Genomic DNA, 144,179 nt, shown 5'->3' on the forward strand with positions numbered 1-144,179 from the left:
TAAATAAGTGGAGTTCAAAGGAGAAAGAGAATATGCTAAAAAGTGGCAGTGCAAAGACCCTTGGATTGAATGAGACATAAGTCAAGTAGGTTAATTTATATGAAGCACTCTGAAAACTGTGAAGTATAATATGACAACATGAGGTGATGTAATCAGGGCAATGATCTAGAACAGTTTCCAAATTCCTTTAATAAACCTGCTGCATCAGGATCTTCTGAGGTACTTTGGAAATTTTGGATGCATGGGCCTGGGCCCTACTCTTGATTTACTAAATCAGACTCTCTGATAGTGAGGCCTGGAGATTGCTGTGTATTTTGTACAGCTTTCTTTCTGAGTACACAATTTATATTTTAACATCAGATATCTACTTGATTATTTATATTATAGTTAAACTTACATGGCAATAAAAATACATGAATAGCAAGAAAAAAGATTACTGTGAAAGAATCTTATGAATACAGATAAGGAATTGTGGACAATTATTTGGAAAAATAATGGGAGGAACTTAATTTCAGAATTTTATTTTGAATGCAATGAAATACCACGGAATCATTTTGAGCAAGTAGCAATGCTGTGAATGATGTATTTTAAGAATATTATTCTGGTTCCTGTAAATAATAATTAGTAACAAAATTCTAGTGACTCAGAATTATTCTACTCATGTGTTTGGAATGAACATATTTAGTGTAATATGATTCTAAATGAGGCTTACTAAAAGTTTTGGTAAAAATGAAAACTAACCTGTATCATTCTAAGCATTATTTTTGTCTAATATTGAGAAATTTGACATTTATTATTATTATTTTAACTCACACAGCTATGTTTATCTGCAATAAAGTTTAAGCAGAGAACTATTATTTTTTTCTATAAATTGATTTCCAGTTTCTCTAGTGAATTAAAAGTTACTCATTTTTAAATTCAGAAACCAAACGTTTCTATATCAATCCTTTTCATACTAAAAAAAAGATTAGCTTTGTTTTGTGGACTTATGAATTCCTTGCAGTGTAGTAAAGGAATTAAAAATCATAATTTGGTGAATACTTCTGGGGCACATAGAATGGCATTTTATGCTTTGCTGAAGTTGTATGTTTTATGATCTTTTCTAATGCAAAAATTGGGTGCCATTTCAAACTTTTCCTTACATTTAGATCTGTCTCTGAAGCTACTTTTAAGAAATATATAATTCTGATCGAGAATTGTGTTTCTCCCTGAAAAACTTTCTTCTGTATCTGATTCTGGGTGACATGATGGTGATTACCTTTGTTCCTACTTAGACATGCTGAAATTGCTTCAAGGCTTTGAAGTTCTGAGATTTAATGAAAAGATGAAATGCAAATATGTATGTGCTGTTTTCACATGGAAATGACATTCTGAATGAGAAGTATACTTCTTTGTTGGCATACACTGGGTCTTATAGAATAAATTGAAAAGCACTTGCAACACAGGCTTCATGTTTTTCCTCATAACTACACTAAGGTACATTATTAGCTAGAGTCTAAAACTTCTAGGACTTTAAAGAATAATTGAAGTTTTCGTTAAATTTTAGCATCTTAGAATTTTAGGATTTTATTTGTTTATATCCATGTTTGGAGTGTGTCCATGTCATTCTCTGAGTTGCAGTGATCTTTATTTTTTTGGTAAGTAGCTTTATATTTTATTATTTCAGATTACTAAAGTTGTACATTTCATTGTGAAAAGTCAGGTAACACAGAAGTATAGTGGAAATTACTTATAATCTCTCCAGTCAGACTCAATCACGATTAAACTTTTAATAAACATCCTTTCAGACTTTTCTCTGCAATCACGATTAATCTTTTAATATACGTCCTTTCAGACTTTTCTCTGCCCTTAGGAATCTTTGTGGGTATAACTCAACCTGTGCCCCTCATTCTGTATTTGTCTCTGGGTGGGCCAGTCTCTCTCTTGTCTTGGCTTTCTCTCTTTTCACAGGATTTTCTCCATTTTATCTTATGAGGGCTTCCTTATCTGACTTTTATTTTTGCTTCTCTGCCCCTCATCTTTCTGTCACACTGTCTATCTTTCACATTCTCTATAGAGGTATTCATATGTGTGTATAAGTGTGTGAGTGAGTGTGTGTATGTGTGTGTGTTTATGTTTATGTGAAAAAGGATCATTAGACACATGCTGCCTTGTATTTTTTTAAAAAAACCCTTTCATAACAATAAATATAGATCTAAAACTTCAAATGACTGAATGGTAGTCTATAGTACTGGATAGTGTACTGTAGTATAGACTTTGTTTATCCCATACTTATAGGCAATTTCTTTTGTATATTTAGGTTGCTTCAATTTATTTTACTGTCTTTCATCCTTTTAATGTATTTTTATGTATTGTAGTACAATTTGTACAACTTTTATGTATTTCTTAGTAATTGAAATAAATGTGGAAGTAGTTTTAAATATTTTTACAAGGATGGGTAGATGACATATTCCTTTGCTTTTGAATTCTGATTGTTTGGGTTCTGCATATTTTAGGTTATACTCTTTTTGCTTTCTCTACGTGAAAGATAACTTGATCTTGTATAGAATAGTTAGGTAACAATGTTTTTCCCCCACAAAACTCTTTTGCTTCTGTTACCTGATCTGCAAAGGAAAAGGCTGAATTTTGCCTGCTTATTATTATTGTTATTTTTGTATTTGTTTTATTTCCTGGTTAAGGTTGATAGCAGTGGAGATGAAATGAGTGGGTAGAATATGGATCCATTTTTGAGGTATATTCAATTTGATTTTGTCATAGTGAGTACACATATGTAAACAGAGTGGGAAGTGACAAAGATGCTCAATCACTTCTGGTTTAAGGTGGTGGCCTATGCCTAAAGATTTTCTTCCCCTTCCACCTAAAATGTCTATTGATGTTTCAGAGAATAAATGAAATATAAAGATTCTGAAATACAAGGTGGAGTGCCAATTGTGATGAAATTTTTTGAGTACTTTTTGGAAATTGCAGAATCAGGGTGATGAAAAATCAGGAAAGAGAACTTTAGCCTAGAGCATCAGAAATAAAAAGACGACTGGAGAAAATCCACATAATACACCAGATTCAGTGTAAAGAAAAAAAAATTTCAAGGCCAAATTGGGATCTACATTAGCAGTAGGATGTTTAATTAACAAGGTACACTTGATACTGGGCTCATTGGGTCCCTTTTCTGCTTGCACTTTTACCTCTCCCACTTTTTCTGTTGTATCTGTCCTCCAAGAATAATTTCAAGGATTGTTATCGAAAGACAATCATTAATTTGCCTTGGGATGGCTCCTTGTGTGGCCATTAAAACCAGAGAAAAGCAGGAGAAATTCTATGTCTCCACCACAGACATGGAGGAAAGAAAGGGAGAGCAGCAACTCCCAGGTACAGAAAACACTAAATAGTCCTTTCCTGAAGTTCAATTTACTACTTAGGCTTTTTGTTTGTTTGTTTTGGTGGATCCCATCCCTGCCTGTCAACTCAACTCTCTGTCTATTCACGCTACAGGGAAGCCTTTGTTTTGACACACGCCTATACTTACACAGAGCTTATGGTCAAGACTCCCATTTGGGGGCAATGCTTAGTGAAGTTACTTAATGAAACAATGCAGGGAAACCTGCACAAATGTGAACACTTATGCATTGCCCTTTGCTTATAAATGTAAATGGTAAACGAATAATCGCCAACAGCCTAAAAGAGAAATATCAAGATGACTATAAAGAACAAGAGACCCACAAGGAAGCAGAGATAATTCAGGGTGCTGAAAATAGAGTAAGTGGAGATTATACACACACACACACACACACACACACACACACACACACACACACATAGATATATATATTAGGGACATGGTCTCACCATGTTGCCCAGGCTGATGTGCAGTGAATGGGTATTTTTATTAATATCGTCAGACTTATCTAAGTGTTGCATTTTGTAAAAGAAGAATAGGGGCAATGGAAAAGAAATAATTCATGAACAGTAAAAGAGTTTTTTAAATTTGAAAGTATTATTTTCATATTTTAAAAATGGATTTACTGAATAATAAAATGAGTATAGTGAAATTGACTTGGTTTTGGAAGTGCTAAGGTCAGAAAAATCTGCTAGAAAAAAAGCAAAAAGGCAAAGAGACAGTGAGTATGAGAACAACATCGAGATCTAGCGCATTAATGATATGCATTTCAAGAAAAGAAAACAGAGACAATGAAAGGGAAGAATTAATCAGTAAAATACTAGATGAGTATTTCCTTGAAGTGAATAAAGGTTAGTTTAAAAGGCCCAAGGAAGACCCAATAGGAAAAAGAAAATTATTCAACTAGACATGTACTGCTGATGTTTCTGAATTCTAACAATGTGAAAATTTGTAATTCTTTCCTAGAGAAAAAAATAAGTATTTTACAAGAAAGAAATAATTCGTCTTATAGTGTTTCTCCTTAGTGACAATAGATATTTGAGAAAGAAGCCATGTCCCTTTTTGAAGCAAATTTATTTTGAGTCTAGCCAAAGTATCTAGTGTGATTGCAAAATAAGGACATTATTGGACATGTTAAAACTCCCAAATTACCACCATATTGTTTCCTGATGTGAAAAAGTTATTTGATGAGCATTTGCTTTGAACACTTTGCACTGGGTATTGGCTGCCTTAGGCTTTCCTCATATCTTTGTTAATTTAATTTTAGTTGCAATTATTGTGCCTGATACACAATTCTAGTATTTTTCTTTTTTTTTATTATACTTTAAGTTCTGGGGTACATGTGCAGAATGTGCAGGTTTGTTAATAGGTACATACATGCCATGGTGGTTTGCTGCACCCATCAATCCGTCATCTACATTAGGTATTTCTCCTAATGCTATCCCTCCCCTTGCCCCCCACCCACCAATAGGTCCTGGTGTATGATGTTCCCCTCCCTGTGCCCAGATGTTCTCATTGTTCAACTCCCACTTATGAGTGAGAACATGTAGTGTTTGGTTTTCTGTTCCTGTGTTAGTTTGCTGAGAGTGATGATTTGCTGAGAATGAATGATTATTTTATTTTAATTGAGCAACAAGTTAAACCTTAGAAATTGCACATAAACATTTTGGATTTCTGTCTTCTTTCAGATAACTGGAAGGCTTGGCAGCATTGGGCCTGTACTTCCTTGTGACATCAACCTACTCTTTTTGAGAAATAGCTGCCCTTTTTAGGTGAAGAATATGCAGCACGTTTGTCACATGCCCCATCACCACCTTCTCCAATACACACATTTCCTACCTGCTTCACTTTTTAATTGTTTTCCTTATAAACATTTTAGTTTGCAACCCTCATTATAAACATTCTATGTTAGATGTTTTAAGTTACATAGACTTAGAAATTCACTGTTAGGCTAAGTACAATATAGTTTCCATGGTTTTTTTTTTTTTTGGGAAAGGGTCAATTTTCTTTAAATAATAAAATATTATAAGACGTTTCTAGCAACTATTGGTGGGACGTCACCTTTATATTGCTTGGCATTTCTAACAGTGTATCTGCTGATGGTTATGGTCTGAGCTTTTTCTCCATGTCCAACAGGGAGCAGTGTTTTGAAAATAATCGGTCAGGATTATGGCTGCTGTTTGTAATTCAAATAGCAGAATCAAGCTACACAGCCATGGAAATAGGAATGGGACTTATTATCCTGCCTTAACCACTTAGATCAATCATTCTTTTCTCAACAACAGCAGGACTTCCTCTTAAGTTTTGCCTCCCTATTCTTTATTTCTTTGTCTAAATAAACTCCAAGTTATTTGAGGCAGGAGCCTTGTTTTCACTGTGATGTTTTGTGAAATCCCATACGCACACATGACATTTTGTAGATAATAAAGCCAGCAATGATTATAGGCTGTTGGTAATCTTCTGTTGATATCCCTGCTGGTAACAATACACAAAGATATCACTTGACATTCTATTGAGTTAACAGTAACTATTGTGTTGATTTTTACTGCTGTTAAGAGCAGGAAAAGTATTGATTTTAATCAGAAGAAACAGGGAGAAATTGCTTCGACATGTGTTTTTTACTTGATCTTTGAGAATGTCATGAAATAATGAAAAGAATAAATAATAATCTATGTAGGGTTCTTTCAAAAGGGCTGAAAGGTTGTTTGAAAATAGTGACCCAAGGATAGAAATTTAGTTTTGGAAATGAAATGTTTAATCAGCCATCTTAGAGCAACCTTTTGCATGACTATTAAAGGCTTTTCATTGGAAAATTAATGTGATTTTAGTCAAACTGTGATTGAATATTTAAAAAATCCCTGGTTTAATTTGTTCATCATTTTAACATATATATATATTCATTCATTCAACAAATATATAATGAGCACCTATGATATAGCTGGTGTTGTCCTAAGTCCTGGGGGTGCAGCAGTGAGCAAAGCAGATGAAGTCCTTGCTGTAATATAACTTGCATTATTGTGGATAAAATAGACAATAAAAGTATAATATGTTCAATGGCAATAAGTATTATGGAGAAAAAAATGGATCAGGGTGATGGGGGATGGAAACTGCCAGTGTACATGAATTGTTAGTAGCCATTTTATGTAGAAGCCTTTCTTGGAGACCTAAGGAAGTGGAAAACAAGCAAATGTTGTTATTTGCCAAAAGAGTGCTCATAGCAGGAGAAAGAGCCGCTGTCCTGAGGCAAAAGTGTGCCTAAGAGACAGCAAGGAGTCCTGTGTGATTGGGAGAGTAGCTGACGTCAGCAAGGAAGTGGGAGGATTCAGACCTTATAGGGCCTTGGAGGCCATAATAAGACATTGGCTTTTGCTCTGATTGAAATGGGAAGGCAGTGAAGGCCACAAGCAGAAAAAGTGACCTGATGTTATTTTCCTTAAAAAGGATTAGTTTGGGTGCTATCAGAATAACTGGAATGGGGCCAAAGTGGAAGTAAACACTGTGGTGGCTAGTTCAAATCTAGGCAATGGGCAAGAGTGATTTGGATCAGGATGATAGCAATAGAGGGTGTGACGAGTGATTAGATTTTTATCATATTTTGGAGATAGAGGTGACATAATTTTTTGATGGAATAGATGATGGGCATGAGATAAAAGCTAGTGGCCAAAGATGATTTTAAGGTTTTGGGCCTGAGCAACTAAGATGGGCAATGCTGGAGTAAAGATTTGGTAGGGGAACTCGGCAGGTCACTTTGGGATATGTCAAGTTTGGACACTGGAGAGATGAGTGTTTACTTCCAAGGGAAAGGTCATGGCTGGACCTGAACATTTGGGAATCATCAGCATAAAATTGGTATTTAGAGCCATCAAAGTCAGGAACTAGAAGAGATCACTTAGGGAGTAAGTTTAGATGGGAAGTTCTGAGAGCTGAGGCCTGGTATGTTTCAAGGGTTAGAGATTGGAGGAATCATCAGTGAAGACTGAAGAGGAATGAGATGCTGAGATACAAGGAGAAGCAAAAGATAGTGGTGTTCAGAGGCCAAGTGAAGTAATTGTTCAAGGAGGGAGGGGCACAGAGGCAAAAACTCTTTATAGGTCTAATGAAAGGAAGATGGAGTTGGCAATGGGGGGTTATTATTGACAATTCTGTGAGTTGTTCGATAGAATGGCAGAGACAAAGCCTTTCTGGGCGGGTTCAAAGGAGAAGAAGAAGACAAAAAATAGACACAGCAAGTATAGATAACTCTTGAAGAGTTTTGCCATAAACAGGGAATGGTATTGTTGTTTCAGCCATGTTGAATGAATGGCCAGATAGCACACACACCCAGCCTGATGGGACAATGTTTATTGGAAGAAAACTCAGAGGCACAGAACCAGTATCAGAAGTGTGAACTCCCATGGCCTCATTGCATTTTAGAGCAGTGCACAGAGATCTAGCAGGCCTGAGTGTCAGACTCTAGGAGAAGGACTCTGTCATCAGCCTGGGGGGCCTTCAAGCTGCACCAGCTCCTCTCCCGATGTGATGGGATGGCTGGGATACTTGGACTCCTGTCTGATTCCTTTCATTCCTGCCTTGGCTGCTTGCAGGGCTGTGGTTCAAGCCTCTGACTGACCAGAATTCATTATTACAATAAGCACTAGCTCCCCAATTTCTATGGGAACTCTGTAGGACAACAAATTATTTTCTGGGAGCCCAGTCTAAGGGAGATCAGTCTTGAGAAGGTAAGGCTTTTATGACATAAGAAGCAGTAAAGCGGGTATGGGAAAGTTTTTCTGAACTCCTTCCCTCCCTCCCTCCTTTCCTTCCTTCCTTCCTTCCTTCCTTCCTTCCTTCCTTCCTTCCTTCCTTCCTTCCTTCCTTCCTTCTTTCTTCTTTGATGTGGAACATTATAGATTTTTGAATGCTAATGGGAATAATCTAGTGGAAACGAGAAAGCATTGAAAATGTGGGGGAAATAGTCATTGGAGAGATTTCTGTTGAGAAGGCAAGACGATTAAGATTTACCTAAGAGTGGAGAGCTTTGCCTCTGAGAGGAGGATGGATAGTGCATCTGTGTTTAGTGGGAAGCAGGCAGGGTTTGTAAGCACAGAAGTGCTTATGCTGTAGACAGAGATTGTGGGCATTCCCTTAGGGCTGCTTCTAATTTCTCAGTGAAATGTGAACTTGCATTGAGAGCAAGGAGAGAGTAGTTGTTGGAGTGATTATAACAGTGGGTGATTTAACAACCCTATTTTATTCAGAGAGAACAAATGTCATTAGGTATATGCCTTATTTAAAAAAAACTGCTTTTGTTCTCTTACTGAGGACTGAATTTTGTGGATTTATGATAGGCAATTTAGGTTAAATCCAGTTAGCTTTTGGTCAAATGTTTATGTCTATGGGCCATCTTTTGTAGAAAATAAATGTCACTTTTTATGGTATTCAGTGATTTGAGCCACGTTAGATGATTCTGACAACATAACAGAGAAATGAGCAAAACGTACATGTAGTTATATGAAATGTGGGTAGAAGAATCTGTACTTATTAAGCATACAAATATGTTTAAAATTCACAAACCTTCATGTGGCTGACAGTAGGCAAAAGCATGACATTTGAAATTGTGTCTTTATTGCCTTCTGAGGGCATGGGATGATTGGCACATCATAACCTACTTGTAACTGTGAGACTGAACCAGTTATTTACATAAATTTATTTTTTTCATGTTTGGGGCTTAGATAATTGGATTAAATCATAGCAAAATAAATGAGGCCTGGTATACTTATGCTTCCTTCAATGGATGAGATTAGCTATTCTGGCAAAATGCATGTATTTAAAAAAATGTCATTATATGTATGATTCTTTAAAAAGCAAGCAAAATATCCCTTTTTAAAATAAATAAAGTAACAGATAATAATTAGACTCCATGGCTTTTGATTTCCTCAGCTTTAATATGGAGGTCAAGTTAAGGTTGTACTAATTGACTTCTATAGACCCTTCCAATTATAACATTTTATGATCTCTAAAAGTAGTTTCAGTGGGTGAGCTATCTGTAGTTGAGTTATTAACCTGGACGATGCCATATACTAGTTTTCCAAAATATCTTTTCCTTTTTTCCTCCAAGAAAGCATTTCCTTAGTTCTTTTTGAGATAATTATGCCTTTTTACTTCAAGTTGTTAAGGTAGCTCAAATGGAATGTGGGAGTAATTTCAAACCTCATTTTTAAATGGCAGGAGTCTTGTGGAAAAATTTTCATGGAATTTATTAAAATGCAAATTTCCAGAACCCATCTCCTAAGCTTACAATTTAATGGTTTGAGACTGGGCCTGGGAGTCTGCATTTTAGTAAGCACTCAGGTGGTTCTGAGGTGGGTGGCCAAAAAAAAAAAAAATCACACACATTAAAACCCTGTCCCTGTAATCCCAGCACTTTGGGAGGCCGAGGTGGGCGGATCACCTGAGGTTGGGAGTTCAAGACCAGCCTGACCAACATGGAGAAACCGTATCTCTACTAAAAATACAAAACTAGCTGGGCATGGTGGCACATGCCTGTAATCCTAGCTACTTGGAAGGTTGGGGCAGGAGAATCACTTGAACCTGGGAGGTGGAGGATGCAGTGAGCCAAGATCGTGCCATTGCACTCCAGCCTGGACGACAAGAGTGAAACTCTGTCTCAAACAAACAAACAAAACAAACAAAAAATCTGCCTGTCTTACTTAATATATACAATTTAGGTAGCTATGTATATATGACTGATTTAGTAATACTGGACATAAGGACCCAATTCCTATGATGTTTAGCTGAAAAATCAAAAGATGCTGAAAATTAACAAAGAAATAGAAAATAAAGGAGAGTATGGCAATCTTCCCAGCTTGCTAAACCTGGAAGAAAACTGCATTAGGAGAAGGTTGAAAGATGTTGCAATAGAAGTTGTCATATGTAAATTTTATTCAAATATAATATATAGCCTTTGGCGTGAGTTGGGAGGCACCGAAATATTGACCTCCAGAAAGTGACACATCATATCATGATGTTAAAAAAAAAACAGCTCAGCTTTGTCTTCTGTTAGTGCCTCCAGACCCACACAAGACAACAGCTACTGAAAATATGGATCTTAAATTTGTAAAATAATAAAGTTCTGTATCTCCATCCTGAAATCTATGTTGAATCCAGAAAACTATCAGTTGAAAGTTATTGGAAATTAAGAATCCTGTTGAATGATGCTGCTAAGTTGCCTCCCTCCCTCCTTCCCTTCCCAACTCCCTTCCTTCTTCCATCTCTCCTTCTCTCTCTGTTTGTCCTGGTAGTGTTTTTTTCACATTTAGATCTTGTGTATGTATTCTACAGTTAAGAGGAAAGCCTTATCCATTTTTTTGTCTTCAAAAAGTTGCTTTTATATTTTTTTAAATTACAACTTCCATAAAGGTAAGAGCTATGACAAATACTGTAGTTATCTTATAAATCCTTACTATTTCCTACTGTAATGGGCAATATTAGAATTGCAACCAATATTTTAATGAGCTTTCTGCTGTTTCTTTCTATTTCTCTCTCTCTTTTTTTTTTTTTTTTGAGATGGAGTCTTGCTCTTGTCACCCAGGCTGGAGTGCAATGGTGTGATCTCTGCTCACTGCAACCTCTGCCTCCCAGGTTCAAGTGATTCTCCTTCCTCAGCTTCCCAAGTCGCTGAGATTACAGGCGCCCACACCACGCCCAGCTAATTTTTTGTATTTGTAGTAGAGATGGGGTTTCACCATGATGCCCAGGCTGGTCTTGAACTCCTGACCTCAAGTGATCCACCTGCTGTGGTCTCCCAAAGTGCTGGGATTACAGGCGTGAGCTATTTCTTTTCTTTCTTTCTTTTTTTTTTTAAGACTATTTCCTGTCTTTATTTTTGTTTGTAAACTAAAAAGTTAAGTCTGAGACTTGAACCTTTTGATAGTGAGGAAGATAACAAAGTATGTCCTTGTATTTATTTATTCATTTATTTATTTTTAAATTATACTTTAAGTTCTGGGGAACATGTGCAGAACCTGCAGGTTTGTTACAGGTATACATGTGCCGTGTTTTGAATCTCAAAGAACTAGTAGGATTCTACCCTAGCAAGAGAATGAGAAACACACTTCAAGCAAAAGAAACAGCAGAGGCATGTGTGACGGTTTGATGGATGCCTCTGCTGTTTCTTTTGCTTGAAGTGTGTTTCTCATTCTCTTGCTAGGGGTAGAATCCTACTAATTCTTTGAGATTCAATGAAACCCTTACTTCTTAAGGATCACTACCCTGCAGCCTCCCAATTCCCCTAAATTAATTGCCTTGTCCTCTGAGTTTTAATAATAGTTTTACCATACTACTTATCAGCTTATGAGCTCCTTAAATAGGATGACCATATAACTTAATTTGTTTGAGTTACTTTTCCTGGCATAAGTATTAGCAGACCACCCTTTCACTCTGTAAAATGTTACAGTTTGGACAGTAGATGATGTGTCCGTCTATTATGTCTTTTTATCTCTAGTGTTTAACCTATTACCTGATAAATGTTTAATCAAATTTTGTCAATGAGTTGTAATTGAATTTATTATATGGTGGCTGGAAGGACTATTAAAGTTCGGCAGAGGCCTTTGGGTATTTTATAGATATTATTATTTATAGGTATTAATGTTTTAAGAGAGCCACACTGGGACCCCACAAAGCTATTAGTGACTCTGAAAAAGGCAGAGAGACATAACCTTGCCCAGCCTTTGAGGATATGGCTGTAACCTAGAGCCCATTGGTTTCTAAATGCTGATCCAGAAAATGTCCAAAGGAAAGTAAAAATCCTTGAAGATCTGTTTATTGTTTCACGGCAAAAAAGAAAAAAATAAGGTGCAGGTAGTGAGTTACAACTAAATTTATTATATTTATTGGATTGTTCTTTATTTTAAGATTATAGACTATTGTTTGTATGTTAGAATTTTCTTTCTTTTCTTAATTGATGGTAATTACTTAAAACACTCTTTCCTTGTCAAAATAAGAACTTGTCAAACCCAAAGTCTGGCAAACATTGGCTAAGAAAATGCGCTGGAGATAGAGAGTGCTACCTGGACTCATAAGGTAAGAATAATGGAAGGACTCAAATCTGTCAATTATAGAAAGATCAGTCCTCTTTCCTATCCCCTTCTGGGAAACTCCCATTTGAGAGGGATAGTGTCTGTTTTGTCCACTGCTTTATTCCCAGGACTTACATAGTGCCTAGCACAATGTATTTAATAATTATTTGTTATATAAATGAATGCATAGACTCTATGAGTAAAATCATCTGCTAAGAACATCTGAAGTGGCCCAGCCTGTCAAACAGTTCAGCCACTGTGCCTGGTTGGATGTCCAGGCTTCACTGTGAGCAGGTATCAGTTACTACTCCTAGTTCTTATTTTGGTTAAAATTTTGGCTAAGCATTCAATGTTTCTTTGTGTGGGTTGTTGCAATGGTTTCTGTTTTTCAATTTTTAAAGCTCAAAAAAATTGTGGTAAAATACATATAACATTTATTATCTTAACCATTTTTAAGCATATAGTTTGGTAGCACTAAGTACATTCATATCCTTGTATTACCACCATGGCCATCCATCCACAGAACTCTTCATCAGCAAAACTGAAACTCTGTACCTACTAAACAATAATCTCCCATTCCCTCCTCCTCCCAACCCCTGGAAACCTCTATTCTTCTTGCTATCTCTATGAATTTGACTGCTCTAGGTACCTCATATAAGTGGAATCATACAGTATTTGTCCTTTGTGACTTGCTAGTTTCATTTATCATAGGGTCTTCAAAGTTCATTCATGTTGTTGCATGTGCCAGAATTTCCTTCCTTTTTAAAGACTGAGTGCTATTTCATTGCATGTATACATCATATTTTGTTTATTTATTTATTCATTAATAGACACTTTCGTTACTTCTAACTTTTGGCTATTGAGAAGAATGCTGCTATGAGCATGACTTACAAATATCTCTTCAAGTTCCTGCTTTCAGTTCTTTAGGGTATATATACCCAAAGTGGAATTGCTGGATCATACAGTAACTTTATTTGTAATATTATGAGGAACTGACATACTGTTTTCCATAGCAGCCACACTATTTTACATTCTCACCAATAGTTTGCAAGAGTTCTGATTTCTTTTTTTTTTCTTTCTTTTTTTTTTTTTTTGAGACAGAGTTTTGCTCTGTTGCACAGGCTGGAGTGCAGTGGTGTCATCTCATCTCACTGCAGCCTCTGCCTCCCAGGTTCCAGTGATTCTCCTGCCTCAGCCGCCTGGGTAGCTGGGATTACAGGCACACACCACCACACCTGACTAATTTTTGTGTTTTTAGTAGAGATGGGATTTAACCATGTTGGCCAGGCTTGTCTTGAACTCCTGACCTCAGGTGATCCGCCCGCCTCTGCCTCCCAAAGTGCTAGGATTACAGGCGTGAGCCACTGCGCCCAGCCAAGAGTCCCAATTTCTCATCTTTGCCAACAAAAGTCATTTTCTGTGTGCATGTGTGTGGGGTTTTTTTTTTTCTTTATAGCAGCCTTTTTAAGAGGTGTGTTGTAATGGTCTGTTAACTGGCCTGCTTGTCTCCAGGACCACTCTCATTCAATCAATCCTCTTCACTGTAGCTAGAGTACTTTTTCTTACCTGCATATCTGACCATGGCAAATTTATCCATGACTCTCTTTGTTTCTTGCTTTAAATTCTAAACTTCTTAACATGCTTCCTTCATAGGACTCATTTCTATCCATTCTCTTTGTATTCTAGTTGTAAATATCTGCTCTTCTTTATACTTACTGTCTTACCTGTTCTGTCATTCAAGTCCCTACAACTTTGTACTGGTGACTTTTTCAGTATGGATTACCTTAATTCTGTGTTTCCCAGATTTTGTGTATTACTTTTGTACCTTTTCCCTCATTCTTCATTTCCCATCTATAGATTACTTTTCTGTAACTTTTTCCTTTGGTAAATTGTAAACAGTTTACTTTTTAAAACTTATTCTCATTCTTAGCAAAAATATCCATGAAAAAAGGGATTTAATAAGCTGGTCATATTCTTCTTCACACATCTTAAATGAATTCATATTAAATAAAAAGTCTATCTATATATTACCAGAAATTCATCTCTGCCAGTGCTGTATGTGCCACACTTTGTAAAAAGACTATGCTAATTTACCCTCCCAGTCTACCTGATCATCTTTAACTCATCTTTAGGATGAGCTCATCCACTGGTATTAAATAGTGTAGTGAATCATGGTGTTAGCTCTGGAATTAGATGAGTGGTCCAAAGCCTATTCTGTCATTCCCTAATTGGGTAAACATGGACTGTTCCTTAACCTCAATAAACTCTGTTTTCTCTTTTGCAAAATGAATTAATAATTCCTACTTGAAAGACTTGTTGTGAGAAGTTAGAGGATAATGTATGCAGAGCTCAATATTTTCTAACTATTCTAGCTTTCCTTTTGCTGTCTATATCATTAAAAGATGATCAACATTTGCTTCAGTGAATTCATTCAAAGTTCTTCCATTATGAAATTGATGAACAAAACAGTAAAGTAGAATCAATATAAGATATGCTTTTATAGTTGTTCTAACATAAGGCATGTATTGCAATCTTTTTAATTTCAGAGCCAAATGGGATGTAAAGTTGACCCTGAGGATATTTTTCCTATCTGTTTTAGTCAAATTCTGTAAGATTAGGTAATGTATCTCTAATGCAATAGAGGCAGATGGATGTGAAGCCAAGTGTCAACAGCTGCCTCTTTGGGATCCCAGTGGCTTCAAAGACAGCTAGATAAGATTGAATATTTATTTCAGTTTCTAGAATTAGAGAACATGAGAACAGTTTTAGGAATTGCTTATATCTCTCAGCCTTGTTCCTTTCCAAGTCTCTTGCGTCCAAGTTAGATTTTTCTCTATTCTCTATTGTATTTGCTGGTTCCCTTGACAGCCCTTTGTGCTTAAAACTGTCCCCTTTCTTTACTCTTTTGTCCTCAAAATGCGGTTTTTTTCATTTACCATTTTTGCACAAATTCCCTGTGCAAAGAAACTGAAGGAAAAGGAAGAAAAAAAATGAAAATATAAGAGGAATAAAAAAGAAGAAAAATCAAGAGATGGTTGAAAGCCTGTTTTTCTGTAACTCTGACATTTAACTGAAGCATTGGCTTTCTTGTTATATGTAAATGACTTTGTTTGTATTTCTTAGATAGTAAGCCCCTTGGGCAGAACCCATACCTCTGCCTTCCCTGTATGGTGTGAACATTCCATAAGCAGTGATACCATATTATTATCTTCAAACTGAAAGACTCTCTTTGTAATATAAGAGACAGGCAATCAGAAGAATGCTATTTTTTTTCTACCAGATCCATTTTGGTCTTACATATTGAATAGAAACAAGATTTATAAGTTATTATTTCCATATTAATAAAATAGAAGGGTAGGCATGATTTTCTTTTGAAATGTTCCTTTTTATCTGAAGTCAATTTAAAAAATTAATATTTTTTCCTTAGTAGTTGCTTAATGTATAATATTTATGTATCCAAGACCTTTACCTTACAACTTTATGGACTTCTAACATTTAACCTATGTGAACATGACATTTAAGATGAAGTAGGTGGTGTGGCAGTGACACCTGAAAAACCAGGAGTGTACTATTTTTCATTTCTCTAGCTCCAAGTTCTTATGATCCCTTCAGAGACATTAGACCTTTTGATTCTAATACAATATTTTGTATTTAAAGACTAATTAGGCTATTTGTCAAGAATGCTCATTAAATGAAAGGTCATATCTTTGGGCAGAAAATATGAATTATGAATAATACAAGTGAGTTTACTAGAGAATTCAAATTATATTTCAAAAGAAGTTCACAGCTTACTTTGGTAAATGAGTTCTTAGTGCTTTTAGTTAATAAATTCTGGCAAAATAATGATTACTTGAATGCAAAAAAGAGTCAGATCATAGTTCTTTTTGTATTGATTCATTTCTGCATAATTTCTACCAAAAGTTGTGTGTGAAACAAAACTTTATTTTTATGTTGTCATAGAAAAATTTAGTAACAATTGTTATTTAAAACAATCTCCTTGAGCAGCAGAAGAGATTTAATTATATGTCTCTATAAGAACCATAACCCAATTTTATAAAATAAAATTAAAGCATTTTCAGAGTTGCTGCAAAAGGAAGCATCTTCAAGCAAAGAATATGTGAATTATGTAATGGGATGTGGGGTACCTTGGGGAAAACAGATTGCCAAAGATTTCCAATTATTAATTTTAATTAAAAGGAGTAAAATATAATGTAGCTATAATTCTTGGGAGGGAGAAAGAAGGATTAAATGTTAATCCTCACCTGCATGTTATTTTCCCATTTTAAATAGTGAATGTACTGTTCTGAATCCCTTTGATTAGCACGGGCTTACTCTACAGAGACCTGGAACCCTGGCTGGGGAGGGGTTTGGTTATTCTGAGATATACTCAAGAACATGGTCAGTTCTGTTAGACCAGTTCTAGCTTAGGATGGGATCTGGGCTGCATGGCAGCTAAGGTTCTTCTGGCAGCAGATATAAGCTGTAACTGAAATGTTCTTGTAGCAGAGCTGAAAAGAGCCTTCTGAGCAGATATCGTTAAGATTTATAAAGACTCTAGATTAGCAGCTGCCATAAGTGGCTGAGAGGTAATACTGAAAACTGACAGAGAATCAGCATTTAGAGATTCAAAAAGCCCTGGGTTGGTAGGTCAGAGAATGGCTCAATTGAGAAGCATTTTGAAGTCCAGGATGGCTCAGAGTAATTGATTAGGACCTTTAACTCCATGCCAAATTGTTGCTTCACTTAGCAGATATTTCCTCAACAAACATGCAAACAAGTCTTAATATATCAGGACAGTAGGGTTTCTTTCAAGTGGGTGTCAAAACCAAGTCTTGGAAGGAAAGACGAGTAAGAAGAGCTGCTACATAAGAAAGGTTAAGTGACACTACTTCACAGAACACAGAACAGGACAATAAAGAAACCTCGAACTGTTGCCTTGTACAGTTCTCTGCTTCAGTCCTGATAACTGGTTTGGCTCTAACTCCTTTAGTATTATAGAACACTGCAAGCATTAATTGCTCAACATGAAAAATCATTTTCACATTATGCAATATGTATAACATTTAAAATCAGCTGTAAGGCTGATCTTTCTGCCCCTCCAAATACACAGTTGCGGGGAAAGTACCAGCTCTTTGATGCTTTCTGATGTGAGGAATGACCTAATTGATGAAGACGATGAGTTATTTTAGATTTTCAACTGAAGGATCTTTCCACAGGGTAACCAGAAGGGCCGCCAATTATATTTCAGCTTTTTCCTCTAAGTCACTTTGTAAGATTACATCTCTCACAGATGAAATGATAAAATTAATGAGGGCGTATAATAATGTTTGGATATAATAAATGATACCAAATGGAATTTCTGTCATGCAGTCCAGTAGATCTGTGGTTGACCATTATTCTCTAGTGAAAGCTTTGAAAGCACAAATAAAGTCATAATAAAGTACCCTATGAGATGTGAGAAAACCTTGGCTTAAATTTACCTTCCATCTCAGAATTAATCATGTGTTAGCTGAGGCAAGAGTGTGGAGCAAAACAAAACTCATGAGTTCTCTCCTTTTAGTTTGGCTACTTGTTTGAAAAGTGTAGTAGGGAGATTAATTTTATTAAGTAATATTGATGAAGTTCTTAATATATGGAAGGAACAATAGGGAACAAAAAGGGTTAAAGCATTGCATCTCTGTTAAAGAATTTACCGTGTTCTGGGAGAGATAAAAATCTAAACAAAAGTGACTATTAAGATACGAAGGGTTGTAATAAGTGAAATCTCAGTAAATAAGACTGGGAGACCTGGAGGTCATTACAATGATATTAAGAAGAGCAGAGAAGAAAATACACCCCTTTCTAAAGACTTGGTGCTTGCTACTACTCCTTATAAATTTTTTACTAAATATATAATGTTGGTGTCTTAGTGTGAAATCTCTGTAGGCTTCTCTCATTTACCCTCCATCTTTAATCCTTCCCCAAACTAGGGAATGATAATTTAGTTGCTAAAATTCAGGGCATTGATTAGGCAGTATTTGCTAGTGTGCAAATTGGACACTGCACATTGAAAATTACATACATACATTTTGTGCGTTTTCTTCTTCTTGCCCAATGCAGCTGAAGCGATAAGCTGATCCAGGGTGCACTATCAGAATAATCCTGGCCAGATTTCATCATATATTTTCTTTCTCCTTCTTCTTTGTCAAAGAGCTTTGTCCAGATTTCTGGGAGTAAAGTTACCCATCTGTTTTCTGCTCTCTGATGTTCCGGCCATATCTGGACTTAAAGCTTTGGCCCTGTTTTATCTAGGCAACCTTGACATTAACCTTGGAAGAAAATTCCTTTTGCTTCATCTACTGCAGGATTTTGGAATGTGTGTTGGATATGACTTTCAGCATACTGCAGTGGTAAAGTCCTATACTGGGTCTGGAGGTGGTGGAAAAACACAGACATTACATATTTTTAATATGGTTAGTATGGCATGTTTACTAGTGTAGCTTTCTGTGATAGAGTGGGAACACCTACATGGAGACTTATGTTTGGGAAGTGATGTGCCTCATAGCAAGATGAAACATCTGTCTGTTTTGTGTGGCCGTCACAAAATAATCAAAGACTAAGTAATTTATAAAGAACAAAAATTTATTTCTCATAGTTAATGGAGGCTGAGAAGTCCAAGACGAAAGTGCTGGCATCTCATGAGGGTCTTCTTCCTGTGTCCCCACAGGGCATAAGAGTGTAAGACTATGAACTCATTTCTGCAAGCCCTTTATACAATGATGTTAATTCATTCATGAGAGTGGGGACCTCGTGACCTAAACACCTCCCATTAGATTCTACCTCCCAACACTGTTGCACTGTGCATTGAGTTTCTAACACATAAATTTTGGGGGGCACATTCAAACCATAACATGGAGTTTTCTGCATTGAGAAATGAAGGATCCATTTAATACAGGGACCTCAAAATACAAAGAGAAAACTGACTGGCTGTATGGAGCTAGACGAAGAGGAGTAAGAAACTACTATTTGCAAGGCTGTGTAATTCCAAGGACTGTTATTCTTGGATGCTATGATGTTTTTAAAGAACAAACTACTATACATTTGTAAGTTATTAAATTATTAATATTATTTGAGAATTTCAAATGGCTTAACTAATCAATGTGACATAGTGGGAAAATTGGGCCTTTAATTGAAGACACAATTTGCTGATTACCACTTGGTAACTTAGCCCTTGCTTCTCTAACCCTTAGTTCATCTTGTAAAATGCATTAGTTCTACTCCATAGGGGTATTGTGAGATTTAAACGCAGTGCAGCATATTAAGCACCCAGTGTAGTCCCTGATACATAGTGAAACATCAATAATAAATTGTTGCTACTGGTAGAAATCCCTTGGCGTTTGGTAGATTTCCAATAAATACTAATTCTTCTAAAACTTTTAATGATTATGTAGATAGATATATGCCTAGATCTGGTAACAAATATGCTATATCAATAGTCAAAACATTCTCTCTTAATTTTATTATGATATATATTGGAAATCTTAGTGTGGTTTTGATTATACTAACATAATTATGTGGCATTAGTATGCCAAATGTACTCACAGTTATGCCAAAATTACCTGCCCCAAATTACAGCTAATCCTTTCTTTGGTCCTAGGAGAGATACGCACACTAGGGATATCACCATAAAAGTGAAGAAACACTTTATTACTGGCTGGGCTTGTTTCTGAAATTCTAACACAGAGTTCTTATAACATGGACTTTTCCTTGCCTCCTAGTTCAAGCTTGAGGGCTTACTGTGCTCTTGCAGGGAAAGATAAAAGAAAGTGTCAGAGTGAAAGAATGGTCAAATGTATGAACTCTTCTTTTATTTATTAATTTAAATACAGTGACTCTGTTCACTAGTAAACACACCTAACCCCTGCCTTAGAGTCAGATTAACATCTTCTTTGAGGACAGCCCAAAGAAGAAAAATGCAAGGATGAAGCCTAGAGAGGTTTCCATCTCGTATACTTATATTCCACTATCTTTGGTTCTTTCTTTCAACCATTAGACTTAAACCCAACTGTATAATTAATCAAACATGTGGATATTTCCTTGGAGGAAGAAATAGAGAAGTGTCAGGGAAGTTCGACCGCCACCTAAGTGTGTCTGCTTTTTTAATGCTGCCTTATGGTCTAAAGAGATGGGTGAAAAGCAGAGTATTCATTTCAAGGCCATACTATATTATATGCCATCTATTCACTCCAGGCTGCTTGTTGTCAAGGAAGAATAAAAACCTTGATATCAAAGAGAATTAAGCTCTCAAAATTAGTTTCTCTTTCACATACCAAAGTAACCTTGAGCTTTCTAGCCTGCAAATTTCTCTCCCTTAATATTCTTTCTCTGTTCCGTTCCACTGAAAGTGATGTCACAGTGGTGTAGTTAGAGTCTGGGTTACTCTTTCCTGCAGAACTGTTCTTCAGTACCTCTAGATAGAAAATAGTCCAACATCAAGTCTTGCATGAGTTTTCCTTTACCAAAGATCTAGTAGTCTAGAAGATATTTAAAAATCACATTATTGAGCCCACATCTGCAAAAAGGAGAAGTATATACAATATTCTTAGGACTCAATACATATTACTTGTGTGCTTGTCTTTGCATGGACATGTATGTGTTTTAATTTCTCTTGCGTAAACACTTAGGGTTGGCATTGCTGACCCACATGGTAAGTGTATGTTTAACTTTATAAGCATCTGACAGTTTTCCAAAGTGACTGTACCATATTAAATTTCCATTAGCACTGTTTATGATTTCCAGTTGCTCTGTATCCTTTCCAGCAAGTGGTATTGTCAGTTTGTTTAATTTTAGCCATGATAGTTAAGTGTAGAATGATATCAAATTATGGTTTTAATTTGCATTTCACCAAAGAATAATAATATATTTGCATGTACTTATTTGTCATCAATATTTCTTCTTTGGTGAACAGTTAAAATGTTTTGTGCATTTTTATTGGGTTGTCTTCTTATTAATAAGTTGTCAGAATCTTCAGTCTGAATACCTGTTATACATTTTGCATTATTTTATCTCAGTGTGTGACTTGCCTTTTAATTTTATTAATATAATTTTTCAAAGAGCAGAAGTTTTAAAATTTTGATTGTCTCCATTATCTATTTTTTTATGGGTTGTGCTTTTGATGTTTTACCTAAGAAATCTTTGCCTAACCTAAAGCCCCAAAGATCTTCTTCAATATTTTCTTTTAAAATATTTTTAGTTTTAGGTTTCACATTTAGGTATATGATCCATTTTAATTTTTACATATGGTACAAGGTAATGGTCAAGAACCATTTTTCCTTTCCTTTTCCTTTTTCTTTTCTTTCTTTCTTTCTTTCTTTTTTTTTTTGCATATAGATGTTCCAGTGATATTGCTTAGAAGGTAATTCTTTCCTTATTTATGTATCTCTTTAGCAATTTTATCAAAAATAAATTGAGCGCATACCTGTGGGTCTGTTTTTGAATTCTCTATTCTTTTCCATTGATCTATATGTATGTGTCCTTAGACCAATAATTACTTTAGCTTTAGACTAATCTTTAAATTAGGAAGTGTTAGTCTTCTGACACTGTTCTTTTAAAAATTGTTTTGGTTTGCATTTCTATATAAATTTTATAATCAGTTTGTTAATTTCTAAAAAACATTCTGTTGAATCTATATATCAATTTGGACCTGACATTTTAATGATAATAAGTTTTCCAACCCATAAATATAACTATTAGTTTTGGTTTTCTTTAATTTCTCTCATCAATATTTTCTAGTTTCCAGTATATACAGTGTACTCATATTTCATTAAATTTATTTCTAAGTCAGCACCCTTTTAGTTTTCTGAATGTCATGAATAGATACTAAATTATGGTAAATGCCTTGTCTGGGACATCTATTGAGATGATCATATGGTTTTCCCTTTTGTAGACTGCTGACATAAAGAATTAAATGGACTGATTTTTAAATGTTGAATAATCATTGCATTACTGAGGTCAGGCCCACTCTTCAAAATATATTAAATTTTATTTGCTAATATTTTTGTATGGATTTTTACATCTGTGTCTATGAATAGTTTATTTTCCTCTAATATCTCTGTCTGGTTTCTGTATCAGGGTAATATCAGCCTCATAAAATGAGTTGAGAAGTATTCCCTTTGCTATGTCTCCTGGAAGATTTAAGGAAATTGGTATTATTTATTTATTTTTTATTTAATAGAATTGAACAGTGAAGCTATATGGGCTGAGTTTTCCTTATGGAAAGATTTTTAGACTACAATTTAAATTTATTGTATAAACATTGGGATATTCAGTTTATCTATTCCTTCCTGAGTGATGATTGGTCGTTTGTACCTTTCAAGGAATTTTGCTATTTTATTTATCAAAATTATTGGGATTATGTTGTTCATAATAATTTCTTTATATGCCTTTAACTATGTAATATGCAGTGATGTCCCCTCTTCCTATAAAATATTAGTAGTTTTCATTTTGATTAACAATTCTAGAAGTTGATCAGTTTTGTCAATCTTTAAAAATAACCAACCGGCTTTTTAAGCTAATAAGCAACTTCAGCAAACTCTTGGGATACAAAGTCAATGTGCAAAAATCGCTAGCATTCCTATGCACCAAGAACAGACAAGCAGAGAGCCAAATTATGAATGAATTCCCATTCACAACTGCCACAAAAAGAATAAAATACTTAGGAATAGAGCTAACAAGGGAAGTGAAGGACCTCTTCAAGGAGAACTACAAATCACTGCTCAAAGAAATCAGAGGTGACACAAAACAAATGAAAAAACATTCCCTGCTCATGGATAGGAAGAATCAATATTGTGAAAATGGCTATACTGCCCAAAGCAATTTATAGCTTCAAAGCTATTCCCATTAAAATATCATTGACATTCTTCACAGAATTAGAAAAAGCTATTCTAAAATTCATATGAAACCCCCAAAGAACCTGAATTGCCAAGTCAATCTTAAGCAAAAAAGAACAAAGCTGGAGGCTTCATGCTACCTGACATCAAGCTATACTACAAAGCTGCAGTAACTAAAATAGAATGGTACTGGTACAAAAACAGACACATAGACCAATGGAAGAGAGTTGAGAACCCAGAAATAAGACTGCACACCTACGACCATCTGATCTTTGACAAACATGACAAAAACAAGCAATGGGAAAAGGATTTCTTATTTAATAAATGGTGTTGGGAGAACTAGCTGGCCGTATGCAGAAAATTGAAACTGGACCTCTTCCTTACACCATATACAAAAATCAACTCAAGATGGATTAAATACTTAAACCCCAAACTATAAAAACCCTTGAAGAAAGCCTAGGCAATACCATTCAGGACATAGGCACAGGCAAAGATTCGTGACAAAGATGCTAAAAGCAATTGCAACAAAAGCTAAAATTGACAAATGGGATCTAATTAAACTAAAGAGCTTCTGCACAGCAAAGAAAACTTTCAACTGAGTGCACAGAAAACTTATGGAATGGGAGAAAATTTTTGCAAACTATGCATCTGAAAAGGGTCTAATATCCAGCAACTGTAAGGAACTTAAATTTATAACAAAAAAAAAATCCATTAAGAAGGGCAAAGGACACAAACCAAACACTTTAAAAATAAGATATACATGCAGCCAACAAGCATATGAAAAAAGGCTCAATATCACTGATCGTTAGAGAATTGCAAGTCAAAACCACAACGAGATACCTTCTCACACCAATCAGAATGGCTGTTGTTAAAAAGTCAAAAAATAATAGATGCTAGTGAGGTTTTGGAGAAAAGGGAACACTTGTACACTGATGGTGGGAGTGTAATTAGTTCAACCTTTGTGGAAGACAGTGTAGCAATTCCTCAAAGACCTAAAAAAGAAATACTATTCAACCTGGCAATTCCATTACTGGGTATATACTCAAAAAACTATAAATCATTCTATTATAAAGACAGATGCACATGTATGTTTATTGCAGCACTACTCACAGTAGCAAAGACATGGAATCAACCTAAATGCCCATCAGTGATACACTAGATAAAGAAAATGTGATACATATACACCGTGGAATACCATACAGCCATAAAAAAGAACAAGATCATGTCCTTTGCAGGGACATGAATGGAGCTGGAGGCCATTATTTTTAGCAAACTAATGCAGGAACAGAAAACCAAATACTGCCTGTTCTTAGTTACAAGTGGGAGATAAATGAGGAGAACACATGGACACATAGAGGGGAACAACACACACTGGGAACTGTCAGAGAGTTGATGGTAGGAGGAGGAAGAGGATCAGGAAGACTAGCTAGTGGATGCTGGGCTTAATACCTGGGTGATGGGATGATCTGTGCAGCAAACCACCATGGCACATGTTTACCTATGTAACAAACCTGCACATTCTGCACATGTACCCCTGAACTTAAAAGTTGAAAAGAAAAAAATTCTTTGAAGACTGGTAAAAAGAACACTAGCTTTTGTGTTTATTAATTTTCTCTATTGTTTTTCTATTTTTAATTGTATTGCTTGCTAGTCTTATTTTTATTACTTCCCAACTTTTACTTTTTTGGTTTTAATTTGTTCTTCCTCTTCTATTTTCATAAGGTAGAAGCTTCTATTATTGATTTGAGAACTTTCTGCTTTTCTAATGTAATCAATTGATAGTATAAATCCCCCTCTAATCACTGCCTTAGCTGTGCTCCACAGATTTTGATACGTTGTGCTTTCATTTTCAGTCAATTAAGGTATTTTCTAATTTCCCTTGTGATTTTTCTTTGATACATAGAAGTACTTAAAATTATGCTGGGTAATTTCCAGAACATTTTTGGTTTTCTAGATAGCTTTCTGTTACTGATTTCTAATGTCATCCTGTTTTGGTCAGAGAATACAATTTGGATGTTTTCACATTTCTCATTTTAAAAAACAGCAAAATATATATAACACCAAATTTGCCATTTTAACCATCTTTAAATGTACAGTTCAATGGCATTCCAATATATTTACATTGTTGTGCTACCATCACCATCATTCATCCACAGAACTCTTCTTATCTTTCAGAACTGAAACTCTGCCCATAAACAATAACTTCTTACTGACCCCTTCTCTCAGCTATTGGCAACTACCATCTTAATAGAATTTGACTACTTTAGATACCTCATATAAGTGTAATCACACAATATTTATACTTTTGTGATTGGCTCATTTCACTTAGCAGTATGTCCTCAAGGTTCATACATGTTGTAGCATGTGTCAGAACTTCCTTTTTTTTTTTTTTGAGATGGAGTCTTGCTCTGTCACCAGGCTGGAGTGCAGTGGCGCAATCTCGGCTCACTGCAACCTCCGCCTCCCGGGTTCAAGTGATTCTCCTGCCTCAGCCTCCCAAGTAGCTGGGACTACAGGCACCCACCACCATGCCTGGCTAATTTTTGTATTTTTAGTAGAGATGAGGTTTCACCATGTTGGCCAGGATGGTCTGGATCTCCTGACCTCGTGATCCAGCTGCCTTGGCCTCCCAAAGTGCTGGGATTACAGACGTGAGCCACCGTACCCAGCCCAACTTCCTTCCTTTTTAAAGGCCTAATAATATTTCATTGTATGTATATACCACATTTTGTTTATTCATTCATGTGGACATTTTTATGGCTCCAGATACGTTCTATGTTGGTGAAATGTACACATGAAAAGAATGTATATTCTGACATTGTTGGGTGGGATTTAATATATAGATGTGAAGTTGGTTGATAATTATATCTTCACTGATTTTCTCTCTAATTGGTTTGTCAATTACTGAGAAAAGTATTAAAGTCTCCAACAAAGCTGTGTATTTGTCTATTTCTTTCTTCACTTCTGTCAGTTTTTGCTTTATGAAATTAATCTCTATTATTAGATATATACACATTTAGTATTGTTACATATTCTTGATAAATTGTCCCATTTGTCATTATTTAATGCTCCTGTGCATTCCTGGTAATATTCCTTGTTCTGAATTCTGTTTTGTCTTGTATCAGTGTAGGCACATTTGTTTTCTTTGACTAATGTACAAATAGTATATTTTTTATTATCCCTTTACTGTTAACCTATTTATTTTTATACTTAAAGTGGGTTTCTTATAGACAGCGTTCAGTTTTTTATTCAAAATGACAATCACTATATTTTAATTGGGATATTTAGGCCATTTACAATTAGTGTAACTTTTGATATAGTTTGACTTAAGTCTACCTTTTAAATAGTTTTCTGTTTGTCCTATATATTCTTTTTTTGTTTATTTTTCATTTCTCACTTTTTTTGATAAATGTATTTTTTTATGATTGCATTTTATTTCTAGTATTGGCTTATGAGTTTTTCTTTAACTTTAATTTTAGGTTCAGAAGTACATGTGGAGACTTATTGTTATATATAGGTAAGCTGTGTGTCATGGGGGGTTTGGAGTACAGATTTTTTAATCACCCAGGTAATAAGCATAGTGTCTGATAGGTAGTTTTTGATCTTCTCCCTCCTCCTGCCCTTCACTCTCAAGAAGGCTCTGGTGTCTGTTATTCCCTTCTTTATGTTTATATGTTCTCATTGTTTCGTTCCCACTTATTAGTGAGAACATGTGGTATTTGGTTTTCTGTTTCTGCATTAGTTTGTTTATGATAATTGCCTCCAGCTCCATCCATGTTGCTGCAAAGGACATAATCTCATTCCTTTTTATGTCTGCATAGTATTCCATGGTGTATATGTGCCATATTTTTTTTTATCCATTCTATCATTGATGGGTACTTAGTTTGATTCCATGTCCTTGCTATTGTGAATAGTGTTGCAGTAAATACATGCATGCATTTGTTTCTTTATTGTAGGATGATATTTATTCCTTTGGGCATATACCCAATAATGGGATTTCTGGGTCAAATGGTAATTCTGTTTTAAGTTCATTGAGGAATTGCCAGACTGCTTTCCACAATGGCTGAATGAAATTACATTCCCGCCAGCAGAGTATAAGCATTCCCTTTTCTCTGCAACCTCATCAGCATCTGTTATTTTTTGATTGCTCAAAGCAATTTACAGATTCTGTCCTATTCCTGTCACACTACCAATGATATTCTTCACAGAATTAGAAAAAAACTATTTAAAAATTCATGTGGAATCAAAAAAGAGCCCAAATAGCCAAGGCAATCCTATGCAAAAAGATCAAAGCAGGAAGCATCATGTTACCTCATTTCAAACTGTACTATAAGGCTACAGTGACCAAAACAGCATGATACTCATATGAAAAGAGATGCAGAAAGCAATGGAACAGAATAGAGAGCCCAGAAGTAATGCTGCAACCTACCCCATCTCATCTTTGTCAAAGTTGACAAAAACAAGCAATGGGAAAAGGATTCCCTATTCAATAAATGGCGCTAGGATAACTGGCTAGCCATATGCAGAAGATTGAAATTGGGACCTTTTCTTACATCATATACAAAAATCATATCAAGATGGATTAAATAATTAAATGTAAAACCTAAAAGAATAAAAACCCTGGAAGATAACCTAGGCAATACCATTCTGGACATAGGAACTGGCAAAGATTTCAAAAGCAATTGCAACAAAACCAAAAATTGACAAACGGGACCTAATTAAACTAAAGATCTTCTGCACAGCAACAGAAACTACCAACAGAGCAAACAGACAACCTACAGCATAGGAGAAAATATTTGCAAATTATGCATCCAACAGAGATCTAATATCTGGAATCTATAAGGAATTTAAACAAATCTACAAGCAAAAAACAAATAATCCTATTGAAAATTGGGCAAAGGACATGAACAGACACTTTTCAAAGGAAGACAAACACACAACCAACAAGCATATGAAAAAATGCTCAACATCACTAATCATTATAGAAATGCAAATCAAAACCACAGTGAGATATCACCACACACCAGTCACAATGGCTCTATTAAGGAGACTTAGTAGTTATACCACCTTTAAAAATAATTACTTGTTGCTCTGCTTTCTGTACAGTAGAAGAACCTTACAGTAGTGTACTTAGCATGCTAGTGGACTCTCCCAGTTTCCTACCATTCTCCAATCATTTTTGTGTTATTCTAAACTGTGAATTTATCACAGTTATTTTAAACTTTCGTGCTAGCCCCTTAAAATTTTATCTTTTGTCTTTTCTCTTCTTACCTGCTTGTATAGTAGTCACTCCTTCCTCTATGCTCTGCTAAAGGTGAAACAATTTGTGTTTCCTGTTTACCCCCAAGAGGGGCTTGTCTCTCTGGAATTTGTTTATTTGGGTGCCTAGTGGCTTCAATTCTCTGATAGGCTCACAAAATATTATGATTTTATAAATTATACAGCTTTTAATTGTTATTGGAAACAATGGCTTAAGTGATATTATCTTGTAGCTTTCTGCATCCTTAGTGGCAGTGGAACTTCAATGATGGGATTTTGGCATTTAGATATTAAGTGAATGCTCTAAAATGCCGTGAGTAGAGAGTGGTGTTGAACTCCGAAACTCACTTTCCCTCCATTATATCATATTACATTATTAAGCTCTTTAAATATTTGAATAATATTAGTAAGTTTTATATTTATACAGGGGTTTTCCAATTAAGAACACTTTAGTTTTTACACTTAGCAACTAATTGAATCTTTGTAGTCTTGTGATTTACACATTACTAAGGTCCTCAGTTTACAGGTGAGAATTAATAACTGAAGCTGGCAAGTAATGGAGATAAAACTCAAATCTGCTTCCAAGCACATAGAGCTTTTCAAAATCCATGCCTATCTATGTGGATATTTAAAGCAGATATACCCATATGGATTATTTAAATGTTGAGTTTATTCCCTAAAAGATAAAACATAATTAGTGAGAAATTTAGTTCCCAAAATGGAAAACTAATTAGTGAGAAATGGCACTTAATAGAAAATTTATTAATTGTAGAGCTACTTATAGTCATTGATATCATCCCTTTCTGTAGGTGAAAGTCAAATGGATGATTATCTTTGGAACTGTGCTGTTATTTTGGAAAAAAAAGAAGATTTTGCTGTTCTTGTAATGAGCTGTAACTGCTTCAGAAATAATGTCAATACGTCTTTCCTAGCATTTGCCTATCAGTTGGAGACTATTATTAGAGAACAAATTAATATTTTATTAATATTATCATTTACACATCCTATTTTAATAACCCATGTACAATTATACTGAAAAATAAAAGATCACATAAAAATGTATCTTAAGGACAAAGAAAACATTATTTTTGAACTTACACATATTTTAGACATTAAAATTTATAGAATTCAAAGTTGAGGTAAGTAGATGGTTCACTCATGCCACACATATGAGAGGGCACAAATTTGAGCAGGATGTTCTTCCTAGTACATGTTTTACATGAATTGCTCTCTATTTCTAAAATTGGTTTGAAGTCACATGATGAGAAATGGTAAAGCATTGAGTTTATAGTATGGGACAATTATACCCCAAATGCCTTAATAATTTAATAGGTTTCAGATCAAGGTTCTAGAAATACTTATGAACTAGAAGCATGTAGTAAGAGTTGAAGAAAATAACAAATACTACTTGTCTCAAAATATATTCTATAGTGCCTAAATTCCTGCCACTGAATTACCTTTGCAGGTTTAGTGTATTGCTTCTAAATGGAGCCTGGAAATTTCACTTTTTATCTGAAGAGGAAAAAAAAAGTCGGGCTAGCCAGCCATCCATTTGCAAAACTGATGGTACTGAGGGACTGGGATTGTGCCAGATGACTTTGAACAGGAAACAGATCAGAAAGGGTATAAAGCTTAGGACACTTCCTCAGAGAAGGTGATCTCAGTAAACACAAGGAGATTGGACATACAAGAGAAGAGAATGTAGCAAGGAGTAAAAGATTTCAAACCGTGTGATAGTTTTTCCCAGAGACTTAGCAGACAATGTACTTGCTAACAAGGATTATATCTCGTCCTTGTCAACACCAAATGAGCAAGTATACACTATTTACCAAATCTTCACCATATTCATGACACTATTCTGGAAGCAATGAATATAAAAAGCAGCATGTTTCCTCATTTACACAGTCTGTTATATATTTTGAGTTATATTAGTACATAAAAAAGCAAAGATAGGCAATAGCAAAGATAAATATCCACGAAAGAAACTGAGAATCCCATTGAGTGTAACAGAAAAGTCTGATAGGCAATTTCTAGATTCAGATAATTGAGACCAAATTCCAGTGAGGCATTAGGATTTGAGATAATCCCTAAGACTATTCCTAAGATAAATGTTTGGATGAGTGGAATTTTGGGGTGGCATCCTCCAAAGGGAGCTACTCAGAAGAAGCAAAATTCAAGAGAAGTAGACACAGTTCTCTGGAGCAGATGATTCTCTTTTGGGAAAGTTGGAAGATTAACAAGGAGTTTTAAGACAGGATTGGATTGTGGGGTCTACTTCTCATACCTTTCTTACTCTGTTTCTTAAATGTTGATGTTGCCTTGGCCTCCAGTCTCAAGCTGCATTTCACTCTGCATACTCTCCCCAGGAACTCGTATTTTCTCCTAAGACTTCAGTTTTGAAGAAAATGTGTTGAAGGTCTTTAAGCTTATATATCTAATCATTTTGTTTGTAAATTGTTTGCTTTCCAATCTAGTATATCCAATTGCTTATCAGACTTCTATACTTGAATGTCTCAAAACCATCAGAGACTAAAGTATTACAATCTGATCTCATAATCTCTCTCAGCATCCTCTCCTAACTCCTTTTCCTATAATCTTCTCTACTTACTACCTGTGTAGCTTTGGGCAAGTTGCTTAAGCTCTTTGTATCTTGGTTTCTATATTTGAAAAAAAGGAATAAAAATATTGTTTTTTTAGGAGTTTCTGGGAGGACAAAAACAAGTTAATACATGTCAAGCTCTAAGAATAGTGCCTAGCATGTAAGAAGTCCCCAAAAAATATCATTTTTTTCCAGCCATCTGAATCAGTATATCTTATTACTTTTGTCTCAGCATATAACTGGTCACTAAGTGCTATCAAATATATGCCTCTTCATTTCCTTCTTTCAATCCCCTCTAGCATGACCTTAGTCCAGATGTGCATCACTTTTCAACTGTATCATGATAATTGTAATAAGGTGATAACACACTCTCTCCAGTTTCACTTCTCTCCCCTCTGTCTTCCAAAATGCCACCATTGTGACCTTTTGAAACTGCACTGAACAAAATGCTTCAAGGATGAATGACATTCATAGTGAGACCCAAATTCCCTTGAACAGCACTGTAGGCCCTACGGGTACCTCTTTGGATGTCTATTTCACTGCTTTCCCAATGACTCCTGGTGTTTCAGATATATTAAATATTCCCTGTCCTCTATATTTTTGCAAATGCAATTCCTTCCACTTTCAAAGTCCATTCTCCAACCCCTTTCTTCTCCTATCTAACTTTTACTTTTTCTTTATGACCAGGTCATACACTTTGTCTTCCTCACTGTGATCCTTCCCAGCCTGCTCTGGGTTGGGTGATGTATCAAGAAACCAGCAGGAAACAGGTGGCACACTCAGGTGAGTAATTTGAGGAGGATTTTATAAAGGGATTATTTACAAAGGTTTAGACAGGATTAAGGGAAACCCACAAAAGTAGAACAGAACCCCGGCAGTAGCAATAGCTTGGTGCTATTATTACCCCTAGGCCTGATGGGGAAAGAGGAGGTAACGTCTTATGGCTTATCCTGGAAAGGACCACCTAACAGGAGATGTGGTCTGTTGTACAGCCTGCAGCTATCCCTCAAGGAGGAACTGGGGGATAAATATCCTTTGCTCAGTGTCCTTGCACCCTTTGCTTACTTTCTTTTATTGTCTGAACTCAACCTGAGGCTAGAAGGTAAGGCTGTTAAAGTAGCTATAAGGTCTGTGTCCTGGGAGCACTGAACACTGTGGAGGTGCATGGAAAGGGGATCTGGAAGGACAAATGAAAAATATTCAACAGAGATGCTTTCTTCCGCAGGACCTAGTCCCTAGGACATACCTTTATTATGAAACTTAACATGCAATATTGAATACATGTCCACTTTGTCATAAATTGAGGAATCCTTTATCCTAGGGACTATCTTTTTATTTTCTCAGCATCCCTATACTTTAACAGGTGCTTGAATGAATGAATTAATTAATAAATAGCAATGTCAGGGTAAGGTCTGTGCCCTATAAAACACAAGGAATATTACTGTTTGAAGTTAATTACCTAATTCGCTTTCTAGAACTTTAGATTTGTGCTACAATTTAGGATTTTTCAGTTAAGACATCATGTCTATTTCTCTTTGGTATAATATGTAAATGAGTGGAAGTATGCACATGTGTTGTTTATTTCATAATTTAAAAAAATGATGATGGGTCAGACAAATACCAGACAATTCACAGGCTTTAGATAAATATGAGAAAACAATTTCTCTAAGAAAATCATCTCCATTTAGTCATTTATTCACTTGATTTAACCCCATGCTGCTATTAGTTATGCAGGGAAAATAGTGTTTTAATGACTCTTCAGAAAATGTTCACCACAGGAAGAAATACCATATGACTGGAATAGGCTAACAGGATATTTATCTCTCTGTGCATTTTGTGGGTCTTAATACCATCACACCTACGTGCTCCAAGAAAGATATTACAGTAGAGCAGCTGCTAACAAAGGGCTATATAATTCATATGGAAATTAAGACTTTAGAAAGAGCAAAGTCCTTTTGAACATGTTAACTAGCCTAAATATGAGATAGAAATTATGGCTGGACATGGTGGCTCATGCCTGTAATCCCAGCACTTTGGGAGGCCGAGGCGGGTGGATCACCTGAGGTCGGGAGTTCAACACTAGCCTGGCCAACATGGTGGAACCCCATCTTGACTAAAAATGCAAAAAAGTAGCTGGGCGTGGTGGCGTGTGCCTGTAGTCCTAGCTGCTTGGGGGGCTGAGGCACGAGAATTGCTTGAACCCAAGAGGCAGAGGTTACAATGAGCCGAGATCATGCCACTGCACTCCAGCCTGGGTGACAGAGGGAGACTCCATCTCAAAAATAATAACAAAAAAGAAATTACATGATCTACCATTTATATTAATCAGCATGACTATGGTTACAATTAAAGATAGCTTAGAATATGAAGAGTTAATAATATACAGTAATTATGTATCTTGGCTTTTTAAAGTAAAGCACTTTTATCAAGTGTTGTTAACTGGTTATGATAAATATAATCAACCCAAATTCTTTTGTAACAAGAAAAACAAGTTTTTAAGAGTTTGAGAAAGACATACAAATTAGAAAAAAAAAAAAAACAGATGAAGAAACTGATATCAAAGAGATCGTAACCACGTGAAATCACTTTCCAGTTGGACATAGAGATAGAACCCCTGTTTCTGGACTCCTGAGCCTAAATTCCTGATATCACATCATGCTGCCTCCTAATGCTAAGCACTAGTGGGATAAGATCATGTAAAGTTGGGCAGTCAATTTCCATAGCATTCTACGCGGGGGCTGTGCTTTCTGGAGAGAGCCAAGAACCCTGTTACAGAGTACAATGATTTGCTTAATAAGAGTTTTAATATGGAAGCCCAGATCCATTTATAAACTTATAAACTACAGAACTAGAAAATGTCTTTACTAAGGACATTTTGTTGGTGAATGGTTGTAAGATGGCATCATTAATAGCTTATCAAAGAAAAGCAGGACTTGTCCTGTGTTACTTTTTGGAAAATAGTTTTCATAAATAGAAATAACCATTTTTTAAAAAGTACCTTTTGTATTAGTCCACTTTCACACTGTTACAAAGAATACTACTGGAGACTGGGTAATTTATAAAGGGAAGAGGTTTAATTGACTCACAGTTCCACATGGCTGGAGAGGTCTCAGGAAACTTACAATCATGGCCAAAGGTGAAGGCAAAGCAAGGACCTTCTTCACATGGCGGCAGGAGAGAGAAGTACAAGCAGGGGAAATGCCAGATGCTTATAAAACCATCAGATCTCATGAGACCTCACTCACTATCATGGGAACAGTATGGGGGAAACTGCCCCCACAATCTAATCACCTCCCACAGGGTCCCTCTCTTGACACTTGGGGATTATGGGAATTTACAATTCAAGATGAGATTTGGGTGGGACACAGCCAAATCATATCACGTTTTATGGGAATTCCATTTCTTCCCTTTTGTACTATGAATTTTACTTTCCTTATGTTTTCAAAGCTCAGATTTACTATTAATTTTCTTGACCTGTTCCCAGCACCCTCCCTAGTCATTCATATTGGCTTGAAAGCTGAATAAAGGGGAAAAATGAGCTGAGAAACAACTATTCACTTGATTAAATTGAACCCATTTATTTTCATCTCACGGATGAGAACTTATCATCTGAAATCTCATCACCATTTGTTTTAATCTAGTCTATGTTTCTGGTGGCAAAGTGAGACTCTTCAAGGCTTGGAGCTATTTTTTGATGTTAATCCTTGTAAAACTAGTACTAATCTTTGTCATTTATGACAGGTCCTGACATTGGAGCTGCTTAGTGCCAATTTGGAGGAAATAGGATACAATGTTATCTGAGCCATTTTTCCCTACCTGGCAAACATCAGGGATCTCTCTTAAAATAAAACAGAGATTCTCTTTCTGCTTAGAAAGTCTTATCTCTAGCCCTTCAACTTTTCCATGGATCTCAAAGGGAGATCTCTAACTCCCTCTGGATTTTTCTCAAAAGCTTCTCAAACTTGTCTCTTCCTTTCAAAACTTCCTCTTCCATCAGTCTTCCCTAATTCAGTTACATGGAAAATATGGCCCCAATTTGGGTGTTGGGGAAGGCTAGAAGTGGCCAAAGAAGAATATAGAGACCTACACTAAACACCTAAAATCTCATCCACTGGTCTCTTTGAGAATGCAATTAAACTATGACACATAGGAAATGAATTTACAAGTCAGTTAGTACATCTACCTGCCTTGAGGTAGTGACTACACCTAAACACTCACTGATGTATGTGAAAAACCAGTCCTCTGGAGGCATTTAGAAAACATATTCTGAAGTAGGTATTATGACTTGTGTGTGAAAAGATGGGTAGAAGGTTGAATATGAATTTGAGATATGTATGAAAAAAAAAGACAAAACAACTGAAGCCTATTCCGTGAGTGGAGCAGTGTGAGTGTCTCTTAGGGAGAAGCCCTTGTACAGTGTGAAAGGAATTTTCTGCTGTCTTTGAAACTTGCTTCTCTCTAAGGTATTTTGTGAAATTATTAGGAACAGAGCAGGGCTCAGCTTTAGTAAGGTTTTGATTAGTGTTTGAAAAGCCTTCAGAGTTTGTCTTAGATGCCTATAATGGGTGAAAGTAAACTGCATATCATAAATCATACCAGTTTATTAGTAGTAGGTGGAATAAATCCTGAAGTGAGTGAACAGAGAATTAATGAGAGTGCTTTATTCCTAAAGCACTTTATAAGATATATATGCAGTGAAGCAGCTGCAAGTAAAAGGTCTGGCAAGAGGTAGAAGAGGGAGGATACTGAGTGAGGTGTCATTCTCTGAAACTACAGGTATTTGCCACCAAACACCTTGATTTGGGGACCTGGGTTGCTCAGTGTTGCAAAAATAGCAGGTTGTGTGTCTGAAGAGATTATACAAAACGACTGGCTGAAAAGGGTCAATTGTTGTTTTTAAAAGTATTTATCCTGGGTTCCTAGCATCCATGAGCTGAATTTGTTCCTCAGAATGCATTGGGAGACCGGCAAGAGACTAAAGGAAAACCAATATGTAAAATGAGAGCTCATGAGTTTTGTTACCCCTAACAACCCCATACTGCCTCTTCCTAGGAGTCACTCTTATTTCCCAGGTCTCTCATGGCATCAGGATTTTCCTCCTCCCTGGCCCTTTAACAGCTTGTCAATACACGCAAATGTCCACATACTTAACAGCTATTATAGCATCCCTTGATCTTGAGTCCCCCTCCCGCTCAATATTCTTTCTATTTTTTTGTAGCCAAATGGGAAAGAAAAGTCTATTCTCACCACCTTGGCTCTCCTCAACTTCCTGGGATTCTCACATCCATTACTGTGCGGAAGTGGGCTTCTCCCAGGTGACTGGTAGCCTCCCACCAACAATATCAGTCGCATCCTCCAGGATCCTATGGCTTTTGAGTCACTACCATCTCTCAATTTTCCTGTTAACTTTTTGACTACTATTTATCAGTCTCCTTCCAGGCTTCTTTTACTTTTTGGAAGCCTGTAAATGCTGATATTACCAAAGGATGAGTTGTTGGCTCTGTGACACTCTCATTCTCATATTCACTGCCATGATCTCAAATATCATGATTTCCACAAATTCTATCTCTAACCTAGACTTCATATCTGAGCTGCCGATTATCATCTTCACCTGGTTGGCCTTAAGGGCATCTCAAAGGTCACACAGCTAATTTCTATCTTCAGGTAAGTTTTCTCCATCCTCTTAATAGAATTACTTTGCAGTCACTCCTGCTGGAAACCTTGCCATTTTTGACTCCTCCTTTTCACACTCCCGGGAATCAATCAATGAGTCTTGCTGATAGCACATCAGAATTAACATCGCAATTTCCTTTCTCTTCCTCTGTTGTTTCTGACATTCCCTTCATATGTGTTGCCTCATTTCTCAACTAGTTTAAATAGGCTCCTAATAATGTTTTTCCTCTAGGCATCTCAATTCTTCCCTGCACTTCTACCATATTACTTTCTCTAATCATGTCTCTTTCCTTCTTAAAACAATGAATCTGTATCAAGAGCATCAAGTTAATTACCATGGTGTTTAAGGCACTTCATAATCTGTTTCCAGGCAACATTTTCAACATTGCATTGTTTTTAACATATACATTTCTTTTCCACCACACTCTCAAATCTTGTCTTGAACTCCTAAGTATTGAATCATACTAGACTACATGTTATCACCCAAAATATGCTGGGTGCATTTGAGCCTTGATTATTTTGCATATACTTTCTCCCACCCCTCATTTGGAATTTAGTGTTGCTGTTCTTTGCCTCCTGGTCTCTCCTTCTTCAAGCCCAGCTCATGTGTCCTTGCCTCTGTGTAAACTTCCTTAACTCCCAATTCCAGAGGCAGAATGAAATCCCATTCTCCCCTCCTCCCCCTCCTCCCTTCTCCACCCTTCCCTTCCCCTCCTCCCCTTGCCTCTACCTCTCCACAACTCCTTCCCCTTCCCTCCACCTCTCCTCTACTCTCTCCTCTTCTCTCGCCCTTCCCCTTTCCCCTCCCCTTCTCCCCTCCCCTGGTCTCCTTTCCTCCCCTCTTCTCCCCCTTCCCCTCTCCCCTCCTCCTGTCCCCTCCCCTCCTTTCCTTCCCTCCACCTCTCCTCCACTTCCCCCGCTGTTGTCCCCCCTCCCCTTTCCTCCTCCTCTCCTCCACTCCCTTCCTTCCCCCTTCCCTCCCCTCCTCTCCCCTCTTCTCCCCTCCTTTCCTCTCCTCTTTTCTCCTCCTCTCTCTTCTCTTTCTTATACTTCGAGAAATCATGGAGCAATGTGGAAAGGTCATGAGTTCTGATGTCAGAACAACTTCAGTGCCATTCATAGCTTCTCTACTTTCTAGCTCTGGACATTTAGTAAGTTATTTAAACTTTCTTTTTTTTTTTTTTTTTCAATTAAACCATCTGTAAAAGGGGTTGTTGATATGTGTCTACCAAAGATGCTAATATTTATTGAGAGTTTACAGTGTGCTAGTTACTCTTTGAGGCTTTTGACATGAAGTAACTCATTTAATGAAGAGTAGTTTTAAAGAGTCTATTGTATCATAACCATTATGCCAGCAGCAAAACACTTATCACACAAGGTCACTGTTCCTGATTTATGAGGATCTTGTACCCCTCCAGAATGTGTTCTTTTTGAAGGTAGAAACTAACTTCTTCATCTATCACCTTGTCTGTCTGGCAAAGCACTAGCATAAAATAGGTGCTAAATAATCACAGAGCCATCAGCAAAGCAGAGTTGGCTGTTGAACTGATATTGTATTAGATGCGACTTTTTGTTTGGCAAATGGGTTTCCATATTCATACCTAGGAATATTCTAGTGAAGAGTAAATACAAAGACAAGTTTTAAAATGCTATCTCTCTGTATTAAAATAAATACAACAAATCACTTTGTGGTAAAGTTTCTTAAATATTTTTAAATAAATGCTAATTTTATCCCCATATTGACACATGCTCTTATTTTTGATAGGACTATTTTTGTATGGGGCAGAGTAAATAATTAAGATTAAAACTGGCCAGGTTTCTAGTGAGAGAAAAAGAAAAAATGTATTGTATTTGGAGTTTTGTGAGTTTTAAAAAATTGCTTCATTTTGTTTTAATGATATCAGATTGGTGAAATGTTCAATATTGACATTTACTATTATAATTTGAATTTCTTATTCAAATGGCAAATATCTGATGGGAACTCAGAATGCTCGACTAGGCCTGTTCCATTGGGTCTTTAGTTAACCCGGAAAATGGAAGAGTCAGTCAGGATTGGGAATCTTGAGGGTCCCCATAGAGAGATTGTTCTATATTCCATATCTGTTTCATGATGATCCAAATGAGTCAGGAGAATGGGGTCTGGAGGCAGGGAACTTAAGGTCCATTTGTGATGAATCAAGGAAAAACATCAAGGCCCTGGGGCAGGGAATCTGCGGCCAATTTATGCTGACTTCCCAAAACTGGATCAAAAGGAAAACACCTGGGTCTGGGAGCAGGGACCTTAAGGCCAATTAAGGCAAACTTCCAAAAGCTGAACCAAAAGGAAAAACCCCATCTCCCCATGTCTAGTAACAAAGGGTCAAAGGCTACTCTCCCTACAACCCTACCGTTTCAGTTTCACCGCTTCTCAGATGGAAAGGGATAGTGTCCTGGATTAGCTGTGGGCCAAGCAGGGACCATCCCTTCATTTGCATAGGGCACCAATTCACCTCAGCCTTTAATTAGCCATAGGCCAAATCCTTCATCCAGATAAGGAATAACTGGTAGGAACCTCAAAAGGAGTACTTAAAACACAGAGAACTTTATAACTGGGCCCTCGAGCTGCTTGCTCGGCTGACTCCCACCCTGTGGAGTGCTTTCTCTCTTTAATAAATTCCTGCTTTCGCGGCTTTGTTCTTGTATTTTGTTCTTTTGTTACTTTGTGCATTTTGTGCAATTCTTTGTTCAAAACACCAAGGACCTGGACAACTTACACTCAAAGCTCTTCTTCTGATAATACAAGTAGACTGAGAAAGATTTGGGTGTTTTCTTTTGTTCATAAAGGAAAGGGATGTTGGGGTAGAGGCATATATCTGATTGTCCCTGATTCTGCTTGTCAGAGATTGTTTTGCACCACCCCACTTCACGGCAAAGCAAACAGAACAGGTCCTTTAAGGGGCATTCCAAAGAGGAAGTATAGGCATGTCGCAAAGTGCTAGGGAAACTCCATCCTGAAAAGTCAAGTCCCCATTAAAAGGAAAGTACTAAGTAAAGAAAAGGAATTTGGAAAGAAAATAAAATAGGACTATAACTTGGGTAGCTTGTTATTATTATAAAAGTCTCTTTTTTTTTGAATAGAAGAAGTAGAATTTAAAAGTTTAGGATCGTTACTCATTGGGGTCTGCTTTCTAACTCTCTGCTGAGATTTACTTATCATCTAAAAGCTGATGCCCCAGATCACTAGCCCAAACCTGTTTCTTCAGCTCTAGATCCATACATTCAACAGCCTAGTAGACTTCATACTTTTATGTCTCAGAGACAATTCAGCCTAAAACAAAACTTAATTCTTTCCCCCTTCCCCTTCTTTCTTCCCTTAAATTCCTATATTTCCAAGCTCGGTGGATGGCATTATTGCTTAGCCTCCTCCGAAGCCAGAAATGTAGGGATTATCCCAGATTTTTTTATTTCTCTGTATTCCACATCCGACTGGTCAGCAAACCTTATTCAATTGACCTCTGATATGGCTTGGCTCTGTGTCCCCACCCAACTCTCATCTTGAATTGCAATCCCTGTAATCACCGCATGTCAAGGGAGGCACCCAACGGGAGGTGATTTGATCATGGGGGGGCGGTTCCCCATGCTGTTCTTATGATAGTGAGTGAGTTCTCATAAGATATGATGGTTTTATAAATGTCTGGCATTTCCTGTGCTTGTGCTTCTCTCTGCGGCTGCCTTGTAAAGAAGGACGTGTTTGCTTCCCCTTCCACCATGATTGTAAGTTTCCTGAGGCCTCCCAGCCATGCAGAACTGTGAGTCAACTAAACCTCTTTCCTTTATAAATTACCCAGTGTCGGGTAGTATCTTTATACCAGTGTGAGAATGGACTAATACAACCTCTTTAGTATCTCTAAATTCAGGTCATATTTTCCCACTCTATCCTCACTGCCTTTGTTTAGACCCACGTCATTTCTTGTCTTAAAAACTGCAGCAGCCTGGGTCATCATGATATCTATTTCCTTGCCTGCATAAAATAGTGGGCCCTCCCTCCCTCCCTGCTTCCCTCTCTCCCCCCTGCCTCCCTCTCTCCTCCCTGCCTCCCTCTCTCCTCCCTTTGTCCTCCCTTCTATGCAGACAAAACACACAAGAAATAAAATCAAAGTTCTCTTTCTGAAATCTTTGCAATGGTTGTATCAGCCCTGTATCAGCCCTGCAATGGTTGTATCAGCCCTCATTGCTTTGATTTTGCTCTGTGAGGTGGTTTTGAGGAACAGTTTTATCTTCAGGCTGTGCTTTATGGGAAGGTTAGGGGAGCTTGACTCTAAATGGAATCTGGAAGAGAGTAAGATTCCAATAGCTTGTTCTGCCAGTTTCCTAAAGCAATAAAAACCACAAGCCTACCCATAGAGGGGTTGGACTGCATATAGGGGTTAGCAATTCTCCCCAAGCTGTATGTGTCTTCCCTTGATCTGCATTTTATTTCTCTGCTTGTCCTTCTTGGAGAGCCTACTTCTAGGGAGACAACCTGTCTGATACAGTTAGAGCATCCAGAAAACTCTCAGAAGAGCTCTCATCATTGTAGTTTTGTTATTTTCTCCTTTCTTTCTTTTTACATTTCATTTTGTTAGGTAGGAGGAACTAAGCCTAAAATTTGTTAGGTTAGGTTAGCAAAATGACTAGATGTTGCTACACTACTAATTTGTTTGTGAGATTCTCTTTCCAAGCTACGTAGATCCTGATTCTAATTAGCTGACTTGGAATTAAACTAGGTGAACTTGATTTTCCCCACAGAATCCAGTGAATTTTTTCTCCCAGTCTTCTGTGACTTCAGCACATCTGGGAAGTGATACTTTTATTATTCCAATTTGATACTTTCACTTTTTTTCTTAAAAGCCTTAAAAGGCATATGATTACCTTTAGTGTAAAATTTATGTTGAATGATTTGCTTTCCAAGCAGTGTACTGTGACCTGCCACGCTTGTCCTTTTCTACCTTCCATTCCTTCTGCCTAAGTTCCCCCCGCTCCTCAGTACCATGCATTTCTTCATCTGACCCTGTCTTATCCAATATTTAAAAGTCATCTCCAGTGCCATCTGGTCATGGAAGGATTTGCTTATTATCATTATTTCTTCCCACTTCCCACCAAACGTGGTGTAGGTAAATTTCCCATGCCCTCATAAAAAGAACCTGGTACTTACTTTTGTCCTAGCATTGGTGTACTTCTTGATCTCACTATCCAACAGACTAAGAAGTCCAAGATCACAAGTTTGACTTATTTGGTTTTGTTGTCTTGAGTCTAATACAGTGCCTGGGGCTTAGTAGTATTAAATATACCTTTGTTGACTAAATTTAAGAACCAAGTATAGGTCCCGGGGTATGCTGTTTTCAGTGAAATTTCAAACCATTTTTCCACAGGTAACCCGATACCTTCCAGTTTGTGTCACACCCTGTGAAAGACTCTTTGGACATTAAAGTTGGCCTAAATATTTCATGTAGTGCATCATATACAATTGAGGCAAGAAATTACCCATATAAATCTATGATGTTTTAGGTGACATGTATAAAGAAAGGATATTTAACATGATTATAAGTTAAGACTCATTAAATATTTTTAGAGTCTGACTGGATTATAGCTCCTTAGAGAAGAAAGAGAAAGTTCATAATCTACTATAGCTAAAGCTTTTTGGTTCACTTGGGATGGCACTGAATTAAGACCAAATGTTTATCCATCAATTGTACAAATAGACGACTTTTTCGTATATTATCAGAATAGATATTAACAAGGTTTGGTTTACTTAATTGTTCGCATTGAAATGATTGAATTGACTGAAGTTTTTCTGATCAGGTTCATGTGAAACAACAACACACAGGAATAGGAAGGGCAGGGGACAAAGCCCTCCGTCTCCCATATTGCTGTCTTATTGTCACTTTGTCAACCTTGATTTGTTGCATGAAAGTGGCGCAGTTGCAGTAAACTATCTCTCCATCTTTCATATTGGCCAAAAATGCTTGGTTTATTTACCTATTTTTGGAAAGTCTCAAAATGGAGGCCACAGATCTCTCATTGAGTGCCCAGTAGTGATGAGCTGAATCTGCCACTAGGTGTCATCGAATTTTCAAACAAATGGCTTTAAAGAACATTTCACTAAAAGCTAGCTTCAAGCCCCAGATTTTTGTTGATCCTTTTCATGGCGTCTTTGGAGTAAGTAATAATGCTATCATTCATCTGAACACATTTGATCTATTTAAATTTTGAAATTTATTTTGCCTTATCCAGCCCGTTGCATTGTGAACTGTTGCTTACAATGCGTGAATGGTACTTTTCATAATGCAATACTGATCTCGTCTTCACTTAAAAGATGTGAAAACTATTCAGAAGCACAAAACAATATATACTTAATAGACTTTCCATTACAGAAAGCTAATAAAAATTCCAACATGAATAGATTTTGCTTAGGAAATTACATTTCCATTTCTCTTGGGAAAAATGGGTACTTTATTTTTTATGTTCCTTCATAAATGACTACAAAAATTGCACAACTTCTGTGCATTCTAGAGTTGTGCAGCAATTTTATCAACTTTTAAAAAAGTGCTACTAAATTTTTGTTATCAATTACAAACTTTCCAATATGAACTCCTGATGTGTTGTTCATACTTTACCAAGGCTGTACATGCTGTTTTTCCACCAAAAAAAGGTAAGATTAAATGTAAGAAAAGGTAATCAGTAAAGCATAGCAATCCCTCACTTGCATATTTAATAATCTCTGATCACAGCAGGTATAATCGTTATCTAGTGGCATATCTAAATAATAGGCTTTCAAAATCAAGCCAAATGTAGTGTTATTGTGAACTGATGTATGTTTCTCATTTATGTTTTTTTGCAAAGATTATTAATAAGTGAAACTTCTTATAAAGGACTGACGTTTAGAACCGAAAATCTCATTTTCTATTGAGTTCATACATTGCATCTTTCTGTCCATTTCCCCTGTAGAAACTAGAAGTTTTCAGATTTAAACATAAAAAAGTCTCCTTTCAATACCACTGACCTATCAGATCTATCCCATTTACACATTGTGTCCTGAATGGAGGATTTTTTTCTAGAATAGTCAATTCCATGCTATTAAAACCTCTATAATAACAAAGCAATACAGGGATTATTATGTGTGGTTAGTGCCCTATAATTCTTAACAACTGCTAGCAAAGTTGATTAAACTTCTATTGGGTTAAACTCTGACCTAGGTTTATCCTGAGAACTTCTTGTCCTCTGTGGCTAATTCCGTGATGCTGCAATAAGTGTTACTTTCTCTCTACTGTGTCCGCATCAGGACAGTCACTGAAGTTGTTCATTTTGAGGGAAAAAATATGTAAGGATAAAGATTTTCACCCATAACAAGAAATCTATGGGTGACAGACAAAGGCTTAAAAATGAACAAAGATGATCAAGAACACTGCACTATACTGAGGGGTGATACTATGTCATTGATATCTTGGTATCATGGGTGCTGAAAACAGAGAAGGAACTGGATAAACATTCACTTGGTTGAATTAAGAAGGATTTTCAAGCACATGTAGAAGTTTCTGCTATTCTATGGGGTCTATGTTCCTGCCTATACAAAATTATACTGTCTTTTGAACAAGAAAGTATCATAATGGTATATAGTCAGGGTGGTATGCTTGAGTGTTGGGTAGTTGAGTTTTGGTGATAATTTTTTGGTCATACTCTCTTGCCTGTTCTATCTTGATCACTTGCATTGGTCATGAACTGGGTGCTGGGATTAGTGGACACATTTTACTTCATTTGACAGAAAGAGAAAGAGCCTCGGAAGGAGAAAGGGGCCTTGTACTTGCAAGAGAGTTGTGATTAAAGATGCAAGTACTAGTAAGTACTAGTGTAGAAATAGACTAAAGTTCAGATACTTACCATATGGAAATTAAAAACATAGTTTTCACCTCTTTAATGCAGTCTTCTAACCATCATGATCATTGATCATCTCTTGCATGTATAAAGGATAGAGTTCCACCTGGTCATTATTCTCCCACGGTCACATCACACCTACTGTAGTTACATGTGATTGCTCTGAAAATTTATTGTCATGTGGGAAAACTCCCGTTTACATTTGCGCCTCTGCTCCTGAATGGAGACCAGAAAATCAACTGTTGTCTTATTCAAACATGATTATACCCTAGGTCTGACTCTGGAAAATTAAATACAAAGGGGTCACATGTATTTAAAAATATAGTTATAAAGGAAGAGACTTCTGTCTAGCAAATTCAGGAGCAACCTCAGAGGTACTTTTCCAGATGTCCATAGATGAGATGATCTGAAGGTGGATTTCATTTAGACCAGTAGGCAACGGTCGGAAGTTCCATCATAGCCATCCACTCTCGATCAGAACAGCTCTGCTACATCTGTTTTACATGCAGAAGCAAATTGTGTAACTGGGCTCCTGGGCAGACTGGTTCAAAACTTGGCTTCCTTCCTCACAACTTGGGTGATCTCTGCAACTTAGTTAAATTCACTATTACCAACTTTCTTCAACTGATGTAAATTGGGGATAATAAAACTACCTGTCTCTGGGTTGTGCTGTAAGATTTAAATAAGCTAATACATATATTTAGAACAGTACCTGGCACATAGTAATGCTTAGTAAGCATTGGTTCTTGCTATTATCACTGTTATTATTTTGGATTTCTGCCTGCTAGTTCCTTTGAAAAATGGAACAATTTTCTTTGGCCAATAAATTTTGAAACCTACCAATCTAGACTATTAGTATATGAAAATTCTCTTTTCTCCACTCTAAGCATTTTGCCTGGTAATTGGAATGGGTTCCACAGATCAGAGCAATGAAGTGTTGAGGTCAGTGCTCAGTGAACCCTGATGAATTGTTCTTTGATGAGTTGTCATTTTCTGTTCTTAAAAGAGGCATTAAGAATTTATAACAATGTCCTAGTTGCATTATCATTTGGATGGTGTGTTTATGCTAATTTCGTCTGCCAATCCTAATTACCAGTGGTTAAATTCATTAAAAAATAATTTTTTTCCCAGACTCTTGTCTAAATCACCTTGCTTCCTAGAATATTTCAATTTCCTTTTGGTTCAATTGTCACAAGTATCAAATGATTTATTCACCAAACAGTGTAAATCAGAGGCACTTTTATTTATTCACTAGGCAGTTACTGAGTGCTTCTGTATGCTTTGTGGGTATCTAACAATTTCCTACAGAACCTTTGGGGTCATCTAGTCCAACAGATCACATATTAGAGTTATTTTATATGCTCAGTGACAGGTGGTTTTCTGTCTGTTACTTGAAGACTAGATTCTTGCCTGAGAATAGCTTATACTGTAGTTGGTAAGACATTATATAGAGTTAAGAGTAAAGTTAACAAAGCTCTCACATTTTGCAATCTGGTAACTGAAGTGCAGATGTTACTTACTTGCCCAAGTCACAAGATGTGTAGCAATAGAGTTGAGAAAAGAATTTAGATGCTCCAACTCGTTAAACACAACTTTATCATTATACCACTTTGCTCAGAGCTGTTTTCTCTTCTAAAAAGTGCTATAAACAGTACTTAGATGTTTAGATAGGCTACAAAACTAGACTTAGTACAAGACTTGCTTTTGTGTTCAGAAGTCATGGGTAAGAAATCAGGCAGTGCAAGACTTGCTTTTGTGGTCAGAAGTCATGGGTGAGAAATCAGGCTGTGTCACTGAACAGTTGTGTGAGGTACGGTCAAAACTGCAGAAGGCTCTACATCTTTTCAGTGGAAGGAAGGAAAAGATTCTGGAATACAGTTGATAGACAATAGAATTAACATTTTAGGAATGGTGAAATTGTACACCTTCTACTTCCAGTTGTCCTGGCAATGAACATTTATCTTATAATGATTTTATAATGAGAAAAATTCTTTTCTGCCTCATTCAAGAAAAATAGTAGTGTCTACTGCCCTTTGGGGAAGTGTGTGAGAGGACTTCATGGTTTTTCTTTACAAAGCTGAAGCCCAGTGAGATTTTAAGAGAGAGGGGTTTATTCCAAATTAAAGGATACTGTTAGAGACTAAAAGAGCAACAGGTAGAAGATTGTGGAATAGTAAACAAAAATAGAGGTTTACATAGTTTTACTATTTCATTTTGGGGAGAAGTTTAAGGCAAAATCTTTAATGATTCTGTGCTGGAGATAGAAGACAAAATGATGAGGAAAATACTTTTCAACTTTTGTAGTTATAGAATTAAATTCATTTTAGAGGTTTCAAAGCTCCTGGACAAAGAGCATGAATGATGTTTCAGGGCTAATCAACTAAGCAATTGAAAATCCGTGTGGTCTTCCCTGTATTTCCCATCCATTTGAGGTCTGAAAGGGACTTTGTACTCAAAAACCAGTTTTATTTCCTGACCTGTCAACTTGGCTAGAACTGCAGTGGTCTCTTGTGTGAATGCTCTTTCTGTCTTGTATTATTGGCCTGAAGCTTTGAGACTGCTAGGAGATGAAAAGGAGTGGAACCACTGAAATAACCAGCATTCTGACTTTCCTTACTCTTAAGATCAGATGCCTGTGCTTTCTCCATGCCATTCTTGGATTGTGGGACTCTTTGACCAATCTAGCAGACCCAGGGCAGATTCAGTTTCCTTGAAGTTTTATGTGACTATGGGTTGCAGTAACACTCCCAGTCCAATGGCTCATAACTCAACCTGGAGACATCCTTCTCTTTTCAAACCACATTCCTTCCAAGGTACTAAGCTTGTGAAAAGAAAAACCAGGATACTGTGCCATGAACGTCTCTTGAAACAAACAAACATGGAGTCTACTCACTGCTTCAATAATAAAGGAAAGTAAAGAAAATGTAGAGTAAACCATAAGTTATATCCTGACATGATTCTTCTCCATATAGATGGCACATACGTATTTCATCTGTAGACTGAGAACAGGCAAATGAAAACTCAGCCAAACAATGGGTCTTCTAAGTGTCCATCTGTCTCATGATCACGGAAGGCTTGGCTGGTGACCCTTTTTGCCTTGGATCATTCATCAGAGGTCTTTGCCATTTGAGTAGCTTCCAGTTTTTAGGTATTCATACTCCCAGCTGCTTCTGCTTGCCAGGAAATCTGTATCCATTGTCCTCTGGGATCCCTGACCTTATTTCATCTTCATTGGGTTCTTTTTCCCCTGAATTTCAGGCAGTTTACTGCTGGCAAATAGCTCACCTTCCATGTTGGACCAGGGGATGGTGATTTCTTCTTAGCTGTTTTCCTATGACATTACTATTTTTCTCTCTCTTTTCTCCTCACAATGTCTGGCATCATTTGTCAACTTGCATGCCAAAATTCCCTGACATAAAACTCAACTCACAAAGCATTTTATGAAGCATGCAGGGCTCTATAAGTGAGCAGTATTTTTCTGTATTAAATTAATGATATTCACTAAAACTTTGATTTTTCTCAAACAGTTGTATTCAAGGAAAATCAGTTTTAAATGGAAGAGGATAAAACAAGCAAATGATTTTGGATCTTTTAAAAAACATTAAAAATTAATGGCTCTTGTTCTTTTTGTATTTCTTATGCTGGAGCTACCTGTGACAAAATGGAGTCCTGGGTATATTGTGTGGATGCATTCTTGGCCCAAGTTCCATCAAAAGACTCAGAAAAATCTTTCCATCAGACAGTCCACAAAATTTCCACAATTGGCAGTCCAACTGCTGGTTGCCAACTGGTTGTCTAAGTGGCACCGGTGGCTTGCACAAGATTAAACATAAAAATGTTTAAACACGAATACCTCTGAGCTGCTTAAACCACGTGTCTGTACTGTGGGGAGACCTGCTTTTAGCTGTAATTCCAATTGCAAAGTTATGTTTCCTCCCAAAAGAATAAGTAAGATTGAGCCTTCTCTTTACCGGATGATAATCACAGAATGCAGAATGAAATGGCCAGGCTGTGTTGCAGAAATGGATTATGCACATGTAAGAATACCCACATAGGGCTGGGCATGGTGGCTCACACCTGTAATCCTAGAGCTTTGGGAAGACGAGGCAGAAGAATTATTGAGGCCAGGAGTTCAAGACCAGCCTGGGCAATGTAACAAGACCTTCATTTCTACAAAAAATAATTTTAAAAAATTAGCTAGGAAAGGTGGTGAGCACCTCAAGTCTTAGCTACTCAGGAGGTGAAGACAGGAGCATCATGTGAGCCCAGAAGTTTGAGATTATAGTGAGCTCTGACTGTGCCACTGCACTCCAGCCTGGGTGAGAGTGCGAGACTCTGTCTATAAAAAAATAAAAATTAAATAAAAAGAATACCCTCATGGGTTAATGAAGATAACAGAAACCTTAAAGGACCATCATTTATGTGATATTTTCTAATCGAGTGCCTGGCACATAGTAAGTGCTCAAAAAAACTCAGCTGAATATGAAAATTAAGCATATTAGAGGGAGTTCATGCCTTCTGGATGACTGTTACAAGGCTCAGAACTTAGGGTAACTAAGTGATCACTGACTAGAGATTATGAGTTCTACCCATGATTGCTTGGTGATATGGTTTGGCTCTATGTCTCCACCCAAATCTCATGTTGAATTGTAATTCTCATTGTTGGGGGAGGGACCTGGTGGAGGTGATTTGATCATGGGGGTGGATTTTCCACTTGTTATTCTTGTGATAGTGAGTTCTCATGAGATCTGGTTGTGAAAAAGTGTGTAGCACTTCCCTCTTCACTCTCTGTCTCTCCTGCTCCACCATGGGAAGATTGTGCCTGCTTCCCCCTCACCTTCTGCCGTAATTGTAAGTTTCCTGGTGGCTCCCTAGCCATGCCTCCTGCACAACCTGTAGAACTGTGAGTCAGTTAAGCCTCTCTTCTTCAGAAATTACCTAGTCTCAGGTATGTCTTTATAGCAGTGTGAGAATGCTATACGGAAAATTGTAATTTCTAATACAGAAAATTGGTAACAGAGAAGGTACCTGAAAATGCTGAAGTGACTTTGGAACTGGGTAATGGGCAGAGGTTTGAACAGTTTGGAGGGCCCAGAAGAAGACAGGAAGATGTGGGAAAGTTGGAATTTCCTAGAGACTTGTTGAATTGTTGTGACCAAAATGCTGATAGTGATATGGACAGTGAAGTTAAGGCTGAGGTGGTCTCAGACAGAGATTAGGAACTTATTGGGAATTGGGATAAAGGTGACTCTTGTGGTGCTTTAGCAAAAAGACTGGCAGCATTGTGACCCTGCTCTAGAGATCTGTGGAACTTTGAACTCAAGAGAGATGAATTAGGGTATCTAGTGGAAGAAATTTCTAAGCAGCAGAGTGTTCGAGATGTGGCCTTAAAAGACTATGCTTACTTGCATAAACAGAGAAATGACCTGAAACTAGAACTTTTATTTAAAAGGGAAGCTGAGCATAAAAGTTTGAAAAATTTGCAGCCTGACCATGTGGTAGGAAAGAAAAATGCATTTCTGGGGAGGAATTCAAGACTGCAGAAATTTGCATAAAAAGAGCTGAATGTTAATAGCCAAGACAATGGGGAAAATGCCTCCAGGGCATTTCAGAGACCTTTGCAGCAGCCCCTCCCATTCACAGACCTAGAGGCCTAGGAGGGAAAAATGGTTTCATGGGCAAGGCCTACGGCCCTGCTGCAATGTGCAGCCTCAGGACATGGAACCTCTAAATTTCAGAGGAAGTATGGAAATGCCTGGAAGTCCAGGGAGAAATCCATCACAGGGGCAGAGCCCTTATGGAGAACCTCTACTAGGGCAGTGCAGAGGGGAAATGTGGGGTTGGAGCCCGCACACATAGTCCCCACTGGGGCACTGCCTAGTGGAGCTGTGAGAAGAGGACCACAATCCTCCAGGCCCCAAAATGGTAGGTCCAGTGACAGCTTGCACTGTGCACCTGGAAAAACCACAAGCACTCAATGCCAGCCTGTTAAAGCAGCCATGGGTGCTATACCCTGCAGAACCACAGGGGCAGAGCTGCCCAAGGCCTGGGAGCCCACCCCTTGCATCAGTATGACCTGGATGTGAGACATGGAGTCAAAGGAGATTATTTTGGAGCTTTAATATTTGATGACTGCCCAGCTGGGTTTCAGACTTGCAAGGGGCCTGTATCCCCTTTGTTTTGGCCAATTTCTCTCTTTCGGAACAGTAGCATTTACCCAATGCCTGTACGCCTCTTGTATCTTCAAAATAACCAACTTGTTTTTGATTTTACAGGCTCATAGGTGTAAGGGACTTGCCTTGTCTCAGATGAGACTTTAGAGTTGGACTTTTGAGTTAATGCTGGAATGAATGAAGACTTTGGGGGACTGTTGGGAGGGCATGATTATTTTTGGAATGTGAGAACATGAGATTTGGGAGGGGCCAGGGGCAGAATGATGTGGTTTGTCTCTGTGTTTCCACTCAAACCTCATGTTGAATGGTAATTCCCAGGGTTGGGGGAGGGACCTGGTGGGAGGTGACTGAATCATGGGGGCAGATTTCACCCTTGCTGTTCTTGTAAGAGTGAGTTCTCATGAGATCTGGTTGTTTAAATGTGTGTAGCACTTCCTCTTTGGCTGTTTCTCTCCTGTTCTGCCATGTGAAGATTGTGCCTGCTTCCTCTTCACCTTCCTCCATGATTGTAAGTTTCCTGAGGCCTCTCCAGCCATGCTTCTTGTATAGCCTGCAAAACTTTGAGTCAGTTAAACCTCTTTTATTCATAAGTTACCCATTCTCAGGTATGTCTTTATAGCAGTGTGAAAATAGACTAATACACTTGGTATTGATGTCTGATTGTATACGACCCCCTAACCTTGCCCTGAAACTTATTAATATTGTTCTTAGGACAATGTTCACACTCCTTAGTAAACCATATGCCATGATTTGACACATGTTTATCTTTTCACGTTCATTTTTAGATACAGTCCCCATTCCTCAATCCAACTCTACAAAAGTTCTGTGCATTAGCCATCTCAAACAACTTGCTTGTTGAATTGATGAACAAATTATAGTACATCCATACAATGGAATAATATTTAGCAACACAAAGGCATGTACTACTGATGCACACAACATGAACAAACATCAGAAACTTTATATTGATACCCAGACACATGATTTCATTAACATGAAATTCGAAACCAGGCAAAACCAATTTATGGTAATACAAATTAGAACAGAGATTGACTATGATTGGAAGGAACTGACTGAAAGGGATACAGGCGATCTTTCTTGTAGGGGGTGGTGACGATGTTCTATATCCTGATTGGGGTGTGAAGGACACAGTTGAATATGTTTGCCAAAATTCATTCAAGTGTACATTTTACTATATGTAAATTTTACCGAACAACAACAACAACAACAACAACAACAACAACAACAACAACAACAAAACACAACTTTCTCTTTATAGATCAAGTTATGCTGTGTCAGGTCTCCACTCATTTGCTCATGCCCTCTGCAGGGAATTCTTATCTCCACCCTCAACAGCACCTTTCTGTTCCACTAGTTTATAAAACTCAGATAAAGAGATTCCTCCTCTGAAGCATTTCTTGACATTTCCCAGTACCAATCAGGCGAATTGTCTCTGCCCTTGTACAGAGGGTAGTACATTCTTTGTGTTCTCTTCACAAGTTCCTTAATTAGAAGGTACTGGGCATTTTTATGCATACTCCATGAATATATCATCTATAATTGTTGAATAATTATCCATAAATAACTATGCAGTAATGATAACTGTTCAACAACTACAACTAGTAATCTTTAGGTTATAGTTTCAGCCATTCTCAGGAAGTTCTTTTCTCAGCTATTTTCTTCACCATCCTCTTATGGTGTGAATCTTCTGGTGAGATAGTTTTCTACACTTTCCTCTACATGCTGCCTGTCTTTTCAGGAGACTCTCGGATGGTAGAAAGGCTAAAGAGTCACACAGACTCCCACAAGACTGGCTTCCCTCATGAGCTGTATGACCTTGGGACAGTAACTCAGTTTTGCTGGGTCTTGGTTTTTTCTTGCCTGAGATGGAGATAATAGTGTCCAACTCTTGACATTATGAGGAATAAATGCAAACATAGTTAACAGCTCACAGTCTAGGACTTGGCCACAATAGGTGCTGCATAAATAGCCCCTAGGGTCTGCTGCTGGCCTGATTAGATCATTGCTTTTCACTAATACGGGCTCTGTGGCTTGTTAGGCTTGCTGCCCACTGCTGGCCTGGTTTCAGTTGTGCTGTCTGCTGGTCAGATAGATATCTGCACCAAGAGCAATCATAGCTTTTCCTATGTTTCCTGACTGTTGAGGCAAGTGAGGTTATAGAGAGTTTCGGAGTTCTCCTTGGCTAAGTTGGCTTACATTTTGTTTGTTTTTAAGTACAAGCATACCTTCTATAATAGGTATTGGAGCTTTCCTCTTGAGTCATATCTTCTCTGTTTACAAGGTAAATGTGTCTAGTTTCCCAGCTAGTCACCCATAGTTGTGCCTTTCATGAAGTAACACCTCTGATCTTCTTTGGGGTACGTTTTATTGACTACCGAAGGCCATGCAGCACTGGGACGTTGATAGCACAGCCCTGCTCAGGTGTCTGCCTTGCCTCTCAGCAAGGGAAAATCCTCTTTCCTAAAGGGTAGTTTCAGATATATCTTAGGGATCAATGTCTCATCATTCTCATCATCATCTGACAAAAGCAGTCAAATTAGCAGAGGCTATTGTTGGCAAGCTACATCATCACCCTCCTTTTATAAGTCAGTTGGAGGGATGAGGTATGGTGAGGATGAACTCTCCTAGAATCAGGGCTCAGGATCCTTGCTGTGAAAAATCAGAGATAAGAATAACAACATATATGACAAAATTTCAGTTTCTCTCTTAAATAAACACACATATGTTGTTGGCACTATTGTTAAATCATGGAGATTGGACTAACTTTTCAACCCATACATAGAATGAAGAGAGGGGACATATATTTTCCTGAGGTTAATAGCTGACACTAGTGGTCAGGAACATAACTTGTTAAATGAAAGGGAGAAAAGACATAAGAAGAGAGGAAAATGATGTGCAAGGAGATGAGAGAATAGAAATTACATAGAATTACTGTTTTACTGGTGGGAAAAGCAGTAAGGGGTCACACGGCCTGTCTCCTATGCCTTCCAGAAGAAAGGAAGACAGCTCTTGGAAGAAGACACCTCTGGCACTGTCTCCTTAGTAAGGCTGTTTGTGCAGAATCCTAGGTGGGGAGGAGTGTAAGGAGCAGCTATGCAGAAGGGGAGAAAGAAGGCAAGAAGAAGCTCACTGTCTCCATGGAAAGAATCCTAGAAAGGAAGGTGGTGGATTACGTGAAATGGTTGAACCCCTTCCTTTAAATTAACCTGCAAATGCCTCTGTAATAATTCACAGGGCACCTCAGAGGATTCCATATTTGATTGGCAGCATGTGGAGGAATAGATCCCCTTAAGGCACCATTTTGTAGGAAGGGCTTCTTGCCCCATCTGTCCATCCCCTGATCCCGAGTTACAGCTGCTGCAGACACTTTCAATCACGTGGTACAAATATCCACTTAGACACTCTTATAAGTTTAGGTTTTATAAAGACAACATTAAATGTGACTAGGTGAGAAGCTGAATTCATGTATATAGTCATTGTTTTTAATTAATATACTACTTAATAAACAGAAATATTAAACTTTATACATATGGTAAACTGTATTATGACTCACAGAATTGTTATGGTATTATTGACAACTAAGGAATTGGACACTAAAGGAATGTTCTCTTCTGGATCTAGTGTGTGTCTTTTTAAAAATTTTTGTGTGTATGATGATCCTCTTTTGTGTTCCGCATGATTCTTGCAGAATCATGTGTTTCTTGAGTCAGGCTTGATTAATTGTGAAAATTCTCAATGGTTTGATAAAAATAAAATTAAAATTAAAATTAAAAAATTACAGCCTTTGTAACAGCACCATCAGTTCTTAATTTACTGCTTTGGATGTTTGACATGAGGGACCCCTTAACAACAGCAACAATAATGGGAAACGCTTATCTATTCTACGCACTCCATGTGTGTGAACAACTTAATTTAACAAAAACTTCATGAGGTAATAGCTTTTGCTATCCCCATTTTATTATTGGGAAATTTAGGTACAGAGATGTAGAGTAACTTGCTCAAGGTCTCTGTGCTGGTAATTGGTAGAGGGGTTGAACCTGGGCAGTCTGAATCCAGAACCTGTGCCTTTAACCACCATTTACCTCTTAAAAGCTTCATTTTTCCCAAAAGCATCTTTGAAACCTGGCTGTTAGTATTATCTGGAACGGTTTCTGTCCTCTACCTAGTAATCAGAAGAATTCCATGGGTCATCCTGTGTGTTGACAAAAGATTTAACATCCAACAAGACTGATACATGGTAAAGCTAATCCTACTATGCAGAAGTCTTTTTATCTTTTTTTTTTTTTTACTTTTCCACAACAGCCAAAGTCTCTATAACCTGCTGTAACTTTTAAATTCAATAAATAGATTTTCATTCCTGTTTGTATGTGCTACAAATTAAATAATCAATTTTTTTTGCCTTAATATGCATGTAATCCAAAGAACAGGATAGGATATAGTCAAAGTTTGGCATAGCACACAGGGGAGGGGGATGAGGAGTTGGAGAGAGCCCATCTGGATGTGTCTCATCCACATCTGGCTAGGGAGAACAGCTAGGGAGAGAAATGATGATGGTACCTTGATGCAGATGTTGAAAGTGGGAGAGAGAGTTCACAAATGGGCAGGGAATAAAGCATAGCTAAGTCTGGCATCTGTCTCATAAGAAATAAAGGAGTGATAGGAAGGAAGGAGCAGTGAAGTGAGTTTTGAGCCTGACCTTGAAAGAAATGATGGATTTGGACAGATAGTATGATACAGGGTAATCTGTATGGGTGAAAATATGAGCAACATTTGGAGGGAAAAATGACCAAGATGTGGGGAATCTGCAGTAGTTCTCCTCATTTTTCACCGGATGTAGCAATCTCTATTATTATGGTTATTGGTTTTTGGCTTCTGAGATAATTTTAACTTATTTTTAGAAATTTTATTACAGCTTTATCTTCATTGTGACCAGATGTGAGCAGACTCCAAGCAATTGGAATTGTCTGGATATATTAGAGTGTGTGTATAGCAGACACATAAGTCAGACGTAGACTGTGTTAGATTATCAACAAATGCCAAAACACTTTGCACAAATGACAAAAACAAGAAACAAATTAAAAGCCCTATGAAGATTAATTGTTAATTTATGTAGCTATTACATGTAGTACCATCTAGTTTAGTAAGTTGTTGTATATTTCTTATAAAATCACTGTCTTGTAAGCTAATGCTACTCATTTTTGGTCATTAATTTGCCCTTCTCTATGAGAACTAAGAGCCTTATAAAGCAATAGAATTATAAAGACTCGAGAGACAACTGAATCCAATCTTTGCATTTATGCAAATAGTCAAATAGAGGCTTAACGACATGAAATTATCGTCTTACGGTCACACAACTGGTTATCATCAGGTCTGATGCTAGAATTTTGTTGTCCTGACACTAAATGTCCTCTTTGGTGGCCTCTCTGGTGCCAATTTGAATTCAACATCTTAAGAAACTGGTATTGATTACATCATACATTATACACAAACAGTATGCTATGTTATAAGTCACATGAAGACTTTATGGAACAAAATAAAATATAACCAAAATTGAACTTTTGATCTATAACACATTAGAGAGATTGAAATTAGAAGCAAAGAAATATAAATATGAGAGTATTTTAGGGGTCTCGAATTAAAAACAAAACAAAACAAAACAAAACAAAACAAAACAAAAACGAAAAACTCGGACTAGTAGTAAACCAAAGTAGTAGATTCTTCATCAGGGAGTGATGTGATTCTTTTGCTGTTCTAGAAAGATAGAATGATCTTTCTAGAACACCATAAGAATATATATCTTATGGCATATCTTCTATATATGAATAAGACATACCATATATACGGTATGTCTTGCCATATATAGTAATAAGATATACCATAAGATATATATAAGAATATTCATATATGGCCATTTATCTTTGGCCATATTCATATATGGTCAAAATGCCAGAAGGAAACCAAGAGAGGAAAAATGGTACCAGAGGCTTCTGATGTACGCTAGGCTTGACAGGATGGTGTACCTTACAGGGATGGTGGCAGCTCTGGACCACTCTTATTATGACCGGATAAAGGCAAGAATGGGGAAAAGTGAAAGATTATTTGCCATGTTTCCTAATCAAGGCTTTGAAATGTATGAAGATTTGAAAAATGTAGCCACCCAAGCTTCAACTTTTATGATTCTGACTTTGTCTTGGGTGGATCCATCCTTCCATTGTAATAGTGTGTATGAAATGATAAGTGAGAATTGTGGGAACCAACAGAGAAAAGATATCTTTTAAAAAGCAGATTTAGAGATTCTTAGATATATAAAAGCAATTGTATTCCTTTACTTTGATAAGTTGTTTAACAAGTTGCACAAATAATGGCCGCTACCAGTTAATGTTATCCTTACAGATAACAAAGGTTAGGCTTAAACACTCCCAAACTACCAACTAGGCTTATCCATTTAGAAATGAGTAAATATTAAAAACTCAAGGATTATTTGCTTTTGAGTGTACATTTATTTGTATTTCATCTTTATTTCCTTTCTCTGTTTTCATTCTCTTCCCCAAATCCTTTGGTACTCCCTAATTTTTCTTTTAATAGATATATACCATTCTGTCCTTGCTCAGGGTCCTCTTTGCAGATAGCTTCCTCTGGGAGGAGGACAGAAAGGGAAACTAATGGTGCCAAACCACGTACCTGAATGAGAAGAGAAACAAAGTATTATGACTGCTTGATTTTAGGGCACTAGAGTGGTAGGATTTGTTTACAAGCACAGATTCTTGTCTCTGTCTACATCATTAATTTTCACACTGCTATAAATAACTTACCCAAAAATGGGTAATTTATAAAGAAAAGAGGTTTAATTGACTCACAGTTCCACATGGCTGAGGAGGACTCAGGAAACTTACAATCATGGTGGAAGGGGAAGCAGGCGCATATTACATGGTGGTAGGAGACAGAGTGTCTGAGAGCATAGGCAAAAACTACCATTTATAAAACCATCAGATCTTGTGAGAATTCATTCACTATTGTGAGAACAGCATGGGGGAAACTGCCCCTATAATCCAATCACCTCCCTCCCTCGACATGTGGGGATCATAAGTCCCTCCCCTAACATGTGGGCATTACAATTTGAGATGAGATTTGGGTGGGGATACAGGGCCAAATCATATTAACCTAATTCATCTGCTCTACTTTAGACATTCTGATCTGAAAATCTTGCTGTAAAATGTAGAAGAGTCATGGAAGGGCTCTTTAATCTTTTAAAGATTACCACTCACTCTTTTGCATTTCAGGATTATGTGTATCTCAGCCTCTACTTTGTAAACTCTGAAGGTACAGGCTGAAGATTCACAAATTCAGGTCTTCATCTTGGGCTTCTCTGAACTCCACACTTACATATTCAACATCACCACTTGTACCTGTAACAAGCATCTCACTTTTAATGCATGCATAACTGAGTCTGTTAATTTTCCCCCAAAGCCTGCTTCCCCATTCCTACTCCTCCTGACTTCCCCATCTTGATTATTTACAAGTTCATTCATACAGTCCTTTGGAACAAAAACACACGAATAAAGAAAACCCTGGAGTCATTCTTGACTAGTTTCTTTCATTCACCTTTCACATCTAATTTGTGAACCAGCAAATTCCATCCTCTAAATCTTCAAAATATACCCAGGCTTCCAGGTATGATAAACTGGCTTGGCGCTAACTAATCCTCCCAGTGAGAGCAACCAGAAAATCTGAATAAAATACAGAAAGGCATCTGCTTAGAGTCATTGGATGGCTACCAAGGCAGTCAGGATTTGAGAAGTCATAATCCTAGAGTAAAGGGAATTGCAGAGAAGTTGTCTTGTATGCCACTTTTCCTCTTGAGGCAGTGCAGGCCAGGAGGTAGAGAGGCTAAGCAGAAAGCAGCCATCTCCGCAGCTGGTAGTGCTGCGGAGATAAAACTGAAGGTAGGGTCTGCCAGGTAGACGGGTCCAGATCCTTAGTTGACAGCCTTAAAGGACTGCATGCAAAGAATAAGAGAAAATCAGAATTAGAATAACCCTGATAAAGATTGAAACCTTCAAGTCAATCAACTTAAACTCTGATTGAGATAATGGTCCTGCTCCTACTCCAGCTCCCTCCCAGAAGCTTAAGAAGCCCTCTTTGGAGACAGAACTCACCCTTTTGGATCTTTTATGACTTTTGTGTACAATGTCCTGACACATTACTAGACAAGACTACTGGAAGAAATAGAAAACAGAAACACCTAAGGTGATTCAGATATTGAAATGTAAAATAATTCTAAAAATTATGTTCAAGAAAAAGAGAAAAGAAAATGGAGAATTTCCCTGGAGAACCAAAATCTATAATAAAGAATAAATGAACATTCAAGAATCAAAAATCATCCTTTCCTGATAGTGATAATTTTTTAAATGCCCTCTCTTTTTTTCTTGATAAATTAATGGTTTTAAAAATTTTGTTAGGCATCTCCAAGAACATACTTTGGTTTTATTAATTATTTCTAGAGAAACATATTTTAATTATAGGTTTATTTCCAATAGGCAGCTATATGTAACCCAGTAAAGTACTCTAGGATTCAGTTATTACATCTGAAAAAAATGCAGGTTTTAGATTAAATGAGTATTTACAGAACTTGTGTAAAATGTTGGGTTTGAGTTGTGAAGAGAAAAACTATGTTGAAATGTGCTATAGACAGGTGGAAATTCAGAAGTGGGCTTAGGAGAGAAGTCTGGGCTAGACTTGTAGGTTATTTTAGTCATTTGCCAAGAAGTGGTAGTTAAAACCAAGAGGGTGGATAGAATCACCAAAAAAGAAAGTGAAGAGGTGAAAGGAGTAGAAAAGCAGATCTTCCAATCTTTGTATTTCAAATCAGCTTTCTTAATCAATCCCAAAGCTTGATCACCAGCTGAACTACTATAATATAATGGCAGGAAAATAGGGTGGAATGGGAAGCTACTAATCAATGGGCGTAAGTTTCTATTAAGCAAGATAAACAAGCTCTAGAGTTCTGCTGTACAACATTGTACCTATAGTCTACAGTAATGCATTGTACAATTAAGAATTTAAGAGGATAAATCACGTTACATTTTCTTACCACAATAAAATAAAAAGACAGAATTATTAAAGAGAAAAAACTCCACACATCCTTCCCTTGCAAAAATGAAACAGTTTATGTTTTCCTAAATGATTTTCTTTTTCTTTTTAAGACACTTTTTCTAACAGAGGGAATATGTGGATGTATGTATATATGAGTGGATGATATACTTCAAAAGAGTAGGGTTCTTGAGATAGGCAAAAGAAAAATGGCTTCTAAAGATACGGTGAAAAGCAAAGATTGTACAGTTTTCATCTGTGGGATCAATTAATTTAAGGGCAAAATTATTGCAGTGGCCTACATTATAGATGAATCTAAGGGACACTGACACCAGGGCATAAGATTTCCGTGGACCTGTAATTTCAAAGCAGGTGTGGTTTCTTGAAAAATAAAGCATCTATTAAAGGTATATATTTATCACAACTGAAATATTTTCAAGTGTTGTGTTTTAGTCTTTCACATCTGTGTCATGTCCAAGATTCAATGCTTTTAATTTCTTGAGCAGATCAACCATAAATACTATGTGAACTTGATGACATGTTAGTCAATGGCCTCTAATCTCAAATTGAAAACTGTGCTGATCTGGCATGCTGTGTAAGACATTTTCATCTCTCTGGTATTATCAAAACCCCGACATGCTTTTAAAAAATTGTTAAAATTAACTACGACACTTGCTTTAGTATACACATTGCCTTATAATTTACAATGTATTTGCCATGCTGAAAGATTGATTTCAGATAGGTCTAGCTTGTCTGGCTGCGGAGAAAAAATTGTCATTCTGTTTTATGGAATAAAGCAAGATTCCACAAGACACATTCAGTTAAAATGAAGCAAAAACCGCAATGTTTGAGAATGGTAATGCCTTGTGTTATCTAGATTTATTGATCAAAATAAAATCAGTGTTCCATTTCAAATCAGCCTGCAGCAGCATGCTCTTTTCAACAGCCACAATTTTTTGAAAAGCTTCCACTGCATCCCTCCACCTCTTTTGTGCTGAAAAAATCTTATAGAATTGCATACTACCTGGAAGATTATTGAGTTGGTTTCTACTAGAAAGTGGTCCAATGAATTAAAGACCCATAGGTAGAAAAGCTTTTGAAAGTTGCTTTCTTAGCACCTGAAATTTCAAGGACTTTCCATTCAACTCAACAGGTTATATTGGAATAATCTAATATTACTTTAAAAATTGTAGCCTTAAACACTATGTAAAATGTTCCTCCATATAGACTCTTAAAACCTTTTCTTTTGTGGGAAATTATGTAAATAAGCTGTTAATTTTTAACTTAACAAAACAGGAGAGAAAAAGAAAAGAAAATGATACCTATTCTGGTAAACTATTGCTGCAAACTACCACAAAAGAACAAGCATTTTATTTCTTTTCAAAATCATATGGGCCAGGAATTCAGGCAGAGTTTGGCTGGGTGATCTGCATGATGCTGATTGAGATTACTTAGTGGTACTCAGCTGGCAGATGGACCGGGCTGGAGGTTCCCAGATGTTTTCACTTGCATATCTGGCATATTGGTGTGGATGGTTGGAAGCCTTGTCTTACAGGGCTTTCACCTTTTAATGAGAGTAGTTGCAAAGAACTTACAATTATCTTTAACACAGCAAACACAGTGTCAGTATGGATCCTTCAAGAAGCCAAGATGGGGATTAGATATGCAAGAGACTTATTGAGGGGAAACACCTGTGAAAAATAAAGAAGGTGGAAGCAGGATAAGTCTTCAGACCACAATCTAGGTCTGACATCTAAAAAAGAAAAGAGAGAAAGAATTGAGTAGGAAAATACTCAAACTTCAATGCAATTCTGGCTATGTCTCAGCTCTGAGCCAAAGTTTCCCATGACGGGGCTTCCTGTGGCAGGCAGAAATGGGCTGGATCCAGCACTCCCACTGTGCTGAGTCATTGGCTGGGAGCAGACTGAGGAAAGTATTGCCTGGTGAATCCGAAGGGGCAGAAGTTGGAGCTTTCCATCAGCTATGTTTCCCACAGTAAGTTCTGCTGAATGGTAATGGAAGTGAGGCACCTCTGTGGCCACCGTATTTACCCAGGTAAGCAATGCATAAATAAGACTGGGAAGACAAGGTATGGCAATAAGATGAGTAATTAGGTTTATTATAAATAAGTAAACAGCAATGTCTGAACTATTTCATATAGATGAGTAATGAAGAAGAACCATTGTCTTGATCAGCAGGGCTTGAGGGAGTCTGAGGAGTCACACTTGCTTCCTCCTTGCTGCCCAAAGAGAAAACAGCTGTAGTCTGGCTGCAGGCACTCAGTTCTTTGGCCAGGTTTATCTTCCAGGCCATTTCTGATTTATTGCATAGCATTCTTGTCTTTGTCTTTCCACAGGTCACTGGCCTGGGCAGCAGCTGGGTGTGGGCTGAGAGCTTTGTTGGGATGCTTGGGGAATAGTGCTGTCATTGCTCTACAGAAATGTAAGAAAAATAATGCTGAATGCAGACCATAATACCATGCTAGGAACCATTATGCAAAATCACCCAGGCCAAAGCAATTCTATTTGACTTATAAATTATGCCTAGAAGAAAGGCGAAAATAAAATTTCTAGGAGCTAGAATGTTAATTTTCTGCTTTGGCTCTTCAACTGGAACTGTCCAAATGACTTCCAGGACTGGAACTGCTTTTATTTTCTGCCTTTGAGTGCTTTTACATTTCTTCTCCAAGCAAGTCAGCACTGACTAAAGTGAATTATCCTTTGTTGTCTTCAGTAGTGACAGACCCTTCTGCCTAAGATCATGAAGAGGAGACAAATAGGAATTTGTCTTTGGTTCTTGTCCTGGAATGGAAAGCGATTTCTGTCAATTCTTGAGAGCAGAAGTTATTGGATTCATTTGGATGGTTTATTAAAAAAGCAGGCACCAGGGCTCCAGCCCTAGAGATTCTGGCTCTGCAGGTGTGGGATAGGGCCTGAAGCTTCTTTCCGTAATTTTAGAAAGTTTCACTGCTAAGTCTGGTGCACACTGAAGTTTGAGAATTATTGCTGTCAAACCTACGTAAGAGAGAGGAAGCAGTTATAAGAATAATTCTCCATATCTGGTTAATCCACATTGCATTATTATATGTTAACTATGGACATAACGTATTTTCAAATAGTTCTTTTCAACAAATACATCATGAACACCTACTTTGTATTAGGATCTCTTCTTGGAGATGGAGACACTGAAAAAGAATCAGACAATCTCTCCTCAGGCAGCTCACAGTTTGGTGGAGGAAATAAGAAAATATACATTATAGTGACAAATGTATCATAAATAGAAAAATATCTATAGAATAAAAGTATATAGAAGCAGTTGATACATTCTGAGGTCACAAATGGAGACTTTACAGAGGAAGTGATATACAAGCTGGATTCTGAAGGATGCATTGACGTGTACTAATTGGATTATGGCAGGGAAAGTAATCTAGAAAGATGTACTGGTTTGTGCATAGGCACAGAGTCGTGCTTGAGTAACTGCAAGTAGTTTACTTTTGGTGGAGCATAAGATATAAGGGAAAGAGATGTAAGAGATGAGTCTGAAGAGATAATGAAGAAGCAGATTATGAAATGTCCTTATGTTCCATGCAAAATATCTTGGATTTGTGTCCATTATGTCAGTAGTTTTTGAAGCTTTACTGGGTCAAGGACTTTTCAGAAGTAATCTATCAGAATGTTTCACATACTTATTCAAAAATTTGTTTCACAAAAAATGTTTCACATACATATTCAAAAAATTTTGCATCTCATTTCAGGGAAGTCATGGTTATGGAGCCCCTCTTTTAGACAATCCATAAACAGAATCACATGGTCAGTTTGTGTTTCAGATTAATAGCCCTTGTTGTCATCAGGTCAGCAAGTTGGACTTATGAGGAAAGGCCACGCTAGAGACAGGGAGTTGAGTTAGGAGGAACTGGCCATAGAAATGAAATGGAGAGTCACCATGATCAGATTTCAGGATTGCTTGTATAGGAAAAGGAAGGAGTTGAAGACCCTGCCCAGGTTTCTGACTAGGCTTTTTATTATACAGGAGTGTTATAAAATGGAATAGGAAGCATAAGAAGAATTCTCATGGCAAAAGCAGTGTATATAAATTTGATATGGAGTAGATGTTTTGGAAAGAGTTGTATCCATGGGTCTCTTGCTTAGGGGAGAGATCAGTGTAGCACATACAGCTGGTACCCCACTACATCTGTACCATATCCATTCTTCCTTGCTGGTGGAGCTCTGACTTTGTTCCCTCAGCCTTCTCTGTGCAGCCATGTGATCTGGGAAGGTGAGACTAGCTTCATCCTCAACAAGGGATGCTGAGAGGCTGCTCAGCTTGAATGGTCAGTTCCTGTTGTGTTGATACTGTTCTTTGATTCAATTCTGGTTAATGAGAAATAAAAGGATGTTTTTTGGGCTCTACAAGAAAAGTTCCTTAATGTTTAAGAAGAGAATGAAAGAAAAAGAAGTTCTCTTTTCTGTCTCTGGCCATTGATGTGTGAGAATGTGAAGCCTAGAGCAGGTGCAACCATCTTGAAGCCAGTTGTGTTGATACCTCACAACAGATTTAGCGGGGGTAGCCGTTGCATGGGTTACACTGGATAGATAGATAGCTGTGTCTATTTGTCTATTGTGGTGAAAAACAAATGGTAAATAACAAATTTACCATTTTAACCATGGTTAAGTGTACAGTTTCATAATATCATGTATGTTCACATTGTTGTGAAACAGACCTTTATAATTTTTTCATCTCGCAAATCTGAAACTTTACACCCATTAAACAACAACTGTTCCTTTGCCCCTCCCCCAAGCCCCTGGCAATCACTATGGGTTTTATTAATGAATAAGCTATAATTAAAACCATGAAACAGAACATAATCCTTTCCAGAAAGAACACAATACTGGGAACACGGATGTTTTAGGAGTAGGCAGTGGAAGAGTTCCACAAAAGAGATGAAGAAATATCAAAAGTGGAAGGTAGAAAGAGAACTGGTAAAACATGAGGTCATGAGATCTATTAGGGAGAAGGATTGGAGGAAGGAGTAGCCACCCTGCCAAGTGCTGCAGAAAGGTATTAAAATAAGGTGTTAAAATGTCAACACTATTGAGTAATTAGGATGTCATGGGTGATGTCACATGGTGAGAGTAGCTTCAGTGGAGTAAGAAGGTTAGAAGCTGCAGTTGAAGAGTGAATAGCAACTGAGGAAAGAGGAGGTTTCACAGCAAAGGGAAAGCTACACAATGAAATTCCCACTTTTCTAAACTGAGATAAAATTGAAACTCACCCCTTTATTTATTTATTTATTTGTTTATTTATTTATTTAGACAAGGTCTTGCTCTGTCTCCCAGGATGAAGTGCAATGGTGGGATCTCAGCTCACTGCAGCCTCTACCTCCTGGGCTCAAGTGATGCTCCCACCTCAGCCTCCTGAGTAGCTGGCACTACAAGCATGCACCACCATGCCCGGCTAATTTATGAATTTTTCCGTAGAGACGGGGTTTTACATGTTGCCCAGGCTGGTCTCACACTTCTGGACTCAAGTGATCAGCTTGCCACAGCCTCCCAAAATGCTGAGATTACAGGCTTGAGCCACTGTACCCAGCTAAACTCACCCCTTTAATACACAGCTAATATGTTGCCTGTGTTCAGTTCTATGCTGTAGAGAGTGATGCCATGGGACTGGAACAAAACAGAAGCTTGAGCTTTGGAGGCCTTGCCATCCTCCCACTGCCTAAATGAGCATGTATATGCTAGGGCAACTTTGACTGTGTCAGCTTTGGTCTAGTTTTATGAGCTCTGTGACCATATATTGTTTTATACTTACATGGGTGTCTGGGAGGAGGTATTGCTTCTTCAAAAACGTAGATTTTGCCCAGTAGAGAAAACTAATTGCAATGCTGTCCTAGTTTTAGAGCTATATACCTTGGGAGACATATTTGATCCTTTCTCTAGCATTGCTTATAGCACAGACTTGTCTGCTTTGAATTCAAAGCAACATCATTATTTTTATTTATTTATTTCCCTATATCAGTTTAGGTGGAAAATACATTAATATTAGGTAGTGACAAAGGTCACTTTTCCCTCCATAAGTTTTTTCTCTGTATCTGCAAAAATGGGCATTTCACCAAAAGATTGCAGTCTGTTTAATTATAACTCCAAGTGGCTGAGATGCCAGTTTAGTGGGCTAATGCCATTCATCCTCTGAAACTCTATAAATGGAAAGAATTTATAGCAGATTCCTGGATATCCTCAGGGCTAACTTTAAACGTGACTGGCTTGTAAACTCCCTAAGCTTGACCAAAATAAATTGTTTTTATCTTCTCTTAAGGAGATTAGTGGGTGAAGATGATCTTAAACTCCACAGAATAAACATTGTCAGATAATAAAAATATCCTCACTCCTAGGAAATCATGTAGAAAATAAAATTTGGATGTTGATGAACATCTCATTTAGTCATTTAATTTATATTCAACAAAACAAACCAAGTGTCTAATATTTGTAAAGCTCTGAGGCAAGGTTTGTCTAAAGGGGTCCTCTATAAAAAACATTAAATGTTTTGTGATGAAAAAGAATCTCTTATTTTTGGAAAGTCCCATTTGCATATGTTGGGATGTTTTAGTTTGGTATGAGAATGATATGTATAGTTTAGTGGCTCTTCTCTGCTAGAAAATATTTATCTTGGCTGGATATGGTGGCTAATGCTTGTAATCCCAGCACTTTGGGAGGCCGAGGCAGGAGGATCGCTTAGCCCAGGAGTTCAAGACCAGCCTGGGCAACATTGTGAGACCCTGTCTCTATGAAAATAATAATAAAAGAGAATATTTATCTTTTCTCCTCCTATTTCAAATTGTTGCTTCCAACATCAAATAGATACGAGTGATTCTCCTGCCCATTAACATTCAGAAGTTAAATCCAGACTAAAGTGCTATTAAGATAAGATGAAAATTTGCTGAGTTACTCAGTAAAAGTTAGTATGTGAGCAGAACCATCTTTGAAATAGTATGTGAAAAAAATCTTTTGGATAGGCAGATCGGTTCACAGAACGTTTGGTGCTTTCGATGAATGAAATAAATTTTGAAGCAACTTGAGGCAGTAAAGATCAATTAAATCCCCCAAGGATAGACACATGTTTAGATGACAAAGAAAAGTTTTTGGAGGACAAACCATCCTGGGCTTCTGAATATTTAAATAAGAATGTTTCACTGTTCTACCAACATAGTGGTGTTAAATAAAAAGGCAGTGACTGAACAAAGTTCTTTTGTGTCTATTTTGCTACTTTGCAGTCAGAGTATATGCTGGGATCCAATCTAAGGTATCTGTTTATTCATTTGCCTGATTCCCAAAATGCCTCAAATGTAAAATTGCTTGCTGGATTTAGGTCCTGTGGGTTCTTACAGATTTGAGGATTTAATTACCTACCTGTTCATTTTATTATGAAGTGGTCAGCCTGTGAAGCCAGCTCTAAGCTGATAATCACCTAGGAGGAGGAACTGCTGGTTTTTACCCTGAAGATTTTAATTATCATTGGTAGCTCAAAAATAGTGAGTATCTTTAAGGATGCAATTATAAAGAATTTTTGACAGCAGGAAAAACAGGGAATATATTTTGATGTTAGAAGTGCCCAGATAGAAGGGAGATGCTATTCACAAATGAATGCACTGATTGCAGAGAAGACTATAGTTGGATGTCCTCTTTTGTTTCTCTTTCCTCAAATTCCCAAGACAACCAATTTAGCCTTTAGAAAGGCCTTCTTTGGACTAAAGGCATTATTCTCCCTATTTTTAACACTGTCAACTTATTAAAAAAGGAAACAAAACCCCAAACAAAACAAAACCATTAAGAATTTCAAACTAAATAGGCCTATGGGTTGATTTCTGCCCGTAGGCCACCAATTTTCACTCTCTGCTCCAAATCTTCCTTACTACACGTATGCAGGGGTGATTTCTTTTTCTTCTAAGTTTGTATAACAATTATTGTCTGTGCAACTCATTTGGAAGTTAATAATAAACTGCCTGATGACACATTTCATATTATATCTTGAGTTATTTAATTTTTTGTGGCTCTGGAACTTTTCACTTGTCTTGAACTTCAAATCAATTGTTAACCCTTTAGTGCAGAAACTGTGTCTGATATTTCTTTGCATTTCCCCCAGTGCCAAACACAATGAATCCTCAACAAATTAATGTTGTTTTGTTTTATTTCATAAGGATGCATAGTATTCCAAATCTATGCTCACCTTTTCTACAAGAGTACTGAAATGACAGAAAATAAGATGTAATCAGTTTATATTCATGATGTTTATTTCTTCCTGCAAATCACTGCAGAATTTTAAAAAAGATGCAAATACTCAAAAGCAAATTCAGTAACTGACTCACAAGTGCCTCAGATGTGCTTCCCACTTCCCCCTTTCTTTCACTGAAGAGTGAGCAGGTGAAGGAAAAGAAGCAGCACCATATTAGGAACTTTACATACCCATCTTTTAATTCTCACAGGTATGTATGTAGGAATTATTTTGCCCATTTTAGAAATGGGCAACTGAGATTTATAGAGGTGATGTTCAGGGTCACATAGCTGTTGTTGGAGCTTGGGTTTCAATTTTCGTTTATTTGACTTGCAAATATGGGCTTTCTCTTAGCCAAGCAGCTTCTACTTGCATGCTCCATGAAGGCAGGTGCTTATAAATTCTCCAGATGAAGGGGCTACAGGACAAAGTCAGCAAAATGCCAAAATGGTGACTTGGCTTTATCCCTAACAGTTCTCGCCTGTCTTCATTTCTCATCTTTGCACCCCGTTGGCTTCAGTTTCTTCATGCTTCGCCTGGCTATGGGAAGCCACATAGCTTCTTCTGAGGCAGGTCTCCCCAAGCCTGAGCATCAAACCTACAATTGAATCTAAATCTTCACTTTGCTGCATTCCTATTAAGGCATTAGTTCCTTATCCCATTACTGTTGTCTGTTAAGTCAATCTTCATTTATAGATTGATGGCCATTGATGAATTAATGTTATTCTTCTAGATAACATTTAAAAGAATATTTAGAAGACAACAGGTCTTTTTAGGAATTTTGGATGTGATAGAAGGCACAATGCAGGAGTTTTTGGGTTAGGAGTTGTTCATTTCCATCTTAAGACAAAAGTTCTATGATAGATGTATCTGAAAGGAAAAATGCTTTTTCTATTAGATGCTCATTTTTTTTTATTCTTCAACAAATGAGAAATTCATTTAAGTAAGCAGATTATTTGCTAACATCATGCACGTGCAACATTGAGCACATTGTGGAGGCATTTTACTTGCCCTATTCTAAGGAAACTGTCTCTTCAATAAGTGCATAGAAGGGCTTTCACAAAGCAGTAATAAAATAACTTAATGGAAGTCAGTAGGCTGAGATGGCTCCAATGTCCTGGGTTCCTATGTAAACAAAATGAAAATTAAGTTTTGCTAATCACAGATGGCCAAAGGAGCATTAAGTTATATAATAATGAATTTTTCACTGAGATAAACCATATACAAAAACTGCTCAAATTTTAACCAATGAAATCATGCTGTTACTCTGCTTCTGCATTTATCCTATAAAAGCCTTCCCTTCAAACTCCTCCCTTGGAGCCCCAAATCACTTCCCACTTAATGCTGCCTGATTTATGAATCATCGTTTGCTCAAATAAACTCCCGTTTTCTTTATTTCACTCTTCTGAAGACACATTTGCAAAACTCCTTAAATTTTAATGTGCCTCAGTTTATCATTTAACAGTTGTATTTTTATTGATATTTCTTGTATTAATACATAATATTTGTACATATTTGGGGGTTATATGTAATATTTTGCTATATGCATACAATGTATAATGATCAAATCAGGGTGATTGAGATATCTATCACCTTAAACATTTATCTTTTCTTTATGTTAGGAACATTCCAGTTCTTCTCCTCTAACTATTTTGAACTATAGAATACATTATTGTTAAGTATAGTTACCCAGCAATACTATCAAACACTAGACCTTATTCCTTCTATTTAACTGTATTTTTGTACCCGTGAATCAACTGATCTTCATCCCCCTGCTTCTCAGCCTCTCGTAATTACCAAATAACTTTCTATCTCTGTGAGATCCATCTTTATTTTGCTCCCACATATGAGTGTGAACATGTGGTATTTGTCTGTGCCCAGCTTATTTCACATAACGAACTCTAGTTTCATCCGTGTTGCTGCAAATAACAGGATGTCATTATTTTCATTGCTGAATAATATTCCGTTGTGTATATGTACCACATTTTTTAAATTCACTCATATGTTGATTTGATGAACATTTAGGTCGATTCTATATCTTGGCTATTGTAAATCATGATGCAATAAACAGGAATGTGGAGTGTAGAGTGCACATAACTCTTCGATTTATTGATTTCTTTTGTTTTGGCTGCGTACCCAACAGGGGGTTGCTGGATCATATGGTAGTTCTATTTTTAGTTTTTTGAGGAAACTCCATACTGTTTTCCATAGTGGCTGTACTAATTTACATTCCCACCAACAGGGTACAAGCATTTCTCTTTCTCCACATCCTTGCCAGTATTTGTTATTTTTCGTCTTCTGAGTAAAAGCCATTTTAACTTGGGTGAGACAATACCTCATTATGGTTTTGATTTGCATTTCTCTGATGATTAGTGATGCTGAGCATTTTTTCATATATTTGTTGGTCATTTGTATGTCTTTGATAAATGTTTATTCAGATATTTTGCCCATTTTTAATTGGAATTTTTTGTTCTGTTATTAGTTGTTTGAGTTCCTTATATATTTTGATTATTGATCCCCTGTTGAATGGATAGTTTACAACTATTTTCTCCCATTTTATGTGGGTCATCTCTCACCTTTGTTGATTGTTTCCTCTTTTGTGCAAAAGCTTTTTAGCTTGTTGTAATGCTATTTGTTTACTTTTACTTTTGCCTTCTGTGCTTCTGAGGTCTTACCCAAGAAGTCTTTGCCCAGACCAATGTCCTGAAATGTTTCTCCAGTGTTTTCTTCTAGTAGTTTTATAGGTGCAAGTCTTATATTTAAGTCATTAAATGTATTTTGATTTGATTTTTCTGTATGGTGAGAGATAGGGGCCTAGCTTCATTCTTCTAAATATGGTTATCCAGCTTTTTCAAATCCATGTATCGAAAAGGATGCCCTTTACCCCATGTATGTTCTTGGCACATTTGTGGAAAAATGAGATGACTGTAACTGCATGGATTTATTTCTGGGTTCTCTATTCTGTTTCATTAGTCTATATGTTTTTTTAAATGCCAGCACCATGCAGTTTTGGTTACTATGGCTTTGTAGTATATTTTGAAGTTATATAGTACAATGCTTCCACCTTTATTCTTTATTCTTTTTTCCCAGGATTGCTTTGGCTATTTGGGGTCTTACGTGGTTCCATAGGAGTTTAGGGATTATTTGTTTTTCAGTTTGTTCACTATTGGTGTATGGAAACACTACTAATTTTTGTATATTGAGTTTGTGTCCTGCAACTTCACTGAATTCATTGATCAGTTCTAACAGTTTTTTGGCGTAGTATTTAGGTTTTCTAAATGTAATATATCATGTGTGAACAAGAATAATATGGCTTCTTCCATTCAGTCTGAATGCCCTTTGTTTTTCTTGCCTGATTGCTCTGGCTAGTACATCCAGTACAATGTTGAATAAAAATGGTAAAGTGGGCATCCTTGTTTCAGATCTTAGTAGAAAGGCCTTCAATTTTTCTCCATTCAGTATGATGTTAGCTCTGGGCTTGTCAAAAATGGCTTTTATTGTTTTGAGGTATGTTCCTTCTATGCCCAGTGGTATGGTTAGGCTTTGCCCACCCAAATCTCATCTTGAATTGTAATCCTCCTAATCCCCATGTGTCAAGGAAGAGACCAGGTGGAAATAATTGAATTACGGGGGTGGTTTCCCCCATGCTGCTCTGTGATAGTGAGTGAGTTCTCATAAGATCAGATGGTTTTATCAGGGGCTCTTCCCCCTTCACTTGGCACTTCTCCTTTCTGCCTCCTTGTGAAGAAGGCACCTTGCTTCCCCTTCACCTTCCACCATGATTTTAAGTTTCTGAGGTCTCCTCAGCCATGCTAAACTGTGAGTCAATTAAACCTCTTTCCTTTATAAATTACCCAGTCTCAGGCAGTTCTTTATAGCAGTATGAAAACAAACTAATACACCCAGTTTGTTGAGAGTTTTTATCATAAATGGATGTTGAATTTTATCAATGCTTTTTCAGCATCTATTAAAATGATCATATGGTCATATGGTCTTTGTCCTTGATTCTTAGAAGCAGTGTTTTTGAAAGTGTTTTTCTATATCAGAATTAGAGGTAGTTAAAAATGCTGGTTCCCATGCCCAATGAACCAGACTGTCTATTTTAAGAAAATGTTCATTTAGATTGGTGAAGTTGTCTTGATAAGTTTTTCATAATCAAAATTCACTTCCTGGAAAATACATTATTTTTGGTTAATTCTGCCGCTCACAATTGCCAAATATATTTGAAGACAAAAATGCTTCATACAAAAAAAGTCCCTGGATCACCAAAGTCAAAGATAACCTACACAATTTTCTTTAGCACATTAAACAGAGGTAGAGTATACTATATTCTTTATGCTGGGTAAAACTGTCACAAATATGCTTCCTTTACATTTTAGTATTTCCCAGACAGTAACTGGGATTTCGTATAGAAGATGAAAATGTGCTGAGCTCCTAACTGCCAAACCAGTCAATTGTGCAATCACTTAAAAACCCCATTTAATATATTCTGTCTTATATCCTAAAGCTTTTTTTCTTCCCCTTTTATGTTCTTTCTCTTTTTTTTTTTTTTTTTTGAAATGGAGTCTCACTCTGTCACCCAGGCAGGAGTGCAGTGGCAAGATCTCGGCTCACTGCAACCTCTGTCTCCCAGGCTCAAGTGATTCTCCTGCCTCAGCCTCCCAAGTAGCTGGGATTACAGGTGTGTGCCAGCACCCCCGCTAAATTTTGTATTTTTAGTAGAGATGAGGTTTCACCGTGTTGGCCAGGCTGGTCTCAAACTCCTGACTTCAGATGATCTGCCTGACTTGGCCTCCCAAACTGCTGGGATTACAGGTGTGAGCCACCACAGCCGGCCTCTTTTGCTTTGTTCTTATTTTTAAATTCCATGGAAGGCAATCCTTTTAGGAAAAGCAATTGTATCTGAAATAACTTTTTGGAAACAAAAAATTTAAAAACAAGAAACAAAAAACCTTTTGAGTAAATTCCCTGATAAGGATAGCATAGTGGTTTTGCTTCATTCTCCTTAAGTTGGAGAGTGATTGGTCCATGAGTCAGGAAGAGTTAGATCCTGGCTTTCTGGTTAACAGACTTTGCAGTCTTGCTGATGTAGCTGCCTCTTGCCATGCTCCAAGTTTTCCATCTGTAAAATGAGGAGACTGGAATGATTAATTTCTGATGTCCCTTCCAGCTGTATAGTTAGGAAAGGAGCAGGAGTAGTCTTTGCAAATGTTTTCCTTGTTAGAACATGTTAATATTGTCAGGAATCTTTTCCACTTTCACTGTGAAATAATATCTATGTTTCTCTTAAAAGAAGACTCAGAAACAAAACATAAAATGGATCATTTGCATTTAAACTACTTAAGTATAACGGAAATTACTCACTTATTTAACTGAATCAGTATTTTCACTTGAAATCTAGTGTGTCTTCATGCATTTCTTAAGTTAATCACTTCAGGAAAATGGCTCTGGAGGTGGGTAGGCCAAAGTTAGTAAAAGAAAGTAATTAAAAAAAAATCCAACAATGCTTTTAATGTGTCAGTACTTGAATGAGTATTTCCTTAGGAAATGAGTTTGGTCAGCATTTCAGAGTAAATCAACTAGAAATTAAAAATTGGCATGTGCTTTTTTTTGTTTGGTTTTGTTTTTAAATTAAACTGATCTCTTCTTGCCCCTTGTTCTATTCTCTAGAAGAGTGGCCTCAATATTTTTGAGTATGCACATCTATCAGCACAAAAAAAACCCCCTCTCTCTCTCTCTTTCTGTCTCTCTCTCTCTCTCTATATATATATATATGTATATATATGTACATGACCATCTCTAGTTAGTATCTCAAGAAACAATATGCAATTAGGAAGAACTTCATTATTACAGAAAGTAGATGGAAGTGTTTGAATAATTTCAGATTTTCAGGGGGCTGACACAGGGCCACATATGATTAGATCGTTGTTATTTTTATTTACAACATGGCAAAGAACTCAAACTAAAAATAGAAATGTTTACTCTGTCATTTTTTTTCTTGACCTTGCATTGTTAGTTTTATCTTCAATCTGGCTTTCTTTGCAGAGATTGTTGTAAAGCCCTCTGACAACTTCGAGAAGATTTAGTTTAGTATAAAAATAATCTGTAAATCTATTTAATTAGCCATACACAATCTTTAACTGAATGCAACATGTTGAAAGCTAAGGAACCAGCCAACAGGGTGGGCTGGGGAAGAATTGACCTTTTCTCAATATCCTGTACATGGCATATGTGACACGTGACTCTTTGACATATAGACTGAAGGTGAGAACCAAGTTTCTCTCAACAGAAAATATTAGTAAAGCTTAATTTCCCATTTTATTTCTGGAATAAAATAAATGGAAGTTCAATGTTTTCTTCCCAAATCCCACTTCAAAAATTACTGCTCTGACAGTATAATAACAGGGACAAGCTCCCTATTGCAAATGAGAAATGCCTTTTTGGAGCCATGACTAGTAGCAACTACATAAGAAGTATAAAAGATATGAAATATGTTTTCCCTTCCCTCTTTCATTCTTCCAATAGTTAAGCATGTGCCTTTTTAGCAATAATTAAGTTGATTTTAATTCAGGTGGGAAGAGCAGAAAGGAAGAGTCTGTCTGTCATTACTATCTTTCTCTAAAAATAAGCCACTTTATGAGTTTATGTTTATGACTTTCCCTTCCTGTGTGGTTTGTGGCTTTCTTAACCAGGAATTCTTATCTGCTGAGATAGAAACACTATGATAACTGTCCTTGGTTAGGGCTGTAACACAAAAAGTTAGTTCAAGTGCAAATTGTCTATTTTCTTATAGGGACTATATTCCTTTGCACAGAAGGAAAAATAGAATACCATTGAAATAGAATATGTTACAAGGCTTTTAAATCACGATTAATATAGCTGCCCAACTGCATGTTTTGACAGTTGGAAGCCATTCATATTTTCCTTCTGTCTTTTCTGAGTCTCTGTTATTCTCTGGGGCATGTTGTGAGATATATAAAGCTAAGCTCTGCACACTGATGGTGGTTTTGCCCTGAATAAACATGTATAGTCAGCCCACATGTTTTCTTGTGTAGATTGTCTTAGTAATCTCGTGGCTGCTTTTTAGTGCAGTACTTAACTTTCTCTACTGTGAAACGTTCTGTCTTCAAATGCGTTTGGCACTTGCTAGTAGGAGAGTTAACTGAAAATAGTGCATTTTTTTCCAGGCAGTGATTTGCTTTGATCATGAAAGAACATTTCCTGGGATTACTCTGAGATAGCATGAAAAGAAAAATGATTATCACAAATACAGTTTTGATGTCCACCTTTAGATACACGTTTCACAAATGACTACTGTATACTTAAAACATGTTCAAGATACATAAACTCAGCAGAGAAGTTTATCTTATTTTTAGAACCTGAAAATCTCTGGAGCTAAATAATATAAAGGAGAAGTGAAAAGGCTTGACATTTCATAACCATTCCACGTTAAAAATGAATGTGTACAACCTACTATCCAGTACTGTCATTTTCAGAGAGGGAATAGAGGAAAGCTTGCCAGGATAAAACATAATGGCATGCTATCTGCCAGAAAGCCACGAAGAGAAGTTATAAACCCCATGCTTCTAATTAGAATCACTTATTTAAAATTGATATTTTTTCATTTAAACTATATAAGCAATACGTTCTTCTTGTAAAAAAAAATTAAAAAGTAATGTTTCCCTACCCTTCCCACAGACCATCTGCTTCCCAAATCCTGCTTCCCAGCTCTCCGGAAGGAGCCATTATTAACTATTATTAAGAGTTTCTTACACATGCTTCCATGCATTTTTGATGCATATTAAAGGGCATGTGAGAAAATATATATACACACACACACACACACACACATCATTGGACAGTGAGCTAAGGTTCCTAGAAGGGGGAGTTCTGAGTGAATCAACACAAAAAAATGTGGGCGTCATCCATATGGAGGTACATTGATTCATAGGTCATACATAAGCAATTGATTTTCTATGCTCATTTAATCTCCCAGAGTCACGTCATGCCTCTGGCTAAGGTTTCCTCCAGCTTTCCAATGATTTCAGGCAATTGTTGCCCAATCCTGCCAGATTGTAGTGACACTTCCATTAGTTCCATTGCATTAGTTCTGTGCACTTCTGTTAGATCCATGCACTTCCATTAGTTCTCAGTTATTGGATGAGGCCTTTCTTGATTACTTTTACCATTGATTCAAAAACTCTCTCACTCTCTCTCTGTTTTTTAGAGACAGGGTCTTGCTTTGTTACCCAGGCTAGAGGGCAGTGGTGTGATCATAACTCACTGCCTCGAACTCCTGGGCTCAAGAGATCCTCCTGTTTCAGCCTCTAGTAGCTAGGACTACAGGGGCCAGCCACTGCTCCTGGAGGTGTATATATATATGTGTGTGTATATATATATAAAACATATATATATATATAAAACATATATATATATATATATGTAGAATTTTTTTTGTAGATTCATGGTTTCTCCATCTTTCCCAGGCTGGTTTTGAACTCCTAGGCTCAAGTGATCTTCCTGCCTCAGGCTCCCAAAATACTGGAATTACAAGCATGAGCCACCATGCCCAGCCTCAAAAACTCTTTGAACATACCAGACTTGCGTTTTAAGCAACAATGAGACAGTTTTTATGTGGGGGGAGGGCAGGTCTAGTGCTGTTACTAACAAACCTTCAACAATTGTTATGGATTTAATTTGTTGGCTAGTATGTAAATAGCAGAAAGAAAGATCATCATAGAGCAAAAATGGAAGATACAATGGCTGTATTTATAGCTGTAGACTCATTGACTCTATTTGTACTATGTAGTCTCAGTGGTTGGAAGTGGAAAGTATAGTCTGCTAAGAAGAGACTGTCTTTGGTTGAGAGCACACAAAATGCTCAGATCGTGGGAAAAAATATATGTATTCCAGTTATCTATTGTATAACAATCAGCACAAATGATAATGGCATTGAACAACCAGTTTCCACTTCCCACAATGTCTGGGGTCAGGAACGTGGCCAGTGGCTTGCCTCTGCTCTACAAGGAAAGACTGGGAGGCTGGGGCTCATATCAACAAGAGGCACATTAGCTCACATGTCTGATAGTTGATGCTGGTTGTTGGCTGGGCCTCAGCTGAGGCTGTAAACCAGAGCACCTATAAAGGGCCTCTTCATGTTGCCTAGGCTTCCTCAGAGCAAAGCTGGGTTCAGGAGCTAGTACACCAAGAGGCAGAACATGGAAACTGCCAGTTTCTTGTGGCCTGGGCCTGGAAACTAATCTAGTGTCACTATTTTCCCTCTTCTATTGATGAAGCAGTAACAGAGCCCAGATCCAAGAAGGGGGACAGAAACTCCATTTCTCTATGGGAGGTAGGTAAAGAAACAAAAAACCAAAACACTATGGGACCATTTCTTTTTAAATTTTCATAATTATGAACATTGTACTCAAATGAATTGTTTATATATTTTCTCCCACATTAGACCAAAAAAAATCTCTAAAGAGTATTATGTTGAGCCACTCTACCTACAAGTAGTGTAGAAGCAAGTTTCTCTTCTAACCCCATACTTGGTATTATATTACATTTTGTTGTTTTACAATTTCCTTTTATTACACACAGCTTGAAATACCAATACTTATCTTTAATGTAAATTTTCTTCCCTTTTTATTGCCTGTATAGCATTCTTAATGTAAATTTTTCTTCCCTTTTTATTGCCTGTATAGCATTCTATTGTATAAATATACGGACTTATTTAATTAGTCTCTAGTTTGAATTTTAATTATTTTATACTTAAATGACACTTATCAGATAATAGGCACTGTTCTAAGCACTTTATAAATATCAATTCATTGGCTTTTCATAAAAACCTAATGACATAGAGTCTTATTATCCCGTTTTACAGATAATGAAACATAGAAACAGAGAGGTTAAGTATCTTGCCTAAAGTCAAACAGCAACAAATAGTGGAGCCCTCAGAGTTTACTCTTTTGACCATCATGCTGTGCTGTCGGTTAGCAGGTATTGATTTTTTCCCCTGTTTTTTACTGGTATAAGCCATGTTATAGTGGACAACCTTACACACACTGTGAGCACTTTTCTTGGCAAAGGTAGATTTCTTGTGAAAGTATTAAAGCTAAGCCTTCAGAACCCCTCACTTGCACAGGATCTCTGAACACTGAGAATTGCAGAATATTTTTGGTGGAGGATACCGGGATTCAACCAGAAAGCACATTGAAATAAGCAATTCTGGTAAATTTTCCCAATAGATCTTAAGACAAAAGAAAGGACCTGATTTCCAAAACTCTTCTAATTTGTTTTATTTTCCCATTAAACATATTCACTTTTTTTCCCTTAAACAACAGAAATTTAATTTTCACGTTTTTGGAGACTGGAAAATCCAAGATTAAGGTGCTGGCAAGGTCATTTTCTTCTGAGGACTATTCTCTCCTTTTTATTTTATTTTATTTTTAAAAATTTTTATGGGTACCTAGCAGGTATGTATATTTATGGGGTACATGTGATATTTTGATACAGGCATACAATGTGTAATAATCATATCAGGGTAAATGGGGTGTCCATCACCTCAAGCATTTATCATTTCTTTGTGTTACAAACATTCCAATTATACTCATTTAATTATTTTAAAATGTAAAACAAATTATTGTTGACTGTAATCACCCTTTTGTGCTATCAGATACTATATGTTATTCATTCTGTCTACCTATGTTTTTCTACCCATTAACCATCCTCATTGCCCCCTTCCTACTCCACTGCCCTTTCCCAGTCTCTGGTAGCCATCATTCTACTCTCTATCTTCATGAGTTCAGTTGTTTTAAATTTTAGCTCCCACAAATGAGTGAGAACATGTGAAGTTTGTCTTTCTGTGCCTGGCTTATTTCACTTAACATAATGTCCTGAGGCCTCTCCTCTCGGCTTGCAGGCAGCTACCGTCTCTCTGTGTGCTCACGCGACCTCCTCTATGTGTACATGTGGATGGACAGTGAGTGAGCTCTCTGATGGTCCCATCTCTTGCCCTTTTTTTTTTCCCAACTGGACTCTTTAAAATTATGATAAAATTCACCATACTAACCATTTTTAAGTGTATAATTTATTTAATACAGTGAAATGAGCTTAGCTAAATACAATTCACATTGCTATATTAAAGAGGACCTCCAAAATTACGTAAGTTTCTGGCCTCACAAAGCCTAGATCTGCCTTTGTTTCTAGGACAAATTCCTATGAATGAAGTTGCTAAGTCAAAGGTCTGCTTATTTTAAATATTGATAATGATAATAATAGCTAACACTAATGTAGAGCTTTCTTTGTGTGAGACGCAATTCTAATTACTTTGAAAACACTAATTTATTTCTTACCATACATTATAAGTAGATATTATTATCCACACTTTCAGTTGAATAAACAGAGGCACAGAATTGTTATAATTTATAAAAACAAGTATTTCCACATCATATTCTTAAATGGTTTCACCAATTCTGAGTGTAAATGAAAAGTGACTGCACGTTATAGAATATTTTAATTTTTAAATGTATTTGATAGTCAAAGCATTTTAATTTACATCTCATGCTATGAGCGACATTGAGCATCCTTTCCTATGTTCATTGGCTAACTATACTGCTTTTTCTGTAAATTGTAACTGATCTTTTAACTCTCTATTTTAAAAAAATTCCTAGATGCTTTGAGAAATGAGGTACACGTAAGGTCAGATGGACTCCAGCTATATGAGACAGGCCACTGGATTGATTCTACATTGATTTCAGGGAATGGCAGCTGATGCAGAGATGATGTGTGAAGATGTAATGGCAATGTTCAAGAGTTGTGGCAAATGAAAACATTGTATTAGGCATCTTGTTTGGTATCATCTAGACTCAATCCAAGCGGATAATCCTTATAAAAGAAGAACAGGTATAAAACACTGCGAACTCTGGAATAACATGGGAGTCACTAGCATGTGAATTATGTGAATTGCAATTTTTTTACATTAGGTCCTTTTGTATTTTCTTTTTTGAGACAGGGTCTCACTCTGTCATCCGGGCTGCAGTCCAGTGATGCAATCACTACTCACTGTAGCTTCAACCTCTCGGGCTCAGGTGGTCTTTCCATCTCAGCCTTCTGAGTAGCTGGGACTACAAGCATGTGCCACCATGCCTGGCTAATTTTTTTATTTTTTATAGAGACAAGGTCTCTCTATGTTGTCCAGGCTAGTCTTGATCTCCTGAACTCAAGTGATTCCTCCACCTTGCCTCCCAAAGAAAGTGCTTGGATTACAGGCATGAGCCACTGCACCCAGCCCATTAGGCACTTTTAAGATCCAAATTCCAAAATGTTTTGCTCATTATGAGAAGTAAAAGAATAAACAAGAACCATGAGACTTGATCAGGAGAGGCCACAGGATGGGTCCAGAGGGTTTAGTATGGAAATTTTCTATATAGCCAAAGTGGCCATCAAGAAAATATGACTGCTAAAATCACTAATAATAAAGTCAGAGTCTTCTGGAGAAGAACCCTAGAAGTGGAAGTGCCTAGTGAGAACAATGTCCTTCATTGATAAAGTCAGTGATGACCCTTAGGGGACATACCCATTACCCTAGGGGACCAAAGAAATCTTGGTCTTAAAGAGAGAACCCTGGCCAGGCGTGGTGGCTCTTTCCTGTAATCCCAGCATTTTGGGAGACTGAGGTGGGTGGATCACCTGAGGTCAGGAGTTCAAGACCAGCCTGGCCAACATGGTGAAACCCTGTTTTTACTAAAAATACAAAAATTAGCCAGGCGTGGTGACACTTGCCTTAATCCCAGCTACTCAGGAGGCTGAGGCAGGGGAATCACTTGAACCCAGAGGCAGAGGTTGCAGTGAGCCAAGATCACGCCACTGCACTCCAGCCTGGGTGACTGAGAAGGACTCTGTCTAAATAAAAAGAACCCTAAGTAGAGTAATAGGTTAGTATAGCCTGTGCAGTTAGTACACCCAGTTGCAGTGGTGTGCACCTGTAGTCCCAGCTACTTGTGAGGCTGAGGCAGGAGGATCACTTGAGCTCAGGAGTTTAAGATTGCAGTATACTATGACCACACCTGTGAATAGTCACCTCACTCTAGCCTGGTCAATATAGTGAAATCTGTTCTCAAAAAAAAAAAAAAAAAATTCCTAATCAGACACCACAGGCATTTCCAAGCCCCTTGTGCAATTCAGTGCAGTTTGTATAATTATAAAGAGACAACTATGGAAACAATATGAAAAGTAGTGATAGCAGAATACCAGAAACAGTAGCAACAGCAACAATTAAGGCAGACGGTCTTGTAGATTACAAATTGGAATTAAGTGAATTTAAATAGAAACCTACAGCTAGCACAATGCTGGAGAGTGTTGCTTCAAATACTTTTCTTTTGGAACAAGGAAGGCTATAATTTATTAATTAAACATAAATAGACAAATACTACTGAAGTCTGCACTGTAAGCTAAAGGAAATAAAAAGAAGGGCTTTGGTTCTCAAAAGTAGATAATGTCAAAGATACTTTGCTTTAAGACAGAACCTCTATTTTACCTGTGATTAGAAGAAAGTGAATAGAAATGTGACACAAAATGAGAATATATCCTGTCTTTCATAATCCATGATGGATCTAGCAAAATTGGCTTTGGTTCATCCATATTTTTATATTAGTTCATAATTAGTTTCTTTATGTGCAAACTTCCATGCTAAAAAATTATTCAGGAAAAGAAGTAAAAACAGCTGGATTATATAGACCTCCTAAAATTTTCATTTTTATTCCTTTCATGTGTTGTGGGAAGTAATATAATTGTCTTCTAGGCCCTAAGTCACAAAAGTAGCAGTTATAAAACTGACCTTTGTAAAGATACTGCCTTTCAGATGTGAATATTGCTTTACATGGGTATTGTAAAGGATTCTGGAAGCCTGCTAACAATGCATCATCTGCTATGTCTGTGGCCTGAAAATTAGTGTTAGGATTAAAAGTAGTCAACGTGTCAATTTTCTGGGCTAGCCTATGCTTGTTGCCAAAGAGGTAAGTAAAATACATAAAATGGAAGGAACAAATTTTTAAAATTATCAGCTTAAATTTTTTACCATTAAAACTATTTCCCAATGTAAAATACTGTGCTCTTCCACAATATCACTGAAGAATATTAATATTCTCTCCCTAATATCTTACTAGTGGCCTCCTTAACTCTTTAATCATTTATGCAACATATCCCTACACTACATTTTCCTGAAGCAATTCTGTATTTCCCCCAAAAGTAGCTATTTATATATCTCTAATACAATTGTGGATTTTATAGAATTAACAGGTAAGTGTGATAAATCTGTTTGGACCTTACATCACTTACTATAATTTGACCCATGAAAACTATCTCCACATTTTATTTATTTTTTATTCCTGGGAAGAGTCTATCCCAATATGGTAAACAGACAATTCTTTCAGCTTTATTAATATGTATGGCCTTCTCTGGGTAGGTTTAGTTTTCTCAAATTTATGGTGGTAGTTGGCATTGAGAATGGAATAAACAGGTCTGCTTAGCTCTCCAGAAAATAAAATAAAGTGTAATTTCATCAACTCTCTTTTTCGTTGTCAGCTCTAAATGCAACTCTCATGTTACAAGGTTAGTGTAAGGCTGACATTAAATCATTATCTAGGGCCATAGCTGAAATATGTTGAATTATGTATTTAAATGTGCTCACACATTATCTCCATATAGAATAAAACAAAGTAATCAGATTTGCATTTTATTTCTATGCCAGAACCTACAGTATTATTTTGCACTTGCTGGAGGGAATTTGGCAATGTGTTATCTCCTCAGGCCTGTTTTCACAAGACAGCAATTCAGCTGAAGTGCAGTGTAAAAGTATTTATTAAAAGCAATTCCCCTCTGGCACTTGGAAATGAAAGACAATAGGAGTGTGCTGTTTTGCTATCTGGGAAGGGTTCACATTTTGTGAGTTGATGAAAAAGTTTAGTGTATCACACCCTTAAATAAATATCTATGCTTGTGCCTGGAGAGGAAAGCAGTAGTTTTCAAAAGTTCTTGAAAAGCTTATAAGAAAAGTTACCAGAATCTTGGAGTAGGGATAAAGACAGTTTAGGTGCAGTCTTCTCCAGTTCTTTCCAATTTTAACGCTGATTCTCTGTCGCTGAAGGCTCAGCCCATTTCATCAGCCCGACGTTGTTTCCCATCCCTACTGCCCAGCATCTAAGACCATCATTGCAATGGGATATGTACTTACAGTCTCTGCCTACTAGCATTTAGGATCTGGAATTAGTCTTGTTGACAGAATCAAAATTCCAAGGATACCTGAAGCAAGCCACAAGTTTACCCATGTGCCCAATGAGTTGCAGTTTTTACCCCATGGAATCGTTCAGGTCACCTAACTGGTATTTGGCTCCTGATGCTTAGGCTAGTTCTTCCTTGAGTCTTTGCCGAGCCCTTCTCCCAGGAGGATCCACTCGGTTCTCTGTCCCCTGACTATGGAAAGTGCTCTTGAAATCTGCTAAAATTCAATGCACACGTGCTGCAGAGTTCTACTTCAATACTCCATTTGCTGGCCTGGAGTGCAGTGGCTTCCTCAAGCAAGATGTTTATGTTGGGACGGTAGTCATCAGACCAATATTCATCTTTAGTGACTAGCTCTGTACCTGAGTCAGTGGCTGGTAGGCTCTTCTATCTGTTCTTAGGCATCCTAGCTTCTTTCTCCTCACAACCAGCTTGCATTGCTTTGGTTGCCAAATGCCTCTTAGTTGTGCCTGCCCTATGGCCGGCTCAATGAATTATGAACAAGTTATTCATACTTGGTAATGCATTCATTTTTCAATGGTTTAGCATGCTTGATTGAATTGCAGTTTTACTACCTACTGAATGAGCAATTAAAACCATGCAATTAAAACAACTCTCATTTATCATTTTTAAAGTAGTAATTATTGATCAAGATCCCTGAGTCCTCTCCTCTCCTCTCCTCTGCTCTCCCCTCCTCTGCTCTCCTTTCCTCCGCTCTCCTCTCCTCTGCTCTCCTCTCCTCTGCTTTGCTTTGCTCTCCTCTCCCCTCCACTCCCCTCCCCTCCCACTTCCCCCTCCCCTCACTCTCCCCTCCTCCCCTCCATTCCCCTCCCCTCTCCTCCCCTCCCCTCTCTTCCCCTCCCCTCCCCACTCATCCCCTCCCCTCCCTTCTGCCAAAGCAAAAATTGCACTGGACAAAGCTAAATAGGCACCGAAGACTTTATTCAAGCCTATCTCAATAGGGGAGAGAGGCCAGGACTCAGTCTGAGCTCAACTCCACTGAAGCAAAGAAAGGATGAGAGGATTTTTATATGCTGGGCTGAGAGGGAGAACATAGGCTTGTTTGCTAATTGGCTTTACCCAAAGGAGAAGTAAAAGTTTACTCCTTCAAGAGTGAGTTTCTTCTTCTCTCTGGCAGGAGGTGGTTTTATAACTTGGGGCTGTCCACCAAAGTTGGACAGGGAGATAGGGGTGCCATCTCCCTTGATGATTACATGTCAAAGGGATAGTTCTAGGCCCTTGAGAAAGAGATTGCTGGATTTATAACTGAAAAGGGACTTTAAAAAAATTTACACACATTTCAGAAAGACAGAGAAATAATTTACAATCAAAAGTGTTGTAAAGTAAATGCTCTCAGAAAAGAGAGGTCCCGATGAAACCTATCTGAAATTTGGTCAAGCTGAGGGGAATCTTAAGACTCTCTGGTTCTTTTCCCTTCTGCTTCTGATGCAGGATTTTTCTTCTTGGTCACTTTGCAAGCTGGGGACTCCCAGCCAGGGACATCCCACCTGGGCCTCCCTTAGGCATGCTGGTGTGCCCCAGCTTACCTGTGTTATAGCTTGTATCCATATTTGGCGGTTCCTCTGCATGGCGCCCATGAAGAATGAGGACATGCGGGACATTGAAGGATGAGTAAGGCAGAGAAGAATTTTATTGAGTGATGAAGATGGCTTTCAGCAGAGGGGGGATGTGGGGTTGGTCCCCCTACCTGAAGGTGGGAAAGTTCTCCCCCTGTGGCTGGGTCCGGGGCCTCTTATGGACTCAGAATGCAGTGTGTGTGCTGACTGATTTGTAAGTATGCAAAAAAGGTTAAAGCAAAGACACCACTCAAAGGTGGGCACGACAGTGTAGAAAACCAATTAGAAAAGGGTAGGTATATGAAAAATTGGTGAAGGGTGGGGGACCAATCAGAGGAAAGTGCGCCAAATGGGAAGACAAGTTCTTACTCTGGTCTGAGGATTTAACTTGTAGCTTGCCTTTCGGGCTTTAAACTTTCTTTGGCTTGCAGGCGGGGTTTCGCTGGGGACCCGCCCCCACCTGCCTGTGCATTTGACTGCCTCCTGCTACTCTCACTTCCATCCACCTTCCTCTCCCCTCCCCTCTCCTCCTTTCTCTCTCATTCTCTTTACTTCTCCTCCCTTACCTTCTTTTTTTCTTCCTCTTTCTGGTTTTTCTTTCTCAGCTCTTGTCTATTACTTGCCTTCCAAAGTGTATTTATTTAACATTTTATGCCAGATTTATCTTTATACTTTCTCCCATCATCATCTTGTGATATGTCAAAGTTGTTTGTGAACTACTTTAACAGTGCAAAAGAGATGTTAAAAATATCCTGCCTATCCACAGCCTGCTTGTTCATCACAATAAAGAATCTTCTTAATGAAGAAAATCTCCCAGGCGTGTGCATTAGGTTTAACACCCTTAGAGTTCTTATACTACCTCCCTTTCTGTACAGCAAAAGAATTTTTAAAAGTTATTTAAAATAGCTAAAACATAGATGCATTCACTTGTTTCCTTACTCATACACTCATCAGACAGGTACTGACTCTCCACTTCTCTTGGTTTGCCTCTTATGAGTGCTCCTATAACTTGGCCTTTATCCTAGTGTTCCTTGTATGTTTCTCTTTAAAATGTCTCCTGTCCTAATAGAGCATTGCCTGCCCTGGTTTGCTTATGCTTTTGCAGCTTTTCTGCCTTCCTTTCTACATCTGGCAATCCATTTTCAGGCAGGTCTTTTCATTCTTATTCAGGCATCCTAGTACTAAGTACATGCTTCAAATTATGCCCAATTAAATGCTGTGAATCTGATTTACCTTGACTGTTGGAGTTGTCTTTTAAATTTTTATTTTATAGAATACTAGTTCACTTATTTTTTTGCCTGATTCTGTAAAATTTCTCCATTGCTTCGTAGATGGGAAACCCCCTGCATTTTTCTATATTTTTGAGCTATGAACCAGCAAATTCACCACATTCTTCGTGCCTTTTAAAGGTATAACCTACCTTCTATTAAATTAATTTTTGTCACTAATTCTGACTCTTTGGAGAAACTGTTTTATCAATGTTAATATCTTGTTATATGAATATACCATGAATATAATATTCCTAGTATAACTTTACTATTCATTTTGTAAGTACACAGTTCCCGAAATTCTAAATAATGAATAGTGGAAAATATGGAAGATTGTCACTGAAGACACACCTAACTAGTGAACTAGTTTTGTGAATGGCTTTGTGACGGCATTCTGATCCTAGTTTGTATTCTCTCAATGCCTGTGTGCCAGGCACTGTTTCAGTAATGGGTAGTGGGAATTCAGGGTGAATCAAGGCAGAGTCTTTGCCTTTGCAGGATTTTTCTGGAGCTTCTGTGCACCTTGTAGAGTAAAGTAGACAGTACCCCAGTAACAAGTTGTGTAGTATCTTGCTCATTCTGTCTGGTAACATTTTGTGTGTGACTCATTTTTTAGATCTTGCCTGAAATCTGAAGAAATGATAACAGATATAAAATAGTTGGACCTTATAATGGGAAAGAAACTGGAACATTAGGAAATTCCACGATATACTTGATTTGATGATTTTTTCCTCATAGAGAGCGTGGTCCACTGGAATAAAATTTTCTAGAAGTCAGTTGCATTTTTTTTAACCACTTAGGATATTTTACTTCTGATGAATGACTACATGAATAACTAGTTATTAAGTTGATTCACATTAAAAGTACTTCATGCATTAAATTGAAGAGGTGAAGGCTAAAGGAATTACTTTTCTTGAAGTAAAGAAGAACTTATTATAAGATAATGTGGCCTGGGCGTAGTGGCTCACACCTGTAATCCCACCACTTTGGGAGGCCAAGATGAGCAGATCACCTGAGGTCAGAAGTTTGAGACCAGCCTGGCCAGTGTGGTGAAACCCTGTCTCTATTAAAAATACAAAAATTAGCCAGACATGGTGGCGTATGCCTGTAATCCCAGCTACTTGGGAGGCTGAGGCAGGAGAATCACTGGAACCCGGGAGACAGAGGTTGCAGTGAGCCAAGATCATGCCACTGCACTCCAGCCTGGGTGACAGAGCTAGACTCCATCTGAAAAAAAAAAAAAAAAAAAAAAAAAGAAGATCATGTGAATTCTGCGTGAGTACAGCTACCAATTGCCTAGTACTATAGCATATTTATAAGTCTTGTCATACTCATTTCTTCTACTTGCTTCTGGATATTTTGACTTCTTTTCCTGAACCCCTTTCAGCCTTCTGAAGTTTCATCTAATTTCCAAGTTCTGTTGTTATATTTTTCCCCTCATTTTTGCTTCTGAGAATCAGTTCCTATGTTTTCTTTGATGTGAAGAATAATAATAGGCTGTCGGTTGAATATTTTTCAGGTTTATTAATATGTATTATGCCTTTTGTTACCTTTTTTCAGTTGCTGCTTGAAATTTACTTTTGTAGTTGCCTTCTGGCAGGCATAGAAATAGACAACATAGTTACCCAGGCTTTAAACTGAGAACAAGTAGATGGGAGAAAAAAAAGCAGGTAAAAATATCACTAAATTGGACTATCAAATATTTTTTACAATTTTTCATAACTTATTCTTACTACTCTGCAGTATCAGGTTTTAAAAAGTGATGTTAAAATGGAGAAAAAGAATTAAAGATAATAATTCCAAATCAGCAGAAATAACCTGAAGAAAGAAATGGATTTTTATGGTAAGGGTTGGCTTAGCACATGGCATTATTATTTGAAGAAGATTGTCAAGGAAAAGAGCAATATCCTCTGAGAACAGAGAGAGATTAAAGAGCAAGTTTTGTCTATAGGAGGGGAATATTGAAGGTTAATGTCACTCATCAATTGATGTAGGACACTACAAGTTGCTTCCAATTTCTTGAAAATAGTTACTGTAAAAAATAAGATAATTAGTGAAAAACATGAGGAAGGCATATATCAAAGATAACATTACTGAGAAAATTATTCTAACACCACTTTATAGACATTTATATGAATAAAATTAATAATTATTGGAGAAAATGTTACTGCTTCTGAAGGAAATTTGCCAGGATACTTTAGTTGGGCATTTTTTTTTCTGTTTTAAGAGACAGTGATGAAATTAATTTCATTTAATTTGAATTAATTTAATCTGTACTTAAAGTAAACTGTCTTATGTTTTCAGATGAAGAAGAAGCACCTGAAGAATAGTTTATATTTTACATTTTATCTCAACATTCCTTGAGTCACTCATTCATCATTTGTTGAGTCCCTACTGTGTGCCAGATTCTAAAAGAAATGCCTTATGACTGAGATGTTGACAGTCGTAGGCCTCAATAATTCATCCTAGAGTGAATTGGGTTTTTTGTAGGGCAAAGTATTTGGTAGTGATTCTAGAGAGAAAATATTTTAAGGAAACGTAGTTGAACGTTCAGTAATAGAAATGAGATCGGTGTCTCTCATTTAATCATATGCTGCCATATGGGCAATGACCTTCATAATTCCTACATATTCTCATCTTTAAGCTGTATACTCTTTAAGAATAGGAGTTATGTTTTATTCCTTTTGTAAATCAAATATTTAACACACTTTCTGGGACACAGTAAAGGTCAATAATGGTTTTAAGTGAGTCCAAGGCTCATTGTTGGTTAGAAAACAAGTTGCATTTTAGTCCTTTTTGAAGGTTCAACAATTGTTGATTTGCTTTTTAACAAGATCAATCAGTGAAATTCTAGGGAATGTAAATGTTTCCTAAATTATTGAGAAACCTTCTTGCAATACTTTATTCTAACCCATGAACATGGTAAAAGCACTGTGGTTTTTTAAAAAAAGCTGTAAGATTTATCTTAATAACGAAATATAAGCCTTGATCTTATGTCTTTAGATCACTGTAGGCAAAAGTATAATAAAATTAAGGGAGATTGAATTGAAGAGTTTAAAATTATAAGTATACTTTGTTAACTATGTAATGTGTACTATTACATATTATAGTAAAAATATATATTATATATATAGTATTATCGTTTAAAAACTGATAATATAAGGGAGAATAAAACACTAAAAATAAATGCATATTTTTAAGGATACAAATATCTTCACTTTTATCTCCAAATTTCACAACTGTCCACAAATGTATTTTCTCCTAATGTTAATTCATGGGATAGACAATAATGTAAATAGCTTTAAAAATGACAAGAATAAGATTTTTAAGTTAATGAAATATTCTCGTTTTTGTTCCAGTTCAGAGATATTTCTGCTGATAAAAGAGGTGATTTACCATAAGATGATTTCCAATCTCTATTAATTTATAGAAAAATGATGTGTCTTTTACAGTCTTGCATCATTTCATTTGTCAGCCAAAAAAGCTAATGAAAGTTTGCCTAAACTCTCCCATTTTAAATGGGCAGACTTAAACTTTTCACATATTAATATAAATTAGATGACTTTTGTCCTTGCCTGAAGTGACAATGTCAATGTCTGGAGCTTACATCTTTCATGACTGTCAGCTAATTAGAATGCAAGAGAGCTGTAAAGGTCTCCTCTCTAATCCGCCATCCTGGATTACATCTAGTGTTAGCACTCCTGTCAGTCATCTCAGAGCCCTGAGCTGCATTTCCCAAACCTACGATAAGTATAGTTTCCATGAGAATCAACAGCAGGAGGTAAAAAAAACCCTACATTTTTATATATCAGAATTTAAAATAAATCTGATAATCGCACTACTCTAAAGTCCTCAATCTGCTGCCACTCAACAGATACCATCTTTCTGCGGACTAAAAGATTGTCAGTCAAAGAAGTGCTCTTGCTGTTTCTTGTTTACATACTTTTGCACAACTAGAAATCGTGTTTCCTGAGAGAAGTAATTTTTTGTTTAGTGACTTCTCCTGAGTTGCAGGAGTATGTTGACTTCACTTACTGCTCTCCTTTCTAGCTCTCAGCTCTTCTTCTTCCATTTGGCTTTCCCAGTCTTCATCTGAAGGGCAAGTGCCACAAAACGGTGTCTCTTTCTTTCATGCTCACTGTCTCACTCCAATCTTCTGTTAACATCCTTGCAAAAGTTCATGCTGCAGCCTCAATTTTCTTTACAATCATAGTCTTTGCTGACTACCTTCTTTTTTTAACTGGAATTTATTAGTAAATTCAGGCTGCTAATGAAACTTATTTGGAAAGCTTTCCTCCAAATCTTTAATCAGTAACCTCTCTACCACCTCCCTGTGTCTCCTGGGTCAATCATGAGCTCCAGGTATCCATTGTTTTTTCCAGATGGGTTTTCTTCCAAAACATGAACAGACATCTACCTGCCTTTCAGACTCCCCAGGTTATATCACCCTTTAGTAGTCTCAAGGTCTCTCTTTTCCAGATGCATTAAAGAAATTAATACTCAGTTAAGTTTTCCTCTCAACTCAAATCATCCTCATCCAACGTAGCCTCAGTGTCTCCAGGGAGGACCCACTTAACACTCTATCTGTTCTTCAAACGAGGTTCTTTGCTACTTGACTTCAGGCACTCATGCCCGTGGCACTCCCTAAACCTTATCATCCTCAAACACTAATCCATTTCAGAAATATGAGTCCTTGAATTTCCACAGTTTTATTTCTTTCTACAGTTCTGTGCCTTTCTTAGACTGCATTTGGATTTCCTGGAGATCTCTAAGTTCTTAAAGTTCTTACTACTCAAAATGAGTTCTGTGGACCAGCAGTGGGAGTGTCAGCCTTACCTGGGAGCTTGTTGGAAATGTAGGATTCTCTGACCCCTCTTCACACCTTGTCTGCAATTTAGTAAGGTCCCCATGTGCTTCATACACACATGCATGTTTTAGAGGACTGCTCTGACACTGACAGTCTTTACTCAGTTGCTTTCCCGCGTAGCCTGTATTTCTAGATCAAACATTTCAGTTTGTTCTCACCAGCATGCTTATCTGTCACTGTATTCTGCCTAACCTGCTGAGGGCTGCTAGTATGAATGACCACACTGAACTGGGACTGTTGCTTGCTCATGGTTTGTAAACTTAACTAGACCTCAAGGCTGCTCAGTGCTGTTTCTGAGAACTACTCCTTCCTACTTTCCAATACTTGTATACCTTTCCTCAGAGGTCCCATTATATGTCTCCAAACACTCTTTGTTTTCTTTTAAAGTCCTGCCTCCCATTTAGAGAGAATGAGATTATTTTGCCAGAAACAATCTTAATATCTCTCCTACATGCCTACAAACATCTATATTCATCCTATTTTTCCCTTCTTTCCTTTTGTCAGTAAGGAAGTATCTTTTTAAATATCTAAGGCTACACCTCCATTGTACTGATTCCACTTAACCACTGTCCCCTCCACCTTTATAAATAAATTTTTATTCTGATATAATTTGTTAGTTTCAGAAAAGTTGCAAGGATTGTGCAGAGATTTCCGAAATATCCCTATAGTGGGTTGTATAGTAACTCAAAAGTTTGTCTTGTACCTGTGAATGTGATCGTAATTGGAAATAGGGTCTTTGAAGATGAAATTAAAGATTTCAAGATGGGATCATCCTGATACTAGGGAGGACTCTAAATCCAATGATGAATGTCCTTATAAGAGACAGAAAAGGAACAGACACAGACATGGGATGTGGGGGCCGGAGGAGAAGTCTTGAAGAAGGTCATGTGAGATTGAAGTGCAGTTACAAACAAAGAAACACCAAAGATTTTTAGCAGCCAGCATGAAATGCTTCTCCCTCAGGCATGAAATGGCTTCTCCCTCAGATCCTCCAGAAGGAAATCGCCCTGCTCATACCTTGATTTCAGACTTCTGGCCTCCAGAACTATGAGAAAATGTGCTGTGGTTTTCAGTTTGTAGGAATTTGTTATGGCAGACGTAGGAAACCAGCACAGCCCCTCACTCGGTTTCCTTTAATGTTTACATCTTACATTACCAGATACATTTGTACAAACTAAGGAACCATCCTTGGTATATTGCTATTAACTAAACTCTTGTCCTTATTTGGATTTCCCTAGCTTTTACACTAATGTCCTTTTTGTGTTCCAGGATTCAATCTAAAGGGATACCACATTGTGTTTAGTCATCATGTCTCTTTAGTCATTTGTGATATGTGATGGTTTCTCAGTCTTTCTTTGTTTTTCAGTCTTTACAGTAGTGAGGAGTAATGGTTAGTTATTTTATAGAATGCTCCTCAATTTGCATTTGTCTGGTGGTAGTCTCATAACTCGAGGTTATGAACTTTTGGGAAAAACCAACATCACAAAGTGACATAATTATGTTATACCAGGAGGTACATGAGATCAATGTGGCATCACTGCTTATGTTAACATTAATCACATGGTTAAAGTAGTGTTTGCTAGGTTTCTCTGCTGTAAAGTTACTATTTTCCACTTTCTATCCTCAATTATTTCAAAGAGAGTGATGAAGTCCAGCTTACATTCAAGGGAAGAAGAGCATTTCCATATATTATTTGGAATATTTCTGTAAGAAAGATTTATCTCTTCTCCCACATTTTTTGTTTATTCAATCATTTATTCATATTAGTATGAGTCATTTCATTTCATATGAATCGTTTATTCATAACAGACTCATGCCCCATAAATTTGTAACTAGTTCTATTCTGTTTCCCATCCTAAATAATATCTCTTCTGCCCTATTTTTTCCTTCTAGCAATACTACTTTCCCAAACCCCATAATCTTTGTTTCTCTCTCCCCACCCCTCTTTCATTTATTGGTTAAGTGAGAACCAGACACTAACTGTATCTTAAGGATAAAGTGATAAATAACATATAGTTCATTTTCCGTAGGATTTCACAGCCTAGCAAATTCTGCTATGTGCTGTTTACCATGCTAGGTTCTAAGGATGTAAAGGCATTTTGGGGGCACCCAAAAGGAGATAATACTCCACTTCTTCACAGTCAGTCTTTCCAGTTTCTTACCTGTATTTACTCCTCCCTCATTCACTGTTTACAGATTTCCTTACACTGCATGGTTTCTTTCCATGGAAATTATATTATTTGCTTAGTTTCTACTGCATGCTAATGATCCTCAAATATCTTTCTCACTCAGAACTCTCTCCTAGGCTCCAGACTTGTTTATTTTACTACTACCTGGAATAGCACAGAGACACCTCTAATGACCTCCAAATATTTTCTCCTTCCTCAAAGCCTACACCCTATTAATTACACTATTATAATTTCCTGGGATTCATTCTGAACACCATCCTATTATCTTCTAAACCCACTCAGCCACTGTGATGGTTAATTTTAGGTGTCAACTTGACTGGATTAAAGATTACCTAGAGAACTAGTAAAGGATTATTACTGTGTGTGTCTTGACAGTTTCCAGAGGAGATCGGCCTGTGAGGCATTGGACTGAGTGAGGAAGATGACCTCCAGTGTAGGTGGGCACCATCCAATCAGCTGTGGGCCCAGATATAACAAAAAAGTGAGTTTCTTTCTCTTCTGGAGCTGGAGTGCACATTTGTTTTTCTCTTGTCTTTGGACATCAGAACCCCAGGCTCTCTGGCTTTTGAACTCCAAGACTTACACCAACTCCCTCCTGAGACCCCTATGCCTTGGGTTCTCAGGCCTTTGTCCTTGGACTGAGTGTTACACCATCATTCTGGGTTTCACCACCTGGTTCTGAGGATTTTGGGCTTCAACTGGACGATTTTATTGGTCTTTTCTCACACTGCTATAAAGAACTACCTGAGGCTGGGTAATTTATGAAGAACAGAGGCTTAATTGACTCACAGTTCTGCAGACTGTACTGGAAGCATGGTTGGAGGCCTCAGGCAACTTACAATCATGGTGGAAGGTGAAGGAAGCACATCTTATCATGGCAGAGCAGGAGGTAGAGAGAGCCAAGAGAGAAGTGCTACACACTTTTAAACCATCAGTTCCTGTGGGAACTCACTACTGTGAGAACAGCAAGGGGGAAACCACCCCCATGATCCAATCACCTCCAACCAGGTCCCTCTCCTAACACTGGGAATTACAATTCAACATGAGATTTGCGTGAGGACACAGAGCCAAATCGTATCAGCCATGCTACTGGCATTCTAGGTGACCTCCAGCTTGCACGTGGCCTATCATGGGACTTCTCAGCCTCCATAATTGCGAGAGCCAATTCCCCTAATAAGTCTTCTCTTACATATCTATATATCCTATTGGTTCTATTTCTCTGGAGAATCCTGATTAATATGGCCACATAGCCTTTAGAATTTATATCCTAGGCTGGGTGCAGTGGCTCACGCCTGTAATCCCAGCACTTTGAGAGGCCGAGGTGGTCGGATCACGAGGTCAGGAGATTGAGACCACCCTGGCTAACACGGTGAAACCCCATCTCTACTAAAAATACAAAAAAAAAAAAAAAAAAAAATAGCCAGGCGTGGTGGCAGGAGCCTGTAGACCCAGATACTCAGGAGGCTGAGGTAGAAGAATGGTGTGAACCTGGGAGGTGGAGGTTGCAGTGAGCAGAGATTGCACCACTGCACTCCAGCCTGGTTGACAGAGCAAGACTTTGTCTCAAAAAAAAAAAAAAAAAAAGAACTTATATCCTAAATATTTTTCAAGTAATAACTGTACTTTTTCTCAATATCTCTGCTTTTGTGTGCTATCTCCATTAAATGCCGATCCACATTCTGTAATCTTTCCGGAGTTAGCATTCTAAAACGTAAATTTGAACATATTCCTTTCTGATTTAAAATACCTTTTAGCATTTCTTTTCCCCAGGATAAGGCCCAAACATACAATATCCTATTAAATGTGATTTTCATATTGTCGTGGCTCAGTGCTTTCATGGTTTAGTCACACCGAGCAACATACCCGTCCACTTTCAGGTTCGTGTGACTTTGTGCACATCCTTCCTCATTCCTGGATGACCACCCCCTCATTTCCCTTAAGCTCCCATTCTGTCTTCATGACCACCTCGAATATTTTCTCTGTGTCTCCTTTCCCCAAATTCTGCAGAGACAGATACTTCTCTATGCCTCTATAGCATGTCGATATCTGTTAGGCAATTTTTTACATTATCTACGTTTGTAAATTTTCTTTACTAGGCTGCTACAAGAAAATAGGGACAATGTTTTTATTTATCTTTATATACAGTAGTCCTCCTTATTTTGGGGGAATATATTCCCAGACCCCCAGTGGGTGCCTGAAACTGATTGCCATCAGGTGGAACACATTTCTGTTCATGTCTTACACCCATAAATTTAATGCCTTTTCCATTTTAGTTTGGCACTTATCACGCACTATGGCCATAACTTTTGCATTTTGGGGCGTGACAGCAAAACTAGCACACATTTCTTTTTTCTTCTTCACAATTTCACAGATAGAAGATTCATTCCTACCGTAGATCTTAGCAACCTCACCATACAAATTTTTTGCTTGCTTTATTACCTTGAGAACTTTTACCTCTTCACTTATAGAAAGCACTTTACAGATTCTGTTCGGCATAGTCAAATTGCCAGCATCACTACTCTTGCATTTTGCAGCTGCTGTGAAATAAAATAAGTGTTCTTTGAACACAAGTATGGTGATACAACCATAGTTGAACTGATCATCTAAATGGCTACTAAGTGGCTAGTGGGAGGTAGTGTAGACAGCATGGATTTCCTGGGCAAAGGGATGATTCACATCTCGAGCGGATGGAGTTGGATGGCGTGAGATTTCATCATGCTACTCAGAATGGTGCGCAATTTGAAGCATATGAATTGCTTATTTCTGGAATTTTTCATTTAATATTTTCAGATCATGGTTGAATGTGGATACCTGGAACCATAGAGAGAGAAACTATGTATACCGGGGAGACTGCTGTACACAGTGCTCACCACATAGTAGCTGGTTTTCAATGCACATTTGTTCAAAGAATGAAGAAATACAAGCCTGCAAATATCTTATTTCCTTCCTCATCAGCTAGATGTTAGTACTAGGGTGATATTTTCTATTATAAAAATGTATTTTCTGTATAATTTTAACTTCAGCTGATTTCTCTTATTAACCAAAGAGAAAGCCTATTGTCCAAGGTGTAGGCTATAGAAAAGGACCTTTGAGTTTCAGAGATGGTTTTGGCAGCTGCTGGTTGAGACGTTCATTTTAACAAACATCATCGAATTGTTGAATTTGTAACATACTCTACATAGACAAAAAGGGCATGTTAAATCTCTCCCACATGGCTTTTTCTAATGCTCTCACTTCCCTTGTCATTGCCATGCTCCGGATTCCTGGTGTTCTTGTTCCTTTGTCCATCAGCCACCCGGTACTGTCATGCTCCTTGATTATTCTTCTAAACATTCCTCCCTACTTCCCCACTTTTATCTCTTCCACCAGCTCACTTGGCTCCCAAAGCTGGAATTTCTTTGATACACTCTATTAGGAGGAAAGTCATATGCGTTTATCTTTGACGTTCTTATGATACCTTGGAGTTATAGCCACAGTTTTCTGTACATTCTCATTTGATCCTGCTTCAGGGGGCTATTATCTCTAATTTTCAGACAAGCTGATCGAGATTCACTGAATTTATGCTTTCCCTAATATTCCCCTACAAAAAGAGTTGGACCTGGAATCCTGATTTGACTTAAAATCCCACATACTTTTCAACTCAGAGAAATCAGGTCCTGATGACATCCTTTGTGCCCTGGAAAAGTAGTATCTAAACCAAAATTATACAGGAATGTCTCAGTTATAAGAGCCAATATTTTTTTCAGGAGCAAGCGTAAGTCAGGTTTTCTGTCTACATGAGACCTAATTGCAATCAAAATATTCTGGTCAGATATAGCCTTTACAGGTTTTGATTCTGTGGTTGGTGAATATTAACAAGTGTGATTTATAAGGCATCTGAATGTGTATGTCTCTGTGCTTGTTGCAGAAGAGGGAAATATAGAAGTGTTGTCATATATTTCATTGCCTTCTCTGTGACAGAAAAAAATCAACCATGAAATGAAAATGTTCTTTTTCAATAGAAGTGTCTCTGCATTCATATATTTTCTTGAGTGTTTTAGATTATTGTTTCTTTCTTTGTTTAAAACCAACTTAAGTTGAATATAAATATGTTGGCTCAGGAAGTGATGAAAATATAAATATACTTCTTACATATCCTGGTCACCATTAAAATTACCACTTTCAGAAAGAACCAAGACAAGCCTACCCCTGTCATTTTCTCTCTCAGTGTAACTGACACTATTCCTAGTAGCCCAGTTCTGTCTCTCTGGAACAGCTGTAGGAAATGTGGGCAAATGTCCCAGCAAAATAGTATTAAGATGCATCAAAGAAAGTCTTTTGATTCATAAGCAGCTTAGCTCACTACTGGATTTTTTTTTTCACTCTACTCATTACAGCAGAAATACTGAATCAATACAGTGGCAGCCTGGTAGATAACCCTAGGGTTTTGCCCACAAATTGCCCTCAGCACATAATCTATATGGCTTGATTTAATCTAGGTAATTCAGAAGTAATCTAGCCTCTGAATTTTTCTGTGTTTGTTTTGCTTCATTTGTTTACGAGGGAGTGAATCTTCATCCTAATCCTGAGAGAGGAATAGTTTGTTTGATAAGTGTTTCACTCCCAGAAACAAGAAATGCATATGTGTCTTTGGATTTGAAATCAATGTTGATATTTTCATGGGCTTAAATTGGCTCCCAGAATGTTCTTAGGTGGTGCCAGGAGGTCAGATTTCAGAGTCAGTGTTCTCCTGGATGCCCTCTCTTGTGTGAGCTGTTTTCCCACTTTGGCTATGCAGTACGCCAGCAGTTATTCTTCCCCAGAAACCTAGCAAGCCTTGCTTTTTAGTTGGAGCTGATGTCTTTAATTACTGTTCTTTTTAAGTCTGACTGAAAGATACATCCTCCAGTCATTTGTTTTGTAGAACAGAATTCACAATTTATCCAAGTCTCATGCTAAAATCATATCGACTTTTGAAAATGGCATTTGTAGTAAAACACTGCAGAAGTAAAGTTCCCAAAATATCATTTAAAAATTCTGCCCATAGACATTGATTTTGTAAAAATATATCAAAATAGAATTTTTAACAAACCAAATTTTCAGTTTTCAATATTCTTAAATGTCATCAACTAAACAAAAATGACTTCAACAGAAATCTAGACAAATAAACTGAAAAAATGCTACTAAAAGATGATGTGAAAGTAGGAAGTTCAACAATTTTTAATTCAAATTTGTGAGATTTCAAATATCAGCATTATCACTTCTTGGCTCTTTTTCCTTCAAGAAATTAGGTTTATGTAAATAGAATTCCTCATGTGAAAATGAAGGTAATGTTAAGTGGGGCTATTATGAGGTTAAGAATAATATACATAAAATGTCTGACACATATTGGGACTCAATAAATGTAATTATTTTTATTACAATAATTTTTAATACCTTCATTTCAGGTTTTCATTGTGACTAACATTGTGTTAATTGGTCCTGTTACATATATCATCAAGTGAATTTTTAACACTCTTCCCAATATCATATTTATAATAGTGCAAGGAGAAACATATCAATAGAATATTTATTATACTGAAGAATAAGAGTGTATGAGCATACTAATAGTGTTATAAGCCTATGCTACAGCATTTCTTGCTCCAAACACTGTAATAGGAGTGTACTTAGAAGTTAGAACATAGAAAAATACCATGAATTATACACATTTTCAAGAGCTATAATAGTCTTTGTCGCAAGTGAATTTTTATAGAGAAACTTAGTCTATTTCCATGATAGTTTCCCTGGAAGACTTGGCCTTCCCTATAGGAAACTCCTTCATTCATTTTAACATGAATAGTTATTCAAGATGAACCAGTGTTCTTTGATAATTTGATCTGATTCTTTTATATAGGTTTTTAGCTAAAGTATTCCCCCACTTTTGGAGGCATTTTTTTATATGAGTTTTCACTGTCAGTGAATCCCCTTTCAGACACATTCATAAAAAAAGCCTGTCAGATTTGTGTTAAGAAAGCAATTCTGCATCAGAAGTAAATGAGATAGCCACCAAGAGAGCGTCAGGTAACATTTTATTACTTATGAATAGTAATTCATAATAACTACATGAATTTGCTTGTAAATACTGATATTGCCTGCAGAGACTTTTGAAACTATCACTCTGGGTGATAGAGGGTTAAGCTCAGGCAAGGTGACGGGTTGCAACTGTTGTCAGATGGGTTCTTAGTGCACATGGTTTTGATAGCAGCAGGAGGCAGACAAATCCTAGGCAGACAGGGACAGGTCCCCAGTGAAACTCCACCTTCAAACCAAAGACAGTTTAAAGCCCAAAGGCCAAGCTGCAAGTCTCAGATAAATCCACAGACCAGATTGAGGACCTGTCTTCTTGTTTGGCTTGCTTTACTCTGATTAATCCTCACCCTTCACATAGGTTACATATACTTACCTTCCCTAATTGGTTTTTTACACTGTCATTGCCATGTTTGAATGCTGCCTTTGATTTACCCTTTTTTGCTTACTCACAAACCAATCAGCATGCACTCTCCATTCTGAGCCCATAAAAGCCTCGAAGTCAACCACTCTGAGAAAGAGACCACTGGACTATGGGTGGTGGACCATGCTCATGTCCCCTTTCTGCTGAGAGCTATTTCCTCACTCAATAAACTTCTTCTCCCCCCTCCTTACCATTCAATTGTCAATCTATTCTCATTCTTCTTGGATGTGGGACAAGGGCTCAGGACCCACTGAACACGGGTACAGAAAAGGCTGTAACGCTGTGGCCCCCTGCCCTCTGCCAGTGGAGGGCAGCTGCCCCATGCAACAGAAAACAGCAGCAGAACTGAGCCAGCCCCAGAGCCACAGGTTGGAGCAGAGCAAGGGGCTGACAGAGCTGTTAATGCACTGACATCCGTTGAGCTGTGAACAGCAGGACTGAAAGAGCTAATTAGCATGATGTAACACCCCTGCTCTGGGGCTTCAGGGTCGTGGGCACCCCTGCCTGGGAATCCTTATGTTCCCGTCATCTGGACACTGGAGTTCACTGTGTCAGTGGCTTGCGACATGCCTTGTCCAGCTGCAAGCCCTGCATGGAGCCTGTTCTTGTGCTGGCGCATGGAATGGACAGCCAGACCTGGCACTCACTTGCTCACACACCCACTCCCACTGGGGGCTGAGCGTGCAGTTGCAGTGACTGCGGGATCCATGCTGGGGGTCAGGCCAGGCACAGCCCAAGGGACTGAGTGGACAGGGCATCTTCTGTGGTGAACCCCATCTTGAACCCCTGGGAAGTGGTGTTGCTGGCTGGAGGTCTCCAGCTAAGTGACTGAGAAAAACCCTGCATCAGTTTTAGTAGTAAATCCTAATTTTTGATATGTTCATTTAAAAAAGCAAATTCATGTCACATATTTGTTACCTTTTCTTCAGCTTAAATTACCCAGTATTCTTAAAATACCTTAAAATTCACTTTCCAAGTCTTTAATTACCTTTGTTATTTTTCTCTGGACCTTTTACAATTTTTAATCCAGGGAAAGTCCAATGCTGAGAAAATTTAAATGTCCCTGAATTTAATCACTGCTGTCTGCCTATTTGTCTTTTGAGGGCCTTTTTTGGAGGGTTCTGGCCTTTTTGCCTTTCACTTCTAAATTCATTTCCTGTACAAGTTTGTACTTCTTTGGTTCTTTAGAAAAAGACTGTGTTTGAATCGAGGTGTTACCACATAAGGCTCAATTCATAGATAATTCAGGTTTCTTCAACACTCAAAAGGGTGCAGCAAACATAAATCAGAGTGGTGGTTGCTCACTGATGGTGTTGCTCAGAGGCACACCTGGTCCGTGGAGTTACACTACTAACCTAGAACTGGGTACTCCATTCTAGAAAGAATTTGACCTTTGCCGAGGTAAAAGGCACTATTTTACTTTTGTCAATATGGCTTGAGGTAGTGCACATAAACTAGTATTTTGGCCTCACAAAGTATTTAAAGGTACCTATTATTGTTTCAGGCTTAATTTGAGAGAAGTCGAGGTGGATCAAGTATTTAACAACAAATTCAACAACCTTCCTCTTCTACTTTTTTCATTTTCCTGTTCAGAAAACCCACAATGGCTTCCTGTTTCTCTGTGTCCTTTTTAAATCTCTCCAGTGGTCTCATGTTACTCCCCAGGGAAGCTTTTCAACTTCATACTTTTGGAAATTATTGTTGATTCAAAATTTAAATATTTAAGTAAAATTTCTAATATACTTTCATTTGTTTTGTGTTACTCTAATATGCATGCCTAGATTTTTGAATGGTATAAGCCATTTTCTCTTGCACTTTTAAAATATATTGAGAATCCAACCACTTCTTATCTACTTCATTGCCATCATCGTAGTCTAAAACATCATCGTCTTTCATCTGGATTATTGTAATTACTCCTAATATGTCTCCTCATTTTATTATACCTGCCCTACTACCATTATTGTCCACACATCAACCAATGTGATCCTTCTAAAAGATAATACAGTTCTTGTTATTCCTCTGCTCAAAACTCTCCTTTGTTTTCCCATTTCAGTCAAGTAAATGCAAAAGTGCATATAATTGCTTACAATACTCTTCATCATTTGGCTCCTCTCTGACACCATCTACTACTGCCTTTTATGTTCTCTCCATTCCAGCCACACTGATCTCTTTTATCTCAAGCAAGCATGCTGGGAATGGTCCTATCTCAAAGTCTTTGCATTGCTCTCTCTTCCACCTAGCTACATGCAGGACTCATTCATTCCACCACCTCTCTTGAATTCCTGTGCAAATATCAGTGAGGTCTTCCCAGATAACACTAAGTAAAAGTACAGGACTTATTGCATGTCCTAGCCCCATCCTTGCTTTATTTGTCTTTGCTATCATCTCAGCATGGTCCCCAAAATTCATGTGTTGAGACTTAATGGTCAATGTAATAGTATTAAGAGGTGAGGCCGTTAGGAGGTGATTAAGTCATGAGGACAAAGCCTTTATGGATGGGATTAAGGCCCTTATAAAACAGCTTGAAGGAATGGGTTCGTTCTCTTCTGCTCTTCCAGTATGTGAGGGTACAGAGCACAAGGCATCATCTTGGATGCAGAGACTGGACCTTCTGGTGCCTTGGTCTTGGACTTCCCAGCCTCCAGAATTATGAGAAATAAATTTCTGTTATTTATAAATTATACAGTCTCAGGTATTTTGTTATAGCAGCACAAATGGACTAAGACAGACTTCATAGACTTTGTCACCAAATGACATATTATATATTTGTCTTTTCTTTTTTTCTGATTTTCTATAGACTGTAAGCTCCATGAAAGCAGTGTTGTTTGTATGTTGTATTCCCAACTATATCTACAGCATCTTATACACAAAGCCAGTCAATATTTATTAATTAGATAGGTCAATGTATAAATGCCTTTCTTGTTAGTATTCTATATATGTAGTGTTAAATTATTTGTTGGGTAAAAGGAATTGGGTGAGATAGTGATGGGATATGAAGAAGACTTGGGTATGTTCCTCACAAAATTCTAAATTAGTAGTGACAGTGGGAGTCATATTTTAACAAAATCTGGACACATTTTGATCTTGCAGGTTTAGATGAGACATTTCAAATATACTAGGTTACATATTTTGCTCTTTAGGCAATTTCTAAAAACTAGCTTTTGAGCCAAACAACTGGTTACCAAAATAAGAACTCTAAATTATTCCTCTACTCAGTAATAATTCCTGTACTCAATTTACTTCATCAATTAAAAAACAACATCAATGGCAGGTATGTTTTAGAAATTACCAGGAGATAGCAATTAGCTTCCTTAGATATAATTTAGCAATTTTCCCCAGATAATGGGAGTAAAATTTGGGCCTTAGATATAATTTAGCAATTTTCTCCATATAATGAGAGTAAAATTTGGGCTTCTGGGGACCTTTCCAGTCCTAGGAGAGAGGGATTCCTTCAGATAATAATTCTTGGCCCTATGAAGCTACTGAGGTTCAAGAAATTATCTGGGTGGGATGGAGATGACGATCATGATGACATTGATAAAAATAACAATAGCTTAAAGCATATAGTGCTTACTATGTGCAGGTACTATTCTAAGTGGTTACTCTATTAATATATTTAATCCCCTCAACAACCCTGTGAAGTATGCATTAGTATTCACATTTTGCGAATGAGGACACTCAGGCAGGAAGATATTGAATAATTTGCTAATGTCACACAGAAAACATAAATGCAGAGATGGAATTTGAATGCTTGGCATCAGAGCCCTCTTTCCTTTAGCCTCTGAGAGATATTGTGTAAAACTCCTATATAGTGAATAAGTAGAACTACAAAAAGTGTATGTGCATGCATGTGTGAGTGTGTGCATGTTCATGTGTGTGTGTGCAAGAGTAAGCACATGTGGACATGTGCATGAATGAGGGGTTGATAGTGTCAATGGAACTGTGTTAATGATGAATGTGATAGAGCTTGAAAGAGACTGGAGGTGAGAAAGTAAATACCAGTGTTAAGCCTTACATTTGTTACTTTACTTAATCAGTATAGCAAGCCCTAGGAGGGAATATTGCATTCTCTTTTTTATTAGATGAGATATTACAGGATCAGCGAAATAAGAACCCCACCCTTGGATAAGGCCTGCCTGGGCAGAGACAGTGAGCTTGGAAGGAAAATCTCACTCTGCTCTTTAAGGATAGAGCTGACAGCTCTTCTGGAGTTACATAGGAGGCACTCTTTGGCTTCCCTGTCAATATCCTCTGTACCCAGAGACATCTGTCTGTTTTCTGTGTTGAGGGAACACCAATCAAGAGAAAACAATGGGTCAGCATAGGACTATGTAGTCTGGGCTAGGGTGGCCGAATATTGCACAGGGCATGCTTATACTAAAAAGTATGTGTTGTTATCTGAAATTCAAATTTACCTGGGTGTCAATGGTTTTTTTTCTCTTAATCTAAATCTCGTAAGTCTACCTGGTGCTTCTCTATCTCTGTTAGGAGTGCTGAGCAGATCACAAGAAGAGAGACACTGCCTTGGACTTTGTGAATTCTACATAGATTCATCAACTGTTCATTTAATCATACATCATACATAGAAACAATGCCTACCCAGCACTTACCACAGCCAGGCAGAATGAGGCAGAGGAGTATTCACTCCTAGAACTTGCTGTGTCTAGTACAGTGGTTCTCAAATTTTAGTTTACATTAAAGCTTGTTAAAAATGCTTGGAAGCTTGTTAAAAACGTGAATTCTAAGTCCCAGTTCCGGAGGTTGTGATTCTAGGATTAGAACCCTGAAGTCTATTCTTTAATAAACATTACAGATGATTTTGAAGTGAGTGGTTCTCTAAGCATACTTTGATATTGTCTTAGTTCTTTTGTGTGCTTCTATAACAAAACACCTTAGACTGGGTCACTTATAAAAAGCTTGTTAAAAACGTGAATTCTAAGTCCCAGTTCCGGAGGTTGTGATTCTAGGATTAGAACCCTGAAGTCTATTCTTTAATAAACATTACAGATGATTTTGAAGTGAGTGGTTCTCTAAGCATACTTTGATATTGTCTTAGTTCTTTTGTGTGCTTCTATAACAAAACACCTTAGACTGGGTCACTTATAAAAAGCTTGTTAAAAACGTGAATTCTAAGTCCCAGTTCCGGAGGTTGTGATTCTAGGATTAGAACCCTGAAGTCTATTCTTTAATAAACATTACAGATGATTTTGAAGTGAGTGGTTCTCTAAGCATACTTTGATATTGTCTTAGTTCTTTTGTGTGCTTCTATAACAAAACACCTTAGACTGGGTCACTTATAAACAACAGAAATTTATTGCTTATAGTTCTGGAGACTGGGAAGTCCAACATCAAGGTGCAAGCAGATATGGTGTCTGGGGAGGGCCTCATTCCTCATAGATGGCACCATTTTTGCTGAGTCCTTATATGGTGGAAGAGACAAAGGAGCTGACTTGAGCCTTTTTTTAAGGTCAGAAATACCATTCTGGAAAGTAGAGCCTTCATAACTTAATCATACCCTAAAGGCCCCATTTCTTAAGATACTATCATATGGGGTATCAGGTTACAACATATGAATTGGGGTGCAGGGGGTAACCAACATTCAGACCATAGCAGATATGCACTGGTCTGCTAGATGGAAGGAGACTTCGTCTAAACATGATATGACATTAGGAATTACTTCTCAGTGAGATTTGAGACACAGGGACATTGTGTGATTTGAGTTCCTCTAAGGTGTTAATGTAGATTATAGAATATTACCGTGTTGTAGGTATTACACTTTTTAAAAGTGAAAATATCTTCTGATACAATTTAGTTAGTGTGCTATAGTAAGCCCATATCGACTGTGGACCTATTAGGTTCCCCCAAAGAGAGGTTTTCCTCAGGTTCCTGATCAGATCCTAAGTCTAATGAAGTGTGGCATTCTTATAAAGTAGCTTAGACTCCTTGAGCCACAGTCAGTTCAATTCCAGAGTCTTATATGAAAGCCTTGTTTCTGGAAGGAAAATGTTCACTGTGTTTCATAGGGTTAAAAGCAGGACCTGAACCTACAATTTTTCAAGCCAGTTCTGTATTTCAGCTTAATGTTTGTGGTACTGATGTGATGTGTGCAGGCATTTCTGTATTAGTTGTTGAACACCCTGACTGCTGAATCCTCTACAAAGTCAAGTCAAAGCAGTGAGCATTCTGGGAGGGAAGCCAACAATAAATTGTAGTAATCTAGCCTTGTTGTTATAAAGGCATGAATCAATAGCTCAGCATCTTGCTGAGACAGCAATCGTCTTAACCTTGTTATACTCCTGAGATGGTAATATGAGGTCTTATCAATATGGTTGATATGGCTCTCAAAGGAAAGCTGAGGGTCAAAAATGGCTGAAATTTATCATGGAGAATATTGCTTTGTGGGAAGTCCAGCTGTAGAATTGTGACTACCTATTAAATCCTTTGTGAAGCAAGAAATATATGGTCCACTGCCTGTAGGATAAGAGAAGGGGAAGGAAGTGGAATCAAAAGTGAAATAGAACTGGTCAAATGAGATGAAAGTCTGATATCTTAATTTTCAGCTGTAGGCATCAGTTTTTGAGATTACCCCTTAGGCAGCTTCTGATTAAGTGAGGATAGTTCCATGCCATGAAAGATTAAAGGCTTTCTGGGTGGCTGTATTTTAAGTGGTGAAATCTTTATCAAAGAGGCTTTTGTTTTTGTAATCAACTCTAGGCTGTGTACATGTGAAAGGCAAGCTACAAGTGACCTAGACAATTAATAGCATTTAAATTAGCATACAAAACAAGACTGCTGTGATCTATGTGGTCTATTTTTATTTGAGCTTTATATCTAGCAACTTTCTTAGAAGTCAAGCCAAAATTTATTCCAGGAAGACAGAGCTTTCTTTAGAAATCATCATTAGTATTCAGTTCTAACCTCATACCCTCCAGGAAGAAGGACATGATGCAGAGTGTTCAAAAGCACAGGTTTAAAAGTTGGAAAGACCTGGACATGAATCACAGCTTTGCCATTTCCAAGTTGTGAGACTTTGAGTAAGTTACTTAACATCTCTGTGCCTCCATTTCATTAGCTATAAAATGCAGGTAATACAATGAAGCAGGAAATTTTACCTGACCCCTTCGCAGGTAGGAACTGAATTGTGGGCACTGGTGCTAGCTAGCCTCTTCAGCACCAGCACAGACAAACTCCATTCATTCCAACCCATTGCGCTCAACCTATTGTGCTCACCTGTGGGATGCAGCATGCAGGTGAGCGGGTGCAGGAGCCGGGGTGAGTGCTTTTGGGTGCCAGCAGGAGCAAAACTTCATGTGGGCCCCATGGCAGCATCTAGGGAGGAGTACCTGCAACCACTGATACCCCAGAAGAAGTGTTACAATCGGCACTCTTTTAGCTTTGCCATCCGCAGATGGTTTAAGTGTTAACCACTCAGTGGAGGGTCAGTGTGACAGCCTTTTGCACCCACACCTGAGTTCTTGTTCAGTGTCCAGGAGGAATGAGGTTGCACAAACAAAGTGAGAGGTGGTAAATGTGGAGGATTTTATTGCCGATGAAAGTGGCTCTCAGTGGGGAGGGAAGCTGAAAAGGGGATGGAGTGGGAAGGTGATTTTCCCCTGGATTCTGGCTGTCCCTGGCCAAACTCCTCTCTGAAGAAATGCCATCAAGCCATCCCTTTGAAATCAAGCTGCTTCTCTCCAATGTCCAACTGTTGTCTCCAATGCCCAGCTGTTCTTTTTTTTTTTTTTTTGACATGGAGTCTCCCCCTGTCACCCAGACTGGAGTGCAGTGGTGCGATCTCAGCTCACTGCAACCTCTGCCTCCAGGGTTCCAGCGATTCTTCTGCCTCACTCTCCCCAGTAGCTGGGATTACAGGCACCTGCTGCCATGCCCAGCTGATTTTTGTATTTTTAGTAGAGATGGGGTTTCACCATATTGGCCAGGCTGGTCTCGAACTCCTGACCTCAAGTGATCCACCTGCCTCAGCCTCCCAAAGTGCTGAGATTACAGGCATGAGCCACTGTGCCTAGCCCAGCTGTTCCTCCTCTTATCTGCTTTCAGCTAATGGAGCCTGGAGTTTTTATGGGCACAGGATGGGGAGCAGGGTGGGTCACAGGTGGTTTTGGAAAAGGCAACGTTTGAGTGCGAAAACAGAAAGGCATGATCTCACTTTGGGCTGTGGTTCCAGGCTTGAGGGTAGGGCCCAAGGGGGCTGCCTTCTTCTGTCCAGAATTTCCCTGTCTCCTGTCCCTATCACTAGTACTTGCCTCATAAGATTTTTGTGAGGATAAAATGAGATAATTTATGCAGAATATTTCTGCTGTGCTTGGCACATGGTATGCAGTCTATAAATATTAAAAGTTGAGACTCTGAAACCACCCCCCAAAATCATACCCTTCTTTTCCACCCAGTTTTTGAACAACTTGGGAAATTTGGGAAAAGCAAATACAGAAGCAAAATGTTACCTCATTACTTGTAGAGAAAGGTTGGAGAATGCAGTTTAGTTTGAGAGGCAAATTGGCCAGCTAAATGCACCCTAGAATTAGGTAGACTTATGCTTCCTGTCATAGTGGCACCACCTGGGGTATGTTTACCATAAAAAGAGAAGAAAGTCCCTACAGGAAGCTGTATTCCAAGAAGACTGGTAGAACTAGGCTGAGCATGTACAGGTATTTTTTCATACTAACCAGAGACATCACTTCCTATCACCAAGGCCCAAGAGATATAAGGGTCAGGAGAGGCCAGGAGGGTGTCAGATAAAAGTCCTTCTCATGGAAATCAAGACTGTGGAGAAGATGTTCTCATCTAATGTAGGGTGTTATTATCATCGTAATCATAATAATTCATTTCCATTATACTTCTTTACATTATTTTATTTTTAAATTCTTTTCAGAAATAGGCTGTTGCTCTGTCCCTCAGGCTGGAGTGCAGTTGCAAAATTATAGCTCACTACAGTCTCAAACTCCTGACCTCAAGCAATTCTTCTACCTTAACCTCCTGATCTGCTAGGACTACAGGTGTGTGCCACCACAACTGGCTAATTAAAACAAAAAATTTTAAATTAGAGACAGATGCTTTGGCTATGTTGCCTAGCCTGGTTACAAACTCCTGGCCTGAAGCAATCCTCCTGTCTCAGCTCCCAAAGTGCAGGGATTACAAAGTGTTCCCAGGCATGAGCCACTGCATCTAGTTTATTCCATTATTTAATTTGGTGTTACCTTCTACATTTATCTTTTCAAAACATATGACTGTATTCATTTTCTAATATGGCTGTAACAAATTACCACAAACTTAGTGGTTGAAACAATACAAATGTATTCTGTTACAGCTCTGGAGGACAGAAGTCCAAAACCAGTCTTATTGGGCTTAAGTCCAGGTGTTGACAAGGCTGATTCCTTCTGGAGGCTCTTAGGGGGTATTGTTTCCTTGCCTTTTCTAGCTTCCACTGGCCACCTGCCTGTGGCCCCTTCCTTGCTTCTTTCCAACCTCATGATCATCATCACATCTCTTATGCTGCCTTTGACCTTCTTGCCTCCCTCTTTTAGGGATCTTGGTGACTAAACTGGCCTATCTGTATAATATAGGATAATCTCCCATGTCAAGATTATCAATCTAGTCACATCTGCCAAGTCCCTTTTACCATGTTATGCAACATGTTCACCTGTTCCAAAGATTAGGATGTGGATATCTTTGGGGAGCCACGAATCAGCTACCACAATGGCACTTCGATTGTCTGAATTTGCCTTGTAGCTATTTTTCGAATAATTTGATACAGCATTCTTTTTAATATTTCCTGAATCAGATTGTAAATTCCTCAAGGGTAGACATCAGGTCTTCTAAGATTTTATACTTTTCGTACTTCATTATCTCTCATATTAAAAGCAAAGCATCTGCTCATAATAGGTGCTTAGTAAAGCCTATTGATTTAAATCAGAAAATCTTCAGAAAGGAGGCTTGGATCTTATCTACTTATGTTCCAGGACAGACAAAATCTTAGCTTTGACTTTTGATTCCATAAACATTCGGATTATGTTGGAAACAATGTACTTAAGCCAAAGCATTAGAATGTGACTTGTTTTCCAGAATTCTCAGAATTGTTGGACTGTAGAGAGGCTTTGGGACAGTCAATTAAATGTTAAGATTTACCAGAAATCCATAGGCTTATTCTTGCAACACTCTCCTTCCTTCAAATAAAAGAGAAGAAATATTGCAATTCTTGTGAGTGGATGTGAAAACTTACATTGCACAATTTAACCTGCTCTCTCCATTAAACTTTAGAGAAATGAGGATTATTACACATTGGAATATATTTCTGATTTTTGGTGCAATGGTTGATAAGAAGTATACTGTAACTTGAAATGAATACAAATGCAAAATAATTCCAGCTCTCAGACATAGGTACATTTTGAATGCATGATTGTTCATTAGTTATGGGTTGAATTAGAAAGTTATGGAGACCAATATGTAATTTTAAGGTATTCAATTTAGGTTAATAGATATCTAAATGAACCATAGAATTAGCTTTAAAACATAGCCCTATTCACTACTCATAATTTTAAAAGTTAGTGATGCTATATAGTAGCCTTGCATATAATGTTTTGTTATATTATTAAGACAAAAAGATTATCTTTGTCCTTAGCCCTGATAATTTGAACTTTTTAGTACTTGACCTATGTTACTTTTGTATCTTCTCCCTCTGTCCTTGAGTTTTCTTGTCTAGGATGGCGGAATGTGAATTGTAGAACTAGAAGGGGCCTTAGAAGGCATCTCGTTAACTTGGACACGTAATAAGAAAGAACATTGTTTTAGAGACGTTAATTGACTTGCTTAAGGTCATACAGCTATTGACAAACTTTATTAAAAGCTCAGGTTTCCTAATGATACAGACGGGAGGCAGGGAAATACTGGTAGAAGAGGGCGGTTCCCCACAAAGGCCCTACCCTCAAGCCTGGAAACCCACGGTCCTAAATGGGAACAGGCATTTCTGTTTTTGTGCCCAAATGTTGCCTTTTGGCCCACCACGTCCCCCTATCCTGTACCCATATAAATCCCAAACCCCAGGCTCCACAAGCAGAAGAGCAGCAGAGCAGCACACCAGAGAAGGAGAGAAGAGAAGGAGCATCTGAACATTGAGAGGAATTTGACTGGGGATGGTTGGAGAAGAGATCAGCCACGGGATGGCCAAACTCCAGGAGAAGATCATCTTCCCACTCCATCCCCTTTACAGCTCCCCATCCATCCTGCTGAGAGCCACCTCCATCACTCAATAAAATCTCCACATTCACCATCCTTCATGTCCGTGTGACCTGGTCTTCCTGGATGCCAGACAAGGACCTGGGTACCAAGACGGCAGGGTGTAAAAGGCTGTCACCCTAACTCTCCACTGAGCTGGTTAACACTTAGCCATCTGCAGAGAGCAACTGTGGAAATAGCATTAATTGTAACACACCTCTGTCACAAGTTCTGTGATGGGGTCTAAAAACTCTCCTGTCTCAAGTGGGGGCTTGTCTGGGATCCAGCACAAGGGTGAGTACAGATGAGGAACTGTCAGATCTGCCTCTTTTCTAAGACCCTGCCACCACTCTCTTTCCTTTGGGTAAAAGGAATATTGACTCTGTTTCTCTTCACAGAGGTCAAGCTGTCACGTGGGACTGGAGTAAAGTCCTGGGGCTACTGAAGGTATCTTTTGTTGCAGGAAGGCCCCAAGACTGAACTCTGTAGGCCAGGACCCTCAGACTTTGCTATGGTATATTTTGTCTTTTCGTAGCTTGAAATGGCTCGTATCTCTTTTATAATGTTAGTGTTTTATAACTCTTTTATAATCTCAGCAAACTACTGAGATGTTACTAAGTACATATGCTTGGCTCAGCCATCAGAGGTGCAGTTCAGAACAATGTGGTTTCCATTTGTTCTTAGAGGTGCCACCCCCACCCTGACAGCCACAGGTGTGTACGGTGCATGGCGGCTTCCCTCCTTGCCCCCTCCCCTCCTGGCTCAGGCACCTGGGCATACCCGCAGCATGCAACAACCACACCCAATTGTCACGAGGGGTGGGAGAAAACTGAGGCTGCCAATGGGACCTCGTGTGGCTGGCTGGCTGGTGCCTCCTGCAGCTGCACCAGAGGGACCTTTCCTTTCATGGCCGAGGGGTCCTTACTAGTCTGAACTGGGGGAGGGATACAGTAATTGAAGGAACTCATTTGCACAGATCAAGAAGTTCTTTTCCCCAATCCTTTTTTGTACTTTAAGCTGTTTCCTTTTTCTTTTCTAAGTGAGAAGGTTCTTTTCCTTTCCTCATCACTCTACTTATGATAGGGAAAACAAGGAGGAGCGACCCCTGCTGGCTGATACTGCAAATTCAGCAGGGCCCATTAGAGATGTAATCTAAGCAGATACATGCAGCCCCTGAAATACCTTTTTGTCCCAAACTTGACTCGAGGTTTCAGGTTGAGGCCCTAGAAAGAAAAACCAGATCTGAGGGATCCAAAAGCCAGACAACGGACACAATGTAAATGGGCAGGACCAATTCTTGCTGATTAAACCCTTGCTTCATGAAAGCAGGCCATGCTCCTTGACATAGACAAGGCCCAGGGAACTCAAATGTTGTCGACAGCCAGGGAGATAGGGCATACAAGCATAAGGGTGGACACTTCCACCCCCAGACCTCCCGTTAATGTGGATGAAAGCCACTTTTGCACCCATGGGTGGCACCTGCCAAGGTTACTGGGACTTGGGGACAAAAAGATGGAAGAGAAAGGGGGGATGCCCACTTTCTCTCCATCACACCCTAGGTTATCACTGAAAGAAAGAAGGGAAATGAGGGACACCTCTATTTCCCTGTCTTTCAGAATGGGCAACCAGCTATCTTCACCAACCCCAGCTTATACTCCTCTAGAGTGTATCCTAAACCCTGGGACTGCTTTGATTCTTGGACTCTGAAGGAAAAACACCTTATAGGCCTCTACACAAAGGTTTGGCCAAATTATGATTTACAAGAAGGACTAGCTTGGCTTCAGGGAGGCACTGTTCATTTTGATACCATCCAGCAGTTGGACCTTTTTTGGAAACGTGAAGGCAGATGGTCTGAGGCCCCACCTGTGCAGGCTTTCTTTACCTTGCCGGGCAACCCAGACCTTTGCTGACAGTGTAGGATTGATACAGCCCTCCTGTTTGCCGTCTCAGGAGAGGCTGCAAGAGGCAATCCCAGGGAACTAAATCCCAGAGGCATCCCCAGCAGAGAAGCCAGCTCCCTTCAGCCCTGCTCCTCCAGGTCCACCCTGACCTCCCTATCCAGCTTCAGTCTCTCACTTGCCCCCTCCTAGAAATCTTCATCCTAGACAAGCCACAGTCTCACTGTTGCCCCTCCAATAGATGCCTGGTGAATTTGGCTCCAGTAAGGTCCAGGTCCCCTTCTCTCTACAGGACTTAAAGCAAGTTAAGGAGGATTTTGGCAAGTTTTCAGATGACCCTGACAGATATATAGAGGCTTTCCAGAATTCAACCCAAATATTTGTACTATCTTGGAGTTCCAATTATGTTACTTTTGAATCAGACCCTGATGAACACTGAGAAGAATGCTGATCTGCAAGCAGCAGAGAGATTTGGGGATGAGTTTTGTATAACATATAGCATCAGGGAAGGGGTTGAACTTTATCCAACTGAAAGAGAAGCAGTACCAGTGAATGACCCTGGATAGGATCCCAATGATGAGATGGGAAACTGGAAGAGGAGACTCTTTCGGGTGTGCATAAGGAGGGCTTACACAGGACTAGGACCAAACCCCTGAACTATACCCAGTTATCCATGATAGACCAGGAATTTGATGGAATCTCATTGCCTTCCTGGAAAGCATAAGGGAGGCCTTGGTAAAGCACATTACCCTATCTCCTGATTCAGTCAAGGGACCACTAATCCTGAAGGATACATTTATTATTCACAAAGCCCCTGTTATCAGAAGGAAGTTGTAGAAATGGGCCCTGGGACCAGATAGTACTTTAGAGGACCTCCTGAAAGTGGCCACCTTCATCTTTCACAATAGAGATAGGGAGACACAAGAAAGAGGCAGAAGTTTTTTTTTTTTTTTTTTTTGAGACAGAGTCTTGCTCTGTCGTCCAGGCTGGAGTGCAGTGGCATGATCTCGGCTCACTGCAAGCTCCACCTCCTGGGTTCACACCATTCTCCTGCCTCAGCCTCCCGAGTAGCTGGGACTACAGGCGCCCGCCACCACACCTGGCTAATTTTTTGTATTTTTTTAGTAGAGATGGGGTTTCACCATGTTAGCCAGGATGGTCTCAATCTCCTGACCTCGTGTTCCACCTGCCTTGGCCTCCCAAAGTGCTGGGATTACAGGCGTGAGCCACCGCGCCCAGCTGGCAGAAGCTTTAATAGCCACCATGCAAGCCCACAAACCTCAGAATTCCCAAGGTGTACCTGTTAACTGCTACAGATGTGGCAAGAACAGTTCTCTCTCTTCTAAAGTTTAACTGCTTCCATACAAGTTTAATTTCTTTCACCAGGGTGACCCAACTCAGGGTAAAATGTTGTTAGTATATTTCACTTCTTATTTCTGTAGTCTTTGGCACTAGATTCTTTCCTTGTATAATACACATTTAATGCATGCATACTTAACCTTACAGGACTTGTTTTTTTTTTTTTTTATTTCTCACCTAGAGGCCATCAAACTCCAAATGGTCAGGCAACTGAAACCTTGGACAATGGCTCCCTTTTGCCAGGGACCCTTAGATAGACCTCTGGGAGAAAATTGACTGCCATTTTCCCCAAAACAACTCCCCCTGTCAGCAGGAAGTAGCTAAGATTGGTCATCGTCCATATTCTAATGGCAGTTGATATGCCTCTTCAGAGAGGGGAAATGATATGGACAGGAGGCAGGAAAACACTGGATAGAAGAGGGCGGTTCCCCGGCAAAGGCCTCACTCTCAAGCCTAGAAACCCATGGCCCTAAATGGGAATAGGCATTCCTATTTTCATGCCCATATGTTGCCTTTTGGCCCACCACACCCCCCTATCCTGTATCCGTATAAGCCCCAAACCCCAGGCTCCACGAGCAGAAGAGAGGCAGAGTGGCAGAACAACAGAGAAGGAGAGAAGAAAAGGAGTGTCTGAATGTCGAGAGGATTTAGCTGGGGATGGTCAGAGAGATCGGGTGTGGGATGGCTGAACTCCAGGTGAAGGTCATCTTCCCACTCCATCCCCTTTCCAGCTCCCCATTCATCCTGCTAAGAGCCACCTCCATCACTCAACAAAATGCCTGCACTCACCAACCTTCAAGTCTGTGTGACCTGATTCTTCCTGGACACTGGACAAGGACCTCAGTACCAAGAGAGCAGGGTGTAAAAGGCTGTCACCCTGACTCTACACTGAGCTGGTTAATACTTAGCCATCCTGGACAACAACCACTAAAAAAACATTAATTGTAACACACCTCTGTCACAAGTCCCACGAGGGGGTCAGGAAATTCTCCTCTCACTAACTCTCTGTAACGATTGTTTCCTGCTCCTCTCTCTTATTTAGGTAAAATAATTTAAGAGTGAAGAGAAAAAAAAGAGGCATAATTGAGTAGCAAAGCAAAAAAAGGTGAGAGGATTATGGAAATACTTGGCTTAAGGGAGGCACAGTTTTCACTTAGTCACCCTCTTTCTGGAGCTTCTTAGCTGTTAGAGCCAGAGGAGGAAAGATGGGCCTGCCCTGAAGGACGAAAACAAGGTCACAGGTGAAGGTCTAATTCTGATAGAGTGCTGGTGAAGGGCACCCACAAATCAAGGTTACAGGCCTAAAATAAAGGAAGGATTCAAGAGATACCAGGAAATTGCAAAAATAAGAAAAAAAGGAAAAAAAAGGAAGGTATTGCAATTTTAATAATAGAAAAAGAGGCAGGGAAAGTTTAAAGTACTAACCAAGATAGGGAAAGATATTTTGCAATTATAAAGTTACAAAATTAACACTATATGAAGGTACTACGACACCACACAACAAAAGCACCACAGAACAATACAACAGCTAAATATAAAAAGTAATGTCTATTAGATATTCAAGGATAAATTATAAAACTAAAATTATAATGGGATACCCTTAGAACTCATTTTTAAGAATTAGATAAAAAATAAAATAAGCAAATTAAAAGTGATATAAATACATTTTCTCATGTACAGAGAGCAAGATAAAAAGATTTGGAAATGTATATTCTTTTAATTGAGAGTACAAATTATTTTCTATATCCATGGAAACTTTATAAAAATAGATCACATAATTGACCTTAAAGCAAATCTTGATAGAATTTAAAAAGCGAAAATTTTTACAGGGTACTTTTTATGAGTATAATAAAATAAAATTAGATAATAAAATAGTGATCCTCTTTCCCTGCTCACCTCTGTAATAGTAACTACTTGGAAATTAAGAATGCACTCATTGTTAGCCCATGGATCAAAGACAACGTGAAAACTGAAATTATAAACCATCTAGAAAACAACAAAAAAGGATGAATATCCAAACAGAACACAACAAAACTGAGAAAATTTATAGCCTTACATTTCTTTGATAAATGGTAAAGTAAAAAGGAAAGAGAATGGAACATATTTCAAAGCCTAAAGAAAATTTATAAAGAAGTATAGAGCTAGAACCAAACAATTAGGGCTGAAGAAGTGAGAAAAGTAATTAAAGATATTAGATCACCTACCACCAGGGGTGGGGGAAAAAGAAGATATATCATTAGAAAAGTCATTGTGAACATGTGCACAGGCATACCTTGCTTTATTAAACTTTGCAGATATTGTGTTTTTTACAAATTGGAGGCGTGTAGCAACCCTGGTCAAGCAAGTCTATTGGTGTCATTTTTCTGACAGCGTGTGCTCACTTTGTGTCTCTCCATCACATTTTGACAATTCTTGTAATATTTCAAACATTTTCATTATTATTATATCTATTATGGTGATTTGTGATCAGTGCTCTTTGATGATACTATTGTAATTGTTCTGGGGCACCACGAAATGTACTCCTACAAGACAGAAAACTTTTTAGATGTGTGTGTTCTGGCTGCTCCACTGACCATCCACTCCCCCCTCTCTTTCCTTTTCTTTAGGCTTTTCTATTCTCTGAGACACAGTAATATTGACATTAGGCCGATTTATAACCTTACAATGACCTCTAAGTGTTTTAAGTAAAAGGAAAAGTTGTACTTTTTAACTTTAAATCCAAAGCTAGAAATAATTAAGCTGAGTGAGGAAGGCATGTTGAAAAATGAGATAGGCTGAAAGCTAGGCCTCTTGAGTCAAATAGTCAGGTTGTGAATGCAAAGAAAACATTTTTGAAGAAATTTAAAAGCACTACTCCAGTGAACACACAAATGACATGAAAGTGAAACAGTCTTATTGCTGATATGGAGAAAGCTTTAGTGGTCTCGATAGAAGATCAAACCAGCCACAACATTCCCTTAAGCCAAAACCTAATCCTGAGCAAGGCCCTAACGGTCTTCATTTCTATGAAGGCTGACAGAGGTAAGGAAGCTGCAGAAGAAATTTTGAAGCTGGCAGAGATTGGCTCATGAGATTTAAGGAAAGAAGCCATCTTCATAACATAAAAATGCAAGGTGAAGCAGCAAATGCTGATGTAAAAGCTGCATTACATTATCCATAAGATCTAACTAAGATCATTGATGAAGGCAGCTACACTAAACAATGGATTTTAAATGTAGACACAATGGATTTTAAATGTAGACAAAACAGCCTTCTATTGGAAGAACATGTCATCTAGGACTTCATAGCTAGAGAGTAGAAGTCAACACTTGCCTTCAAAACTTCAAAGGACAGGCTGACAGTCTTCTTAGGGGCCAATACAACTGTTGAATTTAAGCTGCAGCCAATGTTCATTTACCATTTCAAAAATCCTAGGGCCCCTAAGAATTCTGCTAAATTTACTCTGCCTGTCCCTATAAATGAAACAACAAAGCCTGGCTGACAGTACATCTGTTTACAGCATGGTTTAGTGAATATTTTAAGCCCGCTGTTGAGAAATACTGCTTGGAAAAGAAGATTGCTTTCAAATCATTACTGCTCATTCACAACACACCTGGTGACCCAGTACCTCTGATGCAGATGTACAAGGAGATTAATAGATAAATAGATAGAAGATATAATAAATAAATTGATTTTCTATCAGCAATTAAGACCTAGAAATAAAAATGAAGGAGAGTCCATTTAAATAACAATATAAGCATAAAATTCATAGAAATACCCTTGCCGAGAATAGCATAGAATTGTTACCCAAAAAATTATAAACTCTCTTTGAATTGTATAAAATAGTACTAAAAAAATGAAAAGGGTAATATTCTTAGGAAGATTAAAATGTCAATTCTGCTAAAATTAAAATAATAATTTAATGTAATTTTATTTAGATTCCAGAAGGTCATATTCAGGGAGAAATTTTATAAGATGATCTTAAATATGAAATAATAAATGCCTGAGAATGGTTATGAAAATATAAGGAAAAGAAGAGCTGAGATAGAAGACGTACCTTACTATTGTTAGAAGTAAGATGGCATTGTTCTAGAATTAGAAAATTAGATCATAATGTCAAAAACAAAGTTAAAAAATTTTAAAGTAGGTTAAAAAAATAAAAATTTGTCAAATGATTCCAGTACACATAAGCATTTAATATATGACAAAGTATTTCAATTTCATTGGTAAAAGATGAATTATTTAATAAATAGTTATATAACAATTGACTCTCCAACTGAAAGAGAATAAGTTTGGGCTCTTATTTTAACACAGTATCTGGAATACATTTCAAATGAAGTAATAACAAATGCAAAAAAATTAAATATATTAGAATTACAGCTAGACTACACATGTAATCCAGGGTGGAATGACTTTCTTAGGTAAGATAAGAAACCTGGATGCTCTAAAAGATTACATATTCAGCTAGACAAAATTAAGGCCAGGCATGGTGGCTCACATCTGTAGTCCCAGTGCTTTGGGAGGCTGAATCGGGAGGATTGCTTCAGGCCGGGAGTTTGTGACCAGCCTGAGCAACACAGCAAAGTCTTGTCTCTCCAAAAAAAAAAAAAAAAAAAAAACAACAACAACAACAACAACAAAAACAACTAAAAACAAATCCATAAGTAAAGATGATCAAGTTTTAGTATGTATACTATACAAATGGACAAGAAAAATAATCTAATTGATTAAACAATAAAAACAAATATTTCATAGTAGAGAGAAAATCTACATGGCCAATAAACACCTGAGAAGATGCTCAAAATGTAGTCAGAGATGTAAATCAAAAACACTTTAGTGTTATTTATATCCATTAGATTGGCAAAAATGTGGAAAGAATAATAACATTATTGCTAGCTATAATATGAGGAAATGGGTATTTTCATATATTGGTAGACAAATGCAATTTTGCAGGCTTTTGGAAAAGAAATCGGATAACATCTACTAATATTAAATATATATGTATCCTTGACACCACAGTATTACTGCCACGTATCTATCCTATAGTAATAAAAGTATCAGCATATAAAATTATATGTGCAAGTATATGTATCACAGAATTTTTCAAATGTGCAAAAATATGGAAGTGTGGGAATATAAAAAATGCCTATCAATAGGAGAGGGCTTGAAATAAATAGTGGTTTGTCTGCATTGTGGAATACTGTGCTATAAGGCATTGATTAGAAATAGTATATTAGAACTACTCTAGTTGATTTAGAGCAATGTACTCAAGGCATTTTTGAATGAGAAAAGTTAGATGAAGAAGAGTGTATATTATATGATCTAATTTGTATAGTCAATTTTAAACTTCTTATCGATTTCATGTGGGGATGTGTGTGTGTGTGGGTGTGTGTGTGTAATTACATGATCCTGAAGTATAGCGTAGAAGTACACAGTGTTGTTAACATAGGTTACCAGCTTGACTGACAGAGGAGCAGTGAATCTGGATGAGTTGGAGAGAAATGGTGGAAAGAGGTAAGATTGGAGAAGAGCTGGGTGGGGAATAGACAATTAGCTTTTACTTTATACATCTTTGTATATTTTACTTATTAAAACAAATGTGTTAAATCCATAATTTGAAAAGTACATCTATAAAAGAACCTTTAAAATATTGAGTTAAGTTAAACTTTTTTGAACACTCCAGGGGTTTGAATGGTGGCTTCCCAAAAGATATATTGACCTAGAACCTAAGAATGTGACCTTTTTTGGAAAAATGGTCTTTGCAGATGAAATTAAATTAAGATCTCCATTGGAGATCATCTTGCAAAATCCTAAATCGAGTGACAAGTGTCATCATAAGAGAATAGAAGGGGAGAAGACACACAAAGAGGAGAAGGCTATGTGAAGGCCGAGGGAGGGATTGAACTGAGAGTCACATGCCAAGGACTGCCAAGAGACACCAGAAGCTGAAGGAGGCAAGAAGCAGAATCCCCCCTCAACCTGCTGCAGGGAGTATATAGCCCACCCGTTACCTTCATTTTGGACTTCTGACCTCCATAACTATGAGAGAATAAATTTCTGTTATCTTAAGCAAGTAAATTTGTGGTAATTTGTTACAGTAACCTAGGAACTTAATATACATATGAAACTTTTATTTCAATGGAAATTTTCTGTGAGTTCCAATATGTAAAAATATTAGAGATACTCTGCCTCATGAATGAGACATCCTGCCCCACCATTCCCATCCTTGTGTCACCAAAGAAACACCAGGGATACTTAGGTCACAGCTTGAACATCACTAATTTAGTCCAATCCCCTTTCTGTACGGAAGAAAAGAGTGGAACTTGAAGAATGTTTCCCACCTTTTGATAAGTTATGCAAACTCAAAGGAACCTTGTGCCCCTTTCTGAATTTGTTTCTTGTAAGGCTTAGGATCATTTTAAGTATCTTATGACAGGTTACTGTAGTTCAGTTAGCTTTTGCTATTTTTATACTTTTGACACATTCATTTCACTGCCACACAATCATTTTTGTAAAGTTTTATTCACTTTTTTCCTTAATTTCCCATTTCCTTTGGAAAAGATTTTGCATAACTGATTGGTTTCTTGTGGACAATCCGTAGATATGCACCTTTCACTTGAGATATGTATCCCTCATGAATTCTAGTTCTGTATCTCTGATCCATCATGTGACGATATTGAGCTGAGAATTCCTCTGACATCACTGGATGCAATGGGTCCAGGGCATAAAAACACTTGAGAAGGCATGACATTTGTGGTGCAGAAAGAATGAGTACAGCCTATGTGCAATGGAGAAAAAGAAAGAGACTGAATGCTGATCAACGGCAGTTAAGGTGCCACGTCTCACAGTAGGGCACCAGGTTTATGCACAATGAGTCAGGCTCATTCCTCAACATGGAAGATTCTTTATTTCTACCAAAAAAAAAAAAAAAAAGAAAAAAAGAATTCCCACCTTACCTGAAACAGCATTGCAAGGCAACTGAGGCTCCAAAGTCTCTGATGAGTGAGATGAGGTACAGAGAGTTGAGAAAGACCATCACTGGGTGTCATCACAGCCATCATTTTGCAAGGTTTATATGGATGTCATTGCATGTTTGGGATCAACATATGTTTTCTGTAGTGGAGAACAGAATTAATTAGATCTGAAGAAGAAGTTTATAAAGACCTTCAACTTGACATTTTTGCAATCACACACACAGATACTCTGAGAATTTTGAATAACAGGCTTCAAACACAATGATTATTACATATTAGCATGGAGCACACGGAAAACAAAGGGTAAAGAGACAATGAAAAATCAGGATGACCAAGACAGAAATAAATGCAAAAATGAAGAAGGTGGAGATTATTCTATTTATCACAACTAAGGGTTTTATATACATAAAATATATCAATACTTATATATTTATAACTAATATATGTTTCATATATTTATAATTATTGTGAGCATATTTGTAGTTTCTAATACACACACACACACACACTGTAACTCCCATTGTTGGGTTTGAAAGATGGCGTAAGTTTGTCCCAAATATTTCATGGGACATATTTATAAAAAAATTTGTTGTTTATTTGATGTTCAAATTTAACTGGATATTCTGTGATTTCATTTGCTAAATCTGGCAACCTTTTTCTTAAGTTAATTTGTGTTCTATTTTTAATACAGACACCTTTTTTACTTCTCAGTGTCTAAGTACAGTTGGTGTAATGCCCACTGTTTCCACTCTGTGGAAGTCCCAAGAGGTCTTCATATTTCTAAAAAGTTTACAGGGAACTGGTATTCATAGGTTTCTCCAGATCTTTGTGTTTCTACTTCCTGGCATACTATATGTCTCATAACTCCTCCATCTGACATGAAGTTCAGCTCTTTCTTCAGTTTTCATGAAGAAATGTTATCACACATACATGCAAGAATTTGATATTTTTTGTTTGTTTATTTGGTGCATCATCATGAACAACAGTAACATCTAAAACCCGACTTTCCTCCCCTACTGTCATCTGTTGTCCTCAAGTTTCCTCTTCCTGGTAGCCCTTGAACAACTAAATTCTTCACTGAAACTTTGGGGGTCAGCTTTTTTTTTTTTTAGGCCTTGATGGTGGAAATGGGGAAGAGAGAGAATCTCACCTTCAACTCTAAAAAATTAAAACATTTTTCCCAAGACAGACTGATTTTTCCTGTGGAGGAATTCTGCTACCGGCTGTGAAGATAATACATTTTCTCCATCTTATTACGTATTTAATATAAGCATAAAAGCATGTCTACAAAAAAGTTAGTTTCGGTAATATGTTACATTGGAAAAATCAGTATGAATTCATGTCTTTAAAAGATTTATTTTCCAACTCTATCATTATTATAAATGGCCCAGCAGCAGGGACACTACTCTAGTGTATTACCAATCCTCATGTGCACCCCAGCACACACATTTTGATCCCTGGAGGGTAATTGGCTTCAAGTTTGTTGTAAAGACAAAATAAGATGGAGTCAAAGCAACCTGTTGTTAACCAGAAATCAAGGCTGCTACTTGGAATATTAGGGAGTAGTGTTTCAATAACAAAAACATAGCAAATAATAACCAAAGTAATAATGCTAATTGCTAAATTGGAAAAAATTAAGTATCTAAAAAGCCACAATTTCACAGTAACACTCGAAAGAAAACACAAGGTATGCAAAGAGCTACTTGCATTACAACAACAGAAAGATTCTAACAGGCTCTTTCCATCCTTATTGATTTAAAGAAGTAGGAGAGTATTTAAATATGATGTTTTCTTCTTTTTGTTTAGGGTATGTTTCCATATGTTCAGCACATATTCTTGTTTATATCTGTGTAAGAAAGAAGATATGTGAATGAACCAATATGAGATAGGATTTCTACACAATGAGGTAGACCTTTTTCCTACTATAGAAAAGATCACAGAAGGAGGGATATTCTAAATACTAATGAACTCATCAGCATTAATGATCTTATAGAATAATGACTTCCAAGTTTATTATAGTTGATTACAGCTATGGCATACAGGTATACACAATGACTGTGGCAAAACAGAATGTGGTGAAATTATAAGTGGATAAAATGTTCTGAAAAGGAAAAGTAAGCACAGAGATTCAATCCTTCATCTCCTAAGAAATGAAGCATCTACTAATTATAAATAAACCTTTATGAATGTTAATAAAATACTAATGAGAAATACATATATTTTAATAATTAAAACAGACTGGATCAATCTATCATAATTTTAAGGCAATGACATAGATGCTTCTGGCTATAAGAAAACTTAGGAAAGATAATAAGTCCTCAAAAATTAAAATTTATGTCAAAGACAAGGATTTATGGGATTCAGGATGTAACAAGTGAAAGTTTGATATAAGAAGGCACTTGGTATATTGTGGATACTGAAGTTTTCTTCACTTTGGACCATTCTATCAAGTCTCATACTCGAAACATAAATGAACTATCCAACAACCTGGACTCTGATATTCTGAGATGGCATTTTCTTTTCTTTTAGATCTGGAAAAATTTACACAAATTCCCTAGAAAGATTTTAAACATTGGTTGTGGTAAAGCTACAGAAAGTTTACGAAAATATTTTAAACAATTAGAACCCTGGCATGGTGAAAAAATAGGAATTACAGCAAAGTTTCATTCATGATATTAGCACTTTTGCCATTTAGTACTATTATTTATTTATTTTTAATATTTATTTATTATTTAATTTCCATAGGTTTTTGAGGAATAGGTGGTGTTTGGTTACATGAATAATTTCTTTAGTAGTGATTTCTGAGATTTTGGTGCACTCATTACCCGAGCAGGGTACATAATGTATAGTCTTTTATCCCTTACTCCCTTCCCACCTTTTCCCCCAAGTCCCCAAAGTCCATTGTATCATTCTTATGCCTTTGCATCCTCATAGCTTAACTCCCACTTATGTGTGAGAACATATGATGTTTGGTTTTCCACGCCTGAGTTGCTTCACTTAGAATAATGATCTCCAATTCCATCCAGGTTGCTGCAAATGCCTTTATTTTGTTCCTTTTTATGCCATTAGTATTATTTTGTAGTTTTGATTAGTTATGGAATCATTGAACCATCATGTTTATGTATATTTATTTGCTACTGAGAATATTTAAAATATTCAAGGGTCAGCCACACAAATACTAATTACAATTTAAAATTATTAAAAGGAATTTAATCAAATGTATAGTCAATAATGCTCACAAAAGTTGACATTCTTTAGAGAAGAATGGAACAAATTTGAGATCCATACAAAGGATCGATGAAACCAAAAGTTTGTTATTTGAAGGGATAAACAAGATTGAGAGACTGCTACCTAAACTTACAAAGAAAAAAAAGAGAAGATCTAAATAGGCACAATCAGAAATGACAAGGGTGATACTACAATGAATCCAACAGAAATACAAAAGATCCTCAAAGACTATTATGAACAGCCTTGTGCACACATACTTGAAAGTCTAGAAGAAATGGATAAACTCCTGGACACATACAACCTTCCAAAATTGAATCAAGAAGACACTAAAACCCTGAACAGACCAATATTGAGTTCTGGAATTGAATCAGTAACAAAAATCCTACCACCTGAAAAAAGCCCTGGACCAGACTGATTCACTGCCAAATTTTACCAAATGTACAAAGAAGAGTTGGTACCAATTCTACTGAAGCTATTCCAAAAATATTGAGGAGGAGAGACTCCTTTGTAACTCATTCGATGAAACCGTCATCACCTTGATACCAAAATCTGGCAAAAATACAACAAAAAAGAAAACTGCAGACTAATGTCTGTGATGAACATAGATGCAAAAATTCTCAACAAAATAATAGCAAACCAAATCCAGCAGCACGTCAAAAAGGTAATTCACTGTGACCAAGTAGGCTTTATTCCTGGGATGCAAGGTTGGTTCAACATATGCAAATCAATAAGTGTGATTCACCACATAAAGAGAATTAAAAACAAAGACCATGTGATTTATCTCAATTGATGCAGAAAAAAACTTTCAAGAAAATTTGACATCCTTTCATGATAAAGTCTCTCGACTAACTAGGCATCAATGGAACATACCTCAAAGTAGTAAGAGCCATTTATGAAAAGCATTTAGGCAATGTCATTCTGAACAAGCAAAAGCTGGGAACATACCCCTTAAGAACTGAATAAAACAGGGATGCCCACTGAACACCACTCCCATTGAACACAGTGCTGAAAGTTCTAGCCAGATAAATCAGGCAAGAGAAATAAATAAAAAGCATCCCAATAGGAAAAAAAGCCAAGTTATCTTTCTTCACTAATGATATGATTCTATAACATAAAACACTAAAAACTCCACCAAAAGGCTCCTAGCATTTTTTTGTTTGTAGGCCACTTGTATGTTTTCTTTTGAGAAGTGTCTGTTCATGTCCTTTGCCCACTTTTTTATGGGGTTGGATACACTACTTCCATAAAGTTTCAGGATAGAAAAATCAATGTATAAAAATCAGTAGCGTTTCTATTCACCGATAACGCTGAAGCCGAGAGCCAAATCAAGAATATAATCCCATTTACAATAGCCACACATACAAAAATATCTAAGAACACATTTAACTGAGGAGGTGAAAGGTCTCTATGAGGGGAAATACAGAACACTACTAAAAGAAGTAATTGATAACACAAACAAATGGAAATACATCCCATGCTCATGGATTGGAAGAATCAATATTGTTGAAATGGCCATTTTGCCCAAAGCAATCCACTGATTCAATGCTAATACTATCAAACTACAAAAATCATTTTTCATAGAATCAGAAAAATCTATTCTAAAATTCATATGGAATGAAACAGAGCCTAAATAGCTAAAGCAATCCTAAGCAAAAAGAACAAAGCTGGAGGCATCACATTACCTTACTTCATGCTATACCATAAGGCCTCAGTAACCGAAACAGAATGGTGCTGGTACAAAAGCAGACACATAGACCAATGGAAGAGAATACAAAACCCAGAAATAAAACTGCACACCTACAACCATCTGATCTTTGAAAAAGCTGACAAATATAAGCAATGGGGAAATGTCCCCCTATTTAATAAATGCTGCTGGGATAACCGCGTAGTCGTATGCAGAAGAATGAAACTGGACCCCTATCTTTCACTATATACAAAAATTAACTCATGGTGGATGAAAGATTCAAATGTAAGTTTTCAAACTAAAAAATCCCACAAGAAAACCTAGGAAATACCATTCTGGAAATCACCTAGGCAAAGAACTTAACAGCAATTGCAACAAAAACAAAAATTGATAAGTGGGACCTAATTAAACCAAAGAGCTTCTGCACAGCAAAAGAAACTATCAGCAGAGTAAACAGATATTCTACAGAATAGAAGAAATTATTCACAAAATACACATCCAACAAAGGTCTAATATCCAGAACCTATGAGAAACTTAAACAAATCAACAGGCAAAAAACAACCCCATAAAAAAGTGGGCAAAGGACATGAACAGACACTTCTCAAAAGAAAACATACTAGTGGCCTACAAACATTAAAAAAATGCTCGACATCATTAATCATTAGAGAAATGCATATCAAAACCACAATAGGATACCATCTCACACCAGTCAGAATGGCCATTATTAAAAAAGCTTAATAGATTCTGGTGAGGCTGCAGAGAAGAGGAAACACTTATACACTGTTGCTGAGAATGTAAGTTAATTCGGCAGTTTTGAGATTCCTCAGAGAACTTAAAACAGAATTACTATTAGACCCAGCAATCCCATTACTGGGTATATACCCAAGGGAAATAAATCATTCTGCTAAAAACACACATGCACTTACTTGTATATTCATTGCAGCGCTATTCACAATAGCAAAGACACAGAATTAACCTAGCTGTCCATCTTTGGTGGATTGTATAAAGAAAATGTGGTATATATACACCATGAAATACTATGCAGCCATAAAAAAAGAACCAAGTCATGTCCTTTGCGGGAACATGGATGGAGCTGGAGGCCATAATCCTAAGCAATTTAATGCAGAAAAACAGAAAGCTGAATACAGCATGATCTCATTTATGAGTGGGAGCTAAACACTGGGTACATGTGGATAGAAAGAGCAGAATAATAGACATTGGGAACTACTGGAGCAGGGAGGGAGGGGAGCAAGGGCTGAAAAACTACCTATTGGGTCCTATAGTCCTGTACTTGGTACCTGGGTGACGGGAATGAATCATATCCAAACCTCAGCATCATCCAATATACTAATGTAACAAACCTGCACATATACCCCCTGAATCTAAAATAAAAGTTGAAATTTTAAAAATAAAATATAACAAAATGAAAGATTTTTCATTAATAAAAAATGAATGAAAGATTAACTTTGAAAAAATAAAGTCATTGTGTAAAAATTATATTCTAAGTTTTACTTTTTAAATGTGGATTTAATGTATTAAGTATTCAGTAAAAGGAATCATTACATTGAACCAAAATGACTCCTGAGATGTAATTATAAAACAAATTTTTTCTTTCACTATTTCTTTAAATCTGTTTTATAAGGCTAGTTCTTTTCCTGCCCCTGCTGAGAATGAGGGCATGTTCATGGTTCTTCTGAATAGTTGCTTCCAGTTCAGACAAGGTCTCTAGTTAATAATTAAAATATTCAGCCACATGTACTAATCAAAACTCTGTTTTTTTTTTTTTTTTTTTTTTTTTTTTTTTGGAACAGAGTCTTACTCTGTTGCCCGGGCTGGAGTGCAGTGGTGAGATCTCAGCTCACTGCAACCTCCGCCTCCTGGGTTCAAGAGATTCTCCTGCCTCACTCAGCCTCCCAAGTAGCTGGGATTACAAGTGTGACACCACGCCAGGCTAACGCCCAGCTAATTTTTGTAGTTTTGGTAGAGACGGGTGTTTGACCGTGTTGCCCAGGGTGGTCTTGAATGCCTGACCTCAGGTGATTCTCCCACTTTGGCCTCCGAAAGTGCTGGGATTACAGGCATGAGCCACCATGCCCGACCCAAAACTCTAAATTTAAGTCTGAGATTTCTACCCATTCTTACCTTGAGCCTGCTGCATGCAGGAATCCTACAGTTGGGAAAATATGTGGTTGCTCACCTCTCTAGCTCTCCTATTTCCCATCTTCATCCCCTTCTCTTGATCTGGCTTTTGACCACTTTGTAGTTAGAGTGTAGTCAGAGAAAGAAGGATGGAGAGTTTTTAAATGACTGATACTACCATTAGCTGGTACCATGCTGTCTGGGACTGTAAGGAGATTAGATTCCTTCTCTGTTAAGGGTACTTTAGAAGCCCTCCCTTCTCTCAGCTTTGGAGGGCATCTTACCTGAAGTTTTTTTGACCCTAATAAGTGCATCGCTAGTTTGGATAACTTCTCAGTCTTTTCTCGGGCCTTTAACATTTCTTGATACCTTCAAATTCTCCCTGTTACAGTCAACTGCCATGTGGTTCTCTTGGGCAGGACGTCTCTGCGCTAGGTCTTCTGTGTGAGTCTCCCATCTGGTCCATGGAAAGTATTCACGCATTTTCTGCTCCAACTGAGTCTGGATTTGTAAGCCAATCACATTTTTTTTGCTTCATTGTCAATAGCAAGCTACCTTCTCTCTCATCCTTTCGATTTCTTACATGTGAGTCAGACAGTTGTCTACTGCGTCTCTAAACATCAAGGGACACATATTAAGCTCTCCAGGTGGTCTTGTTAACCACTCTTACAAGATTCATGGTGAGAGGAGGTAGCTACTCCCCTAACCTTCCCCTTGGGAGGGTTAGGTAGCACTTGGGCACAGTTCTTCTCAGAGAAATCTTCCACTCCAAAGTCTCTTCAGATGTTGAACTCTTGATCCATTTAAATTCTTCTAATGGGTTTGTGGTTAAAAGACATGTAACCAGTATCCAGAACCTCTGTTTTGAATTCTGTATATAGTCTAGTGACTCCTTTTGAATACAACATCTGTTATATTATTATATATTATATTATGTTATTTTCCTTGGCCAAACTTCCATTTTAATATGTAGTAATACAAAGTACAAGTTTAGTGAGTTCCCTATGCCATACACAAATCTTCTCTTTATCAGAGACTACCACAACATTTGTAAACGTCTGAGTTAAAGGACTTGTTAAACAAAGGACAGATTATAAATATCTGCCAATAGCTACATAAAGTGGGGGGACCGCTCAATGAAAACTACAGTTAACATTTTGGTGCTCAGGAGAACATACAGCAAATTAGCAGCTATACTTAGTGAATAAAGCTTGAATAAGATTTTTTTCCTAATTTTCCATTACCATGGTCTTTTATGTTTCCAATTAAGTTATTAGTGCTGGGAGATCAAGTTAGAGCTACTTAGGAGCTTTTCAGTGGTGGGGAGATCATGGGTCTTTGCTGTTAATTAACAGCACAGGAGTATTCCTGTCTCCTTAGGTCTGTAATGGGAGTTTCTGCGTGAAGCCTTAGCACCTTTACTATTAGAAAGGAACCGTGAGGTACCAGGTGATATTTTTTCAATTTTCAAAGGCATTGATGAGTACCAAGTAGATTTTTTTCCTTGAAATGATTTTAACTTGATGTTTAATACCTTTATTTTGGAATCGCCTTGCTTTTTTAAATTAAACATGAAGAATTCTAGACCACACCCCACATAAATATGATTCAGTAGAACTGTGAGGGGCCCCAATTGTCAATATTTTAAATAAGGACTGCAGATGGTGTAAAGGACACACTTTGACATAGACTTTTTTCTTTCTTTAAAGATATCAAGGCTGGGCACAGTGGCTCACACCTGTAATCCCAGCACTTTGAGAGGCTGAGGTGGGAGGATCACTTGAGGCCAGGAGTTTGAGACCAGTTTGGGGAACAAAATGAGACCCTCATCTCTACAAAAATAAAAAATATTATCACATTCTGTATTTATTTTTTCCATGTAAAGTATAATTTTATTACCTAGAGTTGTCATGTTGTACGTTAGATTCCTGGAACTATACTTTTTCTATTTGGCTTTTTTCACTCAGCAAAATGTCTTCCAGGCTCATCCATGTTGTGTCAAATGGCAAGATCTTATTCATTTTTAGGGCTAAATAATATTCCATTGTATATAGGTACCACAGTTTATTCATTTCCTCTGTCGTCTGACACTTAGGTTGTTTCCATATCTTGGCTATTTGAATAATGCTGCAATGAACATGAGAGTGTAGATTTCTTTCCAAGGTAGTGATTTCATTTCATCTGGATATATATCTGAAAAAGGGATTGTGGGTCATATAGTAGTTCTAATTTTAATTTCTTTAGAAATCTCCATACTGTTTTCCATAATGGCTGTACCAATCTACATTTTTCACCAACAACATACGAGAGTTCCCTTTTTTCTACACCCTTGCCCACATTTGTTATCTCTTGACTTTTTGATAATAGCCATCCTAACGAGTTTGAGATGGTGTGTTATAGTCGTTCTGATTTGCATTTTCCTGATTTTTAATGATGTTAAGCAACTTTTCATTACACCTGAGCATTGGGAAAGAAGTCGAGATACAGCCAGGCAAATACATTCCTTTATCTTTACTTCTTGAATCGACTACTTCCAGGGACAGTTTCTCCTTGCATGGTGTTCGAAGAAGGGCCCCTCCTAAGTAGCCAGGCCTCTTGGACATGCTGCATTCTCTTCACTCTGTGCCTTGCTCTTTGTGATGTTAGATAGTGCACAAAGCCTCCTTCCATTGCATTGATTTATATCTTTTCTTTCTTTCCTTGCTTCCCTTTTTCTCATTCTTGCTGCTCTTGCTTTGCACCTTACAAGTAAAGCGTCATTACTTTAATCTTTGGCTCTGGTTCCATTTTCTGGAGAACTCAAGCTAAAATGTGTGGGAATTATAATGGCTCTGTCTTTACAGTGGATTATAGGCTTTTCATAGCACTTAGGGTGTTTCCTGATTTATAGCCCATATTAAGCAAAGTCAAAACTTTTGAATGTCTATGTTTGCCTTTGAATAGGCAAAAAATTATATAGGGCTAAATGTAATGCATGTATCATGTATAAATGGAATATAAAAAATATATAATTATATAATTTATTTCTAGGTATAAAACACACAGAAATACATAATTTATTGATTGTCATTAGTTGTAATGAGGAAACAGTATTCCCTAAGTGGGAAATATAATCAGGTCCTTTATTTCTGTATCAAGATTTAATTTCCAATGAGTGGTTCTAGTATATTCCTGAGCTGTCCTCCTGCTGCTCCTAGCACTGTAGAAAGAAACAGGTAGTGACAGCAGTTGCTCTTTTTTTTTTTCCTCTTGATTGAAATCTCATGTAAAGTGTTCTCCTTTTGTATTGGAAATAAGGGCAATTGAGCAACCAACAAGTTATAAACCTATTTTTCTCCTTAAATACAACTTTGGTGCTTTCAGAATTGTAACTGATGGACCTAACAGACAATAGCAGCTTTCACAAGAATAACTTATTTTTGTGGGAACTCTGGAGCATAAGAAATCATATGAACTTTTATTTCAAATAAGGTAATTTTTGGGCATAAGGTTAATGGCTGGGAGAGGAGTAATTTTGCGTTGTAGCATTTACATTGAACCTAATATGTGGCTACAAGAACACAGTTCTGAACTATACTGTTTCTTTCTCTTTAACTCTTACAAATATTTGCCATTTTAAAGTGAATTGCACTTTCATCGCCACTGAAAACCAATAAAGACATGGGTATTGATCAACTATAATGGTTGAGCTTGATTGTTGTATTTCATAAGCTTTCCAATAGTAGTGTTTTTAGAGAAAGCAGTTAAGTTAGCTTTCATTTTCTTTCAGCCTTGAAACTAAAACAGGCCAACAAAAAGATAAATGACATTTGGCAATCAGGATTTCCACGTGTCAGATTTCAAACTACCACAAGCAACAAGAGCATGGTCTTATTTGGCCATATATGTACTGATATAGATGCACACATATACACATGTACATTTGTTTGTGTAGAAAACATGACACTTGTCATTTTTATAGATCTCCCAGTAGAGAAAACCAAGTTGGAGGTACTAAACTAATTGGATCCCTAGGGTTTCCCCAAATCCCTTTCCTGGTATATTGATAGCTACATTCTTGTTCACTTTCTGAAAATTGAAAACTTGGGTTAGCTTTTTACCTGCTTAGATTTTAAACCTTTTTATGCTGAACTGAAATGTTGACTTTTATCTTTTAAGAAATAAACTTATTTTGCATGATTATTTTTTCTTAAATTCAGTTACTTGACATGATTTTAACATGACTTTAATTTTTTCCATTAAAAATTTGCCTAAAAGTCTGCCATTTTTTTTCATTTCCAAAATGGCTATGCACCTCATAGGGGATTATTTCTGTTTAAATACACAATTCAAGTAAGTGGAGCACATGGGATAGGAATTGAACTATTAAATTTTTAAAACTTATATGTTTTCCATTTTAGAAAGTAAGTCCCATTTCTAAAATAAAATATTATATTAAGATATTATATTAAAAGTTTGGAAGTCTACTGTGCTGTAAGGACAATATTCTTTAATACAGCCAAAGAATGATGTGAAAAATGTACTACCTAAAGAAAGACACAGTTATACAAGGTAAAGACTATCCCCCTTTCCCCTTTTATTACTGGTTACTGCTAGATAAAACCTTAATAAAGGAAATACTTACCCCTCTGAAAATGAGATGAATCCCTTAACAAAAAAAAAAGAAAGAGAAAGAAAGAAAAAGAAGGAAGGAAGAAGGAAGGAAGGAAGAAAGGAAGGAAGAGAAAGAAAGGGACAGAGAAAGGAAGGAAGAGAAAAGGAAGCTATGCATTATATTTTCCTCCTAGGGCAGAATATCTTGTCCTTTGGTTGTTTTTAGGTAAGGAGCTTTGAAATCTTGGGTGATGGAGCACTCTGTCCATAAATGATTCTCCTGGCTGTCTTACTCTAGTAAGCCCTTTGGAAAATACTTGAACAAATCATCTTGAGGTTCACTACCTCCCATGTCACTAAGATAAAAAAAGAAATTAAATATATTTTGATACACAAATACATATCTTAATGTATATCTCATTAGTTACTTAGAAAGTCTAATATATCTAAAATAGAAGTTACCTATTTAGCAACAATAATTGAGATGAAAAATGTTCTAAGGTGATGTTGGAGCTTCATAATTAGTTCATTTGTTTGTTATCCAAATATTTGCATGATATTACAGTGCAGAACTAGCAAATTCAGTGATGTCTTTAAGAGGCTGAAGCATAATAGGGTACCATTTTGGATGTCCAAAGTATGGCATTTATTAATTGCTTACAATTACTGAAATTATCATCAAATTGAGTAATTGAATGTACTTAATTGAAGCTACATCTTGGCAAGCATCTCTTACGTGTAGTATCGTTTTTACCAGTTAAATGGAACCTTCCATGACTGCTTTGCAAATCAATTTTATTAGAAATGATCAAGTAACTTTGATTGTTTTGGCTTGTTGCTAATGTATTAATAGACTCTGAATCCAAATAATTAATGGAGTTGATTTGGTATGCTTGAAAAAGATCTCTGATAGTAAACAGCTAGTGACTGAAATATTTACTTACATTTTAATGGTGGCATCCTTTTTCTACTTATTTTTGCTTTATCAGCTGCTTAAATAATGAAAATATTGGGTAGGATGAGCAAAATTTAATTAAAAATTTATATTCTAATGTTTTTAGTATATCTATCAGTTCAGTTATTTCCACTTCTACCATGTTGTATGTGTATCAGCTGCTATAACTGCAAAGAATATGAAAGCACAATTTAATTGACATAATTCAGACTTCTATGCTACTTGCCTTTGAAACATCCAAGTAGCTAAAGGAAACAGATGTTTTATTATTTGCATTTTTTTGGTATCTGCCTTGTTTGCTCACTCTCACAGATATTTGGGCAGTAATGAGCTGATGCAAATGGAAAGTGAGTATTACAATTGTACAAAACATTTTTTTTACTCTTACTTGCAAGCTAATATATAACACGTTAAATTAAAAGTCTAACATCAAAATACATGTTACCATTTGAACCATCAGATGTGAATATGTATTATTAAGTTATAATGGTTGAAGTAATGATGTAACACAGTACAAGAATAGAAAGTTAAATCAGTGACAATGAATTAAAGGTCTGCGGGAAAAGGCATATATAATAAAAGTGAGACTATTCAGGAATGATACTCTAATCATTGAGTAATAACTTGATTGAATTTCTACCTTACATGGTAGGCCAAAATAAATTAAATATTTAAATGCAAAATTGAAATCAAAGAACTAGAAGAAAATGTAGTTCTATATTATCTGAATTCATATATGAGAAGGGTATGGCACTAAAAAAAGGCATTATAAAGGTAAATTGGCAGATTTGACAAGTAAAAATGAAAAACTTTTCTAAAAACATTGTAAATGAAATTAAAAATATAAAACAAGGAAAAATTACCAAAGTAGATAAAAGATAAAGATTAAAATGTAATGGACTCATAAACAGCTCCTATATGTCATTAAGAAAGCCACACTAGAAAGAAAGGCAAAAGATATGAGTATTTGAAAAAAAGAAAAAATATAAAAGATCAATGAGCTTAGGTTAAAAAGTCCAGTTTTACCAGTGATCAAAGAAATGCAAATTAACATAATGAAATGACATTGTAGCTTATCCAATTTACAGGTTTTTTGTGTGTTTTTAAAAATAAATACAAGAATATTTTTCTGGTGGAAATTAAAGTTGGTATAACTTTCCTGGTGGGCAATTAACTTTGCCTTTTAAAAAAACAGGAAATTTACAGTGTTATAAATAGCTCTGGGATCAAAATGCCCAAATTATAGATAGATAAATATTCTTTCCGATATTATTTTAAATTGTTTCTCTAGATCCTGATACACAGACACATTGAAAGGTAAAACAAATATTCTTGATGAAAACATGATAAAAACAAATAAATTGAAAGGTAAAACAAGTATTCTTGATAAATATTCTTCATAAAACCATTTTTGGAACTATTTGCCTAATGTTGATATATTCAGGCAGACATGAAAATGTGTCTTACAGGGACTTGGGGAGACATAAACAAAAAAGTCTCACTTAATAAACTTTACAAACTAATATATTATGTGTCTCAGTTGTTCAAGTTAGGTAAACATTTTCTAAATAATTTTTTATTTTCCTTATCCTCGGGCTGTTGTTCTTCCTGATTCTGTCTGGATTGTTCTTATGTGTCTTATCCTTGGTAAACATCTTTTCATCATTTAATGTCCAGCGGGTGCATCCTCTTATCTAGGACACATCTTCCCACCCAGGTTGAATTGGCTACCCCCTCTCCTTATACTTTTCAGTTCACCTGTGAGTCTCCTGCTAAATGATAAGCTTATAGAAGGCTGGGAGTATGTCAAATTCATCACCCCTGCTCTAGCAACTGAAGATAGCACCTGGCCAAATACATAGTGCTTCAATGAGTTAATAAAATAATAATCATATGTCAAGTTCATATCTAGGGATTTTGAAGGCTGTTGGCTGGCTCAGTAGAGTATAAGAAATAATTAGAAGGCAGTTACAAATTATCAGTGTTTTCATTTGGTAATTTAACCTAGAATATTGGAAACATCATCAGTCATAAGTTCAGGAGTTTGAATTCATAGTAAAAATTTAAGAAGAGAGGCTGAATACATGGAAGCACATGATAATGGAGCATATTATGTGGCAGCATAAATGAAGCATGCCAAGACTTAAAGCCAAGAACTGAAGCAAGGGTGGATTTAAAAGCTGCATTCCAGGAGATCAAAAGTATCTCCAAACAATTGCTTCCTTTAGAGTTCTTTTTTATAAACGAGAGAGTATATTTTTTGTTGTTGTTCTGGTAGTCATAGGTCTTATTACATTTCTCTAATTACTGAGCTTAATCATGACTTTCTGAGCCTTTTGATTTATACTCCTGTGTTTTTACTAATCACATCTCCAGATTTGCCACATTTAATTTGCAGTATTAAATTACAGAAAACTAGCACCATTTCTTAATTAATTCGTTGCTATAAACTATACTAATGGAATCACCTGAATTACATCAATGTACCAGATGGATGCCAAATTTGCCAGCCTAATTATGATGTTTTAATTACACTTCACTAGAATTGTCTTAAGATGGGTTCCTAATAATGGGAGGCAATATTCATTTATTCATTCACACCTGCTGTATGAGTCTTCTTGGGTTGCCATAAGAAAATATCACAGCCTGGGTTACTTAAACAACAGAAACGTGTTTTTCTCACATTTCTGGAGGTTAGAAGTCCAAGGTCAAGGTGCTAGCAGGATCGGTGTCTGGTGAGTCCTTCGTTCCTGGCTTGTGGATACTGCTTTCTCATTGCGTGTTGACATGACCTTGACCTTATCTTTATGCTTGCAGAGAGAGTGAGCTCTGATATCCATCTCTTCCTTTTGTAGGGACACCAATCCTATTGGATTAGAGTTCCACTCTTTTTTTCTGAGACAGAGTCTCGCTTTGTCGCCCAGGCTGGAGTGCAGTAGCCCAATCTCGGCTAACTGCAAGCTCTGCCTCCCGGGTTCACGCCATTCTCCTGCTTCAGCCTCCCGAGTAGCTGGTACTACAGGCACCCGCCACCACGCACGGCTAATTTTTTGTATTTTTATTAGACACGGGGTTTCACCGTGTTAGCCAGGATGGTCTTGATCTCCTGACCTCGTGATCCGCCTGCCTCGGCCTCCCAAAGTGCTGGGATTACAGGCGTGAGCCACCGCGCCCGGCGGAGTTCCACTCTTATGACCTCATTTAACCTTAAATACTTCCTTAAAGGCTCCATCTCCAAATAGTCTCACTGGGGGTTAGGGCTTCAACATATGAACTTGGCGGTGTCGTTGTGGCGAAACACACAATTCAGTCCATAACACCAGCTGACCAACGCAGCCTAAATGTCCCTTCAGCCGAGTAAACTTTAGATAGGCTTCTTTCTGACTGCAGGCCCTGACTGCCCTTTTCTTAGAGCGTGTACTTTTAACTTGCACTTTTGCAAATCCTTTCTCTACCCCTTTGAATTGTAAAATTTTTAAGTCTCTTACCAGTGTTAAGACCATAGAATATTTTTCCCAAGGTCTATGGGCCCTTTGAAAGGTGATCAAGGAAGGTCACACCACTGTCTCCCAGTCGTTGTGAGAGGGAAGGAGCCCAACTTCAGTGAGCACCTTGCTCCAAATTGTAAAGCTACCTCTTGTTACAAAGATACGAAAAAGTCTACTTTTCCACTGGGTAAAGCCAATTAGCAAATGCAGATGACCTATTGTCTCCCCTTCATCCCTCCCCTCTCATTCTCCCACATCAGCGACTCAGCAATTAAAGATCTGGAGGGTTTTTTTTTTTTTTTTTTTTTTAAAGGAGTCTTGCTCTGTTGCCCAGGATGGAGTGTAATGGCGCGATTTTGGCTCACTGCAATCTCTGCCTCACGGGCTCAAGCGATCCAAAAACCTGGAGCGTTTTTTATGAAAGCCTGCAGTGTTTTTAGTTTCATGCAATAGCCTTGAATGAAGTTTTCTTTACCTGTTTAATTTTTTTTGCATTGACATTGCATTAAAATGGTGCAATTTCTGCTTTGACATTGCAGAAATCCATAAATGTTAATTCTACTAATACTAACTGTGTTAGTGGTAATAACACTTATTTTACACTTTCGTCTCTTAAGGTGCTCTACTATGCAGCTACTTTAAATTGCCTAGGCTTCAGGGGTACTGAGACTTTGCTTTAGGACTGCCAGACACATTTTTAAATGGTTGAGAAGCACCCCTCAGTCAATTCTTGCTTAATATTTATCTACGTAGTTATCATTTTTTAACTCATCTTTTGTTTCTCTTTCATCTTTCACCTTTAGCATGTTCCTTCCATCTAAAGGACAAGAGGGTTTGTTGGTAGTGTGCAGATTCAGTTTCTTTCTTTTTGTCTGAAAATGGCTTTATTTCACCCTCATTCTGAAAAGATTATTCTGCTGTGTATACAGAATTTTATGCCAGTAGTTATTTTTCTCTTGGCCTATTGTGATGTTGTTGCACTGTCTTTAGTTTCCACTATTCCTATTGATCAGTCTGTTATCATGCTAATTGCAGCTCATTTACAGGGGTATTGTATTTTCTCTCTGATTGCTTTTAAAATTGTTTTGTGATTTTCAGCTTCCCTAGGATGTGCCTAGGTGTGGATTTTTAGAAATTGTTATTTATTCTGCTTGGGATTCATTGGACTTCCTGAGTTTGAGAATTGATAGAATTCAGTAATTCTGAAAAATGCTGAACCATTTTCTCTTTATATACTGTATTGTCATCATCTAGTCTATTATATGCTTCTAGAAAGTTGATTAAATATGTTAGAGATTTTCACTTTATCTTCATTATTATCAATTCCTCTTTTATGGTTTGCTCTCTTTTATGTCTTTGGTATAGGCTATAGATTGCTTTCCTTGGGACTGTATTAGTCAGGGTCCAGTCAAGAAAACAAAACCCCCATTGGGTGATTCTACTGATGGAATTAGTTGAAAAGGTATTAGAAGAGCTAAAAGATAACCTAGGAAAAGTAAGGCAAATAATTCAGGCAATAAAAAATTCACACTATCAAATTGTGTGAGGTTGACTTGTAGTTACAAATACTCAGGGGAAATTAATTTTTCTCTCCATCCAGTTTAAGATTTGAGGCTGATAATTTTCTTTATAGTCCCCTTCTCAGTGGAGAGTTTTTCATTCCCCCTACACAGAGTATGTAGCCCATAGGATGGATATCAATCAATTATTAACACAATAATGCAATAATACATAAGAAGTCACCCAAAACTCAGTGGCTAGGAATGACAATTATTTTCTCTTCTCCATCTGTAGATGTGAATTGGGTAATCAAGGCTGTATATGGCTGGGTTGGCTCCCAGCTGCAAGTCTCTTATCCCGTGCTACCAGCAAGGCCCGAAACTTACTCTTCTCATGGCAGTGGTAGAAGTAAAGGAGAGCTTGTCACACTGTGCAAGAAGCAGTCAAACCTTTGCTTTCTTCTTATCCTCTAACATCCTGTTGGCTGAAGTGAGTCACTTGGCCAAGCCTGATGTCAATGGGGTCGTGACTATTTGTTAAAGAATAGCCCTAACTATCACCAAGGATTCAGCTTATCCAAGAGATGTCTATTACATTTTCTAACTTGGGTAAATTTTATGTTTTATTATTTTTTCATCTACTCTGAGCCTTGTATAGCCATTGAAGTGCAAAATCTCTGGGATTCAGCAGAAACCCTCAAAAACCTAACTGACTTTCCAAGATCCTGTTTTTATTTAATATTTGGCTTCATTGGATTCCTTATCTCATGTCAGCTAAATGATATACTTAAAAATATTTTCAATGATTTTTAATTAACCTTCTATATGTTTGCATCAGGAGGATCATTCAGGCTACAAGGTCTACCTTATGGAAGGATATAGAAGTCAGGCTTCCTTTTTATAGAACCATCATCTTCATCCTCATCTCGATTACTTTCTTTTTCTAAATCCAGTTGGGTAGCTGGGATGACACTTTTTTATTTGTACCTTGGGAATTAAATAGGTTTTGTTTGGCTCACAGACTTCTTAAAACATATGAGCAGTGAGAGAGAAGAATAGTAAAGTACAACTCATAAATTCTCAGTTCCAGTAGCTGAGTGGTTATAGTCACTCAAAATTCAACAGATAATGTAGGAGGATGAATAACTTCTGATTGAGAAGAGTTAATAGAAACATTTAGAAATGCTGAATTTCCATCCTCCAAATGGTTGTTAGGTATGACAACCTCAAATTTGGAAGAGATTTAGCTTGGCAAATTTGGAATCAAGATAGTGGATGTAATCAGCTAGAGAATGGATCTAGAGCTGTGAATGAGGATCTGTGCGGTAGTCCTTGAGAGCACTGTATTAGTAAAAGTAGGAAAGGCTGTGTGACATTAAGAAATGATCCCTTAAATTGAAGCCTGAAATTTAGCAAAGTCTTCGTTGATTGGTGGGTGCTGTCCTCCAGTTGGTGACTCTGGGATCCAGACTTCTTCCACCTTGTGGCACTGTCACTTCACAGGTGGCTCCCAAGTCACTATACAAAAAAAGATAAATATAGAGGAGATCCATCAGATTTTAATGGCCTCATCCTGGAAGTGATTAATATCACTTATATTTATATTAATATTGGTGAAAAAGTCACTTGGCCCCATTCTCATTACCTAGTAAAATGTTCTGGGGATTATAGGGGAGGCCTTATTATATTTAATGAGCACTGTCTCTGTGCAAAGGATGGGCTCTGGAGTCAGAGTGTCAGGGTCTAAATATTGGTTGCACCATGTATTTGCTGCATGATCTTGGACAAATAACTTAACCATAGTGTACTTCGGGCCCCCAACTCCCGGAAGATGGGACAAATAATAGCACTTATGTTCTTGAGGTCTTATGAAATATAAATTAGTTGATATGGCTAAATATCTTAGAACAGTGTGTGGCAAATAGCAAGTACCGATAATGCTATTGCTATTATTATCCTTCTTGTATTATTATTATCATTGTATTATTATTAAAGTAGTGAGCAAAGAGATAAACTGTTAGGAGAATTCTCACAAGTAAAAATGATAGCTGAGAGAAAAAATAACTGTCCGCAGAGAATTCTAGAGAGTTCCCTTTCTTTAACATCTAGATGTCATGTTTCCCAGAATCAGATCACTTTGGAATCATTATTAAACTCTTTGTGGACTTTGGCTGGTGACTACTATCACCAGCTATGAAATTTATCTAGTGAAAATATTTATTCCATGTTTTCTTGTTGCCTCAGATTTAGAGATTATGTGAAGCAGCTTCGTGAGTAAAATCCCGACTTCTGTTCCCTGTATCCTTGGGCACTGCCAGAAATTACACAATGGCAGGGAGCTCTAATCACACTGTCTTCTGTGTAAGGAGCCTGTGGAGTTGTACAATGTAGTAATGATGCCTCTGGGTCTACTCTGGACAAAGATGGGTGAACTTGCATACAGTTTGGAAATTACTTTTTAAAGAGTTAAAGAGAAAACCAACTCTGCCACTGGATTACTTGTTTCTAAAGCACAAAATAAGGAGAATGAGAATATTTAATCTATCACGGCACTTTGAACTTAATTCTCAACCTAAGTCTCACAAGGAGAGCATGACTTACTGAGACTCCATTATACTCTTTCTAGAATCACCTTCCCTACACTTTATTCTGGGGCTAGGCCCTTGGCCTTTATTAGTGGTCATTAAAAGAAATAACCATAAAAATATGTTACAGCATTTGCTATAAATGCAAATGTATCAATAATGTTGAAAATATTTTCTATTACATCTGTCTCTTTCCTCTATATAAAATTCTACAAGACCACGTCTTTTAGAAGTTAGTTAAGAAAAGTTGCCTTGAGGAACTCTTTTTCCTTCTTTTTCTGGCTGTCAGGAAGTTCAGAACCAAAATGTGATCATAGCACCTATGTTGTCTCTTCTGGGATTTATATTTGTATGATTATTTTCTTCTGTCCTAATTTTTACCTAGTTGTATGATTTTACTGAATTTAAACCGGCTTGAGTCCTCTGTAGAAAAATATAGGAAACAAATTATTATTTTCTTGGTCCTGGGCTTCATAAACATTTTAATAGTTCTATTAGCATCCTGTTTAATTTTAGACTTGTTCTGATATCTCATGATAGCCTTAAATCTGGTTTTGATATCTTCTTTTTTTATACTTAAAATCTACCAGAAGATTGGCCTGGCAAAACCTGGAGTATACTAATGCTATAGAATAGCACATCCATAAACACTTGTCAAAGCAAAAATTGTGCAAGACAAAGTTAAACCAGTGAGGAAGACTTTATTCAAAGCTATTGCAATGAAATACACTAGAATTCAGTCTGAGCTCAACTGCACTAACACAAGGGGCAGAAGAGTTTCTAAGAGTTGAGCTAGGGCATCTGTGTTTGCCAACCAGCTTTACCCACAGGAAAAGTAATCTTCACAACAAGAGGTAGCTTTACAACTTGGAGCAAGGCATCCACCAAAGTTAGTCATCCACCCTCCCACAGAAACTAAGGGATAGGATAGGGCACTATTTTCTTTGATGTTTACATTTCAAAGAGATGGCTCTTACGTATCTGAGAAAGACATTTTTTTGTGTCTTAAAACTGGCAAGAAGCTTTTTAAAAAAATTACATCTTAAAGGGGTAGAGAAAGAATTTACATTTTCTAAAGTAAACACTGTGAAAAAAGGGAGGGCAAGTGCCTAGAGTCTGGAAGAAGTTTAGACTAAAGTTTAGTCAATCTGAGGGGAACATGAAAGCCCTTTCAGTCACACCATAGCTTAACTAAGGAAGGTTGGGGACAGTCAAGGGAGTTCTAATGAGACTTTTTTTTCCTCTTCAACAACAACAAAAGGTCTAAATCCTGATTCCTTCATATAGAAAGCTGCCATTTATTTGGGAGTTTGAATCACCTGCTTTTTAATCACATTTCAATGTTGTTCAATGGTGGTGCAACAGTAAAAATATTTAACATGAATTTTCTAAAGATTCAGACTACATTCTGATGGAAGAAGAAGTACTCAGTAACTCTATATATAAAAAAAGATTTCAGTATTTTACAATTCAACACAACTAACTCCCCATATAACAACAAACTGTCAAAAATAAATTTCTCACTCAAGCTGAGAGCAAATGAAAGGAAGACAGCAAGAAGCAGTAGCTGCAGGAATGAAACTGATTTATTATTTCACAAACAGAACACTTCAGGAAGCAATATGAGCTGATAGTGATTCCTCTGATATTTGGGTGGTTTTTGTCTTGCAGAGTAGCCAATGTGGAAATGGCAAGTTTTAGGAATGGAAACTGTACCAAACTTGATGTCTGTTGTTGTTATTTGTTGTTAATTTCTGTAAAATGATAGCGGAAGTTAAACAAAGACCAGATATGAATATTTTGGAAGGAAAGAAAAAGTTTCCATAGTTCATCAATACTCAGTTTTTACTTTGGAGGTATCTCAGAGTACAAGACTGAAAGAAAACAATTGTTTCAGAGAGAGAGAGGAGAGAGAAGGCCCAACTTATTATGTTGGACATAGTAAGGCTTTGCAGGGGAAAAGTGTATTCATTTTAGAGATTTTGGACGCTGAATTAAAATGTGGTACAGTTATTGAGGCTAGTTTTCATTCTAAATAAATGGTTCACTTTAGTGAAACTGTATTTAGACTCAGGTCATAACTTTTTTTTTTCCACTTGATTGCTTCATATATCCTTAAGAGACATCATATGGACAATTGATGAAACATATTTACCCCAGATGGCAATATTAAACTCCTTACTCAAGTGCCAGGTGTCAGGTTTTACATGACACAGAGTTATACTCACATTTACTAAAGGGGCTAGAAATACAAAGTAGAAAGAACATTTTGTGTTCTTCCCCTCCTGGAAAATGTCCATTTTAGCTTCTCTATTTTACTTTCTCCCCCATCTGATTGTAGGAGTCCATTCTGATATATGGGCAATAAAGGAATTAATTAATAATGGACTTCATAATAATGTCTAATCCTCAGCCTAGTGGGACAGCTTTTCAAACTCCTGATTGCTTCACCAGGCTCTCTGTGTAAGTGAAAGAACACTTCAGATCCTCACCAGGCTTTGGAAATAGGGACATTTACCCTGATGATTAATCCTCAGGGCCTTAGCAAGCCTCAAAGAAGGTTGCTGGGATGATATTTGCTTGCTCACATCTCCTCAACTTTGGCTCTAATGTTGTATTATTCTAATAA

General features: G+C 37.4%; 2 long non-coding RNA genes across 2 annotated transcripts, besides 1 other annotated feature; one reads left to right on the forward strand and one right to left on the reverse strand.

Annotated features, from left to right (window-relative positions):
• Nucleotides 1-20,855: 20,855 nt before the first annotated feature.
• On the forward strand, nt 20,856-78,283 carry LOC107986836 (uncharacterized). The gene is made up of 4 exons (XR_001745322.1): nt 20,856-21,136; nt 31,864-31,959; nt 77,591-77,643; nt 78,175-78,283. It is a non-coding gene; the product is annotated as an uncharacterized LOC107986836 (long non-coding RNA).
• Nucleotides 61,640-62,839: an enhancer, noted in NCBI's record as "CDK7 strongly-dependent group 2 enhancer chr7:108465150-108466349 (GRCh37/hg19 assembly coordinates)". NCBI's record gives its function as "activates an origin of replication core promoter dependent on BRD2, BRD4, P300/CBP, MED14 and CDK7 cofactors, with strong dependence on CDK7, by STARR-seq in HCT116 cells {active_cell/tissue: HCT116}" and the evidence as "EXISTENCE:reporter gene assay evidence [ECO:0000049][PMID:35650434]".
• Nucleotides 78,284-120,908: 42,625 nt separating the features above from the next.
• LINC02903 (long intergenic non-protein coding RNA 2903) lies at nt 120,909-121,521 on the reverse strand. Its single transcript, NR_171002.1, has 2 exons — nt 121,362-121,521; nt 120,909-121,183 (listed from the first exon to the last, which is right to left on the reverse strand). It is a non-coding gene; the product is annotated as a long intergenic non-protein coding RNA 2903 (long non-coding RNA).
• Nucleotides 121,522-144,179: the final 22,658 nt, after the last annotated feature.

Source organism: Homo sapiens, chromosome 7, assembly GCF_000001405.40.
Source record: "Homo sapiens chromosome 7, GRCh38.p14 Primary Assembly".
Classification (NCBI taxonomy): Eukaryota; Metazoa; Chordata; class Mammalia; order Primates; family Hominidae; genus Homo; species Homo sapiens.